Raw genomic sequence first — 114914 nt, forward strand, 5'->3', positions numbered from 1 at the left:
CACCCTGCTTGCTGCTAAGCTCTTTCCTGTCCCTCGAACCCTTGGCTGTTTCTTCTGTCTCCATTCATCCCACCGTTTAATTTCTATAATGAAACGTCCTGGGGCTTAAGCCTGAGTGGAAGTTATCTACCCCTTTATCCAGAAGCCTTACCTGGACTGGCTAGAGCTGCGTGAGGTTGAGGTGGAGCAGGAAGCTTCTCTGCACATGCACAGATGCAAATTCATTTTCCTTTCTGACGTCATAAACCCAGCAGCCGAAAGCAGTTTTCTGGAGCCAAGCCCCTGTAAATGTCACCTTGCACTGAGGGTCTATTTACATATTACTCAAAGGCTGCTCTTAATTGCTACAAGCAGCGGGGGTACCCTCATGACCAGCTGTTAATGTGACAAACACAAGAACACAAGGTGAGCCCCACTAGATCAGGCAAGAGTTGTCCAGTTGCACATTCTGTTTCCCGCAGGAGTCAACGAGAAGCCCTGGGAAGCTCACAAATGGGGCACAGAAACACTGGCTGTTGCCTCTTAGCGATGGGCATTCAAAGCTACACTCCCTCTGAACATGGAGGTTCTATTTAGTTGTAACCAGGGCTTTTTTTTTTTTAGCAGGAATGCAGTTCCAGTTGGCTTGGTGTCAGGGGTGTGTGGTCTAATATGCAAATGAGTTCCTGCTGGGCCTTTTCTACAAAAAAGCCCTATGTGAGACAATGGTGATGTCAGGGGTGTGGCCTAATATGCAAACAAGTTCCTGCTGGACTTTTTCTACAAACAAAGCCCTGGGCGTAACTGAGAGTGGGAAGTCCCCAGTTCAGAGGTCCCCTCAACCCCCAGATGGCCTCAAGCAAGCCATTGAAGTCTCTGCCTTGCCCCCCTAGTCAGCAATAGGGGCATCATGACAGTCCTACCTTACAAACTTGCCACGGGGATAATTTATGGGAAGTGTTCAAAGGCTTGAAATGCACTATATAACTCTTAAGTATTATTATGACTAAGAATACGATCGCGTCCCTCCATCCATCTCTCCATGTGCACCTTCCACCCACCCACTCTTCCTCCCAGGTTCTGGATGCCTTCCACCGCTGGGCTGTCTCATAAATGCAGACAGATGTCTCTATCCAAGGTGATCGCCTTGCAGGGCTTTTAATGAATAATAAATTGCCCGGACTCAAGGACTTGGGTGTCACGTCAGAGCCGCTACCAATTTATCTTGCTCTGACCTGACCCAGGTGACTGGCAGGGGGACAGGAGCCAGAGCCAACTCGGCCTGGGTTAGAACTGGAGCTCCTCAGAGAAGAAAGGTGCCTCCCTCCCTCCCTCCCACACACACACACACACACACACACACACACAGAGGCATGCCACACATAAAACCCCATTCTCCCTTGGGTGTCTCTTTCTCCTCTGGGCTCTGAGTGGCTCTCTCATTATCTCTAACGAGTCGTTTCGGTCAGGAAACCCATCCCTAATGAAGCCTTTAATCCCATTGCGTTGGGAAGCTGATCCGGACAAGATAGCCTGGCGTCTTGACTCTGTGTCACAAGCACAGGGTTATCAGGTTTGCGGAGGAGTCATGCCTTTTTTGATGGTTGGGGGAGCTGCTAGGGGGGTTGTAGGAAGGGGGGGCAGAGTGCTTAGTTGAAGAGCATGAGGCCTAGTCACACTTCACAGAGAGAGTGACGTTTTTCTCTCCTTAAAGGACCACAATAGTGGTCTAGAATCACATCCACTATTGGGCATTCCACCGGGGATATCTGGAAGGAAGTGATGCCTTAGCAGGGGTGGCCAACAGTAGCTGTCCAGATGTTTTTTGCCTACGACTCCCATCAGTCCCAGCCATTGGTCATGCTGGCTGGGGCTGATGGGTGTTGTAGGCAAAAAACATCTGGAGAGCTACCGTTGACCACCCCTTCCTTATAGGGTTGCTAACCTCCAGGTAAGGTTGCTGAACTTTTGGTGGGGCCTAGAATACAACTGTTTTCCAGGGAAGAGATATTAGCTCCCCTGGAGAAAATTACAGATCCAGAGGGCAGAACCTATTGTCTACCACAAATGCTAGGTGAAATAACACCCCAGATTACCCCATTCCCCACAGGCACTGCCTCTAAATCCCCTGGGATTTCCAAAGTTGGCAGCCCTAGGAGTCCCTAGGAGGCCTGAGGATCCTGCGGCTCTCTAGGCTAGAGAGGTCAGTTCCCCTGTAGGAAATGTCTGCTTTGGAGGGTGGCCTCTATGGCACTGTACCTGGCTGAGGTCTGTCCCTTCCCCAAACCCTGCCCTCTCTCGGCTCCACCTCCAAATCTCCAGGAATCTTCTTCCATCTCAGAGCCAGCAATCCTAGATGCCTGGTAGATTTGTGTTCATTTGTTCTTTTGGAAGGAGGCGCTGGACGCGTGGGTTAATGAATCTCCCTGTATAGTGGGAATCAGCCACCGAAACGACACTGGAGCAGTGGGACCAAATGCAAAAGGCAGCAGGGCTCCTGCACCTTTAAGAATCGGCCAGCTGTACCTGTCCACATGTCTTCTGTGGCACCGCTCTTGTCAGACCCCTGTCCTCTTGCACATATGAGCAATTTCGGAGGGAGGCTAATGAGTTCCAGTCAAGGGGGCGGAGGAACCAGGGCACAGGGAGACCGCAGGAAGGGTCGGAGGACCAGATGCTAGGGACATGTCCTTAATGGCTGCGTGCAGGAGAGGAGAAATGCCGCTCCCTGCAGGAATTCTGGCTTCTAGAGGCCTGCTTTCTCCCCCCCCCCCCAAAGAATGAATGGGGGTGGCTTCTTTAGTTTAGAGCAGCAAGTTTGGAGAACCCTAAAACTGGACTTCTCAGGAGGCAAACGAGGTGTGCCTGTTGGAAATGAGGTGAAACGCCTAGATGTCTGGATTTCCAGAATAAGTGGGTTAAAATAATAGGGACCCAGAGCTAGGATCCCTGCCTTTCTCTGTTTGCAAATCTGTTTCTGTTCCTACCCCTTGACTCTGCGCTCTCCTTTTCTATGACAGATTTGATTCCCACTTCCTTCATCCTGCCATTGCCCAGCCAGCCGGTTAATAAGCAAAACTCAGCCTGTGGAAATCCCACTTTCCCACCTCAGTATCCCAGGGATGTGGGGAAAAGGATCTCCCATGAATCTTTTGGAGATTTCCTTTCTGGAAGAAGGGGATTTGCCCAGCCTTTGAAGCTGTTTAATTAAAGGCCAAGTCTTCGGCGACGTTTCAGAATATAGCTGCATGCTAGGCTAAGGGCTATGAGGGTGGGAGCAGGGACAAATTTTAGGTGTGGGGGGGGTAAAATTAGAAGGGCTTGACAAAGGGATTGGGGAGTGGGAAGAGCAGTCATTATGCTGTGAAAGGAAGTACATGCTCGTGGATTAGAGCAGGCGTGCAGGAGAGAGAATGAGAAAGAATGGGGGTGATCTAATAGATTAGATCGGAATGATGGAAAAGAGTCTCAAAAGAAGAGAAGGAACTAATTTGCCCATTTCGGTTCTAATGTGCTGATACAGACACGCAGATCAGTATATCTTATTCAATGTATACATGCTTCTGAAGAACATGGGCTTGAGTGTGCGTATGTATGTTGGGAAACACAGTAAAAAGCAAATGAGCATCACACACAAATATTCGGGAAAAGGTGGTGATTTCTATAGCCAGACATACAAATATGCAGGCTTTTGTGTCACATGCATCATGACAGCCATGACATACATACACAATGGTTTGTAACCTTGGCAGATAAAGTACAACCAAAAGATCATTCTTGTGTGCTTGCGTGTACACGCTGTCTCTCTGCCTTTCTGTCTCTCAGACACGCACACACAGAGTACATGGACTTAGTGTCAAGTCTGCTGTATTGTTATTAACATGATGTCCAACTCTGGTTCAGAAGCAAAGGATTCTGGGCGCTTACTGAACACCGAATGCTGCTAGCTACCTCTCCTCCCCCCCTCCTCCTCTTAGCTATGCCTTTGTTATGTAGTCTGCTTTGAAATGCTGATATGGGAGCAAGATTGTAGAGCCTTCTCAAGCTGGGTGTCTGTGGGAGTGTCTGGGTCTGTGTTAAGCGCCAAGGCCTTGGCTTGGGAACGAGGGAGTAACATCCTTGTGCGAAAATATACTGCATAGAGTGCCCCGCCCGTAGGAATCCTTTGATCTATACCTTAAATGCTTGGTTAATGTCCATGTACCCCAGTCCTTCAATCTCTATCATGGTCTTCATTTCTGCTTTTAATAAACTAGTTACTTTGTTTCAACCAAAGACTCGTTATTGAATTCAGCTGACTTGACATTTTGAAGGACTCCCTATCTTGGGGTTCAACCTTTCCGGCAACTGAAAAGGCGATGACCGACCAGCCTCCAGACAACGGAGAACTCCCAACCAGAGCGGAGGGGGCCGAGACACCCTGGCACATTCATACTGCCAGAAGGACCGCGGCCTCCCCTCCCCAGTTCCAGCTGGTGGTCACCCCCCGGCAATACCAGCCGAGGACCTCGACCACGTTAATGGACCAGGCACCAATCCGCCGAGAGGCGATCATGACCCGCCACACCAAGCGGGTTCAACTGGCCGAAGCCGCGGCTACCAACCCGGGCGAGTCGGGCGAGGGAGTCGAGGCGACCGGGGCCCAAGCCCCCGGCAGCGGGAGTGAAGGCGCGGAGTGTGGGGCGGAGGATGGAGGGCCGAAGCCCAAGGACCCGCACGATGAGGACTATGAGATGTTCCGATCGATGGTCCACCGCGAGGTCGACGGGGCGATGAAGGACCTCAAGGACCAAATGCAGACCCTGACCGCACAACTGGGGAGAGCGCTGGGGGTAACCGGGGCCCGCCAGCAACAGCCAGGCCTGGCAGGGCCACGGGGCCGCCCGAGCCAACCTCCACCCGCCGCCCCTGCGGCACCCCAAGCGCCGGCGGGCCCCGCCCCGGCCAGGCAACGAGACCTGGGGGGGGGGGCCGGGAGCTGGATGCAACTTTCGACGGGGACCTGGGGGAAGTAAACTACTTTGCAATCCAAGCAAATAGCTACATGTACTATTGGGGAGACCTGTTCCCTGATGAGATGAGCCGGGTTGACTATCTGGGGTCGAAACTGCGGGGCACTGCTAAGAAGTGGTATGTGAGCCTGTGTGAGACCAACAGCCCGATCCTGCACTTCGTGAACACGTTCGTGCAAGCTCTACTGACCCAGTACGAGGACCCCCTGCAGGAGGCCCGGGCGCTATCAGCACTGCGGAACATGAAGCAGGGGGCCCGATCCATCCGGGAGTACGCCGCAGATTTCCAGGCGAACGCTGCCCGAGCCCGGAATTGGAACGAGGTGATGAAGATTGAACACTTCACCAACGGGCTGAACCCTAGCATTCTGGACCGGGCGCTCACCCAAGCCAGCCCAGATACGCTAGTGGGGTGGATCCAGCTCGCAGGAGAGGTGGAAACCAACCTGAAGAGAGTGGCAATGCTGCGCCAAGCACTGGCAGCGGGCAAAGGAGCACCCAAGACCACCCCCGGGAAGGTCGAGCCTCCCAAAGCCAAAAAACCGCCGGCAGCCGCCCCGGCGGGGCCCCGCCGCTGCTTCCGGTGCGGCGACCCAAACCACCTTGCCTCCAACTGCCCTCAGCCACCCTCGGGGGCCGCCCCGACGCCAGGGTCTACCAGACAGAGTACCCCGGGTCCTAAGAAGGCCACTGGCCGCCCTAAGGATGCGGCGAAAAGCAGCGCACTGATGGTGCAGGAGGAGCTGCAGGAGGAAGAGGTCCGTCTTTCCGCCGAGTTGGCCGACCTCGCGTGGGAAGAGGAGCCGGCGGGAAACGACTCCGACCTGCTTTGAACGGTGCCAACCAGCAGGTCGATCGGGAGAAGGCACCACTCACGGTGAGAACCACGGGAAAGCTGTACTTTGTGATGGTGAAACTGCTGAACCCAAAACTGAAAAGATTTCTACAGATTCGAGCCCTCATAGACTCAGGGTGTAACCGGGAACTAATCTCCCCCAAGGTGGTGGAGGCTCTGGGACTAGAGCGCTCGCCGCTTCCCCACCCCATGTTGTTCAAGCAGATGGACGAGTCAGTAATGGGAGGGGAGCCCTGTACACAAGAGACAGAACCGTGCCCCATGGGGATTGAGGGACATTGGGACATGGAAACTTTTGTCGTCGCCCAGGCTTGCGGCTACCCCGTGGTGTTGGGAGTGGGGTGGTTGGAGAAACACGAGCCCCTCATCCGCTAGAAAGCGCAAACCATTCACTTCCCCGACCCCGACTGTAGCGGGCACTCGTGGAACCCGGCGTGGGGGCCACGAGCGCCCACCGCCCAGGAGAGGGCGTGCATCCTGGTAGAGGAGGTGCACCAGGTCCCGAGCGCATACCGAGACCTAATGGAAGTATTTAGCGAACGGGAAGCCAACCAATTACCCCCCCACCGGAACACGGACTGTGCCATAGAATTAATCCCCGGGGAAAGCCTACCCCGGGCCAAGCTCTACCAGATGGGGTGGGCCGAGAAAAAAGAACTGCGCAAGTTCCTAGACTTGAACTTGGAGAGGGGCTTTATTAGGCCCGCCACGGCCCCCCATGCGGCCCCGGTGCTATTTAGAAAGAAGAAGGACAATACACTTAGACTTTGCACGGATTTTTGTGGGATAAACGCGATGTCAATGTCCAACGCCTACCCCATTCCCCTGATCAAAGACTTGCTGAGCACGGTGGCGGGGGGGAAGATCTTCACAAAGCTTGATTTGAGAGATGCGTACTTCCGGGTGCGCATCAAAGAGGGGGATGAGTGGAAGACGGCATTTAATACTCCGATGGGCCAATTTGAGTACTTGGTCATGCCATTTGGTTTGCAGGGGGCGCCTGGGGTGTTCATGAATTTTATAAATGATGTGTTGAGAAAATTTCTGTATAAGGGGGTGGTGGTGTACCTGGATGACATCATTATTTACTCACAGGATGAACAGTCCCATGTAAAATTGGTGAGGGAGGTGCTAACCACCCTGCTGGAGCACCAACTGTATGCCAAACTGTCTAAATGCGAGTTTCACCGCACTGAATTAGACTACCTCGGGTTCCGAGTGTCTAAAGATGGTCTAGCCATGGACCCCGCGAAAGTGCAGGCGGTCGTAGAGTGGGCCCCCCCGAGGACACGTAGACAGCTCCAATCTTTCATCGGATTCGCAAATTTTTACAGAGGATTCATTGAGGGGTTCGCCCAGATCGCCCTGCCCCTGACAGACCTCCTAAAGACAAAAGGGAAAGGGGAGGATGCGAAGCGACCCGGGGCGAAGTTAAACTGGACGCCCACTTGCCAGGCGGCTTTTGACCGGCTCAAGCAACTGTTCACCAGTGAGCCGGTCCTGAGCCACCCGGACGAGCTCAAGGGGTTCGTGGTCCAATGCGACGCCTCCGATGTCGCCGTAGGAGCCATACTCATGCAGAGGGATGGGGAAGGGAAGCTGCGACCCTGTGCCTATATCTCGAGAAAATTCTCAGACGAACAGAGAAATTGGTCAGTGTGGGACAAGGAGGCTTTCGCGGTCATGTTTGCTCTAAAAACCTGGAGATCGTGGCTGGAGGGGGCTAGAGTGCCATTCGAGATATGGACGGGCCACAAAAACCTCGAGGCCCTGACTGGGAAAAGGAAGCTAAGTGAAAAACAAATCAGGTGGGCGGGGTTCTTTTCCAAGTTCGATTTCACTCTGAAACACATCCCAGGGACCCGGAACTTCTTTGCCGATGCCCTGTCCAGGCTCCCCCAGCATGAGAGCCAGAAGGAAGAGGTGGTTGACTCGTTAATTTCCCCCACGCAAGTGGCGGCCATGGTCACTACCCGCTCGCAGAAACGGAGAGAGCTGGACGGGCTCAGCCGTGAGCGCATCGCCTTGGAGACCGAAAGGGAGGGAGGTGGGCGGCCCGAGGGGGTGCAGAAGGGAAAAGATGGTCTGTGGTATAAGGGGGAGAAACTATACATCCTGATGGCCCTGAGAAAAGAAATCTTGCAACTATGCCATTCATCTAAATTGGCCGGGCACTTTGGCTATGTAAAAACCTTGCACCTAGTAAACCGGCAGTTTTGGTGGCCATCCCTTAGGAAGGATGTGTCGGAATTCGTAACCAGCTGCCCGATATGCATAATTGCAAAAAAGAGAGGGGGGAAGCCCCCCGGCCTGCTGCAACCGCTAGAAACAGCTAGACACCCCTGGGCCATTGTGTCTATGGACTTTATAGTAGAGCTTCCTTCTTCACGGGGGAAGACAGTCATTTTAGTGGTAGTAGACACGTTTTCCAAGCAGGCTCATTTCACCCCTGTGCTCAACTACCTACCGCCAAGAAACTGGCCGCCCTATTCTTTGATCACGTGGCCAAACTCCACTCAATTCCAGACAACGTTATTAGTGACCGGGGACCTCAGTTCGTTGCCACCTTTTGGCGGGAGTTCTGCAAACTGTTAGGAATGGAGCAGGGGCTAAGCTCGGCATACCACCCCCAGACGGACGGACAGACGGAGAGAGTGAACGGGGTGCTGGAACAATATTTGAGATGCTTTGTAAGTCAACGCCAGTCTGACTGGGTGGACCTCCTCACGTTTGCAGAATATGCCTATAACAACAGTGCTCACAGTTCCACTAAAGCCTCCCCCTTCTCCACAGTGTTTGGGTATGAGGGAAAACCGATCCCGATGCTGCCGGGGGGGGGGGAGATTCAGGGCCAGGCTCTGCCTTCGAGCAGTGGTGGCAGGGTCCTAGCCAGTGCTGGCCAGCTATCCAGGAAAACTTAAAAACAGCAAAAGAGGCTTACAAGAGGCAATACGACAAGTCTCACGTGCCAGTCTGGGAACTAAAAGTTGGGGACTCAGTATACCTGTCAACAAAAAATCTACCCCTTTCCCAACCATCCAGAAAGCTGGCTTTTAAATTCGTGGGGCCCTTTAAGATCAAGCGGGTAATTAACCCAGTAATGGTGGAATTAGATTTGCCTCCGGCCCTTGGTAAAATCCACCCTGTATTTCATTGCAGCTTACTTCGTCAAAGCCCGCACCCGACCGATTGGCACCAATCAGAGTCAACGAAACACAGAACCATAATCAGGAGCAACCTCGAGCCCGCACCGTAGGGGGGGCTTAGGGGGGGCAGTATGTCAAGTCTGCTGTATTGTTATTAACATGATGTCCAACTCTGGTTCAGAAGCAAGGGATTCTGGGCGCTTACTGAACACCGAATGCTGCTAGCTACCTATCCTCCCCCCCTCCTCCTCTTAGCTATGCCTTTGTTGTGTAGTCTGCTTTGAAATGCTGATATGGGAGCAAGATTGTAGAGCCTTCTCAAGCTGGGTGTCTGTGGGAGTGTCTGGGTCTGTGTTAAGCGCCAAGGCCTTGGCTTGGGAACGAGGGAGTAACATCCTTGTGCGAAAATATACTGCATAGAGTGCCCCGCCCGTAGGAATCCTTTGATCTATACCTTAAATGCTTGGTTAATGTCCATGTACCCCAGTCCTTCAATCTCTATCATGGTCTTCATTTCTGCTTTTAATAAACTAGTTACTTTGTTTCAACCAAAGACTCGTTATTGAATTCAGCTGACTTGACACTTAGTAACACTAGCATACAAGCAGAAAACTGATCACTGTAGCCAGTATATAATTCTTGCTCACGTACGCACTGTCACACACAAGACATTGTACACACAATCCCCGTGTCATTTTAATGCTCACACATGTAGAAACACACTGTGACCAGCGAGATGTCACTTCCCCTTCTGTTTCTGCTCTCCCCTACCTGCACATGTTTTCAGAAAAGATTTGCATGAGTACATGGATGCATCATGATGTGCACACATTTTAATTGCTGCTGCATAAGGCTTACACCCAGATGTATAGGGATGCGCTGCCTATAATGTACACTGCCACTCTTAGAGGCACACACAGTGCTGGGTGCCCAAGTGGCAGGTGGCAGTGGTTGCTATGGTGTTGCCCGTCTCCTGTTAGCCATTTAGCACCATGGGGACCCCTGACTGCTGCAGGCACAATGCAAATTAAATTGCCTGCCACATCATCCTCCTGGAGAACCCGGGAGTTTGGGCTACGAGTATTCCCATGTGCTAATCCTCTAGATTCCAGCTTGCTCGCAGAGATCCCAGAAGTCATGAGTCACAGCTCCTCTGTCTCTGGAGTCCTCTAAATTGCATTTCATTTCCGTGTCCTTAAGACAACTGCACAGTAGGCAGGAATCAGCCGGTAAGGTCTTTGCCACTATTGCATCTTCATGCACTGGAGCGGTGTACCTGTTGAATGTTTGCCTGGCACAGTTGTTAAAGGATCTGCCAGGGGGAAGAAGCAGTTGCTCCCTGCTTTCACCATCATGGTAACCAGCTGGGTCCATTCCCTGAAGCCAAAAAGCTCTGGCTTCCTGGCCCCTCCTTCTCTCGAACTGAGGATTTCACAAAGGAAGGGCAGCCCCGCCACAGTGCAGGAGGGGGAAGCACAAGCCATTTCCTGCTGCTCCTCTGCCTAGCAGGACTTTGAACTGCCCAGATGCTTGCTATGCTCTCCAAAGGGTGGGTTGTCTTCCATTGGGATTGCTGGAAAGGAGATATTTGACTGTGCTTGTGACTTCAAGCTGGAGAATGAAGTGCTGCATGGAAGATATATGCATGAGGGAAGCCAGTGAGGGATCTGTGTATGTAACAACATGTGAGTCTATGCAGTCTGGTCTGGGAGGAAAGTGCCCTAGGAATGTGGAGCCTGAAGAGGGCAGGGTGAGGGGAGGGGAGGGGCTTCAATGGGGTAGAATGCCACAGAATCCTCCTGGAGCCAGTTTGGTGTAGTGGTTAAGTGCACAGACTCTTATCTGGGAGAACCAGGTTTGATTCCCCACTCCTCCACTTACAGCTGCTGGAATGGCCTTGGGTCAGCCATAGCTCTCGCAGGAGTTGCCCTTGAAAGGGGAGAGCTCTCTCAGCCCCACCCACCTCATGGAGTGTATGTTGTGGGAGAGGAAGATAAAGGAGATTGTGAGCCACTCTGTCTCTGATTCAGAGAGAAAGGCGGAGTATAAATCTTCAGTCTTCTTCTTCCAGAGTGGCCATTTTCGTCAGCTGAATTGATCTCTGTCACCTAGAGATCAGTTGTAATAGCAGGAGATCTCCAGCTACCACCATCCAAAGCACAAGACTTGCCGTGAAAACCAGCCTCCGTACAACCAACAAACTCACCAAACAATTCAACAATTACAAAAGCATATATTACGTAGTTCATGATAGACCATACAATTAGTCCTTAGCAAAATAGGGAACGTGTTCACCAAGAATCAATCCAGTCTTTATAGCAATCAATGCTCAGTTCATTCCAAGGAATCCTGATGAAATAGTTGTGCAATTGATCAATGTCTCTCAATATATGCAGCCAGCAATCTAAAAGGTTGAAAAGAACAAGGTCATACTGGAACCCTTGTTTCACACAGGCTTCTTTGAACTTTTTACATTTTCATACCCTGGGCAAAAACCACCATTGCATTACAACATTGAAAGGCAGTATTCAAGTCTATCATGAACTAATTGTATGGTCTATCATGCACTAATATATGCTTTTGTAATTGTTGAATTGTTTGGTCAGTTTGTTGGTTGTACAGAGGCTGGTTTTCATGGAAAGCCTTGTACTTTGAATTTCTCTACCACCGGGAGATTGGCAACCCTAAACTGTCACCAGTGAAGATTTGGCAAAGGGAAAAGGGGGAGAGTAGATGATTTTCTAAAAGTATGAGAAGCACTGCCCTGCAGTCTTTCATGGCAGATTTCCAGAGAAACCAGAGATCCTCTACCATCTCACTGTCTTCTCCGAGAGTCCTGAGAACTCATTACAGGGTTCACAGGTTGTGCCTGGCCTCCCCACCCTGTCTTTCTCTCACACACACGGCTGCCTCCAGTGACCCCTGAGACCATTTTAAATTGAGAAACAATGCGGTGCAGTCCCTGTCTCAGTCAGGTCCCATGCACAGGTGAACTGAGTTGAACCTGCAAATCACATGATGTGACGAAGCCCTGGGAGGGAAACCCAGACACAACCTGGGAACTGTATAACATCAGTTGGCTTCTTAAGCTGCCTCCACTCCACCGGACACCTAGGCCTTTCCCAGAGAATGCAGGAGTCCCAATGCCCCATGTCCTAACTGCTCTTGCATTATCCTCTGAGGCTTTCCTATCAAACCATTTGGTGGGTAGTGCAGAAAGGAAGCCCCGCTGGCATTTTGTGCCAAGAGATGGCGTGACGTTTAGTGAGGTGCTCTTGGTCCCTTTCTCCTATTTATTTTTTGACTCTCCATCTCACACTAATCTATTTATCTGATTCTCTCGGCCAGCTCCCCCGTGCCTGTATCCGTGGTGATGCCGGTGACAAGTGCAGTAATTAAGCTTCGCATCGCTCCAGATGTTCTGTTCCTAGACGAGTAAACAAGACCCATTGCCCCTTGGATGGGAACAAATGAAAGAGTGGGGGGAGGGGGGACCGTGCTGGTGTGCGCACAACAAGTACAAATTCTCCAGGGAGGTGGAGCATGCAGGGAAGAGCCCAAGATAGGGCTGAATCCCCAGACGGGCACCATGCTGGGGGTAGGGGGAGGAGAAGCAGCCACTCATGTTGGGAGCTCTTGGATGAGGGCAGTGCTGTAGAGAAGCCCACTGCAGTGGCTAAGGAGAGGAGGTTTGGGATGCCATAATTTGTTTAGGGAACATGGGGCAGGGGCAGCAGGTAGCAGGTGCTTTTCTTTTCATTCTTGGGCTAATCTCACATCGCACCCCCTCAAAAAAAAGAGAGGCTGTGCCGTAACTGCTCCAGGAAGCCATGCAGCCACTGGCTTTGTGTGGCTGAGAGATAAGTGAGCTTGTGCTGTGGCAGGCGCATTTGGAAGAAAGCCTCTTAGAGTGGCAAAGAGATCCCAGAGATCTAAGTCTCTCCCTCCTCCAATCTGCTGGGTCCAGCGTCCTTCCCGCGTCACTAGTGATGGACACCTTTCTTACCTGGACAGGCTCCGTGTTTCTTTGATCTGTGTCCTGAAGCGAGAGAATTGCATCCATCCATGACAAAAAGCAAAACAACGCAGAAGAGGGAAAACCTCCAAAGGATTGGTTTTATTTTTGGAAAACAGCCCAATGTGTCCCAAACCTTATATAGCTCTTTTTCCATGACTGTTTCCCTTCTGCAATTATTTCCAAGGACAGGAGGATCAATCCCTTACCCTGCCACTCTGTATCACTCATTTTCATGAATATTTTCCTTCTGCAGCTATTTTGAAGGAGAGAAGATTCTATTCCCTTCTGCCCCCCACCCCCCAGCTGACTTTTCTGTCTGCCTGTGCAGTGGTCAGAAATGAAACAGGTACTGCTTCCTGCTGGTGAAGACATGACCGGAGGAAAAACTTCTATGCACCTGTGAAGGGCATAAGAACCCTTCCAAGAAAAATGATGGCAACCCTAAAGAGTGTCTAGGACCTTGCTTGCCCTCAAGGTGGCAGCTAGAGAACTCCCATAGTATATGGATCTCCTCCTGACAACCAAGATCAGTTCCTCTGGAGTAGGGGTGGCCAAACTTGCTTAACGTAACAGCCACACAGAATTAATGTCAGATATGGGAGGGAAGGAAGGAAGATAGATGGGGGAGGGAGAGGTGGAAAGAAAGCAACTTTAAATGCATTCTCCAAGCCACCAGCTGGCTTGTAGATGTGATTTAAAGAGAGAAATTCCTTCTCTGGTGAGGGCTTCAAAAGCCACACAATATGTGTGAAAAAGCCAAATGTGGCTCCAGAGCCACAGTTTGACCAGCCCTGCTCTGGAGAAAATGGCTGCTTTGTAGGGCGGACTCCATCCATGGCATTCTACCCTGCTGAAGTCCCTCCCCTCCCCAAACCCTGCTTTCAGCCCTAAAATCTCCAGGTGTTTCCCAACCTGGAGGTGGCAACCCTAGTCTCGCAGGATTCTCGCATCTGCTCACCCTACAACTTGTAATCTGGACCCCTGCCCCTCCTGGCTTATTACAGCTTGCCAGAGGGAGCTCAGATATCCTGTACGGGATATCATAAACAGATCCCTGATGGAAGGGCATTTTCCAGCACCTCTGAAAGAGGCTGTGGTCCGCCCTCTACTGAAGAAACCAACCTTAGACCCGGCCGAATTGACACACTATCGGCCGGTTTCGAATTTACCCTTTTGGGGTAAACTCATTGAGAGGTCAGTGGCATTGCAGTTGCAGAGTTTTCTGGAGGATGCTTCCATTCTCGACCCCCATCAGTCCGGTTTCCATTCGGGTCATGGGACAGAGACGGTGCTGGTTGCTCTAATGGATGACCTCCAGCGGCATCTGGATCAAGGCGGCTCGGCGGTGCTGGTGCTGTTGGACCTATTGGCGGCATTCGATACGGTCGACCACCGGCTGCTGACTTGTCGTCTCGCCGACGTGGGGATTCAGGGGTTGGCCTTACAGTGGCTCTCCTCGTTCCTTGATGGTCGGGGACAAAGGGTGGCAACTGGGGGTGAGCTGTCCCAGAGGCACGCGCTGGATTGTGGGGTGCCTCAGGGAGCAGTTCTTTTCACAATGATACTTAATATTTACATGCGCCCCCTTGCCCAGATTGCCCGGAGGCATGGGCTGGGTTGTCACCAGTACGCTGATGACACCCAGCTCTATCTACTCATGGATGGCCGGCCCGACTGTGTCCCAGAAAACCTGGACTGGGCTTTACAAGCCATGGCTAGATGGCTCAGGCTGAGTAGGCTGAAACTAAATCCAGCGAAGACAGAGGTCCTTTGCTTGGGTCGCCGTGGTCTGGGGAGGGGGGGGGAATTCCCCTTCCAGCCCTTGGCGGTGTGCCACTGACAATGGCGCACAGGGTCAAGAGCTTGGGGGTACTACTTGAGCCTGCCTTATCTATGGAGGCCCAGGTAGCAGCCACTGCTAAGTCCGCATTTTTTCATCTTAGGCGGGCGAGGCAGTTGGCTCCCTTCCTGGAGTGGGACGATCCAGCAACAGTGATCCATGCAACGGTCACCTCAAAGTTGGATTACTGTAATGCCCTCTACATGGGGCTGCCCCTTTGCCGAACCCGGACGTTGCAGCTAGTGCAGAACGCTGCCGCTCGGCTGCTATTAGGGCTCCCCAGACAGGAGCACATTCAGCCGGGCCTTCGGGGACTGCACTGGCTGCCAATAACATACCGAGTCCGGTACAAGGTGCTGGTTATTACCTTTAAAGCCCTATATGGTCTAGGACCTGCCTACCTTAGGGACCGTCTCTTCCCATATGTTCCCCAGAGAGTACTGCGATCTGGCTCCCAAAGCCTGCTCGTAATCCCTGGGCCAAAGGAGGCCCGGTTGAAGTCAACCAGGGACAGGGCCTTCTCAATAACAGCCCCTTGCTGGTGGAACCAGTTACCGGAAGAGGTCAGGGCCCTGCGGGATATTGGACAATTCCGCAGGGCCTGTAAGACAGTCCTCTTCCGGTTGGCCTATAACTGACCAGCACCAAACTACCAAAATACTGAAGGAAGTTTATAGATTGCACATTGTTGGATTGATGTACTTATTTTTTTAATGTTTTTTAACGTTTTTAATTTCTTAATTATGTAAATTGTTATTGTATTTAAAATTTGAATTTTATTGTTAGAATCTCTGTGTTGTAAGCCGCCCTGAGCCGGCTTCGGTGGGGTAGGGCGGGATATAAATTAAATCAAACAAATAAATAAATAAATAAATAGTCCTGGCCCATGCCCAGGAGCCCTGGTGTCACACCTCCTTTCAGACTCTTGATGTCGCTTTCTGCTCAAGGCCATCCAAGGGCCTGGCTCCCATACGCCTCACTTCTAAGACCCTTCTCCAGAAGGACACGCCTATAAATCTGTTGGAGCAAAAATGGCAAAGACAGGTGTCCTGTGGCTCTGTAAAGGACAATCAATTTGTTGTGCCACAGGATCACTTGGGCTGGCTTCATCAGAGGCTATGCCTGGAAATACTTTTTTTTATTATTATAAGGGGCCACAAGATTTCTTTCTCTAGCTAGGACTGGGGCTGGCAATCTCCTGGTATTACAAATGATCACCAGACTGCAGAGATCTGGAGAAGATTGCTGCTTGGGAGGGTAGGCTTTGTGTCGTCACATCCCTGCTGAGCTCCCTCCCCTCCCTAAACCTGCCCTTCCCAGGCTCCACCCCTCGGATCTCCAGGAATTCCCCAACCCAGAGTTGGGAACCCTTCATGCTGCTTCATCCATCTTGCTGATGGGCTGACACACATGCAAATGCCCAAGCCATGTTTATTTTTAAGAGCTGTTTCCTTCCGGCTGTTTAAAAACACACACAAATAAATTATGGTGGTAACACTTGGCAAAGACTCAGGAATCCTGGCTCCAAGTCCCCTCTCCCTTCTCTGGCTAGGGCTCCAATCCCTCTAAGCCCTTCCTCCCGAGAGACTTCTTAGCTCCCTCTCTCTCCCTCGCCCCTGCTATAAAAGAGCAGGTCTCCCTCTTGACCCCCCCCCCCACTAAAGCCAGGAGCGCTCCCTCTCCTGTTCTAAAACAATGCCCCCCCCCCCCAATCCTCGCTGGCTCCCAAGAGAATCCAGGCAGCCTGGCTCTCTGCCTTAGCACCATCTGCTTCTCAGTACAGTTTGTCATATCTTGCTTGCCCTGCCCTGTTCTTTTCTGGACGATGTTTGTTTGTTTCTTGTTATAAATAAACCTAATTAATTAGAAATTTCCTAGCAAGATGAGAGCTGCACTTGTCACGCTGTCTGCGGAGAAGGGCTACGCAAAAGAGTGGTGCAAATCAAGCAAATGGGGTGACAGACCCCTGGAAAGGAGAGCAGGGTGGGATTGCTCAAGGTGTGCGTTGGTGTGGGGGGGTGGGGAGACTGTCCCTTGCAGGGGCATGTTTCTTCTATGGTCCACCCGGACATAATGAAAGTCATCATTCATTCAGACGAACTGTCAGACCAGCAACCTTCTGTCATGCTAAGTGCAGGGTGTAAATTATTCAAAAGAGAAGTCACCCGCGGCAGTGAACTGGGGCGGGAGGGGGGAAGGGAGACACGAGCTGGGCGGAATTTGATTTTGTGTTCTCTGCATGCCGTGTGGGGCTCTTGGGCTTCATGGGTACCAAAGGATCTCTCCAGAGCTTCTGGGACTGGAGGGTTGGGGAGACAGTCCCAAATCTTCAGAGAACAAGAGGGGCAGCAGCATATCCACTTGAAAACTCAACTGGGTTTCCTTCCTATGAGGAAAAGGAGCCTCCAAGTGTCCAGAAGCCACTGGACTTTCTAACTCTCAGGGATTCTTTTTTATATAAGAGCATTGTTGGATCCAACCAGCGGTCCATGTAGTTCAGCATCTTATTTCATGCAGTGGCCACAAGTTGCCCCAGAAGACCAACAGGAACAGAGTCTCAGACCTTCTGCTGATATTGCTTCCTGGCATTGGTATTCAGAAGCATGCTGTCTCTGAATGGAGATGATTCCCTTTATCACTGTGGCTTGTGGCCACTGATGGACCTCTCCTCCATGAATCTGTCTAATCCCCTTCTCCCATCTATTTGACTGCCAGAATTCCTACATGTGGAAAGGGTTTGGCCACAGGGATCCATGCTCTGATCACATTCAGGTTAGGTTACTGTAACATGCTTTATACGGGGCTGCCTTTGAAAACTGTTTGGAAACTTCAGTAGGTCCAATATGCAGCTGCTGGCTTTGGGCTTTCTTTGTAGAAAAAGCCCAGCAGGAATCTATTTGCATATTAGGCCACACCCTGTGCATTCCTGAAATGGCTTATTGTTGGGGTCTGGATACAGGGATTGTATTGCCCCTGTACTAGAAGATCTGCACTAGATACCCATCTTTTTCTGGGCACAGTTCAGAGTGCTAGGTCATACCTTTACTGGTTCTTACCTTGGGAGGTCAGGGTACTTGAAGGACTGTCTCCACCTATATCATCCTGTCTGCCAGTTAAGGTCCTCTTCTGTAGCCCTGCTCTCGATACACTCACCTTAGAGGTGAGGCAGGTAGTGACCCAGAGGGGAGGGGTTTTTTCCAGTGGTGGCTCCTCACCTTTGAATGCCCTCTCCTGTGAGGCTCCCCTGGCATCCGGTTTATTTTCTTTTAGGCGCAATGCTAAAACATTCCTTTTTACCCAGGTGTTTAACTAACGGGGTTTATCCCTTAAATGCCTTAAGGTCTGCTTCCAGCCTGAGGATCAGTTTATGTACATCATTTTAGGTGGCTCAGGATAGTTTATTTTATACGTTTATGCCTTGGCTGTTTTAATGGTGTCGGCTTGTTTTTGAGTGGCTTGTTTTAATGGTGTCAGCTTGCTTTTAATGGCTTTGTTTTATGGTCTTAGCTGTAAGACACCTTCTGTAGGTCTCTGGAGAGGTGGCCTATGCATGTCCTGAATGGATAGATAAGGATTGTGGGTTGCTGGGCCTCTTGGGTTTTGCTGTCACCCCTTGCAAAATGAGAATGCTCCGAAGCTGCTCATTGATTGGGAAACTGAAGATTGCAGATGGTGGCCAAGAAGCCTATCAGGAATTACTCAGTAATAAGTCAAGTGATGGTCTCTCTGCATTTATTCAGCTTATTATTGAGCAGCTCTTGACCGGCTTCTTGGAATCCCACAGTTTCAGAGGAGCACCCTTGGAATACCACTGCAGTAGCCTATGTGAGAGGGAGAGATTATCTTCCAAAAGAGATTATGTGAGGAGAGATTATTTTCCAAAGCAAAATTCTCAGGAATACCTGTCATAGAAGATACGTTATCTCAAGTTCTCACTCCAATTTCTGGTCTTTTTGGCCAGAGCTAATAGTGAGCAGAAAGGGAAGGTTTTTTCACCATAGCTACAGGGGCAGAGGCTTAAACCCTGTCACCACAGTCCAGATCAGGAGGGGGGGAAAGTAGACGCTGTTTCCCTTTTAAAAGACTGCAAAGATCTGTTCACAGATCTCCTAGGATGTCGTTTGGCCCTTCCTAGAAATTAGAGGTGAAACTGAATTACTCAGGAACACATGAAACCAAGAATTGCCTTCCTGGGTCAGGCTGAAGATCCGCCTAGTCCAGTGCTCAGTCCCCGATGAGATGCCCTTTGGCAACTCATCATCAGGACATGACAGAGAGAGTTTTTGTGTTGATTGTCCACAGTCCTTGAGAATCAGAGGGATGTCGCCTTTGGATCTGGCACTTTCCCATTCCCAGCTTCTTTCGGTATCAGCCACTGCTAGACCTACTGTTCCTCTGTGAATTTAGCACTCAAAATGCCATCTGAAAGTGGTCATTGCCACATCTTGCGGTGATGAATTCCATAACTGGATTCAGTGTTTTGAGAAATACATCTTCCCCCCCTCCTTTTTTTTTTTTTTTGCGTTTCCTAATCCTTCTGCCAGTCAGCATCACTGGATGACCCTGAGTTCTCATGTTTTGAGAAACAGAGAAAACTAGTTTCTCTCCGTTCACACTCTCTCTAGACCGTTGATAATTTTATAATCCTCCATCACAATCCCCCCTTGGCTTGGTCGTCTCTTTTCTGTAAGCTTTTCTTTACAGAGAAGATGCTCTGTCCCTCTGATCATTTCAGCTGACATTTTCTGAACCTTCTCCAAGTTCTATGATAGATCCTTTATATAACATTTCTGAATGGTACTTAACTGCTCCAGAAAATGCTCAGTCATGCCCAAATGCCCTTCATCTAATTTACCCGTTCCTAGACTAAGCGTGGTCCTCAGATGGCACAGTCTAGCCAAAAGCGAACCACTCAGAATCAGTTTTGTGTGATGGTAAGAGTTCAAAGAATTCTAGGCCTATAACAAGATCATGGGAAGGTTCTGGACCCAAGAGACTTTAGAAAATATTAGCCACCAACCAATGATGAAGTTCAAGATTTTACAGAAGGACTAATCACTTATATCTCAAGGGGGTTCTTTAGGAAATAATTCACTGCCTCATAATGTAATGATAGCCACAGGCTATCATTACCCTATGGAGACTGGTTCCCGTAGTGTATAATGGAGAATCAGTCCATGGATATCTGGGGCTCGGGGGGGGGGGGCTGTTTTTTGAGGTAGAGGCACCAGAGTTTCAGTATAGTATCTGGTGCCTCTCCTTGAAAACTATCTAAAGTTTCAAAAAGATTGGACTGGGGGTCCAATTCTATGAGCCTCCAAAGAAGGTGCCCTTATCCTCCATTATTTCTAATGGAGGGAAAGCATTTAAAAGGAGCACAGTCCCTTTAAATGTGATGGCCAGAACTCCCTTTGGAGTTCAATCATGCTTATCACAACCTTGCTTCTGGCTCTGCCCCAAAGTCTCCTGGCTTCACCCCCAAAGTCCCAAGATATTCCCTGCGTTAGACCTGGAAACCCTACGCTAGCCATGATGTCTGAAGTGAAAGTGCACATTCAAAGGCAGTAAACCTCTGACTAGCAGTGTCAAGGGGACTTTATGTACTGTTGTTGGTCTTCCATAGTAACTGGTTGGCTGCTGTGTGAGGCAGGATGCTAGACTAGATGGAGCACTGGTCTGATCTAGCAGAGCTGTTCTTATGTTAACAGTCTAAATATTTTAGAATTACAAGGAGGATAAGTGTAAGGACAAGAGCAGAGCCTGTCTGGATTTAATCAGATTTTCACTCAGTCCAGCACCCGACTTTATACAGTGGCCTGATAGATGCTTGCAGAAAACTGACAGGCAGGACCTGAAAGGCACTGCCTTCCTTCCCTTATTGCCCTGTAGCAACCAGCATTCCAAGATCCACTCATCCTGATTATGAAGGTACGGTTTAGCTAGCATGGCCAATTAGCCAATGATAAGCCTGTCTTCCATGATTTATTGAATCCTCCTGTAGAACCATTTGACCAAGTGGCCACGACCACACATTGGGGCAGTGAATTCCTTACTGTTACTGGGTGGCATTCAACAGCTGCCTCCTGCTAAGTGAGGAGTCTGGTTCCAGTGGGGGAAAGTCACCTTCTTTGGAAGAAGACTCTTCACGTAGTGAAAGGCAGTCATTGGATCCATGTCACTGGGTGAAGAATTGCTTTCTTCCATCTCTCCTCAGAATAACCACCACCACCACCACCACCAATGCATGGCAACCCTTCATGCAGTTTCAAGACAAGAGGCATTCAAAGGTGGTTTGCCATTGCCTTCTATTGCATCGCAACCCTGGTTTTCCTTGATCATCAGGTACTGACCATAGCTAACCCTGCTTAGCTTCTGAGTTCTGATGACTTCAGACTGCTCTCTTCTATATACTGTCCACTTTGTTTTCTTCATCTTGTGCATATTTTTACAAATACCATCATATTCAGATTCACATTTTTTTTCTGAAGTAATGCCCCCCCTCCAGTTCTTCAGCCATTTATCGTCAGGAAGATATAGAAAGTGTATGCTGTATTTATCACTGTAAATCTAGCAGTAAATCTGACTGTGTAGGTAATGAAAGCCACACAAAGGATGGAGCCATCCACAGACCAGGGGTCTTGACAGATACATAAAACAATATGACTTTGTACATTAAATGAGCCTGGCCTTCAGGAAGGACAGTCAGAAGTTTAAATAAACACACAAGCAAAGGGGAAAGGAAGGGGGGGGGGGAACGTAGTGAAAGGCAGTCATTGGATCCAACCCATGTCACTGGGTGAAGAATTGCTTTCTTCCATCTCTCCTCAGAATAACAACCACCACCACCAATGCATGGAGAGCCAGTTTGGTGTAGTGGTTAAGTGTGCGGACTCTTATCTGGGAGAACCGGGTTTGATTCCCCACTCCTCCACTTGAACCTGCTAGCATGGCCGTCGGTCAACCATAGCTCTGGCAGAGGTTGTCCTTGAAAGGGCAGCTGCTGGGAGAGCCCCCTCCAGCCCCACCCACCTCATAGGGTGTCTGTTGTGGGGGAGGAAGGTAAAGGAGATTGTGAGCCGCTCTGAGACTCTTTGGAGTGGAGGGCGGGATATAAATCCAATATCTTCTTCATCTTCTTCTTCAAATAGTCTGTTGGGGACTGAAGATGCTCCAGGAAAAGCCGTTAAAGGGAGGGAGGGAATGAGGGTCTGCTTTAGACCTGGAGAGCTTACACAATTCTGAAGGGGAATTTTTTTTTTTGTGGGGGGGATAGATTTCCAGATTGTTCTCCCTTTTGCAATTCCATCCAATTCCACCTTTATGGGCTCTCATCATGAATGGATGTGTAGATCTCACCTGCAGCCTAAAATGTGGCAGGTGTCCTGAAATTAACATGTGATTCAGCCCTTTCCACCTCAGCGGAGGTTGTGGCATCAGAGCCCCTCTTCCCTTCTCTCCACATCCAAGTGCTCTTCCTGGTCTTCTCTTTGTTATTCTTAAGTTGTATTGATTTTTTCTGTCCTTATACAGCAAATGTTCATTCTTATGGGGATCCTAGAAAATGTTGCTTTCAAGTATGTTTCTGTTTCAAGACATTTCTTACCTGGGTGTATTGTTGTGGTGGTCCCAGGCATTTAGCACTTTGCAGCAGTTATTCACTTGCTTTGGTAGTGTCCAGGATGGACGGAGGAGGAAGTGGGCTAGGGCTAAAGGGATGGCAGGACCAGATCTACATGTTTTTTGAGGGGGGCCAAAATTAAAATGATGCCCCCTTATGGGCTATTCTATCTTGTGGTCCCATAGAATACAGTGGACTCCATACCCAATTTGGCGCCCACCCCTCCGTTGGCACTCGAGGCAAGTACCCCCCTCTGCCCCCCCTAGATCCACCCTGAGGGATGGTGATGTTGCAACCGCTTCCTTCCTCTCCTGCATGAGCAGCCACAAGGGGGGCCTGGGCTGCCTTCCTGTATGGCTTTGCTCACTGTGCTGGATTCCTCGTCTGATGAAGTGTGCTTAAGAGCACAGGAAAGCTTACGTTCTAAATAAAAAGTGGTTGGTCTTAAAGGTGCAACTTGACTCCTGCTTTGTTCAACTGCTTCAGACCAACATGGCTGCCCGCTTGGATCTATCTTTATTCCATGCTTCAGTTCCTGGCTGCAAAAGGCAAAGGGCTCTAAAACTCCCTCTTCCTGGGACTCACTAACTCTTGGCTCTGAAGCCTGTTCTAACATATGCAATGATCTACTAAGGGGCCCCCGTTCAAGTGCAAAGTGCATGTTCCTCTCACCACTTGGAGACTTCATTTTGTTCAGAAAGAGCTTTGATTTGGCTCAAGAGATTCCAGGTCAGACAAGCCTGGGCCGTGGCACTTTCTTTGTCTGAACATCAACCTCATTTTCAGCTCTGGGGAAAGTGTATTTCTTCATCCTTCTCCATTGTTGTAACCTCTCTCAGTGCAGATGATAGGAAGGGTAGAGTGTCCGTGGGGCTGTTAAATGAAAGTACCGGTAATTGTCCATATGAGTTTGGGCAATATAGCCATGCACTCAAATGATTTTGGAGAAGCAGCCTGAAAGTGCAATACCATTACAGATTTGTGTGTGTGAAAACAGAACCCAGATCGGTAAGCCCAGACAGGCTTTTTTTGGACTGGGGGTTGGGAAGAGGGGCGGGAATGAGGTGATGTTATAAATGCCCCTAGCAAAGAAAAGGTTGAGCACTTGGATGCTGAAAGAGAGAGAGGTGCAAACCCACTGAGCGCAGGTGCACAAACACACCCTTTGACTATCTTCTGCAGTTCAATCATCTGATCCTGAACGGAAGCGACAAGCCCGTCTCTGTCCACGCCGTACATCATGGCCTTTGTCCTGCTGTGCCCAGAGCATCCAGCGACCATTCCCGGCCCTTTCTGCATCTGGTGGCACTGGGCCAGACCTTCAAGGGACAGGAACCTGGAAGACTTTTTTCCCTCTTAGGGCGACAAAGAGGCTCCATGACAGCTGAGGTCAAAAAGGATAAAAGCAGGCAGAGTCCTAGCAAAACAACAGCAGTTAAAAAACCCCCCACTTAGCGAGACTGCACTGAGAAATGCAGCTGCCTCTGGGAATGGGGAGGGGGGACCCAGTGTTTATATAAAGACCCCTATGCTTGTCATGCTAAAGGGGGGCTAGAAAGGGGGCTTTGGGTTACCCCAATAGGTGGCACAAGGTCTTGGATCTTGGCCCCCATTCTGACAGTGAGGAGGACAGAACTAAATTACCTTTTCGTGCAGCTTGGAGGTGTTCATTAAATTTGAAGGAAGGAGTGAAAATCCACTGGCAGGGTGAGAAAGGAAGAGAACTTGTTATAACTCAGGGGCAGCCAGTAGGCCAGGACTCTTGGGAGCTGGGGGTAGAGATGAGGAGAGCACAAGCAGTGTAAGAATACAAGATGGACTGGGGGTCAGGACTCCAGAAAAAGTCAGAGCTCCAGGAACTGGGTGGTGATGCCCCCATGTTCTCTGGGATACAGTCAGTGAGTTAAAGGGAGACAGCATGCTAGAAACCCAACACCCTGGTGGGCTGGAGTGAGGAGGGTTCCCAGGTCCTTTGCAAAGGGAGGGGATAGAGGAGTCTGGGGTAGCTACAACAGAGCATATGTGGTGTGGAAAAAATGGGGCTCTCGAGCTGTTTTTTGAGGTAGAGGCACCAAATTGTCAGCATAGCATCTGGGGCCTTTCCTCAACCTCCCCCCCAAGTTTCCAAAAGATTGGACCAGGGGGTCCAATTCTATGAGCCCCAAAAGAAGGCACCCCATCCTCCATTATTTTCAATGAAGGGAAGGCACTTAAAAGGAGTACGGTCCCTTTAAACATAATTGGAAGAACTCCTTTTGGAGTTATATTATGCTTGTCCCAACCTTGCTCTTGGCTCCACCCCCAGAGTCCCCAGCAGTGTTCCCTCTAAACTGAGTTAGTGTCAGCTAACTCACAATTTTTTAGCCTCCTGCTCACATATTTTTGTCTCAGCTCAGGAAAAATGGCCCTAGAGCATACTAATTTATGCAATAGCTCACAACTTTAACGCCAGTAGCTCACAAAGTAGAATTTTTGCTCACAAGACTCTGCAGCTTAGAGGGAACATTGGTCCCCAGATATTTCCTGAGTCAGACTTGACAACCCTAGCTGTTGGTGACTGTCTGATTCTAAAAGGGCCAGATGTCATTGATCAGCTGGCTGGTGGGTGGACCTGGGACTCTTGTGGGCCTTGTGGATGCCATGGGGGGGGGCTGAGAAGGAGGGGAGCCTGGTGGTGTTTCTGCCACCCCCACTCCCCAAACAGGCAGGCCAGTCTGGCTTCGGCTTTTAAGGGACTTTGGTATGTGCATTGTTTTAAATGACCTACCTCTGAGAATGAGGATGCTCTTAAAATGGACTCAATAAATAATTGCCTGGAGGTCAGACAGTTGACACTTGGCTGGAAATTGGAATGAGGTCCCTGCTTCTGTGGGAAGTGGCGGAGGGAGCATCACTTTGTATACTTGTTGGAAGTCACATTGATGTGGAGGAAGAAGGCAGCTGGGCAAGGCATGGAAGAGGCAGGAGAGTCCACTGTAATGGTGCATTGTGTGCGTTACCATACAAATAAACTATCTAGTGACGTAGGAGTCTAAAACCAGGTTCTGGACTGAACAGGTCTGTACCACAGAAGCATATAGAGAAGACACCTGACATCCTTTAGTTTATATTAGATGAAGCCCCAGGCTAGCCTGATCTTGTCAGATCTCAGAAGTTAAACAGAGTTGGCCCTGGTTAGTACTTGGATGGGAGACTACCAAGGAAGTCAAAGGCGGCTGTGCAGAGGTGGGCAATGGCAAACCACCTCTGAATTTGCAATAGCCATGAAATGGAGGTCAGCAACCTCCCCCCACTATGGATACTTGGGTGAACAAATTGTGGGAATATTTTTTATTGGCTAAGCTTACTGAAAATAGGTGTGTTTACTCTGACAATACAGTCCATTCATTCCTAAATTGGAGCCTCTTTTGCATTGGAATCTTGGATTACCTCCCTCATTTACAAATGTCCCTCAAGAGGAGTATCTTTCAGTTTTGGCTATACGTTAATCTTTCTTTTTCTCACCACTTTAAAATATCTCATAGTATACCTGTAGTACGCAATAACCCTTTAGAAAGCCTCTGTTGGATTGCATTACTTTTGGGACTCAAGGGCTTGGCTCCCGCCCCCCCCCCCCCCCGCCCACTGCTGTTATGTAAGTAATCTTCTGGTAGACACAGAGTTATGGTTATAGTTGTTTTCTGTCTTCTTTTTCTTTTTATTAATTTCAATAATTTAAAAAAAATTAAAAACAACCTCTGAATGTCACTCGCCTTGAAAACACTGTGAGGTCACCATAAGTCAGCTGCAATGATGACATTTTCTACCACCAAGAGGACACATCAGGCCCACCAAAACGTTTCCTTTTTGTCTTTTGTTTTCAATGTTCACCACACCTATTGCTGCCTCTCCTGTTAGCCACTGATACTAGGGTTGCTAAACTCCAGGTTGGGCTGGAGAGCTCTTGGAATTAGAATTTATCTCCAGCTGACAGAGATCAGGTCCCCTGGAGAAAATGGCTGCTTTGGAAGGTGGACTCTCTAGTACTGTATCCCACTGAAATCCCCCCCCCCTCCCCCAAACCTGCCTTTCTCAGGCTCCCCCCCCTCCCCCCAAATAGCCATGTATTTCCCAACCCAGAACTGGCAGCTCTGGCTGATATCCAGTTTTGACCATCGTATTTTGTTAAGATACCGCACATAATATAGGCACACGTGCAGTGTTATGTGGAAACACAGTCATGGGGCCTGGAGCAACCACTCTGCAGAAGACCAGTGTGCCCCACATCTGCACAAATGCTAGGGCTGCCAGCCTCCAGGTGGTAGCTGAAAATCTCCTGGGTGACAGAGATTAGTTCACTTGAAGAAAATGGCCACTTTGGAAAGTGGACTTTGTGGTCTTATACAGCACTGAAACCCTTGCCGCCACCCCCCAACTTCAGACTCACTCTATCCCCAAAATCTCCAGGTATTTCCCAACCCAGAACTGACAACCCTGGATTACACATATGGAGAGCAGATGGAGAAGGAAGAGCACCACTGTTGAAATGCCCACCCAGTTTCCCACCTGCTTATTTTGTGCTGTGGGCCTGACAATGAGACCCAGAACTAATGGCAGAAAGCGGTCTTCCCCTCTGGCATGGGGAACTGTCAAGTGCAAAGACCTTTCTTTGTTCCTCCCATCCATTGTTGTCTCTAATACATTTAGCACATGCAGTTTGCATAATTAGAGCACTGATTTGTATATTATGCAAATAATGGATTCCTACAAGTAGCTTTTGCTCTAACAAAAGGAGCTAAAAGATCTATGAGGAGGGGGACTGGGTGAGATCAGGGGGGAGAAGTGGGTAAAATTCCATTCCCCTATGGCCTTTAGGGCTCTGGGTTAAGTGTGTGAGCAGGGGGGCTGGGAGCTGGGACTTCTGGGTTCTTTAATGGTCTAGAGGAAGGTGTCAGGGTCTGAGTCTCTGGGAGGGAGGGAGGGAGGGAGGGAGGGAAACCTCTGTAGTGGGTGTGTGTCTGAACTGAGCGAATGGGTCTGTGCGTGCTGAAAGCCAGGGCCTCTGAGTTCTCTTGGAAGGGAGGCAGGTCCGGGTTTGAGAAGGGAGGAGGAGGGGGAGGAGGACCTTGGGTGTTCTTTACTGCTGGTCAGCGTGCCTTCTGCTCCTTCCCTGTAATTTCGCTGTGCAAGCTGAGGCCAAGCAAATCATGTTCCATCATAAATAACAGAGGCAGAAGAGAAAATAGAAAATCGGCACCAAGCCCTAGGGGCCATAAGTGGGAAACAATTGGGAGGGCATGAGGAGTCCTTTGATTACCTGAATCCTTTCCTTGTGATGTGCCCTCTTCCCAGGCCATGATAGTGGGCTCCATGGCCAGGATGTTTTATTGCCCCCTCTGTAAGTAGCGTAAGAGCCCCGTGGCACAGAGTCCTAAGCACTGCTCATAACCTGAGTTCAATCCCAGCAGAAGCTGGTTCAGGTAGCCGGCTCCAGGTTGACTCAGCCTTCCATTCTTCCGAGGTGGTAAAATGAGTACCCAGCTTGCTGGGGGGGAAGTGTGGATGACTGGGGAAGGCAATGGCAAACCACCCCCTAAAAAGCCTGCCGTGAAAACGTTGTGAAAGCAATGTCACTCCAGAGTCTGAAAGGACTGGTGCTTGCACAGGGGACCTTTCCTTTCCTGTAAGTAGCGTAACAGTAACTGGGCCCTGCACATTTGCAATCCGGGCTGGAGTCTCCAGATCTGTGATGGGGCTTCCAAGCATGGGGAAGGGAAGCAGGCAGGGGCCTGACTGGCCATGGCTGGGGGAGGAAGGGACTTCCATGGGGGCCTGGCATTTCTCTCCTCAGGTCCTGCCTTGAACTACCTGGATTATTGCAATGTTTACACACTTAGAAGGTGTGAAGCCAAAAGCGCTTACAGCACGGGAAAGAACCGGATGAGAAAGGAGCTCTCTCTCCATATGTTCCAGAAGGCAGATGACAGATTGTGTTTGGCTTCACCCATGTGGGGTGTTTCAGATGCTCTGTCTGTCTGTGTGTGTCTACATGTTAAAAGAAATAAAGCAACATCGCCTCTTGCTGAATTCTCTGGAAGATAAGTGAGATCTAATGGGTTTGAGCTCCCTGAGGGGCCATGATTTCCTCAGATTCTTTGCAATAGGAAAAGAATTGCCAGATTTCTCTCCACCCCCTGGGATCTTGTGCCTCTAATAGCTTCATTGCAGGCAGAAAGTCAGCAGGTCCAGCTTCTCCAATCTCTGCAGGCCCATCTCAAGAAACACTGTGTTGGTTAATTTTCTTGTTGTCGATTGTTAAAGGCAGGGACAGAGGAGGGGTAAGATGCCTAAATAGGAATGGTGCAGGATATGGTGGCATTAGAACTCCTGGGATCCTGAGCAAGGGTGGAGTGGTATATAGCAAGATATATGGGTTATTTTTTTCTGGGGGATGCAGAAGGAAGGAGCCATGTTCAAGAACTAGGGTTGCCAGGTCTTGATCCAGAGAGGGTACCGATTTTTAAAGGGAGCTTAAAAAGGAGACTTTCTATGAGTGCAACTTTTCCCCATGACCTTTCTGAAGTGGTAATTATAAGAACAGCCCTGCTGGATCAGATCAGTGGTCCATCTAGTCCAGCATCCTGTCTCACACAGTGGCCAGCCAGTTCCTCTGGACAACCAACAACAAGGCATAGAGAGCGAGGTCTTCCCCTGATATTGCTTTCTGGCTCTGGGATTTAGAGGTTTAGTTAGTCACCGTTGCTAGTCGCCACAGATAGACCTCTCCTCCATGAATCTATCTAATCCCTTTTTAAAGCTGTTTATTTCTGTGGACAGCACTACACCCCCTGGCAGTGAATTCTACATTTTAATCACTCTCTGTGTAAAGTATAATTTCTTGTTGTCCATCCTGAACCTACTACCCACCTGTTTCATTGGATGTCCTCAAGTTCTAGTATTTTGGGAGAGGGAGAAAAATGTCTCTCTGTCAACTTTCTCCCCTCCCCGCAAAACATAATTTTATAAAGCTCTATCATGTCCCTCCTTAATTAAAAAGGTAAAGGTAGCCCCCTGTGCAAGCACCAGTCGTTTCCGACTCTGGGGTGACGTTGCTTTCACGTTTTCACGCAGACTTTTTATGGGGTGGTTTGCCATTGCCTTCCCAGTCATCTACACTTCCCCCCCATCAAGCTGGGTACTCATTTTACCGACCTCGGAAGGATGGAAGGCTGAGTCAACCTGGAGCCGGCTACCTGAAAACCCAGCTTCCACTGGGGATCGAACTCAGGTCGTGAACAGAGGGCTCTGACTGCAGTACTGCAGCTTTACCACTGCGCCATGGGGCTCTTCCCTCCTTCTAAACTGAAAAGTCCCAGACTCTTTAGCCTTTCCTCACAGGCTTCAGCCCCCTAATCATCTTGGTTGCCCTCCTCTATATGTTTTCCAGCTCTGCAATCTCCTTTTGGAGATATAGTGACCAGAACTGAACACTGTATTCCAAATAAGGCCACACCATAGACCTATAGATCTTTTTCCTTCTAGGTCATTTTGTTAAGATACCACAGATAATATAGGCACATATGCAGTGTGATGAGGAAACACAGTCACGGGCCATTCTTAGCCCTTTCAAGGTTTAGCCCAGACAAGCTTTCCTATGAACATTGTTGTCTGGTATGTCAGGTAGAACAAGGGGAGACAGGGCTCCTGGATTCTTGGTTGGTGGTGGAGAGAGGAAGGAGATTTGGCATCCAGAACTCCTGAGTCTCTGGAAAAGACGCATGCCTTAGTGTGATGTTTTGACAGCTGAAACACATTTCTTTTTCTGAATAAAAAGGGAAGGTACAGTTCACTTGAAAAGGTTGCCATCAATGTGAAAGAGCAGGTACTGCCCTTCCATCCTCCTGTGTTCCTGCTGTTTCTGGGCATGCCTCCTCATTAAAAGGAAGTGAGGCCAGAGCAGTGACTCATGCAGGGATACAGTGGGCATACCCCTCTGAGGGCTGGTAATTCTGCAGCATCTCTCTTGGGAGAGAATGAACCAGTTATGCCTGATGCAGGGACAAGGGCAGAATTATCCTCCTCTGATTAGAAACAGGCAAGGCCAGAGCAGTGAATCACACCAAAACAGAGAGGCAGCTTTCTCTGCAGAGGAGGGCATCGGGCTCCCAGGAGCCTTTCATTACTAGCTTTTCTTTCACCATGTAGGAATGACAGTTGCCTCAGTGGCTTCAGAGAAAGGGAGAGATGCTGGCCAGGGTCCCCCCTAGGCTCCTTTAAATGGCAGCAGGGCCAGGGTGGGTTAAAAAGTGCTTGGATATGTTGTGGGGGGGGGCACTGCCAAGAAATCTCAGTTGCCCCCCCCAGCTCTGCAGCAGGGCCCAGTTTTGCTTGCTCAGCATCACTTTCTGAGTTCAGAGGCAGGTGACGAGTTTAGGAGATAACGAGATGGAGGGATGGATGGCTCTGTTGCAGATTACTGGCAATTACCCTATATTATAGGGCCTCAGAGCAGAGACGCAGGCATTGCTGAGCCAGCAGCTGCTAGGGACGCCCGGCTCTCTGCCATGGAGTGCTGACACCCTTCAATCCTGAACTCACAGCCCACTACCACACTCCACAGTAGCTCCTCCACCCCCACCCGCTGCCATTATCTCCAGAACGGAAAGATCCCTTTTGGCTTTCCAGTCCACTCCCCCCCCACCCTGCGTCTGCATGGCGGCGGCTGTCAGCTTTGACATCTGCTGAATATTTCAAAGGCAAAACATGAATCTTTAAACACAACAAGTTGCTCCTCTGCTCCGGTGAGCCTTGTTGGGGCCCTGCCAGCACAAGGGGGCGGAGGAGGCCAAATGCAGAGGGGATGGGCACTGCCCTGGTTGTAATTGATGCCCGCATGTGGCTGAGGGGAGCCTGAACAACTTGAGGTTGGCCACCTCTTTTTCCCTGACAGATGCAGAAGGAAATTCAACCCGCCATCATTGCTCTTTGGCTGGGTAGAGTGATGCTGGGGGAAGCTGGACCAGTTGAATCTCTGCCTCTTGTTCTGGCAGAGGCACAGAGTCTCTGCCAGAAGAAAGTTTGCAACCCTGGCAGAGCCATGAGAACAGGGAGGGGGATCTGTGGGTCCCCTTTAGAGGAAGGGTGTCGTGTCGAGCAAGTTAGAATAGCCAGGTTGCAAAGCTTGTGTGGAACAGAGGGCTTGGATGTGGGAGGCCTGGGTTAAAAAGTCTGCCACAGACTTTTGGTATTGCCCACATCATCTCTCTGATTCCATTTAGGAAGTGAAAATCAGCTTCTCAAAAAGGCCATTGTGAAAGCATCAAACAGGTGCTGGGAATGAGCCCGGGGAGCCCTTGGCTCCAGCTTTCAGCATGTGGGGAGTTCATGCACCACCTTTGAAGATCTCACTTCAAATTGAACAGCCCTGCAGTGCTGGATCAGACCAGTGGTCAATTTAGTCCAGCATCCCATCTTCACACAGCTGCAAACCAGTTCCTCTGGAGCTCCAAACGCAGGGCACAGAGGCCAAGGCCTTTTCCTGCTGTTGCCTCCTGGTTCTGTGATTCAGAGGTTTTATTGCCTCTGAATGTGGAGGTTCCCTTCATTCACCACAGCTAGTAGCCCCTGATAGACCTGTCCTCCATGTATCTGTTTAAGTCCCTTTTATAACCGTCTACACCTATGGCCATTACTTCATCATTTGGCAGCAAATTCCACATTTTAATCACTCGCTTTTGTCCTCTTAAGGAAAGGATTGTGAGGCCTACAAAAGAGGGGCCAGGAAGCAGGAATCCTTGGGCCACAGCAAAGGGAGGAAGAGGTTCCCAGGAAGTTAGAATAAAGGGGGTGGGGTGGGGTGAAGGCCAGACTTCTGGTTTAGGAGGAGATTGAAAAGCAGGGCTTCTGGGCTCTCAGGACTGGGAGGGGGCCCAGTGGATTAAAGGAAGGCAACAGAGGGCCCCCAGTGTGGGGTGGGTAGGAGGAAAGTGCCAAACCTGCTGGCTGATCTCTTCTCTTCTGCCTTCTTTCTTCCCCTCCTTCTGTGAGCTGCTTTGTCACTGCAGCAACTGTCTGGAACTTTGGAGAAAGTTCATTTACATAGAAATGAAAAATTAAATTAGTGCAAATGTGTAATTCAGCCGGAAAATGTGATTAACAAGATGCGGGGCCAGGGGGAAGAGGAGGGGGGAAGTAAGGGAGAGAAGGGGCCAGGGTGAAAATGGATACTGCTGCTGACACACACCAACAGAACCATCTATACAGGCACATACTGGGAGGTACCGTGGCAGGACTGTGACGTCATGCTGGCCAAGTACCCTTTGGTTCTGGCTTGCATGGTTCATGCACATCTGTGGGGATACAACTGTCACTTCTGTTCCTCGCTTAGCTATTATTTCAGGCTCTCAGCAGACCCAGGCAGACAGACAACATGAGCTCTGCTGCTTTTGATGCAGATTAAAGGTTTTTTAAAAAAACGTTTTTCCCCCTATCCAGTGAATGGGGGGTGGGGGTGGGGGGGCTAAGAAAACACATTTTTCATTTTATTATCTGAAAGCCAGGGCTCTGCTGCCTTCTGCAGCTCGGCATCTGGATGAAGATGGATAACAAGTTGGGTTTAATCAATCCATCCTGGGGCTTCCTCTGTTGCCAGTTAGAGAAGCTTTCTGTGCTCCCTTGTGACCCCGAAGCCTTCTCCTGCTTTTCCTCAGGTCCCTTGATGCATTCATCTTCTTGATTTATGCCGTGCTCATTCTCTCATCTGCCCATGAGGCCTTTGGGTTTTTTACATGTACAGAAAGTCAAAAGGAGGAGTGGGAGTCGGGGTTCTCTGGGAAGGGAGTGGCCCAAGAATCCACAGTTAAGATTCTTTAAAACAGGGGTCCCCAACGCAGTGCCCTTGGGCACACGGCACTCACTGACACCTTTGCTGGCACCAGCCAAGTGATTTTAGAAAGTGGGTGGGGCTGGGTGGGGATCTTGCCCAGCAGGGCTTCTGACTGGCCATAGGACAGCTGACGGACTGTGCAGATTAAAATGACATTGTTTTAGCACCAGTTTGGTGTAGTGGTTAAGTGTGCGGACTCTTATCTGGGAGAACCGGGTTTGATTCCCCACTCCTCCACTTGCACCTGCTGGAATGGCCTTGGGTCAGCCATAGCTCTGGCAGAGGTTGTCCTTGAAAGGGCAGCTGCTGTGAGAGCCCTCTCCAGCCCCACCCACCTCACAGGGTGTCTGTTGTGGGGGACGAAGGTAAAGGAGATTGTGAGCCGCTCTGAGACTCTTCGGAGTGGAGGGCGGGATATAAATCCAATATCTTCTTCTTCTTCATTTTATTTTCTCTCTCCCTCCTTCCTCTTTCTCAGTATATTTTTACAAATTGGTCCTCATGTCCCCTGCATTTGGACTTCCTTTGTGCATACCTCCCCCTAAGATCATTTTGTGGTTGGCCCCCTCCGGTTTGGTATAGTGGTTAAGTCCACTGTCTCTTGTCTGGGAGAACCGGGTTTGATTCTCCACTCCTCCACATGCAACTGCTGGAATGGCCATAACTCTGTCAGAAGCTGCCCTGCTCCAGAGCAGTTCTGGGAGAGCTTTCAGCCCCACATATCTCACAGGGTGTCTGTTGTGGGGAGGGGAAGGGGAAGGAGTCACTCTGGGACTCCAAGTGAAGAGTGGGGTATAAATCCAATCTCTCATTTTCCAGTGGTGACACCCAGTGCCGTGTCAAAATTCCAAAGGTGCTCAGAGGATCGAAAAGACTTGGGGACCCTTTGCTTTGAAAGAACACCATCCTTCTTAGGGACAGAAGGCCCACATCACAAATGGCCTTTCCCTCATGAGCTGCTTTTCTGTTACAGTGACAAAGACATTCCTTGTCTGAAATTCCGGACAATGGGCAGAATGTAAATAATTTGTGGGCAACATAACACCATTCCCAGTTGGAACTAGCTACCTGTCCCCTCATCCATCTGCTGCACCTTTAATACCTGCATAACAAAAACTGCTTCAGGCAAATTTTTCCCCATCACTGCACAACTAGCTTGCAAAAACATTTGAGCTGTTGAATCGCAGCTTGTCATACTAAAACCCAGGAGCAACCTTGCCAATTGGGACTAGAGAAGAATGGGGCCCCAAAAGCTTGGATTCCTGAAACCTGTGTTTTGATCTGGCAAAGGAATGAAAGCCTAATTTAAAAGCGATGCCAGCAAGGCAAAAGAATTTACGTGGGTGACTTTGGGCAAGTGCAGCATCTCATTTGAAGTGAGCTGTTGCCTGTGCAGAGCAGCCAAGTGACCCATGAAAGAGCTTTCTTGGTCTGGCACCAAAACTTGGGAACTTTCTCCCAGGGAGAGGCACATCTGTCTCCCTCTGTTGGTGTCTTCTGTTGGTGGGCGATGATTTTGTTTTGTTTTTCACCTCCCTCCCCCCCACCACCCTTTTTGGGATCCGTCCTGGCTCCGGAGTTATATGTTTATGTGTTTTTGTTGAATTAGTTTATAATTTAAAATCAAATGCTGTTTTTAATTGTTTGAATGTTTAATGTTCTCATGTTCACCCCCTTCAAGGCTCTGATGGGTGGAAAGGCAACATCAAAACATTTTAAGCAAATAAAATAATAAAGTTAGCCTCCCAGAGATCCATAGCCTAAGCAAGTGCTGCACTAGCACTATTTAATGAAGTACACATAGCTACTTTTGGATGGGTAGCAGCCCGATTTCAACCAAGCACTGGGCTCAGGCAGTCCTCTGTGTCTTCAGCATCTTGTTTAAATCCAGTTTTATTGAAGTTTACATGCACCTGTCTGCTGTCTAAACTTCAGACAAATGTCACGGTCACTATGCTGTGTACGTTTATGCATCATATCATCACACAGGGTGACAGTTTGGAGTATGACGTGCAGCAGGATTGGGGTAGTGTGGTGGGCGAAACTGTGTTGCTGTGACTTTGGCTGTCTTGGCTACTGTGAATGGGCTTATCACTGTGCAAATATTGGGCTGTGTATGACCTGTCACAAGAACATTAATATTCTTTGATGGCTGGAAATCTTTTCCCCCTGCCCTTGAAAGGTGACAACCTTCAGCTGTTGGGAATGGATGGGAAACAATTTATAGCAAGTTAGAATTGGGTCAAAGAGAGGGGGAGAGAGTGAGTGCAACTATATATATATATATATATATATATATATATATATATATATATATATATATATATATATATATATATATATATATATATATATATATATATGAATGGCTAAGAATATGATTTGCTGCAGGAGGAATGGTTGTATTGCCTGCTTCAGGAATCTGTTTGCTTCCAATTGGTTATTTGTATATTTGTAAACAGATCTTAAATAAATAAAAGAAGTTACTATAGATATCTGTCTCTCCCTTTTCTAATGGAAACAAACCTCTGCAATACTAACCTTGAACTGCTCAATGATCAGGCAAATCAGGCATGGTTAGCCATGTTATGTTGTGTTGGAAGAAGAAACATTCTGTGAGCAGGATAATCCATATTCTGTGTTAAAGAAAGCAAAACTCTGCAGCTTGCATAATTTGGCAAATTAAAACCTCTTGCATATCTTTGCTTATTTTGGATGATGTTAGGTAGGCAAACTGGAGAAAGATAGGGTATATATGAAGAAATAATCAACAACAAACAAACAAATTGCATGCCTTCTCTGTTAACTCATTTATTTTTCTTAGGGTCTAACTAAATGTGATGCAGGGAGCTGCATGACTAGATTTCCCCAGAGGTAGCTGATGGACTCAGATTGGGGCCAACCAGGGCCAGAGATGGGCTTTAACTTTTCTATCCACATACCATTTTGCCAACCCCACTCCTGTTGCAGTTAACCTTGAAAGGAAAAAGAACCCCACAAGCGCCAGTTTTGACCCTTTTTTTTCCATTCCAGGACTAACTAATAGAATGAGAAAGGGGACAGTTTTTGATTGGTATAAACTATTATGGGTGGAAATGTTAAATCCTCTCCCTCTTGGGTTGCCAACATCCAGATGAGGCCTGGAGATCTCAAATTACGACTGTTCTTCAGACTACAGAGATTTGTTTCCCTGGAGAAAACAGCTGCTTTGGAGGATGGACTCTGTGGGATTTTACCCACTTAGCTCCCTCCCCTGCCCAAACCCTGCCCTTCCCAGGAAATGTCCTAGCCTGCAGTTGGCAATGGCAACCCCTCCTTACACATTTGCTATTCTCATTTTTAAAATGCTGAGACCAGAACACAAATAGCCTTATCTACTTAGCCCTTATTTTCCATTTCTCAGGGTTTTGTAGAATTGTGGGGAAGGCTGGGCTTTGTTGAAAGGGAAAGGCAGGTGAGGTGGGAGGGTTTTTGAAGCCTGTGTATAGAAACATCCTAGAATGCATCCATGCAGAGAAACCACACCAGGGCAAGATTTGAGCGGGATAAAAAAGCCTTTATTTCTTATGAACGCCCTAAAATAGTATCGAAAAACCCAGCCCCTCCCCCCATCCGGATGCCTGGGTCCCTGCCCCACCCAAACCCTGCCCCATTCTGGTGTTGGGGCGCTGCCCCATGGTCCACCTCCCCCCTCCCAGCGAAACCCCACCCGCTCCCAAGAAAGTCCATCCCACCCACCTACCCCGCTCCCTAAAACAGTATTTCTAAAGTTATTACTAAATTGCCCCCAAATAGGAAAGGGGACAAAGAGACACAAGGAAAGAGAGAGTGAAAACAGAGTTGGGGAGTGAGAGAGACGGAGATTGTGGGTTTGTTGGTGGTCACTGTGGGACTACAGATGAGGGAGACTGCATGTGGGCCTGACTCTGCACTTGTGGTTGTATCTCCGTGTTCACGAGTGTATTTGAGGTTTGGGGCATACGCCTCTTGTGTGTGCCTATTCCGGTGTGTCATTCCATGTATGCAATATAGTTCCTATAGTTTTCAGGTATATTTCTGCATCCCTGCATTTTACGAACTATTAAGCAGGTTGCCTACCAAAGTGAACGTCTCCATAAACCTGTATGGTGCAGCACCCTTTGCTGCTTACAGATTCATGCCAGTTTCACACGTGGCATCATTTATCAACCCTTCTACAATTCATAGGTGACAGACAGCCTATACATCTCTTACCTCCAAGTAAGAGAAACACTGAGTCGGACACAGCCCCAGCGAGGCTACTCTTTGGGGAATTGTCCATGATGTGATTTGTACACAGGTATGATTGTGGTTTCAAAATTCTGTGTGTGTGTATGTATGTGTGTGCGTGTCAGCAATCCTGTCTTTTCGTGTCTGTGATGGAGGCTGTGTGCTTGTGGCATTTTGTGTTAAATCACAGTAATGTTTTGCGATGTGTGCTCCATTAAGATGCACGTTGCTTGTGAGATGTTGGGTTCTGTCTGTGGAGATTCGCTTCTTCGCCTGCTGGCATGATAGTTAGTGTGTGTGCTTGTATGCTTTTGTGCTTGACTGTGGTTGCAAGCGGGAAGGGGGATATTTTCTTGTGGATTACTGTTGGCAGTGTGTGCACCGGTTTGGGAGTGACGGTGTGTTTCTGGAGGAGTGCACTTTGGCACCTGAGACAGTGCCATTCTTCCTGCCAGTGTATTGGAGAACTTTTAGAGTTGGGAGGGACTTCACAGACCCTCAGATCCAACCCCAGCCCTGAGACAGGACATCCTAGACAGCTAAAACAACCCTAGCAGACGGAAGGACACTCTGTGGCAACCTCAGGTGGTTTGTTTCCTTGCCAAACAGGCAGGAGTGTCTACTCCAGCTGGTTGCCCCAGAAACAGCTGTTTCTATCTCTTCTGTTCCAAGTCCCGCATTGAGGCTCTTTTTTTCTGGTCTCTGTTTGCATGCAAGAAAGGAGCTCCTGCAAGAGGGGAGATTCACTTCCACCACCACGTTGCTTGCCATTTTGGCCCAGACCAGACCATTGCTCCCTTCTCCTCGTACAGTCAAGAAGCACCAACCTGAATGGCTGTTATGCCTAGGCATTTTCTTGTACCTCAAACTCGTTACTTGGAGGCCCTTCCCATCCACTGAACAACCCTTTTCTCTCTCTTTCCCTTTCCTTACTAAATATTTGAAAACTGTCAACATGTCTTTTTCCTGCCTCCCCACCCCCTTCCTCTGATTTTCCTCTAGGCAAAACAGACCCAGTTCCTTCAGCATTTCCACGTATGACTTGCCTTCCAGACCTTTGATCATCTTTCGCAGCTCTCCTCCAATTTTTTCTTTCGGTTTGTCAACATCTGACTGGAACCGAGCTGCTCAAACCTGAACACAGCACTTCAAACGAGCGCGAGGAAGAAAGAAGAGAGAGTGAGAGCGCACAGCTTTATTGGGCCAGACTCTGGATCTGTTTTGCCCCATGTAAGGGCTAAGCTTCTGTGTCCTCTTTGCTGACTTGGAATTCTGCACCAAGTTAGCCTCTCTTTTTGCACCAAGAAAAGCATAACTATGAATTGCGGTTATGCTGATGAAAGAAGTCAGCAGCTTTTTTGGCTTATATTGCATTATTGGTTCTGCCAAAGGCAAGAACAAACAGCTACACGGGGGGCATTAAAGCTTCGGGGGCCCCCAGCACCTGGAAATCTGAGAGACTCACATTCACAAGAGAGTTCCCCAGACAGTGACAACATGCTCTAAATCCTGCCTTGCAGCCACAAAAATCAGAAGCATGAATGTTCAGATTCTTGGGATGCAAAAATCATTCCAAAGTCTAACTTTTGCACTTGGGTGGAGTTGTGCAATGCACACAGCCCTGGTCACAGCCACCCTGAGCCTGCTTCGGCGGGGAGGGCAGAATATAAATCTAATTAAACCTAAAGCTAACTCTGTGAGAGATGAGTGGCAAAAGGTTTTGGACTGGGGCAAGCCCGCTAAGGCTCTTCTCTTGGCATGGCCTCTTTGGTTTCCACACCAATCCCATTTTCTAGGATCTTGGAAGGAGAAGACCAGGAGGGGCAAAATGGCATGACAGTTTATTTATTTAGGAAATATCCGTGCTGCAGCTCCAGAGAAGCTGCTCTGCTGATTGTGAGCATGTGAGTCATGCTAAACTCCTGTAAAACAGGGTGGGGGTGGTTGGTTGGTGGAGAGGCTGATTTAGAAGTACAGCCTGGCAGTTAGGAAGGGGAATCTGAGCCCCACCCCCACCCCCAAACAGTTCTTCTCTGCAACTATTTTGCTTTCAGTAGAGATTATGTCTTGGAGGCCACTGGGAGAAAAATCCCCTCTCTCTTTTTACTTTATGGGGATTTGGTGTAACACAGGTTTGCCACCATCACATCTAGTTCACTCCCAAGAGTTCACCTGTCTAACTGTTAAAGGACTTTATAGTATGCACTCTTTTGGGGGGCTTTATGGTATACACTTTTGTTTAGAAAAATGCCAGCATCACAGCTGCAAAACAGAATACTCAGTTTATTGCCACCTCTTGGATTCTGGCTCAGAACGTCTCCCTCTCTTATGTTATCTATACTTGCCATTTATATATTGCTACTTTTCATAAGGTTGTCTAATTCTTTAAAGAACAAAAAAAGATCACTGGTGATAGGCACACCCTGTGACAGTGAATTGCACACATCAGTCACCAGCTGGGTAAAAAAGCTACACATTTAATTGAAACCTGTTACTCTATTACCACTTGGCTCTTCATATTAAGGAGTCTCCTGTGAAGGATGAACTTGCACGTTTCCTCCAGGAGAAGATGTGCAAGATGTACCTGCATTGGAACTACACTCATCAAAGCCAAACTACAGGTTACAGTTTTAATGAGTTTTGTCTGTTTTCCCAGGACCTAATTTTCATGGCCCACAGACACACAGCAGCTGCAGAGAACTCCCCAAATGGGCTCAGAATGCACAGGGGTGGGGGGGAGGTCTTCTATTACCCCTCCCAGCTGTTCTCCTGGATGAAAACTGCACCGGGTGGGGGGTGGGGTGTTATTTCATCGATTTTGCTGCCCACCTGCTCAGACTACTCTGTGTGGAGAAGCAAAACTGGCAAAATAACTCCACCCCCCCACCCCAAATGGTTCTCTAGCCAGAAACTGGTGAAGGGGCCAGGAGGCCTTGATCTCCCTGCAGTGCCATTTGGAGCCTGTTTGGGCTTTCTTCTTCTTTTAAAAAGATTGTTCCCTGCAGCTGTTGGGTGGCTGGAGAGCACACGATTTGGGAAACTCAGGAAACTCAGACCCAACTTGTCAAAACATGAAGTATAGTTAGTCCCTCGTGTTCCCATAACATGGGAAGAACCTGATTCTCCATTCACATAGGAGGTATGAAGAAAAGATGTACAAGTCATTCACACTTCCCTCTATTCCCATTTTGGCAGCAGTGCAAAACAGTTCAGAGAGACCAGCTTTAAGACAGTGTACGGTAATCTCAGTTATGATAATATACAGCATTTTATGTATTTAATGAGGCTTTTTATTCTATCAGCTTTGTTTTGTTTGGGTTAAAATGAGGATGCCCCTTTAATCTAAAGAACAACCTTATGTCTTCCCCTTCATTTTCTGCACTGGTGGAACTGCAATGCACCAAGGAATATCTGGTGTAGAATTTCCCACAACGTGTCCTTTTGTACTCGCAATTTGTTTATGTGGTTTTCACCAAGCTTGATGCGTGAGTGCAGGAGGTTTGTCTACGACATGTGTTTGTGTGATATTCTGTTTTGGTCATTATGGGGGGGGGGCGCATGATTGAAAGATTAAAGCAGAGGAAAAGGAGAAAGAAGAACACGGGTGAGAAAAGTAGAGAAAAGAAAGAAGGGACAAGAGGAAGCGGAGAATGTGCAGGAAAAATATCACAGTTTTCTGTTGAACAAAGTCACAGTTTTGTCTCCTAACATCCCTTCCCGCCCAGAAGTTCAAACAGTTGTATGGTTGTTTTCCCCTTCCCCCTCACTCCCGGAGCACGACCAATGGCACTTTTCCTCTGCTGTCATTCTGTACAGGGGGACACAGAGTCCTGGATGTTCATGACTGGTTTGTTTGCAGGGCCCTCTCTTATTCAGAAAGTAACAGCCCTGCAGTTGCAGTAGCCAAATGCCACTGGCCACAGGAACCCACCCCATCAATGTGCCACAGGGTGGCAGGAAAGCCCTTTTTTTCTGGATATAAAAGGTCTGTCGTGGAGAAACAGGAGGTTACAGCTCCCTTCTACCTCCTGCTGTAAATTGGCTGGTGGAAGGGACAGGGCATTGTGTCACAGGGAGCTACTCTGGCGGCACTTGGGATAGCAGTAGCACGGTGTTGCCCCTCTCTGAAAGATTCTCTCCACTCCCCCTTCTGTTCAGCTCTATGGGGTTAGTTACAATTCCAGTTGCCACTGTAGGAGTAACAGGTATAACTCTTTTGGTTTTAAAATTTTCCTTTTCTGTGTCAGGGAGGTGTGGCACTATCCCATATCTTCCTGGTGGCCTCTGTGGCTTGCGTTTTGCCTTGGTGGGTTCATTTGTGGCACTGTTCTGCTTCCCCCTCTCCGTGGTCATCTTCATGGTACTACCTCTGTACTCTGGTTCGGGCAACAGCACCATCTCCACCATCTCAGTCCCCACTCTGTGGGCTGAACTAGAGTTCAGTCTTTTCTCTGCTGTCCCATCTGAAGCCTCTTTCCCCACCCCCACCCCAGTCCCACCCCACCTGTTGCTGGTCATACCTCCGACTCCAGGCTGGAGAAATGGGCAGACCCACGCCGAGCAAAAAGCTCCCCGCTTCGGCTCACCCGGCGCGGCAGCCAATCAGGGGAAAAGCCCCCTGGGTGTCGATGGGAGGCCCCACAGCGCATCATGTGGCAGGAGCTGAGGTCCTCCAGGCTGCGGGAGGTGGGATGAAGGACTCCGCCGGCTGGCCCCAGGTCACAGGAATGGTGATGGCAGCGTCGGTGGAAGCCGTGGCGGTGCCGAGGAGCCAGGCAACCGTATAGGCTACAGTGGCGGTGCTCCCAGTCCAGCCGGCGTTCCAGACGCTCTTCAGAACAGCTCAAGTAACGCAAGGCCTCCTTGCGGCACGGTGGAGTGGGTGGCGGGAGCATTTCTAAGCTCAGGCAATGCTGGCAGGGACCGTGGCATCCGTGGCATTTTGCCAACTTATCGGCTGACCAGTAGTGCAGGGGCTTGTGTGTGGCAAACAGCTGCCTCTCTCGGGATGGGTAGGTGCAGAAATAATCCGGCGACTGGTACCAGCAGCTATGGCCATCGCTGTCCCTCTCACAGATGTCGGAATCCGAGTCAGAAAAGTCCACGTAATGACTTTGGCTGCGCAAGCTGGCACCTACGGCGAGCGGATGGGAATGGCTGCGGCAAATGTGAGCTCGGGAGCCCCTTTCGCGGCTTGATGACGCTGGGCATTTGGCTTCCGGCTCAGCTCGTGGGAGAGATGTCTCTTCAGCATGCCGGTAACGGGGGACGGGTGGGGAGCGTTCGTCTTCGTAGGACAGCCTAGTATAGCCGTACCGACCCCGCTCCTTGCTGAAAGGCCGGCTGCTGCCCCGTTCCAGTTCGCAAGGGCTCTTGGCTGTGTAACTGCTCGATGGCCCATCATACTTCTTCACCTCCGGGGCCCGGCCAGCTGCTTTCCCAGCCTGGAAACTTTCGTACAATCCACGAAGCGATTTGCGTTGCCAACCGGATGCTACTGGTGGCATGTCGGGAGTATCTTTCTCACGTACAATGGCAAAATAAGAGGGAGGGTTTTCAAGTCCCCGGGCGGGTGGTGGCGGCGAGAGCTGACAGGGTGCCATCTTTTTGCCACCGACGTGGTCAGAGAGCCCTTCAGGTTCAATGGGACCATAGAAGCGATGGAAGCCATCAGAGAAAGGGCTCTTGAGGCTGTGACGGGGAGGTTTGGTTGTAGGGAGCTCTGCAGGTGTCGGAGGGTACAGGTCCTTGTAACAATTAGGGCTGCGGGCGTGGCGCCACCGTTCCACGATTCGGCGTTCTCGAGGCAGGAAGCTGGAACAGGGAAGTGGTGGTCCAGGGGGACTGGGCAATGCTGGGGCTCCAACTCGTGATGGCCCATAGCTGTGGTTAAGGATGGGCAGCTGCTGCTGGTCTTGGACTTTGGGGTCTTCACTACTGCAACAGCTGTACATGCCCTACAGTTAATGAAAGAAAGAAGGATTAAGGGGGCTGTTGGAGCTATAGGCCAAGAAACACATGAAGTACTGAATTAGACCATCGGTCCATCAAAATCAGTACAGTCTACTCAGACTGACAGCAGCTCTCCCAAGGCTCACAGAGAGGTCTTTCACATCATCTACTGCCAGATCCTTTAAATGGAGGTGTTGGAGATTGAACCTGAGACCTTCTGCATGCCCAGTGAATGCTGTACCACTGAGCCATGGCCCCTCCTAGGAAGTGTTGTGTTCCTGTTATGAGCAGTAGTGCTACAAGGCTGGCTCATTTTGGGAAAGAGATCTGTGCAGGTAGGAGGAGGAGTTATCTGAATTGTAAGCTGCTTGTGAAATGTCTTTTGTCCACATTTCCGTTATCTGCATGCAAAGGTGCTGCAAGTGTAATGTCCCTCTCTCCGGGTTGATATGGGATTCTCAAGCACTCTTGAAAAGGTTTATGGAATTGGGCTTGTTTGCTAAAGCAATACAACTGAGACACTTTAGTAGGGAAGCCTACCTGGGTACCACTTCTTCCCCATACTCATGTCTTCTACTTCCCATACTTTACCCCTCTGCCCAGTTTCTATATAGACACACCATTCACCTAACGCACTCTAGCTGCTAGATTCTTGTTTTCTGCTTCCCATACTTTACCCCTCTGTCCAGCTTCTATACAGACACACCATTCACCTTACGCACTCTGGCTGCTACACACCTTCTCTCCCCTGAACAGATCACTATGCCTGCAGCACTTGCAGATTCTTCACTATGAGAACCTTCAGTAATTACAACCAAGTTTGAGAAATGCCGTCCTAAAGAACTCTTGTATGAGATGCCTGTTGGATGCTTTGGGGCTCCATAAGCCCACACCTTCTCCCTTCCCCCGCTATACCTGCCTCACCCTATGCTCTGAGCCATATCGGTTCCCACTATACACAGTCTTCTGCTATTAACACAGTGTTCTTCCCTCCCATCCAGTGCTGTTGAACTTGTCCTTCATTGTAGGTCATTGATTTTAGAGAAAGATCGCCCTGGCAGTGCATGGAGAGAAGGAGAAAGGAGGGGACACTGAAAAGAGGAAGCTAGGAGAAATACAAATGGACAAATTGACACAGCAAAGGACAAAAATAATGTGAATGACAGGAGAAACAGGCAGAGGAATCAGAGGGCAGTGTGGGATTTTTGCCACCCGTCTGAGTTTGGTGTTTTAAAATCTTCACTCTTTAGCTCAAGGCAGCAGGCAGTTTTTAATCTTCACCGAACGTGATCAACATATGCAAATGAGAACTGTACAGAACACAATATATGCTATGGCTCATCAGAGTCTGCCTTAAATGCCAAGGGGATAGTCCATTAACATATCACAACTACACTACAGATTTAATCTGTCTCAAATCTGCTTTAACTACCATGATCCCCCTCCCCTATGCCCCACCCCATTTTCCAGGAACTGCGGCCTGACAACAATGGAAGTACTGTGCTAGGGATACAAGAGCCCCATCACAGAACAGATTCCTTGTTTGGGAGCCATAAGCGTTGTGTAAAGGCTTGTAACTTGCTTAGGTCCATAGTGGAGATCTCATATTCCCTCAAGGAGACACCCCCTGCTCCAGTTCTTCCCATAGCTCAACACTTTTGGGTGTTGGGGACTAAGCTTTCAAGTCAAGAACTGGGGCAGCATATGGATGTTCATTAAATAGGGTTTACTGCAAGTTTTTCCCTCATAAAGAGAGACCAGCTGTATGTGACTGTGTTAATCAGTAAACTGAATATTGATTCAATCTGGCACTTGCTTTCCTAATCTTTTCCAGGCAAGTTGTCTGTCTCCCTTTTTTAAAAGCAAAGGATGCACATTTATTCAATTGAACAGTTGTTCATCACTTTTTCCCCTCTAGAGGACCCATACATTAATTCTTTTCAAAGCTAAAATCACTCCTGGGAGGTGGCTTTGTGACATTCCAGGTGCTAGCCAAACAGTGCTGTGCAGAGCAGTCTTATGCTGCAAACTGACAGAGCCACTTTTCCTGAGTTCAGTCTTGGAGAGAAAGCTGTTCATGTGGACAGCACACAATGGACAGGATTCAACAGCCCCATTGCACACCTGATGTACGCCTCTATGTACCCATAGATTAACATGGTAGGGACAGGGAAGGATGGATACACTGTAGGCAGAGGCAGATACACTGTATACTGTGAATGAAGAAAATTTAGCTTTTGTTTCAAGATGTCCAAGCACAATCCATGAAAATTAATCAAATGTGTATCTATTAGCCAGTTTTGCAAAATTTAGGTACAAGAGCTTCAAGAACAGGTCACTCATGGTTGTGATAAACACATGACGACTGAGAGTAAAAATAGCTTTGTGGGTGAGAATATAGGTGGATGAAGAACCAGGCTCTGTTTGTCTGGCAGCCTCACCCTGCTGAAGGCCAGGAGGAAGTCCAGCCGCCCTGTGTGCCTCATACAGTGTCGCAGCTTCCAGTAAATGAGGTGTTCCCAGGCAAAGACCAGCAGGCTCAGCCCCATGGCCACGAGGAGCATGTAGAAGACCCCAGCCATGTTGTCGATGTCTAGCTTGCTGCTCATCACCTCGATTTTGTCATTGTGGCAGATCCCAGACAGCCACAGGCGCTCCAGCAGCTCAATCTCATCTGAAAAAGAGGAGGGGTTGGGGAGGGGGGCGAGGAGGAAAGGGAACCTAGGAGACATGCCTCTCTTTAGCCCTCTCCCTATGGGCATTGCTCCCCTTTTCCCAGTGAATGTGGTGCCCTCTTGCTCAGAGCCAAGGCATGACTTCTGAGGTCTCAAGGGCCACAGAGATTACTGTCACCTAGCAACAGGACAGGACTTGGGCACGGGAGTTTGGAAGGAAAGATGGCCAGCCCTTTTCCAGCTTGTGTCATAGGATATGTACTGAAAGGACAGAATAGTTACCCCATCACTATCTGTGCACATGGGAATGCTAATGTAGTTCAGGAGCCTGAATTGGTAGCTTTCCAAATATTAATTAAAGCATAATATTAAAATCTTGTGTTTGTAATATAAAAAGTAACCCAGGTATAATCATTTGACAGATGGGTGAGTTGCTAGGCAACTATTTCTCACCCCTTCCTCAAATAAGCTGCTGGCAGCTTGCAACAGTGTGCCATCTATACTTTCTCATACCCAATCCCGAGGTTCTCTAACGTGCATACCAAGCACAGATGGTGTATATATATGTATGTATTTGTGTGTGTATATATCATACTCCATCAATCCTCAATAAGTATGTATTTAACGCAGCTGTACATTAATGTGCTAAACAGTGGATGGAGTAATATGTAATATACACATTCACAATAAAAGCATAACTTCTAACTTCCTGCAAGCTGTACTCTGGAGTAAGGTTTGAACATGGATTATATCTACAGATATGTGTGGATTATGGATGCTTTATTTTTATGCATAAATTTTGGAATTCAAGGATTACAGAATATACAAAAGCCAACACACTTTTTAGTATGACTTGTGATTAATATCTGAAATTCAGTCATAGGTAGATATTGAAAAAGATGTATTATGAGAACACCCCAACTCAATGAATGTGGGCAGACTCCATGATTGGGTATGCCTGGAAAATGGAGCAACAGATTTATGTTTTGGACGTTCATAAAGTTCACCTGGGATTTATACGTAAATGTGGACATTTTCTACATTTTGGACCTTCACCACACCACCTCATACTCTACGAAGTACCTCTGTCTCTCCCACACAGTCTTACACATCATGATCTTAGTGAGGTTTTTTTTTTTTACAGATGACATGAAGGATGCCTTAAGAGTCTGGAAGACTTCAGTTCTGAATGTTGTTAATACAATACGGAACACTGGACATAGCCATTTTTAAGCAAATACACTTTTCTGTCAATTCACATTTTCATTCAGCTTGAAGGAGAAGCAATATGATTTTTAAGTGCCCTGGACATGGGCTGGCCCATCCTCCCAATCCTTTGGCATGCCCTGGGGCAAGAAGGAAAGCCCTGTGTCCTGTTCCCCCGGGGCATCCCCCGTCAGCCAAGACTATAAAGAGAAGCGAGTCTGTTGGCTAACAGCAATTAGAGCCTCAGACTTGAGCCCGTTAGCAGCAGCAGAGACAGAATCCAGGTTCCTCTGCTCAGATCAAACACACCAGAAACCGTGTCTGTTCATTATCCCTGGAGCTAGAAATAGAAGGCTGGATGTCTGTCTCCTATTCCCTTTGCGCTGCGTCTATCCCCACTGGAGCTCGCTTTTCTCCCAGGAGGTACAGGAGTCTTTGCTCCCAATCATCCTAGGTTAGGGTGCATGTGCACTTTTACTCTGGATTCATTAATCCAGAATAGAATACCATATTTTGGTTACATACTCACATTTATAAATGCACTGTGGTCAGAAGGGAGGGCAAGTTTGGTGCATTGTGGAGAAAGAATACAAGGCTGCTTTTCAAGCTTTAGTGAGCGGGCACGGGGGTGGGGAAGGAATAGTACTTCTGGGGCTCTGGAGCAGGGGTGTCAAACTCATTTGTTATAAGGCCAGATCTGATATAAGATCTGATTTGTTATAAGGGCCTTGTTGGGCCAGGCCATTTCCTATTTAAGATTAGATAGCAGAAACAGAAACTTTATAAAGGACACAGACAAACACAATTAAAGATTAAAAAAACAAAAGCCCTTAAAACTAAGACATGCTTATAACATTAGCACTTCTTGGTCTTAAAGGTGCTTTCTTGTATTTCTCCCATGGGATCCAGGGAACTGGGCAAAGGAAGCTCTGGCTCTTTCATTCCTTCCCCAGGGGACCAGAAGGGGGAGAAGCCTCAGCCAATAGAGAAAATAGAGGCTTTGCTCTGTAGCTCCTGTGCGATTGAGCAAGCCTGGAAAAGCATGCTGTGATGCAGAAGGAGCAAGAGAGAGGGAGAAGGAAGCAGATGACAGCCAGTTGCTTGGGGGCTGATAGGAGCCCTCTGGGGGCCTGATTTGGCTCCCAGGCTGCATGTTTGACACCCCTGCTCTGGAGTGTTACTGTGGCATCCCTTAAGACATGAACATGTAATACTAGGGAGAGGTAAATCACATTTTTGTTGTGAATTTGACTATCTTGATTAGCATGAACTTGCCTGTTGCTGTGTGATTTTGGCTGACAGATCTGATGAGTGATTAGGGACTTGACAAAATGGTTTTAATAATCCTTAATGGCGATTCGTCTCTTTCCAGCCTTGGAATTGTGATATCCATGAGAGTTTGGGGAAGAACAGAGATGGCAAGAAGGTACTTTGCCATTCTGAACTGGGACGTGGGGAGGGCAGTTGGCTGAAGGTGAAACATCTTAAGGTTCAGGGGCTCTCTCTGAGAACCTGTAGCAATGTTAGCAGATTTTCTGGCTACTATAGGAGTGCCTTTGTTTCCTCTGTGCACTCGGTGTGTATATTTATAAACTGATATTATAAAGATGCAATACATTTCTAATGGGTTTACATCCAAAGAAAACTGAATCACATAGCACTAACTTTGGTGGGGTTTGAGGAGGTAAAAAGATGAATGGGAGAGTGTGTGAAGCCCAGGTGCTATAGGCACCTTATCTTGAATAAGTGGACAGAGTTGCCAACCTTTAGGTGAGACCTGGAAATCTCCTGGAATTACAAATGATCTCCAGACTATAGAGATAGTTCCCCTGGAGAAATAGCAGCTTTGGACAGGTGACTCTGTGACATTATACCCTCTCCCATGCTATATCCCTAAATCTCCAGGAATTCCCCAACCTAGAATTGGCAACCCAATTTCTACAGCGTACACACCAAAAGTAACAAACACTCCTAATCTGAGACACCAAAGTGCCCTCTGTTTTTTTCTGTCAACTTGGATCTATTGTGAGGAGAGAGGCATGTCTGCCAAAAAACCAGTACCATACACTTTTTGATTTTGCTCCCCACACCCAATTTCTCATAGCCCCATTCCTCATGCACAGGACCCAGGAATCCTGGCTTCCAGCTCACCTTCCCGCTACTCCCCCCAGAACCGGGCATGTGGATAGGCTTTACCGTCACTCAGAAACTGGAGGAGGGCCAGGTCAATGGGCCGTTTCCACTTGGATCCCTTCTGCAACGCAATGCCGTAGCCAGTGGTGGCAAAGACTTTCCCACTTCCTATGGTGACCAGTTTACAGCCCTCTTCCTTGCGAGCCATGTAGTTTAGGACTGCTGCATCGTAAATGAAGGCATCCAGCTTCCTGCAGTCAGTCAGACAGACAGACAAGACAGGCAGAGGCAGATAAATGGGAATCAAGGTGCAAGTAGGCTGCTGATTAAAGATTGCTTAATATTTGATTTATTGAGCTTCTAGTGGATTTAGACCTAACTACTTATTCATAATGCAAAGCTAGTGAAAGAGGCTTTTTGAGAATTGTGATGGAGGGGGGCAGTTTCCTTTAAGTGAGAGGCAGCTGATGGTTGAACAAACAAATGCATTCACGTTATTTGGAGAGGCCATGTTCCATGGCTTTTATGTATCCTATTGCAATAGGATGATGGAACCAAAAATAACTTTAAACTAAACAGATTCAAGACTAAGCTTCCCAACTGTTTGGGTTTGGTGGGGAATTCCCCATCAATTTCCCACCCTTGAGAAACTAAGGAGCTGGAGAAAAAAGGCCTCTAAAATGACACTCTAGGAATCTCCAGCAATCTCTATGGTCTTTATCACGGAAAGGAAAATCCCTACAGTGTCATCCTGAAACAACATTGTGTCCTCCTCTGGTACTGCCTTCCAAACTTCCTGGCATTTGCCTAGGCAGTGCTGGAAATCCTATTCAAGACCCAGCAGTACTGTGGAAAGGTCAATTTATATATATATATATATATATATATATATATATATATATATATATATATATATATATATATATATATATATATATATATATATGAACAATGATTTCAACAAAGCACTGTCAGCATTGGTTCCATATTGCAGTTAGAAAGAAAGCCATAGGTTTTACGACAGGCAAAATGATGGCCAGTATTGGTTAACCAACTGGAAAGAAAAACCATCTTTAAGTTTCTTCTTTGTCATCAAAACTGGCATGGGGGCAGGAGCTGGCCCAGTTGTGAAGCCTGTACTGCAGTGAGTCCTTCAAGAGCACCAGGCCTTTGTTTGTTCTCACATTGCCAGTTAAGCAGACTACAGGATTTTAATATGCAGTAGATTTGTCTGCCAGTTAAAACAATTAGAGTTTCTAGCCATATATATACATGGCAAAGGAGATACGGTACATTGGAGAGGCCTATAGAGAAAGAAAGCCTCTCCTGCTAGAAAGCCTCTTTTCCCGTCTTTGCCACACACACCCTTAGTCCCCCCTCCCAATGATATACACGTTTGACCTATTCAATCAGTTTCCATCTACAGCTCAATTCTGTGCACTCCTCCCCTTCTGATGTTTTCTTGTTCAGGCTAATTTACAGCCTTACTAACTGGCCAATCCGGTACACAGTTAGACACGCCTGTATTAATTAGGTCTTTTTAAGCAGGAGGCCTCTGCTACAACAGGTTCACTCTGTAGTTGTAATCACACTGATTACAATTAATTGTCTTGAGCTCACACCAGTGGAGAAAGGGGGTCTAGAAATGTATTAAATAAAGATATAAACTCTGCTCAGCGGCAAAGCACATGCATGGCATGCAACAGCCCCAGGATTAATCCCTGACATCTCCCGTCAAAAGATGGCAGCTGTTGCAAAAAAACCCCAAAACCCTTCTCTGCCTGAGATGCTGGAAATCTGCTGCCAGGCTAGACAGTCCTGAGCTAGATGGATGGGCCAGTGGTGATGTGCTATTTAAAAACGAGCCAAAACCTAAGTTCCACCCCCCTTCCAAAAAAAACAGTTAAAAGAGAGCCCCTGCTGATAAGAGCAGGAAGCACTTGCAGACAGCAAACTCCACATGAGGACAAGAAAAGACTCAAAGAGCCAAGAAGGCTGCAGGTACACACAGACCCTTTGAAACGCCACAGTCGGAATGGCCCCCAGAGTTGGGGCTTTGCCCATCCGCAAGAAAGGTAAGGCCACAACATGGAAGTCAGGAAGGGAATCACAAAACAGCCAGATAAAAATGCAAGGGGGACACATCTGGTTCCCCATCTGTTTTATGGATTAAAAGAACACCCACACTTTAAACGAGGACATCAGCAAACTAGAAGATGTCCACAGGAGGATGAGCATCACAGTGAGGGGTCTGGAAACCTAGCCCTGTGGGGCTGAAGAACTGGGCATGTTTTGCCTGGAGAAGACTAAGGAGAGACATGATCACTGTCTTCAAAGTGAATAAAGGGCAATGGAAGAATCTTGTTTTGCTTGATCTATGGGGTAAGGGCCAGGGTTAAACCAAATGGAAATTACAAGGAAGGAAATTTCAACAAAATATTTGGAGAAACTTTCTAACAGAAAGAACTATTCAGTGGTGGGACAGATGGCCTCAGGAGATGGATTCTCCATCACAGGAGGTCTTTAAGCAACTGTTAGGATGGTTGTCTGTTGGAGATACTATAGTTGCATACTCCTGCACTGACCAGAGGGTAGCGAGATTACCTGCAAGGCACCTTCCAACCTGACAGGCATTCTACATGAAAGTGCAAACCAGTGCCCCTGCTGTAGAAGCAGCAGCAAGCAGAGTGGAGATGGGTAGGAATGGGGGTCCCTGCACCCCTCCCAACTGTCCCCACCCCCACTCATCCCCTTCAGCACAGAAGCGCCTTGGAGAAAACAAGTCCCTTCACACTCTTTCCTCCTTCACAGATGAGCTGCAGTTAAAGAGATACCACAGCTTACCTGTGAACAAAAGAAAGCCCATTAAAGGGTTGAAGGAAGAGAGCTAAAACTCCACCAACCACTGTGGATTGGCTGTAGACAGGACTACGCCATCACTTCCCCTTCTAGTTGAAGCAAAAGAGGTTCCACCTTTGCTCCACCTTACAAAGGAGACCTACGAGTCATGCTCATGTGAGCAAAACAATTACCGTAATAGAGGTTCCCCCTAAAAGAGAAGCATCACAGAGAGCAAAATCCCTGTGGAACCCACCCTGTGATTTTTCTCAGAGGTCAGGATGTTTGGCCTGTGAAGGAGTCAGGACAGGCAGAGCCCAGGCAGCTGTCTGGGCCAAAGTTTGCAGGAATGTGGTGAGTTAAGAATGGAACTCAGTTATGGTTTGAAGCAGGCTGGAATCAGACATATTATAAGAGGAACTTGATGGAGTACACTGGCTTAAGTTTGGGTCATCTCTGAAAGAACTCTGTGGAGCAGTAAAGCAACTGGCTATTGCAAAATACGATCCACTTTAGGGCACGTCCTCAAATTCCACTCAACCAGGATTAGTCCCCACTTTGAAACACCCTGAATGCATGGCTGAAAATTAGCTTTCCTCTCATTGCTTTAATGTGTATTCATGTATAGGGTAGGGATTTCAACCTTTTTACAATGTTATGAGTAAAGATCCAGGGGGTGGCTTTTATTCTGGGTTAATTAGCACAGTATATGGGGTAATCTTGCACCCACAGGATTAAATAGAAAGTCATATTTCATAAACCAAGACAGTTTTTAAATTGGTGGCAGGCTTGGCAGGAGTTCCAAAATCCTCCAGAACTCCCCACCCCCACCCCAAGGCTTCTTACACAGGCTGAGGCATAATGCACTCCTGTATCAATTACAATTAAAGTCACAAATGCACACAAATACACAGCCCACAAATTCACATGCAAAAGACCCACATACAAGACCAGTTAATAGCATGACTGTGCAGCTTAATCTTGCATTTATGCCTCACTGTGTTCTTATGTGGATTGCTTGTGAAATGAGGCGGCTGGAGTCCCTAGGAGCGCTGCAGTGGGGAGCAGTGGGGCACACTCTTGCTGGCATACAGAGTCACCAAGGCTAAACAAGCCCTGGCTCCCTGAGGCTGCGCAGCAAAGCAGTGTACTGTTTTTAGAGAATTTTTTAAAAACGTTGTTATAACCTCACAAAATAGTTTGGGTGTGGAAGCCTGGGGAGTTTCCACCAGTGATATCACAAGCAGCATCCAATAGTATCAAGCAGTGTGGCATCAGTCAATTAGAGCATTAGACTAAGATTATATTAGTATTAGCCAATTAAGAGTATTTGACTAAAACCTGATAGATCCTGGTTTGAACCCCTGCTGTGCCAGGGAAGCACACTCAGCCTCACCTGCTTTGCAGGGTTGTTGTAAGGATATAAAATGGGGGGCGGGGAAGCCATGTAAGCTGCTTTGGGTCCCCATCAGGAATGATGGCTGGGTATCAACGAAGTAAATCAATAGTCTGCAACGCTCACACAATCACATTCCACGCAGCAATGATAACAGTAACCAGGGTTTTTTCTGCAGCAGGGACTCCTTTGCCTATTAGGCCACACACTCCTGATCATAGAATCATAGAGTTGGAAGGGACCTCCAGTGTCATCTAGTCCAACCCCCTGCACAATGCAGGAAACTCACAAATAAAGGTAACGGTAGTCCCCTGTGCAAGCACCAGTCATTTTTGACTGGGGTGACGTTGCTTTCACAACGTTTTCACGGCAGACTTTTTACGGGGTGGTTTGCCATTGCCTTCCCCAGTCATCTACACTTTCCTGGGTACTCATTTTACCAACCTCAGAAGGATGGAAGGATGGAAGGCTGAGTTAACCTTGAACTGCCTACCCGAACCAGCTTTCACTGGGATCGAACTCAGGTCGTGAGCAGAGGGCTCTCACTGCAGTATTGCAGCTTTACCACTCTGCGCCACACGGCTCTCACTCACAAATACCTCCCTCTAAATTCACAGAATCTTCATTGCTGTCAGATGGCCATCTAGCCTCTGTTTAAAAACCTCCAAGGAAGGAGAGCTCACCACCTCCTGAGGAAGCCTGTTCCACTGAGGAACCGCTCTAATGGTCAGGAAGTTCTTCCTAATGTTGAACCAGAAACTCTTTTGATTTAATTTCAACCCATTGGTTCTGGTCCAACCTTCTTGGGGCCACAGAAAATAATTCCACACCAGGGGAGGGACGGTGGCTCAGTGGTAGAGCATCTGCTTGGAAAGCAGAAGGTCCCAGGTTCAATCCCTGGCATCTCCAAAAAAGGGTCCAGGCAAATAGGTGTGAAAAACCTCAGCTTGAGACCCTGGAGAGCCGCTGCCAGTCTGAGAAGACAATACTGACTTTGATGGACCAAAGGTCTGATTCAGTATAAGGCAGCTTCATATGTTCACCATCCTCTATATTACAGCCCTTCAAGTACTTGAAGATGGTGATCATATCACCTCTCAGTCACCTCCTCTCCAGGCTAAACATGCCCAGCTTCTTCAACCTTTCTTCATAGGACTTGGTCTCCAGACCCCTCACCATCTTCATCACCCTCTTCTGAACCCATTCCAGCTGGTCAATATCCTTCTAAAAATGTGGTGCCCAAAACTGAACACAATACTCCAGGTGAGGTCTTACCAGAGCAGAGTAAAGCGATACCATCACATCATGTGATCCGGACACTATACTTCTGTTGATACAACCCAAAACTGCATTTGCTTTTTTAGCCACCGCATCACACTGTTGACTCATGTTCAGCGTATGATCCACTAAGACCCCTAGATCCTTTTTTGCACATACTACTGCTAAGACAAGTCTCTCCCATCCTATAACCATGCATTAGATTTTTCCTACCTAAATGCAGAACTTTACATTTATCCCTGTTAAAATTCATTTTATTGGTTTTAGCCCAGTTTTCCAGCCTGTCAAGGTCATCCTGTATCCTGTTTCTGTCTTCTACTGTATTTGCAACCCCTCCCAATTTATGATGTAGCCAATAAACCTGGAGCTTACAGTAGGCCCTGTAGTAAGAATCCTGTAAACTCTTGCAGGATTGGCAACATCAGGGGTGTGTGGCTTAATATGCAAAGTAGTTCCTGCTACAAAAAAAGCCCTGAGAGCAATTAATGCACCCTTTGGGGGGCAACATTGACAATAGAAGCACAACCTTGTGGAAGGATGCAAAGAGCGTATGCTATGAAGCAGAAACAATTGCATGTTCACTGTGTCAAAAAATGGACTGTTTGGAAAGGCCCCTGGGGTTTACTGTAAACTATACATAGACAAGAACAAACTCTTCCAAGGGTTGAAGAGTAAAAGAAGACTCTCTCTAACCCCTCCCCCATGCCATTTCCCCACCTACCCCGTCTTCAGGTTATGGAGTGCATCCTCCACGCTGCGCTGGTTGTATTTCCCCATATATTCGTGCATCTCCCCATAGTTGTTTCGAATATTTTTCTCAGTACTCCCATTGGGAACAGTGCCAAACCTCAGAGGTGGGTAGTGGTTCTGCGGTCTCTGGAACTGTTGAGGGAGGCAAAGTGAAATTGGGAGGACAAAGAGAGTTTAACCCATTCCCTCCCCCTTGCCTGTTTCAGAAAGGGTGGAGAGAGGCATTTAATTCTGGGGAGTTGGTTTTTAATCTAGTGCTTCATAATGGCCAATTGGCTGAGCAATAAACTTGAAACTTGACTAGTAGTGATCATGACAGAGATAATTTCCCAAACATGATTTCTGGATAAATGGATGCACCCTAAATGTGTGACGGAGAGATAGATGGTCTTGTACTGGATGAATGGATAAGAACCAAAGAGGTGCATATAACGGTGACAGATGGATAACAAATCAAGATAGTGGGTATTTGGGGATCAAAAAATGAGTAGAAAGATGGCAAAAGGGGCTGGGGGGGCAGGATGGTGTTCTCCTCTGGTTATCCAGGGTGAAATTGTGGATGACTCTGTGGTTGAGTTTTGCTCACACTTAGAGGAGCTGACTATGCGTCAAGAGTGTGGCTGAGCCTCAGCACCAATTAAGCCAATGTGGGAGAAGGGAATCAAGGGTGCAGAAGCAGCTGCAGGAAAGGTGCTTGAGGAGTTTCATGAGCTGGGGAAAGGGGACTTGCAGTACCCCAAAAGGATGGGCTGGGGAAGATCAAAATGCCCCTCCCCTCAATTCTGCACTCTAATTTCCCTCTACCAAAGCTACTCTTCATTTTCAAAAGTGGTACTGTGGGGCTGTTCAGTTACACGTGTCCGTGTACAACATATAGTACTAGTGTGCTGAATATAGAATTTGAAGGAACACCCCCCTCCCATGTAGATGTCACTGGTGGAGTGTGCACTTCTTGAGTGGAAAGTCCTATCTACTCAGGGATCTTTTCGGCCCCTCTTATTCAGACAGGTAAGCAGGCAGACTATGTGTGGATCAGTGGGCTAAGGAAGGATGAACGAGTGGCCACATACAAAAAGTGTGTTTCCTCTCTAGAATCCAACTGAGAGGGCAAATAAGGGATCTCTAGAAAGAGAAAGGCATATTCACAAACTGGGTGAGCCATCAAGCCGCCCTGAGCCTGCCCTGGCGGAGAGGGCGGGATACAAATAAAAAGTATTATTATTATTATAAGTGTTAAAAAAGGAAGAGACCCTGGTGTGGCGGATGAAACACTGGCCCCCTCACTGGCAGTCTTCAAGCAGTGGCAGGACAAACACTTATCAGGGATGCTCTAGGCTGATTCTGCATTCAGCAGGGGATTGGACTAGATGGCCTGTATGGCCCCTTGCAACTCTGTGATTCTTTGATAGTGCAGCTCTCATGCAAAGTTACTGCAGCCTATGACCATAGCCTTAGACTGGAGGAGCCCTGACCCAAATAGACCAAGCTAGCTTGATCTCATCAGATCTCAGAAGCTAAGGAGGTTGATTAATATTTGGATGGGAGACCACCAAAGAAGTCCAAGGTCACTACGCAGAGGTAGCCAATGGCAAACCACTTCTGTTCATCTCTAGCCTTGAAAACCCTATGAGTCATCACAAGTCAGCTGCAACTTAATGGCGCTTTCCTCCATCACCAGACTGGAATAATTTTGAATAGGGTCACACTGTTAGGCCAATGGAGAACATGAGACAGAACAGGACAGTGGGAGATGGACCTAGAAGGCCACATGAGATGAATCCCTTATAGGGTCTTTCAATGCGCATATGTACTTGACTTTTGGCTTTTCGCTGTCCCACTTCTAACCTCCCGATGTTTTCTGTATATTCACACGCAGCCTCTTTGTAGAGTGTACATAGAGGGTTTGATTTTGTGAGTGTTCTCACATCAACTTTTAAAACGTGCCTCAGCCCAATTTGATCCATTCCAAAAGAATCCACTAATGCCATCTTGGCAACAACTGCATATAACAACCAAGTAACTAGAGGAAGAAACATTGGGGAGTGCCTGATCTTTTAAAAAAATTCTTGCAACAGATGTATAGCAACCTGCATTAGCTGGCCAGCAGCAAGCATATCCTCTTAAACAAACAAAAACCCTACATCAAGTAAAATTCACAGGGAAATTTAAACAACCCAGCATTTACAGCATGGCACTGACTGAGCAGGGGAAAATTATACCTCTTTAGAAATTACATCTCATCCCCACAGTTAAGCGGTGCCTAGAATACTTGTGCAGTCCTGTTCCATATGACGATAACAAGAGAAACCTGCATGCTATATAAGGAAAGAACTGCACTTCCCCAAGTACAATTATTCCACTCAGAGCACTTGAGAAGCACAATACCTGCAAGCCATAAATGCTCCTTTAAGAGGTCTCTTACAAGCTGGATGCACCTGTGCCTTTTTCATGTGCAAGGAACCTGACCATGTGGAAAGGCCCATGGAGGCAGAGAGCTCTAGAGGTGGATTTGGAAAGGCGATCAGATAGATGGGCCTTTCCATGATTCAGATCAGGACTACAGCTTTCCCCCTATGCCATTTCCCCAACTTGAAACAGGTTGCTGTTAGTTCATTCGGGGCACCACATGCACTGATGAGTTACACCTGGGTTTCTTCCAAAGGAGGAAATATCACTCCCAGGGCTGCTTCAGGTTGTGAAAATGGTACTAGGGTGGCATAAGCTTCCGCTGTTCTGCACCATAATCCTGAAGAAAATCAAGTCTGTGCATGGAACTTGCAATGCACATTTGATCACACAAAGCTGGGGAAGGGGCATAATATGTAGTTAGGCTGTGAGAGATGCAGGAACGCAGAGGCCACAGTGATGTTTCTGCGGATTGCTAGAGGAGAGGTGACTCGTAGCAGAAGATGTGTAAATTTTCGTGGTGCAACATGGATATAATGCTAGAGATATGGTGACTGAGGAAAGGTGGAGATCTAGAAAGTTCTGTCTGTTCCCGAATCTTGCTTATAAAAGAAAAGCAGACAGAGCAATTTATCTGGAAGTTAAGAGAACAATATCAAGATGGAGACAGATCAGTAAATGGGGTGGTGGGTGGTAGAATGGACTCACAAATACACAGACACAATGAAAAGGTAATTCTGGGTATAGACAGATTCAGCTGTTGGCAGAAAAGATTGTTGACAAGACAGGTGCACAGAGAGATCAGCGATACCGAAATAGACAGGGACACATTTAGAAGACTGAAGGGCAGAAAAAAGGCCTGTTTGTTCTATTACAAGGGACCACTTCAAGAAGGCTGAGGACAGAGAGAAATGTCTTTGCCAGAGGTCTTTGCTATATCTTGAGCATTACAAAATTGACCTGAAAGAAGAGTTCTCTGAGCTCATTCTGCCCCTCCTGGCAATACATGGGGTACCTGGGCCCATAGATTTGGGGCAGCAGAACGTGAAACAGTGACCAAAATGAAATGCAACCCAGAGTGCCAGCATGGGGGGGGAGGGGCGGGGGGAAGAGGATGGCTTTTCGGCAAGCAGGGATAATAGAAAGAGGCTGTTAGGCATCTCGAGGCTTAGAAACCATTAGACAGACAAAAGCGCCAGAGAGGAAAAAAAGCGAAAGAAAGGCAGGAGATTGGGGTAGATTATCAGAAATTCCACAGAAGAACGTGTATGACAAAGGAACAGGAATAAAGAGATAGAAATGGGGCAAAGAGAGATAGATGAAAATAGGGGAGGACTATGAAGATGTCAGTCGAAGAGGGGGATGGAGGAGAGAAAATTCTGTAATACTTAATTCAGCAAAGAGATTTGTGACACTTCAGAGTTTAACAAACGTGTATCATGGCATAAAGTTTCGTGGCCTAGAGCCTATTTCATCAGGAAAAAAAAAAGATGAATGGGGGGGGTGGTTAACATTGTGTGGCTAAATCGAGAACCTTGATGATGACAAATTCCTGAATTTAGAAGGTTCTGGGCCATGAAAGCTCATCCTACAATAAATTTGGAGTAATAGCTGTGTTTGTTGCAGGAAAACCCACCATGTAGGGTGACACCATAATCCCTTTTTGGCACCAGGGACCGGTTTCATGGAAGGCAATTCTTCCATGGACTGGTAGGAGGTGTGTGCTGGGGTTTTTGCTGCCCCATGCTCCACCCTGTCCCAGCTCCATCATGGGGGTCTTTAAATGAGGGGTAGGCAAAGGTCGCTGCTATGCTGCCCCTTCTGCCTGCCTGGGATTCAGGTGGATGAAAGAAGTGGTGCTTTGGAGTGAGGCCGTGACCTTCGCCTACCAGGTCCTGGGTGGGCAAAAGGGGTGGCAGGGTAGCTCTGCCTTGCTCCACAGCCTGGTTGCTAACCAGCCACAAACCAGTACCAGTCCACGGCCCAGGGGTTGGGGACCCCTGATCTAAGGGTCTGCAGTTGAGTCTTTAAGATGCCACATGACTTCTAGTTTTGTCGCAAGTTCTAGGGCTGCCAACTGTGGGCTGGGATTTGGGGAGGTGAGGGTATAATGCCATGCTTTCCAACGCAGCCATTTCCTCCAGGGGAACTGATCTCTGCAGTCTGGAGATCGACTGTAATGCCAGATGATCTCCAGGCCCTGTCTGGAGGCTGGCAACTTGAATCACAACAAACTAACAGGAAGTTTATAACCATTCAAGTATGCGCGTGCTCTCTTTCTCTCTCCACTCTGTACTTTGCTTGAATTTCCTTTCTCTGCTCCCTCCTCCCAATTACTCCCTACTCAGTGAGAATTGGTTAATCTAAGCTGTTTAATATTTATCTGCGATTGTGTTTCGTGTTGGACGTTAATTATGCCCATTAATTACATCCCAGCTCGTTAGTTCTTAACGAAAGAGATTCAGTTGGAGCCAGGCCGCCTGCCACAGCTGGTCCAGTCTGTGTGGCCCCCTCCTTCCCCACAGCTGTGGCTGTTTGCCTTCGTCAGGGGCTAATTACCAGGGGATAATCAGCCATCGGCTCTGTCCTGGTTTATAAATACCACGCATGCTAGGCCCCAGGAAGGCATCCCAACCCAGTGCGGCATGAGTGTATGGAACCACTTCTCCACCCATCCACCCCCACCCCAAGTCCTGCTCACATGACTCACTTCCTTTGCACAACTCTTGCATGCACAGAGAGAGAGCCTGCGCCTGGAATTACATGGTGGATGTCTGGAGGTTACTTTGGTAGGGATGACATCATATTTACAAGGGTTGCTTAGTTGTGTATATCAGTCCTGACATTTGCTTTCAGTGCCTGGATCAGCTCTAGAAAATACAAAATGCGGCACAAAGGTGTGCTCCACTGAAGGACCACCTCCCTGGTTCTTCTATTGGCTTTTACAGGGAATGATAATTGCTCAGTGATAGTTAAGGGGAAATGTTCCAGCAGTGCACTGGCCTTGTATGTAGAAGTCTCAAGGATCAATCCACAGCAGCTCCCTGAGAACCACAGACTTTTCAGTGCCAGCTCTTGCCCTTTTGGAGTAAGAAATGTAATATTTTATGTCTGATTACCTGCCTTCCTTTTGCTCTGGGCAGCATCACCTCCAATGATGTTTCCTCTCTCCAAGAGCTGAGCTTGCTCGATCACACCCAAGGCAGTTCCCTCACCAGCTATTTAAAGAAAAGCCTTGCAAAACATGAGTTGCTTGATCAAAGGGGAGCTGTCTTGCAAGCCTGCAAGCTAAGCGAGGCCACTGAGATTTCAGTCAGGCAAAAATTTCAGGCAGCCGGGTTGGTCCATTGCAAAGAAATCCAAAGATGGTAATAAGACAATAGGTCTTTTATTAGGACCAGTCAACATATCACAAGGAACTGCACAGAACTCGACAGCACTCTGGATATTAATATAAACAACAACAGTAGGAAGGAGATGATGGGCATGATGGAAAAGCCCTTCTGTTGACAGACTGCAGCAGTATTCAGGGAGAGTGCAGAAAGCTTTATGCAGACTTAATTAAGCCATTATAAATTTAAAACAAATCTCAGGGAACTTGCAATTGTTAGGGATTTCTGTTTGAAATTCTCTTTATCTCAAACAGTGCGATGGATCACTGGATCAAATAATCATTGAGAGGCATTTAACATGAAAAAGCAAAAACATATTTACTACTACAGGGAAAGGGTACTGGGAGGTGAAAATAACAAACACTATAGAACTACATCCTCACACTAGAAGATCATGTGTTTAATGGAGGCTACTCTTCCTTCTTCTTGACCTCTCTGCCTGAACAAAGGAAGTCACCTGACTAACTGACCAAACAGACAAAACAGGTTTTCCTGCTTCTAGACCTTAATTGACAGCAATCAGTATCTTCTTCCCAGGTCATGCAGACAATAGGGAATCAGGCACAGTGTTAACCCTATATTGACTGGAACTTTAGCACATTGCAAAGGACATACAAAACAGATACATATTTCCAACACCCCTTCTCAATGCCTAATGTGCAAGTCATTATACATTCAATAGTCATTACTCATTATTCACTGTAACATTCACATCAACTAGATGCATCATTTCACGTAAACGTTCAAATCTAGCACAAGTTAGTGGCTTAGTAAGTATATCAGCTATCATAGCTTCTGTACAACAATATTCTATCTTAATCAGCCCCTTCTGGTGTAAATCTTTCACTAGCTCACATTTAATACTAATAGATCTACTTCTGGCTGTTCTATTTTCCCCTTTACATATAGCAATACATGCTTGATTATCTTCAAACATTACAATAGGTACCGGTTCTTTTATCTTGAAGTCTTTCAGCAGATGAAAAATTCATTCAAGTTTACTGCAGGCACTGGCTGCTGACACACACTCAGCTTCTGCTGTAGATTTTGCCACTATAGTCTGTTTTCTGCTAGTCCATTCTACCAGTCCATTTCCATAGAAGAACAAGTATCTACTGGTCGATCTGTAATTGCACGATTCTTCTGCATAGTTGGCATTCATGTATCCAACTACTCTGGGCTTCTCAGAAGGTTCAGTGATCAGTCTTAAGTCCATAGTCCCTTTTAAGTATCTGGCAAGTTTCTTTACTGCATTCCAATCATGGTGATTAGGCGAACTTACTTTTTTGCTCAGTATTCCAACAGCAGCTGTAATATCAGGTCTGGTAGTTTTATTCAGGTACAGGACTTTTCCTATAGCTTCTCTATACTCTCCAATGTCTTTGAGTGGTTGACCACCCTGAGCTCTCAGGTATGCAGGTTCAAGAGGTATCTTAGATTCTTTACAGTATCTCATGCCAAGAGATTCTATAAAGTCCATAATCTTTCGTCTTTGGCACAGTTGAAAGAGTCTATCCTCGAGTCTCTCAATCTGTATTCCTAGGTAGTGTTTAATATCTCCAAGTCTTTTGACTTCAACCTCTTTGTTCAGCTTTTCAACAATGTCTTTAATGCCCTCTTTGTTCTTGCAGCTCACAACCAAATCTTCAACGTGAACCAGAATGTATTGATATTCTCCATCTTTCAGTCTAGTGTACATGCAGGGTTCAGTTTTCCCTTGCTCAAATCCTTGTTGCTGTAGTAGTCCAGTTATTTTGTCATACCAGCTTTTCACGGCCTGCTTCAAACCATACAGTCCTTTGTGGAGTTTGAAAACACAGTTCTCTTTGCCAGGCACTTGAAAACCTTCAGGTATTTCCATATAGATTTCCTCTGTTAACTCACCATTAAGAAATGCTGTCTTAATGTCTAGGTGCTCTACGAGCATATTTCTAGATGATGCCACACTCAGTAGTGTTTTAAGTGTAGCACTATTGATAACTGGTGCAAAAGTCTCTGAATAATCAGTTCCAAATTCTTGTGCATAGCCTTTGGCTATTAGCCTTGCTTTGTACAAGTCTATAGTTCCATCATCTTTGTACTTTATTTTGTAGATCCATTTGCATCCAACAGGCTTTCTTCCTGCAGGTAGCTTTGTAAGAGTCCATACATCTTTTTTCATAAATGGATAGTATCTCTTGTTCCATTGCTTGAATCCATTTCTCCTTTTCTTCATTAGGTAAATCACACACTTGTTTCTAGTTTTTGGGTTCCTCTTTAGGTTTCACAGTCTCTATAGATCTCACAATATCACAGTATCCATATTTCTGTGGTGGTTGCCCTTTCGTGCTTCTTTATGATCATCTTAAAATGAGTGGAGGTTCTGTCGCTCCCTGCGGTGCGGTCCCCATTTCCCCTTCTGGTTCAGTAGAGTCTTCAGAAGGTAAACCTGCCGGTTCATCGGTGATCACTACAGGTAACCAGGTACACCAATCTTCAGAAGCATCATCATTAACCTCTGGATCAGATTCAGGTACACAGGGTGCTCTAGGCAAATTACTGTCATCCACAAACAGTCTTATTCAGCTTTGGATCATAGACTCCGTAGCCTTTTCCCACTGAGGGATATCCTACTATGAATCCAATCTCAGTCCTTGCATCAAGCTTCCCTCTATTTTTTCTAGGAACATATGCATAGGCTTTTGCTCCAAAAGTTTTGATATGCTTAAGTCCTGGCTTCTTGCCAAACCAAGGCTGGAATGGAGTAATTCCTGTTATTTTTGAAGGTATTCTATTGTGGATATACACTGCTGTATTTACAGCTTCAGCCCACAGGCCTTTAGGTAATCCAGAATGCATGAGCATTGCTCTGGTCTTTTGTCTTTGCCTCTGTGAATACTGAGAAAAATTTATTTCTCCCAATCGAAGCTTTTATAGGCCCAACAACATCACTGAATATTGTCTCAAAAAACCTTTCATTATACACACTGCTTTTTCCACTGAAGCAAGGTGCAGTTCCTTTTGCTCTCAGACAAACATCACCCACACCACAAACTTGTAAGGGTTTCTGGTTGGCACCTATAATTTCAGGTCTCTGACTTTCATCCAACTCTGAAAACATGCCCTTATATCGACAAATACGCATATAAGATCCACTATCAATCAAAATTTTTCCTCTTTCACCAATAAAATTCACAATATTAACATGCATGGTACTTTCTCTGTTCTTTTCTTTGTTCCCACCTGGCCATGTGGCTTGGAAAATTTCTGGTTTAAAATTATCTGGCTGCTATTATTTCTGTGGCCACGAGATGGTGCCCGTGTTCCCTCATTTGAAACATGTGCTTTAGAATTGCTATTCCTTTGTTCAGCAGCAGCATCACAATTATTACAATATCTTGCGATATGGCCTTTTTGCCCACATTTATGGCATATTATATCTCTTCTTGACTAATTCCTATTCTGTGGTTTCAGGCTTAAAGCAGTTCAGACAGTTCAGTGTCCTTGTCCCCAGATCTGGAGGCTGCTTCCTCCTTGATAGCATTTAACAGGCCTTCCAGACTCAAATCCTTTTGCAGTCTCAAAATCATCTTAATTGGTTTGCAAGTACTGAGTAGAGCTTTCAATATAGTTGAGATTAAGTGTCTTTCTGTAATAGCCTCACCAAGCTCCTGTAGTCTGGATTGCATGCACATAAATTCCTTCAGACATTTAAACACATTCTCCCCTTCTTGTACTTGAAAACCAAACATTTTGCCCTTTAAATCATGAATAGTGCTTGTGGGAGTTTTGTTATATTTATCTTTAAGGCTTTTAAGCATTTGTTTTGCAGTTTTAAGAGTGTGCAATTCAAGAATTTCGTATGCCTCAATAGATTCTAAAATGAGAGTTTTTGCAAAACCATCTAGCCATTTAAAATTTGATTTTTCTTGCTCATTCTCAGGGGGATTTTCAGACAAAACTCATTCAGCTTCATAAATCTCAAGTCTTTGCATTAGGAGCGAGAGCCAGAATGAGGAATTATTCTTAGTTAACGTCAGGGTACTAATTCCTATCATAGGTAGATTACTCACAATTCCAAAACCAAGATTTTCAGTGGCTGCTCCTGAAGACATGGAAACAGAAGGTCCAGTGGCTTCACTCTCTGGGCTCGACATTTTGCACAGCAATCAGGCAGGACAGGGTTAAAGATTCTTCCTTCCTCACTGGAGAGAAAAGGCGGCTGAATGTGCATGTGTGGTTGCAGCAAGGCTCTTCCAAGGTCTCCGACGTAATCCACAGAAAAAGGGTTAGAAAGCTCCAAAAATTCTCTTTCTAGCACATCTGAGGCTTTTAGACAAAAGTAGCAGCGGTTCCAGATCGAGACAATCTGAATTCAAAGCTCATTTAAGTCAGAACGCTCTCAGTAATGGCAAGAGAAAAAAAGGCGTTTTAAAATTGAGGCTTGTCTGCACAGCATAGCAGCTTTTTGCCTATTGCTTTCTAAATGCTCTCAAAGGCAATCCAGATTTTAAAAAATTATTTAGAGTTCAAAAAACAGTCCATGCCATAAGCTACCAGCTTGATGGCAAAAACCAAGAACCATCTAATGTGCTATCAATTTTGTAAGGAATTTCTGTTTGAAATTCTGTTTCTTTATCTCAAACAGTGCGATGGATCACTGGATCAAATAATCATCGAGAGGCATTTAACATGAAAAAGCAAAAACATATTTATTACTACAGGAAAAGGGTACTGGAAGGTGAAAATAACAAACACTATAGAACTACATCCTCAGATTAGAAGATCATGTGCTTAATGGAGGCTACTTCTTCCTTCTTGACCTCTCTGCCTGAACAAAGGAAGTCACCTGACTAACTGACCAAACAGACAAAACAGGTTTTCCTGCTTCTAGACCTTGATTGACAGCAATCAGTATCTTCTTCCCAGGTCATGCAGATAATAGGGAATCAGGCACAGTGTTAACCCTATAATGACTGGAACTTTAGAACATTGCAAAGGACATACAAAACAGATACATATTTCCAACAGCAATAAGATTGCTTAGGACAGAGATGCAGTGGCAACTAACTCTCCCTCCGAGAGGTAAAAAAAGCCAGAAGTAAATTGGAATCTGACTTGCATTTCTCCACTTCCAACACACCACCAAAAAATTAATCTCCAGCCAGCCTAAGACAGTTACATTTTCCGTTGCCTACTTTCCAAGGACCCTGTTCTGGAACTCCATTTAGTGCTTGAGAGAGATCCAACTCGGGACTGTCCTTTTCTTTTCAGAAGGAAGAGTAGCCATTTGCTTCTGTGTCCCAGCAGCCTTTGGGGCAAACTGAGATCTTTGATGGTTGGCTTAACCGAATTAAGTCTGCATAACATCTCCTGTGCTTCATCTGCAGGCAACGGTACTTTTCCATCATGTTCAACTTTTTTTTTTAATTCCTCCCCCCTTTATTTTGCTTAACATCCAGCCTGAAACATAAAAGCTTCAGGGACATTTACAAGTTTGCTTACTACTTTGTGTGACATTCTGTTTGGTCCCAGTAAAAAAAAAAAGTATGACATTACTGCAGAGCTGAGATCTAAGGCACTGCAAAGAGACCTTGGCTTCTCTGCCAGGAAATTTTTAGATTACATTTCATGGAACAGAATAACAGAGACTAAACTGTGCTCTTTAGCCTTTCAGTGCAGCAATAAGACATTCTCCTGTGAACAGGGTGGTTGTTTTTCCCCCCTTTTATCACACTATGAAACCACACACCTCTCATGGCTTTCCTTTCATTAGATAACCAGGAAAGTAGAAATGGAGCAGAATTTTGTATCAGAGGGAGGAGCTAAAGTCTCCATTGTGTTTTTTAAAAAAGTTATCAGATCTGCTGTTTGTGTTTAATTTGCGTCTAGAACAAGATGGATGTCTTGAACTTCATTTCTTTTTTGGTGGTGGAATGAAAGAATCGTATGAAAGAAAGTGAAAGAAAACTAGAGAGGCAGTGATGTAATAAATGAGAAATGTGGCTGACTGTGTGGAGAGAGAGAGAGAGAGAGAGAGAGAGAGAGAGAGAGAGGAAAGGAGGGAAGTGAGCAGATTAGATTGGCACCACCTTTTCCTCACCTTCTGGTCACTGAGGCCAGACACTGTGTCTACATATTCCTCCTGGATCATAAAGGCGGCCAAGTTGGCAGTGTAGCTGGCAAGGAAGATGACGGCAAAGAAGGCCCAGATCAGCACCATGATCTTGCTGGTGGTGCCCCTGGGGTTCTCCACAGGCACAGAGTTGTTGAACACCAAAGCCCAGAGCAGCCAGATCGACTTCCCAATGGTGAACTTGGAACCTCCGGTGCCTATCAAGCAAGGAATGGGTTGCGGGATATAAATCAAACAGCATTTTGCCTTGTGGGATCTCCAGCATTAAGAGTCTGCACAGGGCCAGCGCACCCACTAGGCAACCTTAGGTGGTCCATAGAACACGGCGCCAAATTGGGCACCCCCTGGAAGGGTGAGGGTCACCCCCTCCCTTCTGGGCAGTTTAAATTGTGGGGAAGGGCACCCAGGAACAATGGCTGCCCTTCCTGTGCCCAGGAAAGGTCCTGCTGATTACCTGAGAGGCCAGCACTTTCTCCTGGGCACTCTCCTGATCACAGGTAGTGCCAGCAGAAGCAGCCGGGCTGGCCTCCTCTAGTGAAAGAGCCCACTGACCAGCTGGACAGTGGGGTCCTTAAATTGCACAGGAAGGGCAGTAGCTGCTCCTGCGATTTGAATAGCTGGTGGGGGCAGGGCAGCCTTCAAGCCATGGTGGAGGTGCTAGAAGGCCGTCCCCACCCGATTCTGGTAGCATAGGAAGAGCGGCAGGAGCAGCGATTTAAAAACCGCTCCAACCAGTTGGTTGGCGGGCTCTTTAAATGGAGAGTGAGGCTCGTCCGGCTGCTTCTGCTGGCACCACCGGTGATCAGGAGAGTGCCCAGGAGCAGGTGCTGGCCTCCTGGGCCATTTGAGGCCCTGCTGATCAGCTGGACTTTTCCTGGGTACGGGAAGGGCAGCAGCTGCTCCTGGGCACCCTCCTGCACAATTAAAATCGCCTGGGAAGGAGGGGGCAGCCCCCCTTCCTAGTCTAGGGTTCCAGCAAGCTGGCACCAGCCCTGAGACTGCATTGGGAATGTTATTCCTCCCTGGCTCTGCAGGCCCACCCAAACAAGCTTTGGTGTACTCACGTTTACTGGCACTAAGGCTGCGATTGTAGCCTACTGGGCTGAAATATTCAAAGATGAAGACAGTCACCGCAACAACAGTCAGGCACATAACAAACATCATCACCCAGACGGCAGGGCTGTATGGTTCTGTGGAAAGAGACATAAGGGGCCACAGTAATAGACAGGTGGGCTCTACTTGGACCAATTCAGAGATTCTCAAACTGAAACGAAGATAAAACTTTAGGCTTACTAAAAACACATAATGTAAGTCTGCATCTGCACAACACACCTAAACCTTTTTCACTGTCATGCTTTCTCCAAGATGGTGTGGAAACTGCAGATGGGTAAAGATTCCCGGAAGTCCAACAGAGCCCTAACAGATCTGCAGTTTCCTCCTTCTGCAGGAAGAAAGCCTGACAGCCCGATTCAGCATGCAGTGGCACTGCAACCCGAGGTGCTTTGGTGTGAGGGTGCCGTGAATTTTTAGAGCATATCTAGGCAGGTACAAGAAAATGAAAAGAAGTCGAAGTATAAATGGGCAATTTTCTCAGTGGAGGTTGGTAAGCAGTGGGGTGCCACAGAGCTCAGTACTGGGCCCGATGCTTTTAACTTGTTCATTAATGATTTGGAGTTGGGAGTAAGCGGTGAAGTGGCTAAGTTTGCAGATGACACTAAATTGTTCGGGGTGGTGAGAACCAGAGAGGATTGTGAGGCACTCCAAAGGAATTTGCTGAGGTTGGGTGAGTGGGCGTCAACATGGCAAATGAAGTTCAGCATGGCCAAATGCAAGGTAATGTACACTGGGGCCAAAAATCCTAACTAAATACAAGTTGATGGGGTGTGAACCGGAGGAGACTGACCAAGAGAGAGATCTTGGGGTCATGGTAGATAACTCACTGAAAATGTCGAGACAGTGTGTGACTGCAATAAAAATGGCCAATGCTATGCTGGGAATCATTAGGAAGGGAACTAAAAACAAATCAGCCAGTATCATAATGCCTCTGTATGAAACGATGGTGCGGCCTCATTTGGAGTACTATGTACAATTCTGGTCACCAAACCTCAAAAAAGATATTATAGCATTGGAAAAAGTCCAGAAAAGGGCAACTAGAATGATTAAAGGGTTGGAACACTTTCCCTATGAAGAAAGGTTAAAACACTTGGGACTCTTTAGCCTGGAGAAAAGTCGACTGAGGGGTGACATGATAGAGGTTTACAAGATTATGCACGGAACAGAGAAGGTAAAGAAAGAAGTACTTTTCTACTTTTCTCACAATACGAGAACTCGTGGACACTCTTTGAAATTGCTGAGCAGTTGGGTTAGAACGGATAAAAGGAAGTACTTCTTCACCCAAAGGGTGATTAACACGTAGAATTCACTGCCACAGGAGGTGGTGGTGACTACAGGCATAGCCAGCTTCAAGAGGGAATTGGATAAACATATGGAGCAGAGGTCCATCAGTAGCTATCAGCCACAGTGTATTGTTGGAACTCTCTGTCTGGGGCAAGTGATGCTCTGTATTCTTGGTGCTTGGGAGGGGCAACAGTGTGAGGACTTCTAGTGTCCTGGCCCCACTGATGGACCTCCTGATGGCACTTGGATTTTTTGGCCACTGTGACACAGAGTGTTGGACTGGATGGGCCATTGGTCTGTTCCAACATGGCTTCTCTTATGTTCTTATGAAGCCATTACTCCGTTGTAGAGGATTCAAACAACTTTCTTCAGTATTAAACATAAGGTTTATGGACAGGGGATTCAAATATTTTCCAGAGCAGTGCTTTGTTCTGCATAGAAATCACATTTTCCCATCGCTCAAAACTAAAAGATGTCTTTGTTGTGAAAATGCAATTTCTCCCTCTGCTTGAACTTGTACTTCCATTGTCATCTTAAATGCCATGAGCACAGAGGTTGTAGGGTTCTCACCACTAGCTCAGTGTTCCTCTTTGAAGGCTCTGTGGTGCCATTCAAGGGTGTATTACTGTTTCTTCCTTATACAAACATTTTAAAAGTGGCAGACATCATTAACGTTACTGCTTCCCACCCTGCTAGCCTCAGCAGCAATGCCTTGGTATTTCAGGATCTATTTTATTTTTCAGAAATTAATTCCACCCACCCATCCCCCAAACTTTGTGATCTATGGCTGCAGCACACATTCAACAGCTCAGTCAATTGTGTTGGCTGAGGAAAACCAGGAAAATGGAATTGATAAATACTGTCAATGATATTGACATAAGCTGCAATACCAGACCGAGCACCCAGATGCAGCTCTGTCCTGGCTTGCTGGAGGACTGCACACAGCAAAACAAATAAAGGGGGGGGGGGAATTGCTTTTTGGTATGCTTTGAAAGGCTGTGTGGGCAAATCCTAGGGAACATGTGCTCCCCACCACCCCACAAGGTAAATGTGTGTGTCAGGTGGGGTGGGGGGGAAGGTTTCATGTATTTATTCACCTGTCTGTTTGTCTGCATATAAGAAGTGGGGTAGGGTTCTGGGTTTTACATTTTTTTTGCAGAAAGTGGAAGGAATAGCTGAGGGGAACCAACCCCCACCCTGTCTTTTCCCTTACCTCACTGTACTGTGCTCATTGAAGTGTTTTTCCTGAGAAACCGGTCTTAAAGGAAAACACTTCTATCAGTGTTGTACTGAATAAGGTAGGAAGGGGGAGGATTTAGCTCTTTTCACATCCACACTCCAGTTTTGGTTTTCAAGAAGTGAACCCTTGCTTGCCTCTCACTTTACACGTGAACAAGCAGACATGGATGAATCCATGTGGCTGCCTCAGTCCTGTCTTCTTAGGGCTCGACAATTCCCAGGCTCCTCAGGAAATCCGTGGTGTGCAGAGACCCCTCGGAAGCCCAAAGGCACTGTCTGCTCACATGAAACAGATGAGCAGGAGGGTTACATCCAAAGGGAGGAAAGCAGAGCCTCCACAAGGCCACAGTGTGGCTTTAAGGTACATGGGAAAGAGGCCGAAGAGAAACTGAAAAAACTGAAAAAACTTGCCCAAACAAGACATCCTCCAGAGGCTGGCCCATGGAAGCTGCAATCTGCAAAAGCAACATGGAGCACACAACCTCTTGATTGGAGCTTTTGCCTCTTGGCCTCATCAAAACCCAATTTGTGCCTTCCCTAGTAGCCAGCCCACCACCTCTGCAGGAGATACACAACTATTTATTTTAAAATTTATTACCCCCTCCCCCACCCCTTTCCCCCATGCAGACGCTTAAGGCAGTAAACAAAAGTTCAGCATGAAAAAGGATAATCCAAATTCTGAAGCCTAATGCTAAGCATTAAGACATGAAAAACGCCTTATTAAAACACAGACCTTCAGAGTTAGAATGTCACTGCACAAAGTCCTGACTAAATAGGAAGGCTGTGTTCTGCTCCCTCAAAGCCTGCCAGCTGGCACATTAACAGGCTTCCCTGTTGAGGGAGGCATTCCATTATCCAGGACAGCCTTATTACCCTTCACAGACTTTTCGGAGACTGGGCGGTGGGGAACTTGTGTAGAGTCAGCAGGAGAGAGGATGGAAAAGATTAGGATGCCTGTCCCGCCACGCACCTTGTCCTGAAAGTAGGCTCCTCACCCAACCGCATGCCAACCCTCTCACCCTACTCTTGCCTTTGCCCCATTCTGGGCTGGGAATTCACCTAGGAAGGCAGAAGGTGAAACAGTTCCATTACTACGGGACACCATGACGCTGATTCCTGTCTCTACAAAGGGCACAGAGAAGTCTATTACTTCAGCTCTCTCCGCATTGATGGTCAGGGATCCAATCGCCATGTCAGCTCGCAAATAAAATACCTGGGGGGGGGGAAACAGAAAAACAGAGGGAGTGCTGAGTGTCACAATTCCTGCATTCTCTGAGTAAGAGCAGAAGAAGAAGAAGACGACTGCAGATTTATACCTCGCTCTTCTCTGTGAATCAGAGATTCAAAGTGGCTTACAATCTCCTATAACTTCTCCCCCCACAACAGACACCCTGTGAGGTGGGTGGGGCTGAGAGGGCTCTCACAGCAGCTGCCCTTTCAAAGACAACTCCTGCAAAAGCTATGGCTAACCCAAGGCCATCCCAGCAGGTGCAAGTGGAAGAGTGGGGAATCAAACCCGGTTCTCTCAGATAAGAGTCCACACATTTAACCACTATACCAAACTGGCTCTGAAGAAGAAGAGTGGGTTTTTATACCCTGCTTTTCTCTACCTTGAGGAGTCTCAAAGCAGCTTATAATTGCCTTCCCTTCTCTCACCACAACAGGCACCTTGTGAGGTAGGTGGGACTGAGAGAACTGGGACTGGCCCAAGATCATCTAGCTGGCTTCATGTGAAGAAGGGGGAATCAAACCCGGTTCTCCAGGTTAGAGTCCACCACTCTTAACCACCACACCAGTTGTGAGTGTATAACATAACTCACAGGAGAAAACTATCACATTTTTATCTGGCCCTTTTCCTAAAGAGCTGAGTGGTAAGATACATCGCTCCTCCCCATTTTGTCCTCACAACGACCCTGTGAGGAAAGTTAGGCTGAGAGAGTGTCACTGGCTCATCATCATCTAATGAGCTTCATGGCAGAGTGGTAATATAAAGCCATCTTTCCCTGGTCAGCAGTGCACTCTAAATACCACTCCACACTTGCTGCAGCTGTCCATCTACCCTACAATGCACATATTGTTTGAACGGAAATGAAATCTGGGGATGGGAGGAGTCATACGGGATAGGTCAGCTATCCATGAAGGGGATTAGTCCTGGTCAAGCAGTCACTCAAGAGACAGCCAACAGCAGGATTCTCTAAGAGGAGGCAGATCCAGGTGGGCAGCCATGTAGCCATAGAACAAAATTGGAGCCCAGTAGCACCTTTAAGACCCGCCCTGAGCGTGTTCTATGGGAAAAGCAGGCTATAAATTGAATAAAATAAATAAATAAATAAGAACAACAATGTTTTATTGAGAATGCAAGCTTTCGTCTTCTAAAAGCACACTTACATTCTCAATAAAACTTTGTTGGTCTTAAAGGTGCTACTGGACTCCAACTTTGTTCTCTCAGAGGAGCATTAGGTTCACTGGTTTTTGTTTAGGGTGCGGTGGTGGGGACAATAAAATCAGCATTCCTGAATTCTGTAACAGAAGAATGGAGCCTTAATAATGATAACAGGATGGGTGAGAGCCGAGAGTCTGAAGTCATCTGGGAGAAAAAGAGGCTACCTCTCCAATCATGCCATTCCACATTCCGTTGACCTTCTTGCCGTGCTTGCCGTTGGTGACTAGGTAGAGATCGTAGGTGAAGCCCAAATTCTTAGCCAGACGTTTCAGAATGTCGATGCAAAATCCTTTGCAGCATCTCTTTTCTAAGTGATTGCTATGAACAGCACAAAGAAGGAGAGCTCAGTCAGTGGTCTGAGTGTAGCTGATGCCTCAGGAAGCTACACAGGTGTGCTTCTGGCCTGTGTGAGGAGAGGAGGCCACTTAGGAGCCCCCTGCAAGCTGCCCTCAGCTTTCCCAAGGAAGAGAAGAATATAAAAACAATTGAAATCTTAAAACTTTTATATTAGGCTGCCAGTAGGGAAGCTTGGCCAGCAAGGAAATACCTGTTAGTATGGTTGAGTGGGTGGCGGCAGGGCACTGAGTCCCGGATGCAGGTCTTGGTGGCAGGATCAATGTCATCCACGATGACAAAGGGCCTCTCCTCCAGGGTTGCCACGGTGAGGTGATTGTTTTCATCCACGGGTTGGTATTTGCTGTACCTCATGGTCAGGACTCTGTGCTCCCATCTTCCCACCTGCCTCCCGGGGCATAGAGGAGAGGTTAGATACACCCCAAACCTTTATCCCAACTCATGCCCGTTCAAAAACACTGTCCCCAAATACAGGCTGAGATCAGGCAGCATTCCTCTCCCCAGACTGGTCAGTTCTAGAAGTTTTCCTTCACTAGATCAACCTCTGGATCTTCTGTTCAAACTCAGAAACTCTTGTCTGAAAAATGACACCCATTCTCGAAAGAATTCCTCCAGCCTTCCTTTGGGGTGTCCATGACAAGCACAAGACACAGGATTTTAAATGGCTAGTCTCCACTGGGATAGTCCAGTGGATTTACACCCTGGGTGCACACTAAAGGTCTGGACAATATCTGGAGCCAGAAACACCCCCAATTGGGCTGGCCAGAAACACTAGGAGTGGAATTCCCTGTGTTGTTCAGCTTGACATATGAGCACAAGTAATGTAAAGTGCTTCGCTTAGCAGGCCTCCTTCTGTGGTGTATCTACTGCCAAATATTTTGGTCAGTCCGTGGAGGGCTGACTTGTCAATGGCTGTGTTTCCTGCAGCAAGGAATTGATTTTAATGGCTTTTCGACTCTGTGTGCTTATGATCCCTGATCATTTTTTCCCAAACCTACTCCTACTTCTATACATAGGTCTAAATGTCATAGTCACCCAATTATTACCCTGTCAACAACATCCTATTCCTAAATGTGTTCTTGTCAGTCAATGGTTATGCTTCCACCAGCTCACAATGGCCCTGCAGTTACCACTTTAACCTCCCTCCCTGACTCATAAACGTCCTTCCCCCACAGCAGTCAACCTTCCATCCCTCCAAACCTCCCTCAAACTCACCACCTCCCAAGTGCGTTCTTTGTTGAGAGAGATCACAGCCAACGATGGATTGATGAGGTACCCATCCTCATTAAAAGAAAAATCCTTCAGTCCCCATGTAACATTCATGAAGTACCTGTGAAAAGGCATGACAGAAGTTCTTCAATTTCAACCCCAAACCCACTCCATCGGTACTCTTTTCCTAGCTTCACACTCTGCCCTTCCCCTGAAGGTTTGCCATTGACCTCTATGCCTGGCCTATGGGGCTTTCGTCTGACATTTTAGGTCCTGTAACACCAGGAACAGAAAGGTCCTTTCAGATTTCTGGAGGTAGCAAGTTGAATGGAAAGAGGATGCAAGGATATGGAGTGGAGGTGCGACAGGCTGTATGAAGATGAAGAAGAATATGCATGCTGAGTTGCAACCAGCTAATGGCAACCCCACCCATGGGACATTCCAGGCAAGAAACAAGCAGAGGTGCTTTGCCATTACCTTCCTCTGTGTAACAACCCCTGTCTACTTTAGTGTTCTCCCATCCAAATACTGACCATGGCCAACCCTATTATGCTCTCAAGCTCCAATGAGCCCAAGTTAAGCTGGGCTATTCAGGCTGCTGATAAGATGTAGGGGGAGGTACTAATGAAAAGAGTCAAGCAAGGAAGATATATCAGGTATGAAACAGTGGGATGGTGAAAGGTCAGGATGAATATCTGAATGAAGGAATGGATTATTCATGAATGAAAAGTGAGTAGGAGTGGGGCTGTGGCTCGGTGGCAGAGTATCTGCTCAGCATGGAGAAGGTCTCAGGTTTAATCCCCAGCATCTCCATTTGAAAGAAGCAGGTAACAGGTGATGTGGATGACCTTCACCTGAGATCCCAGAGTGTTGCTGCCAGTCTGAGTATAGAATATTGACCTCAATGAACCAGTGGTCTAATTTAGTACAAGATAGCTTCATGTGTGTGAGAGAAATGGAAGCGAGGAGAGAGGAATTTGATTTGATGGACAGATGGAAGGAAAGGATAGGGCTGAGCAGGAAGTAATGGAAAGAAGACAAATTGGGTCTCATGTCTATTTCCGGCAAACAACAGCTGTTTTTCTTCTGCCCACCTCCCCTCCACCTCCTTCCCTGCTAACCGATGGAGGTTCTCGTTGATCTGAGTGAGGTTGGGCGCCCGGCAATCATTGTTGAATTTTGGGATTGAGCCGTAGACTTGGGAGAGGGCCTCAGCTCCTTTGGCGATGATGGCCACACCATTTTGCACTCTGCGGTAGAGGTCATCTTTCCATCCTGCTGAAAGCACCATGAAGAGACCTTCAGGGAGATGGTCAGGCACGTACTCAGTTTGCCCAAAATTGGCACCTGCCAAGAACCAGATGTATCCGGGGCCTGTGAGCTTCATTTCCCGAGCAGCACGGAAGATACTTTCGGTTTCATCACGAGAGCAGTAGAGAAGGCAGATACGAGCATTTATCTCCCCAAGCTGACGTTTGAGGAGAGCCCCATCTGGATCATCGGTGAAATTAAGGATCACACGGTTGCGGCGCTCCCAACCAATGAAACTGCTGTCAGTCAGGACCTCAATGTAATCAATAAAATCTTCATAGCCGGGAAAGTGTGTTGTAATTATGGCAAAGGCTGTCCAATCATACTGTTCAAGGACCTCAAACATCACTTGCAACTGCTGCTTTGTTGATGAGCCCAACTGCAGGAAGGTTGATCCTTTCTCCTAGGTTGATGGAAAGGAGAGGATGAAAGAAAGAGTGGTGGACAGCCTCTTCTTGGTCTGAATTTGCAGCCTTTTATGTCCAACCCAAACCTCTTATGCTACAGGAGAGTTTTCACACTTACAATGGGGAAAAAATGTTCATATGCAGTTCTGGTGAACTCCCCACCCCTCATGTATGGGAGTAATTCCAAAAGAGGTTGAGTGGAGGAAAACCGTCTATCCGTCCTTAAGACTATCTCCATCTTTAAGCATGAATGACATCTCCACTGTTATCTCAGCTCTCCCAATGTTCCTGCATCCCAACCAGAGCCCTTCAGTGTATCTCTACTTTAGTCTACATTCTGCTTTTTATAAAGTTAACTTTCTGAACTGCGGTTTCCTGTGCTATGAATTCTGCAATCTTTACATATTAGGCACATTAGACAATTAGTCTCATTATGGCACTAAAACATCTAATTGCTTTGCAATCGAAGAATACTACACCTCCTATCATTGATCAATGGTATATAAAAGTCTGGGACTATTTTATATTTGATAAAATTGCTGAAAATATTAATGAATCAGAAAGCAGTCCTGCCTCCTACATAGAAAAATGGCTTCCATTTTTGGAGAAAGAACAAACCATCTCTTTGTTGAGCCAATCTAGACAATCATATCCTTCATTTAATGTTTTAGCCCACTTCTGATTTGATAATTATTATTCATAGATTATAAACTGGTTGTATATTTTAATTATAAATAAATATATTAAATAAAAAAATATTAGGCACATTAAGCAGGTTGACACGAGCAAATTTCCATAATATATTTGGTTTACAAAACTTGGTCTAGGGTAGAATTTGGATTAATTTTTAAGTACAGAGGAAAGCATAGCCCAGGGCCATTGGTTTTTGATGGCCAGTAATTAAGAATGCTCTCTTACCTTGGGTGTGAGAACAATGGCTGATCCTCCATTGATGCCAATGATGGGAACAGAAGTCTGTGCTGAGATGAAGTCCAGGATCTGGGCCACAGCCTCGGCACGTGTATCATCCTCAAAGACCACCCCATGGATGTGCAGGGAGGAGAGCACGTCGCAGAGGCGCACAATGAGGCTGCGAGGGTTGGTGTCATTCAAAACCACTGGGATGGGCTTAACCTCCATTGAGAAATTGCGGAAGTCCTCTGACGAGAACCGGGCACTTTCAGGTGTGTAAGTCGAGCCGCTGAAGATGATGGCGACGTTGATGGAGCGTGGCCGCAGGTCCAGGAAAGGGCTGGCACAGGCCAGAGCCATAACAAAGAGCATCCTAGCAGCGGGGGTGCCCAGGGGCAGGCTCATCTCGCAGGGCCGCTACGTTCTCCCTAAAAGTGGTCGGAAGAGGATAGAGAAAACAGGCAAGGAGGGAAAGGGTGAAAAAAGGGGGAAAGAAGGGCCTTGGAGCTCACACTGGCAACCACTTTCACTGGTGGGTGAGCTTGAAGGAGGCTGATAAGCTAAAATGTTGCTCTGTCCACAAAAGCTGCTCCTGTTTCCCCCCACCCCCCGCCCTCAGCTTCGCCTCCTCTTATGAGCATTAGAGACTATTAGGCTTGCCGGGGGAAGCGCTTAAGGCCTCTAGTCCCCAATTGCCAGCTCCAACCTGAAATGCCTGTGCTTCTTCTATGCAGCTGCAAAGGTCCTTCTCTTGTTTTTTGAATGGAAACATTCCAGCAACCACAATTTAATCTGAGATATAGCTCACTGGATGATCTCACATGCATCTTACAATTACTGAGTCACGTATTTTTGGAGGGCAATCTCCTCAGGAAGTTAACAGCCAGGGCGCTGCAGCGGTTAAAGGGAGTTAAGGTATCTAGGATACTCATGTTCAAATCCCTTCTTGTGCCATGGAAGCTCACTGGATGACCTTGGGCCAGTCATACTCTCTCAGCCTAATCTACCTCACAGGGTTGTTATGAGGATAAAATGGAGAATAATGTAAGCGGCTATACATCCCAATTGGGGAGAAAGGTGGGGGTGTATAAATAAATGAATACGCACAGACACAGCCAAAGCCACATGCCTGAAATTGGGAGCTCCCACCTGTTTGGGAAGTCACCTCCAGGAAGTACTGGCTGCATCTTCCCTCCTTGCTCTCATGACTGCTTAGTAACAATGCCCTTGAATAACAGACTACCCACTTCAGTTGTGTCCTACATCACAATTCTTGCCATCTGAGCTCCTCAACCAATCTCTCCTTTATGCTTCCAAACGTATATATCACCTTCTAATTAAAAAACCCAATCATGCCACTTTCCCTCCCCTTGTCACATGATTGCGTTTTAGCAATCCTGTGATCCCACACTCTGGGTATCACTGGTCTTGAGGGAGTAAACTGAAGGGGCTCCTTCAGGAGGAAAAGAACAGCTGGGCTACAGTGAAGAGCAGAGAGGGACAAAAGAGACGCAGCCAAATCTCATATCTCTGCAATCATGCATTTGGATCCAAAGAGTTCTCAAGATGCAGGGCAGGTTGACAGTATCTCCTTCTTTCCTTCCATTCATTGGTTAATGTGCTTCACTATTCCAAGGAAAGGGGAAGACGGAGACCCAAACTGAGCTGTGAATGATTTTGGCAAAAGATGCGTCTTTCCTTGAAGCCAGTTTTTAAACTGAAAATGAAGAGGAATCCAGAAAACAAAACAACAGAACGAGGAAAGTCTCAAGTTGCCGGAACGCCAGTGTAGAGAAGAATAGCAGGATGTCGGTTATAGCTCTGTCCAGATGTCTCCACTCCAAGCTTGATGGCAGGAGTTCCCACCGCCCCTCATTTATGCTCCATGGACCAGTGCTGGTTCCAAATAGATGGGTTTAATGCAATCTGCCTTCAGTCTCAGCGAGAGACTATAAATAAAGTAATAACAACAGTGGACACTAATCCCGACCAGCTCTGCCAACATCCTCAATGCTCTTCTTTCATCCTCCACACCGTTAGTCTCTCCTCGCCTTTTCCCTCCCTTCTTTTCATCCTCTAGGCAGAATCCTGTGAATCCCAGCTGGTTCCCCTCCCCTCAGTTACAGCAGGCTTGCGTGACGGCACGTGTGGACTGTCCACTGATGGCCTGATGGAAGTGCACACAAGTGACTTGCCAGGCTAAGCTCCTGCAGCTCTCATCTCCCCAGTTAGAGGCGGCAGCTGCCTTATCTGCAGTAACCTGCACTCTCTGTGCCATCTTCCCATCAGGAGGTTTTGAAGATGCTCCCCACAACTTTGTTTCTGCTGCTGTGCATTCAGGACTGCACAGTCACAAGGTCTCTCCACAAATTTGTCCCTTAAGGACTTGGCTGGGAGCCATTTGCATCAATTCCACCTCCCCCCGCATCAAATTACCTCATGTGGTCAAGATCATGGGATGAAATAAGCAGAAAGCTCCAAATAATTCAAGGAAGCCAAAGTGGTTCATGAAGGCCCCTTCTCAATCCTCCCTGACTATTAACCCCGATTCAGCCCCCGGGCCACATGTTTGACACCCCTGCCCTATGCGGTTGCTATAAGTCAGCTGCAACTTGACAGCACTTTCTACCACTAACCGCATAATCAGATCATGGAGCAAGTCGTGGGGAATGTTCTGTTGGTGCCATTCTTACCTGAATGTACTACTTCTGATTACAAGTGATGGTCTTTTGAATGCCACTGGGTACGACAGCCTTCTGACAAAAAAGCATGTCAGGACACCTGATCTTCTGTGAAAGCGAGCAACTCAAACATGCTACCCTCCCCTGCAGTCAGAAGCAGAACAGTCCAGCATGTGCTGGATCACATGGTTCTGTGCTTTGGGCTGACTTGGCTCTTCAGGTCTGTAAACCACACCACCACCAGGAGAGCCAGTTTGGCGTAGTGGTTAAGTGCACAGATTCTTATCTGGGAGATCCGGATTTGATTCTCTCTCTGAAGCTTGCATTTTCTCCAGGGGGACTGATCTCTGTGGTCTGGGGAGCAGACATAATCCACGAAGGAACTCCAGGAGGTTAGCAACAGGGGGGGCAGTTTGCTGGGTGCAGGAAGATGATGCATGCCTTCTCATTTATCACACAAACACCCCAAGTTGGGAACTCCCTGTCTGTCTCTTCCCATGCTGTTCTTCTGCCTTCTGTGTTCCAGAGCACTGGCTCCTAGGTCTGTGTTTTTCAAAACCTGCTACTTAAATCATTAAGCACTTCAAATGCATTTCCACAAGGCATCTTCCTAAAAAGAGGGACCTTTATTGCAGGGCAAAACATTACTGAGGGTCTTGTTTGTCTGGGCTAATTTGGATTAGAGCTGGCCCTGCTCATCAGACCACCTCCTTGGTGTTTCCGTTTCAAAGCTTGCCTGCTAGAGCATTTCCAGATATTGTGAACTTTAGGGCTGCTGCAGTTTTGGTTCACCTCTAAGACTGGGCAAAATGAGACACAAACATGCCCCAGCAGTTCAAGTCTACTTCAAGCGGAGCCCGGTGAATCGAATCAGAATTCTTCCTCCCCACACAAGGTCTGACTCAAGTCTCTTTTCATAGCTATCATCAATGAAGTAGTATGTTTTAATTGTAAGCCTTTACACCTTGTTCTTTTCCCAAATGATCGTTTGAAGTAAAATAATTAGCAACACCCACTTTACAGGCAGGGAACAGACTGGAAGGAAACCTACCCTGAATGGTAGGGAAAAACAGGAACATTGTCATAACCAGTGAAGCTCAAGTCCCCACTCTTGGTGAAATAGAGCACTTGAATTATATCTGCCATATATACTGGGCTCTAGCATGCTGTGTCAGGTATGGAGTCATGAAGTGGCTACAAGGGGGTGGGCTTTCAGACTCAATGGAAGGAGCCTCACAATGCAGGCCTAAGCAACCAAAGCCAATGGGCTTAGAAGGGCATAACTCTGGACTGCACAGCAGATCTTTCTCTTTCTTTCCACCCATTCAGAATTTGTATAAATTGTTTATATTTCCTACGTACTTCACAGGATTATTGTAAGAGTAAAATGGGAATTTGAGAGCCTTGTGAGCTGACCCAAGCTCATAAAAATGTAGCACATAGATAGCTTTCAGTAGCTCTTCAACCACAACAAGAACATAACTTATTATTCACATCATTTATAATCAGCCTTTCTCATTTGGACTCAAAGCAGATTATTGTTGACAGATGTTGTCCAAATATCTGTGAAGACGAGATTGTGTTTTCCAGTTTTCCATTTAATAATTATCACAATTAGTCCGGATACAGTAGTTATATTCCTTGACACTCTGCTATTTTGACTTTGGGGGACCAGATTTCCAGCATGTTCTTGAATGGCACATTAAAAGGTGGCTTGTGAACTTTCAGAAGTTGTCTAATGACTGACAGTCAACTCAGCCACCAGTGCCATGTGGGTTTTTGAGCTTGTGGGAGCAAGAGGGGAGCACTGAAATACAGCAACTATTCTTCCACCCAAACAAATGCCCACAGAGTGACTTTGCATCTCAGAGTTGTAACAAGGATGGCACTAATACGTAATATCTATAGATATTAAAAACCTCTTGCACATTCTAACTGGTATGAGGATTATAATTTATAAATATGGCCGCCATCTGCCACATTCAGGGAACTACTATGCCAAGTATGTTAATTCTGCACCACTCTAATATGCAAATTAGCTCCAGCCCTCTGGCTTATGCTGTTATTTCAATGAAGTCCGCAGTGTTGAACAAGTTTCCGGCTCCTGGTCTGTTGCCACCTGGCGAATTCATTAGGCCTTGGAGGAGCAAAAACCAACAGGATGAAGCCCAGCTAAGGACAATTGTGCCAACCGATATTCCCCTGCAGTCAAGTGGGCAAAATTGCATCAGGTTCTTGCCAAACCCAGATATTTCAAATTTGGAGAGGTTGAAAAGGAAGGCTTCATCCAAGGCCTGTCTGAATACGAAAGAACTTGGTCCATTTCTAGGTCCTTGCTGAGAATGGCTGCCTTATCTGATATATCTTTGAACAATACTGTCTCTGCCACAATCTGTCACCCAAGGCAACTGCTCTGCTGCTTCAGTTGATTCCCACCCTCAAGTCTGTAAGTAGTGACTGCGAATCTGAAACAGGAAATATAAACCAATCTCCAACCAATCCCAGGCCAGGAACATCCTCTCCTGTCTGAAGTACCTCATTGGTGCAGCTCAAAAAAGATATGACAGGAAGATTCAGTATTCCATGCCAGAGTCATTAACTGCTAGATCAGACAAAGCCTCAAGAGCTTTGAGACTCCCACTGTGTGTTCCCCCAGGGTTTAGCAGGGAACTTGTTTGGAGACCCACCAAGAAATGTCTTCTGAAACCTATCAAAGCTCCTCTCTGCTTCCTGGTTCAGTGAAAGCCAACCAAGATTGGACATCCCCTCTGGTTCTGCCCTTATAATTATGACTACTCACAGAACTCCTTTTAAAATCTCCATACCATGTTGTCCTCATGCTTGCATATGGTATGCTCTGTGTCACCTGCCATACTGGTTACTGTTTCTGCCTGGACCTTCTTGATATCCTTGGGCTGTCACATTATCTGCCAGTCCTTGCCTGTCTTCACAGTTGCCATCTCCAGTCTAAGTTGCTCAGACCTTCCGAGATCCTCACATGCTCCATGCTATTCACCACCTTGTATTTCCTGTCCCATGGACTGCATTCCTGGGTTTAAAGAGTACAAGGAACACAGCCTGCCTGACCGCTGTAAGCGCAAGAGAAACTCGCTAGCCAGGGCTTTTTTTGTAGAAAAAGCCCAGCAAGAACTCATTTGCATATTAAGGCCACATCCCCTGATGTCACCATAGTTTCGCAAAGGGCTTTTTTGTACAAAAGCCCAACAGGAACTTATTTGCATATTAGGCCACACACCCCTGACACAAAGCCAGCCGGAACTGCGTTCCTGTGTGCTCCTGCTCAAAAAAAGCCCTGTTGCTACCTATCGCAACTTTCCACCAGTGCTCAGATTCCCAGTCTAGTGTAGGTTGCCTATCCTCTAGCTACCTGACAGAGCTGGGCATGAGAGGCCTGACCTCTTCCATTCCTTTGCCCAGTGCACCATCCTGGGAAGAACACACTGCTGTTTTCCCAGTGCGCAGTCTTGGCCAAGATATGATGATCAATTGCATCCCTGGGGCCAGGTGGCTGCACAGGGCACAGAGCAGCTGCTGAGTTGGGCAGAAATGTGCAGATGATTCCTGGCTGGTGTTTGCACCAACTGAACACCACTCGCGTCCCCTGCCTGATGCCATTCTCCACACCCTTCAGGCTCTGGTCTACCTGAGCAGCTTTGATACCAGCTAGGGAACCAACTGGAACCAAGATAGCAGGCATTGGGATGGATCCAGAATGGGCGGTAAGTGCCAAATGCCAAGCAACAATGAGGAGAAAAAGTCACAGAGAAGCACACTCTGCAGATGCATAAATGTGCAACCATACCTAGTGCTGTATGCACTGCAGATGAATATACAAAGGCATGCCCCCTTCGCACACGTATCTCTACCACAACCCTGTAACACGTTGCCAATCTGGAGACACACAGCTATTCACCAAGCACTCTTCTGCTACTATGGAGCCCATGCAGTGTGGGCTGTACTTATACAGCCAACAGCTTGACAGAAAGCTGCTTCCACACGGTGATGGTTGTCTGTGTTGTTGCAATGGAGTGTCCACATTGCAGATTTCCCCCTACTTTCTTTGTGTCGTTCCCCCATGGCTGTCATAGGGCTTTGGGGCTTAGTGGCAATAGACTGTTATAATATATGGCCTGGTCTGCTAATTCCCCTGAATTTCCAGCTTTCATTAAAAAAAAAGGTTCCCACACAACAAAAAAGGACTACAGACTTACTTATTTAATGAAAGCTGGGAATTCAGAGGAATTAGTAGATCATGGCAGTAGATCGTTCCAGCATTATTGCATGATTCCAGCAATTGCTGCTTTAAAAAAAAAAGCCATCAAAAGTCCTCCGGTGGCACAGGGAGGAATGGGAGTCATGGGGTTTCAGGCAAAGAAAATGACACCCATGTGAGTTGCACACTGCAATCTTTTCAAAAAGATCAGATTGGGTTTAGGAAAAATTATGGCAAAGCAGGGGAAAACCTGGAAAAGAGATGACAGGACACTTCAGTTTGGATTGGGGTGTGTGTGAACCAAACGTACATGTGGAAGCAGCCATTGTCACCCAGATGGCGCACTGCAAATGCATACACACAGAACGGAACCCAAATGGCAGTTATATATCCAGTCAATGGACTCCCACTGGGTAAAATGTTGGACCCAGGTGGGCTGAGCTTGTTCTGGCCCAGAGAAGGACCCACTGGGCAAAATCACCTGTATCCTCACTTTCCCCATCTGTAAAATGGACCTACCTGGCCGGCAGCCTTGTAGCTGTCTATTAAACTACACATAATAAACAAATCCCTCATCCCCCTTGCTATAGGCCAGGGGTGGCCAAACTATGGCTCAGGAGCCACATGTGGCTATTTCACACATATGGTATGACTCTTGAAACCTGCACTGCCCCATCAGCTGGCTTGGAGAAAGCATTTGTCTCTTTAAATCATTTCGCCAAGCCAGCTGGCACAGCCTGGAAAATGCATTTAAAGTTAAAGTTGCTTTCTTTCTACCTCTCCCTCCCTCCCATCTTTCTTCCTTCCTTCCGCTTTCAAACATCTGACTTTCTTGTCTTGCGGCTCTCAAACTGATGTTTATTCTATGTAGTTCTTTCATTAAGCAAGTTTGGCCACCCCTGCTGTAGGCCAATAGCTACACACAACTTTCTCATTCTTTAGGCTTTTCCACACAAGCTATTTGCCCCAGGACTGATGGTGTCGGGAAGTGGGTTTTTCCCGATTCCTTCAGCACTATTGTGTGCTTGCGCACCTCTTGGATTTTCCCTGCTTTTCTGTCTTCTTTTCCAAACTTGCTTAGCTGCAAAGTTTTGGGAAATATTGCTACAGACTGAGGATGGCTGCTGTGTGGACAGGAAAGTCCAGATTTTCCTGGTGCCACCCACATGGCAGCCAGCTGCCCTTTCTCCATCACCATGGTGGCCATCTCCACTATTCCCAACATCACCTGCCACCAGATGGCTTTTCTGGTTAAAAACATCTCTGGAAAAGATCTCAGTGGTGGTGGTGATGGAGATACCCACCAGGGGGACTGGGACAGGAAGACCTTTCATCAGGCAGCCCTGTCGCTGCAGTGGTGCACCAGCAACCACAGCTACTAGTGGAACGTGGAAAAGCCCTCCCTTTTCACCATAAAGATTTACTGGCTCCATAAGATGAGAAGGGAAACAATATCTTGGTGCTTTTGACACAGGGCGCCTGCATATGGGGCTTCCTATTTCTCTCTTCAAGCACAGTCACCCAGCACAGGAAAAGAAGGCATCTCTGCACAGATTCCACATGTCATTGGGAGTGATCTCTCTCTGATTCTCCTTGCAGCCCAAGAGATGGGATCTGGAGTGAGACACATTGGGAGGGGGCAAGAGGAAGAGGAGATGGGGTGGGGGGGAGGAGCTCAGGGGAGAGGATGTCTGTTCTGAAGAATGACTTACTTGTGGGAACAAAGGAGGCTATCAACCACCCTGCACATTCAATGCACCATAAAGAGGATAAATAATAGCCATTATCCTCTATGCTGACAATTATTATACACACAAGCATAACCATCCAGAGCAGCCACAAAGTTTTTTGCGTCCATCCGTGCGCCCACAGAGCCATGCGGCAGCAAACCATGGATTGGCTCTCACATATGATTACCATTCTTCCTTGTTCAGTTTATTGCTTGTCTTAACGTAACAGCTCTGGGCCATCTACAATCACAAAAACTCACATCGCTTGCAAAGATGTAAGATGCAGCAAAGCAGTAAATAATTACCATAAAAGCCAAAATAGAAACCAAAGGCTTCCAAACAAACCGAGATTAAACAGGTCAGCTCAAGCTGATTCACAGTTCGGAAGTGCTCTTCTCAACGAGAGTGCCTCACGCCTACGTCCGCACAACTTGTCAGGCAACCCTGCTCACATTTACACTCCTGCTTAAGCACATCACTTCACAGCTAACCGGATGGCAAATGCAATTACAACCAAGCTTTCTACTAACACGCGCTGCATTTTATACCACATGTGTCGCTGCCCTAACACTTCTTCATATACCCAGATCACGGTGTCTCTAGAATTACTTCAACGCATGCTGTGCGCCTCTCATCTTGTTTTAACAACCCTTTTTTGCATAACTAATTGTGGCAGTTAAAAAAAGGAGTTCTCCCTCTGCTGTTTCAACACCTGTTAAAATGTGGGATGGGCAAGGCTAATCTGCGTTAATAATTGCAGAAAAGAACCAAGGCATCAACAAGAAGCTGTTCTAAATTAACTGATCTGAAATTAACTGATCTGGAATCCATGGAGATGATCTTGTTATGAGAAGGCATGAACACTCTGCCCCTTCCCCTTCATAGAGACATAGGTCATAGATGCATTTAGGCATGTACATATTTCCATCTGCTAAGATTGCAATTCTGCTTCTACACTGCAATGGTATCTGCATCCTATATCTCTGCAAAACATAACCACAAAAGGACCCATGTGTAGGGCTAGATCCAGCCAGCTTTTCGTCTAATGAAAAAAGAGAAGGGGTCCTCTTTGACCATAAAAAAAAAAAAGCCTGTGCTTGAGATTAAGGAACTTGTCAGGACTCAAAAGACACGTGAGGCAGGGATGAAGGGCGTTGGGGTGAGGTTGCATGTAAAAGCTGCTCAGACCTATGGTAACTCATAATATGCATGTGTTCATGGTGGGTTTCAAGAGTGCTCTTCTATGTGCCTGGAACAGCGCACTGGCAAAATCTGGCACAAATATGCAAAGAAATCCTGTGATAGGCACTGCTAAATCTTGAGCACACGGCATGCTGCGCTCAGTTCTAGCTGTAACGCTAGTTCTGCTCCAGGGCAGCTTCCTTCTTTTGCCTGCCCCTACCTGAACTTGTGCCTTGGTAAAGCCCTTCTGCTGGAATCCTGCTGAGAGTGCTCCCTGCTTGGAAGGCCAGGTGGGTGGCTGTTCAGACTGTCCTTCCTTGAAGTAGCACCCAGGCCCAGGAAAATTCACTCGGCTACCTACATTTAAGTACCAATAAAAATCTGATTTATTTCCTCAGGCCCCAGGCTACTGTTAGTTCCTGCGTTTTACTGATTGGGCAGTCACTGAACATGCTTTTGTTTCTGTCGTTTATTTTCTGCTCCGTTTTATCAGGATGGGTTGTTTTTAACTATTTGTTGCTAGATACCTTGGAGGCCTGTGTTTTGTGGAAAGGCGGGATAGAAATCAATACAACAAAATGGGAGGGGGGGGGACTCGTATTAGCCTCTGTCAATGTGGACTCTCACTTTCTCCTACAGGAATTGCCTCTGGCCCCTGCTTGAAGCAAGGCTTGCCGATCATCCAGAAAAAACAGCTCAGAAACCAAGATGTAAAACAAGAACACAGACACAAGCTCAAAGATGAACTCTTTACAGGCATACAAGATGGCCCTCTGTGGACACGTGTATGTTATTCATATGCTTTGACGCTACACAACAGTGCACTTATCCACATGGAACCACACTCCATCAAAGGAGAAGGAACCCTGAACCCCTCCTCCTTCTCCTTCCCTCCCAGGCTGCCACTGTCTGTCCTGGGCATCTGAGGCTAAGACCTGATACCAAGGGAGATGGGCCTGCGAGTGTGATCCCGGCTGGAAGAGAGGAGGTTAAGCCCATATCCCCTGTGCCTCTTCGCTGAGGAGACAGTAATTTCCGCAATCACCAAAGTGTTTCTATTCCTGGGAGTGCAATCAGAAGCCGACGTTCTGCCCGGCTCATCAGGCCTTGTGCAAGCAAAGACCCCCCCCCCCCCTTCTTGCTCCTGTCACCCTAGTGCCATCAGGAACTGCCACGATGGGGCACATAACAGACTGAAAGAGGGGAAGCAGTATAGATGGATACAAGAATGCACAGGGAAGTGGGAAATTGGGCTGAGAGAGACAGACCTGGGTTCAAGTGCTACCTCTGCTAGGAAATGTCACCATCTATCGGCCCCGTTCGCTTTACCTGTGAAATGGAAATAATAGTAACCAGCTTTCCTACAGTGGTGTTCTGAGCACACCGCAAGCTCTTTGGCAAATTAAAAAAGGCACTCTTTGTTAGCAGAACAAAGTTTGAGTCCAGGGACACCTTTAAAACCAACAAAGTTGAGTCCACTGAAAACTTTAAGACCAACTAAGTTTTGTTGGTCTTAAAGGTGCCACTGGATTCAAACTTTATTCTGCTGCTTCAAGACCAACACAGCTACCCACCTGAATTTATCAGTAGTCAGCAGTGAGTTTCCCTAAATAAACATACTGAAGTCCTTCCCTAAGTACAGATATGGCCAGGATAACTTTTGCACACAGATCTCCTGGCAGCCCTGGAGGACTGATTGTGGTCACGAATACACTGCAGGGGTAGCACCTCCCTCCTGTGCCACTGTTGGGCCCCTATCTGAATCTTTCTCTCGCACACTCATCCATGGCCATTCATTCTTAACCAAGCTCATTGGAAATCCACTTGCAGATCTCCTGGTATCATCTGTGGTGTGGCCCTTACAAAATTCTCCCTAGAACATCACACTTGTGTAAAAATTGACATGCCACATGCATGGAGCAATTTCAGCAACATGCAAAGCAGCTCATAGAAGATGCAGAAACCTCAGCCATTAAATTTTTGCAATAACACACAGAGAACCCCCAGTAATAAGGGGGAATCTTGTGGCACCTTACAGATTTAACATTTCATTCCAGCATCAGCTTTCAGGGACAAGAGCTCACATCTTTGTAGATCTTCTCTGTATAGCCTCACATACCATATCCAGCCTAGTTCCTGTATTTCCAATGACAGCAAGTAGAGCACTGCCTTGGTCTTTAGCTTGAATTCTCCCATCCTCCCCTACATTCAGTCCTGTCCCTTCTGCGCCCCTCTCCCTCACAGGGCCCCCTTCCCCTCACTCTCAATGAGCGCTCCCTTCTTCTTCTTCTTTCTTCTCCCTCCTCTCCCCTCCTCTCTTTGGTTCCTGCTGGAGTTATTGATTTTCCTGCCTTTTCTTTCTCTCCCCTCGGGGCCCCGAGTCGTGCTGCGTTTTTGTCCTTTTTCTCGCTTTTATTTCCTGCGCGCGTCTCAGTTGGAGGAACACAGAAACTAACATGGCCCCCGGGTGTTTGACATTGCTGGGTGGATGCCACACACCGGGGCAAATGGCCCTGATGTGCCATGGCCAGTCAGTCTGTACCTGGAACTCAGAGGTGGCAGCTTCTGGGGTGAGGACAGGGCAGCTTTCCCTGGCCTCTGGTTTGAAGCTTCTGTGCCCACAGGGATGGCTCCCTTGCCTCTAGAGTCAGGGCTGTGGATGCTGGGATATTTGCTTTGTGCTGAGGAATAGCTGAACATCAGAGGCATTTGCCTGGTGGAAACTACAATGCTTGCCATTAACTCAGATGTCAAGCAGCATAAATGCTGCCAAAGCACTGGGGAAATGGAGTCGATGCACTGACCACGATTCAGAGGGCAGGAGGGAGGAGAGAGCTACAGTCGAGACCTTAAAAGTTCTTATTTTGGTGAGCAGAATCCCCCTAAATTCATCTTCATTCTTCTGAATTGCAGCTGAGTCTGGTGCGGGGATTCCTCTCCCACTGCTGAAGTGCCTCTTTTGTTGCACTGTCGGGAAAGGCTGGGGGGAGACTGGATATCGGAAAGACTTCATCAGGACTGGGGAGCACAACTGGGATTGAAAGGATAAGGGAAGGATTGTAAAGTCAAATAGGCAGTATCCAGTGCGTAGCCCAGGGTTTGACCACAAGAGCTGGTGACTAAGAAAGTAGGCCTAGAAAATTGGCTTTGAAAGATGCCCTGCTTTTGGAGGATAGCATGTGGGAGGTTGGGTTAAGGACAATGTTCCCTCTAAGCTGCAGAGTCTTGTGAGCAAAAATTCTACTTTCTGAGCTACTGGGCATTAAAGTTGTGAGTGACTGCTGTTAAAATTGTGAGCTACTGCATAAATTAGTGTGCTCTGAACATAAGAGAAGCCATGTTGGATCAGGCCAGTGGCCCATCCAATCCAACACTCTGTGTCATACTGGCCAAAAAAACCTCCCAAGTGCCATCATCAGGTTGGTTTTGCCTCCCCTCCTTTTCAGAAGGTTCACAAGTGGGTCTAGAAGCCCTTCCACTTTGCTCCCCCCCAGCACCAAGAATACAGAGCATCACTGCCCCAGACAGTTGCAATAATATACTGTGGCTAATAGGCACTGATGGACCTCTGCTCCATATTTTTATCCAATCCCCTCTTGAAACTGTCTATGCTTGTGGCCGCCACCACCTCCTGTGGCAGTGAATTCCACAAGTTAATCACCCTTTGAGTGAAGAAGTACTTCCTTTTATCCATTCTAACCCGACTGCTCAGCAATTTCATTGAATGCCCACGAGTTCTTGTATTGTGAGAAAGGGAGAAAAGTACTTCTTTCTCTACTTTCTCCAGCCCATGCATAATCTTGAAAGCTTCTATCATGTCACCCCGCAGTTGACGTTTCTCCAAGCTAAAGAGCCTCAAGCGTTTTAACCTTTCTTCATAGGGAAAGTATTCCAAACCTTTAATCATTCTAGTTGCCCTTTTCTGCACTTTTTCCAGTGGTATAATATCCTTTTAGAGGTGTAGTGACCAAAAATGTACACATTATTCCAAACAAGACCGCACCATAGATTTATACGGGGCATTATGATACTGGCTGATTTGTTTTCAGTTCCCTTCCTAATAATTCACAGCATGGCACTGGCCTTTTTTATTGCAACCACACACTGTCTTGACATTTTCAGTGAGTTATCTACCATGACCCCAAGATCTCTCTCTTGGTCAGTCTCCTCCAGTTCACACCCCATCAACTTGTATTTGTAGCTGGGATTCTTGGCCCCAATGTTTATTGCTTTGCACTTGGCCACATTGAACCTCATCTGCCACGCTGACGCCCACTCATTCAGCCTCAACAGATCCCTTTGGAGTGCCTCACAATCCTCTCTGGTTCTCACCACACTGAACAATTTAGTGTCATCTGCAAACTTGGCCACTTCACTGCTCACTCCCAACTCCAAATCATTAATGAACAAGTCAAAGAGCATGGGACCCAGTACTGAGCCCTGCGGCACCCCACTACTTACCGTACTCCACTGCGAAGGTCATCCTTCCTGAGCTAAGACAAAAATGTGTGAGCTGGAGGCTAAAAATCTGTGAGCTAGCTCACACTTACTCAGCTTAGAGGGAACACTGGTTAAGGGATGTATTTATTGCCCTTTAAGCCTAACTGCTATGCGCTGCCCTGTCCCTGTGGTCTTGGGAACCTTGCAGAACAAGGTACACTGGGGCATCAGGAATTATGGCAGCAAGCTTCACTTACTGGTGCCCTGTTAAACTCTCTTGGATATAACCTGCCATGTGTCATGGGACAAGCGGATGTTTTCCCTTGATGTGGGGTAGGTGCTGGTAGCGGATTAGGTATCTTTGGGGCTCCATCTCTCCATTTCTCTTAGTGAGAGATGGAGTTGGGGAAGAGACTCCCGTGATATACTAATTTCAGGATGAGTGGAGGTAAGGCAAGGATCATCAGACTATTTCTCTTTGCAAACGCCCCGCACCAAGCAGACACATGCCTTGGAGAGGTTTAATCAAAGTCGGCAGGTTTCATTTCCACCTGCCAGCCGCCTGCAGGAACGAAATCCCCCTGGATCATAGGAGGTTTGGGGGAGGAAAAGAAGGGGGCATGGAGGAGGTAGTAAAGGAAAGGAATTAGGAGAGGAGCGTTATTATCCAATAGGAACCAATCCCAGGTTCCCAAGGCCAGAGGGGAGATGAGGGGTCTAGGGTTTCATGCGTCAATTTCACACCTCCCACAAACCCTTAATCCCATCAAGTGATGCTCACAGGCTCTTCTCTGCCTGTAATTAATTTGGAAGCCACACACGCACGCACACACTCAGAACTTCATGCACAGAATCAGTTTGCGGAAACCTTATAATTCGAGTTAGCTACAAGAACACTATTTCCATCTTGGGCCCCTTCTAGTGCTGTCCTCCCCCTCCCTCCCAAGAGCCACACATTTGCACCTTTCCTCTCTTGGCATTGGTTGAGTCAGAGCTTAACCATAGCACCTGGGTTCAGGTTTTGCCCTGGAATGAAGTGCAGAATGCATTTTACTCACAGAATCACAGCCAGCCTGTAGCTAAGCATTTCGGGCTGCAGCAGCACAGGATGCTAGAAATCCACCACTTTTTTTTTAGAAACTGGTCAGTTTTTGACATGAGCAGTGTCAGGGACTAAGCCTGCCTGATGGGAACATTCACTAGTTCCAGATGGGGCTAGCAGTGGGCTACTTAATGCTTAGCAGGGGAAACACTCTGCTTGTGCTTGTCTCAGTGAGTTCACATGGCCCTGGCCTGATCCCTGGCACTGAAAAGAGGTTGTAGGGTGATGAAGCCCTGCCTGCTGGCAACCCCCGCCCCAGGCTTGCCCCTCTAAAAGTATTCTGATCTTAATTCATGGCATTTGCCTCTTAGCACCGTGTGAAGAATCCCTGCCCAAACAGCTGCTTCTAGCATCTCTTTCATTTTCCTTTGCAACTGGCAAGGCCCCTTCCCAGCTGTTCTGGTGTGCAGATTTCAGGCAAAGCTGCCAAACCCCCAGCCTTGCATTACACTGCCCCCTGTTTCCTGGAACCTGGACAACAGTCCACTTTTGCTATAACACAGCTGTGCCCAGCAATTTCTGAAGCCCCTGCATTCTCTGCTCTTTGCAGTAGCCAGGAAAACCTTTCTCATAAGGGTCCATTAGTGGCTCATTCTAATATCTGAAGCACCTGGGAAAGGGGGGGTAGCTCGGCAACAGTCCCAGAATCCTCTGGATTTACAGGGAGAAACAGGTGGGGGCAGATGGCAGCGCAAGATAAATGAGAAAGGGTGTGAAAGAACACCCGGGCAGCATGCATGAAGAAGTGGCCAGGGGTGAGAAATAGTGTAGGCACAGCCGGAAAAAACCTGTAGGCACAGAGTCAAAGGATATTAATAAACATCATCCTGGAGGATATGTGAAGGAGGGTGGACAAATGCAGAGTACAAAGGGTGGGCCCAGCATTCTTATCCATTTACAAGACAAGCGTCTCTTTCGGTGTCTATCTGTAGACTGGCTGTATTAAATTATGTCGCTACAGTCTGAGTTAAGAGTGTGTGGTGGGAGACAGAAGACAGCTATAGTGTATTATATGGAAAAGGCTGAACAAGAACCTGAATGGTCTTTTGCTTGTGTGTACACATGCATGCATGCCTGTGACAGACTTTCAGATGAGCATTCTGGTATGATGCGGTGTGCATACAAGGTGAAGATCAGAGCCACAGTCAGAGAATCTGTCCTAAAGGGGTGAGTTACAAATTGTGTTAACTGGCCCTGGGCATTTAACAAGATAGAACCTCAACCATAGTGTGAAGCTGTGGAGTTAAACAGTCTTTTTTATGGCATGTGTGAAAGATGTGGCAAAAAAATCAGGCAGCATTGTCCATGCTGGCTATTGGATGCAATGGTAGTATAGTGCCATGTTGGCTAGAGGGCTGCCAATTGAGATGGAAGCAGATTTTTGATGTAGGCGTGGCCAGAATGAAAGCTGTAGTATATAGGGAACAATCAGATAATTCACACAATCTTGTGTGACAACCACAATCTTGCAGAATCTACAGGAGTATGTACTACATGACAGTATATTTGTGCCAGGGTATGAGCACAACACTGGGAAGTGTGGCTGTCCTTTGTGCATGTGTGTAGTCATTGTGTATCAAATAAGTACACAGTAAAGCACTGAATGGAGAGTCTGCATAAACACATTGTGTACGTCCACCAGAGGATGCAGACAACAAATACTCATTGTATGAACAGGAAACTGCATACTCTGCTCAGTCAATGTGCATCATTTCCAAATGGTATTGGGGGATACGTGTGTTTCACATATTGACCAGTAAAGTGTAAAGATATTCCAAGTGGCTAACTTGCATAATGAGCAGGCAATATGTGAAATGTCTGTTTGGGTGATAAAGTTGTACATATTCCCTGTAATTTGGGGATAATACACACTTCGTATGCAAAATTCCCCATTTTATCCTGTCTGTGAACGTTCCCCGTGCTGTTCTATGAATCTGCACAACAGTCAGAGTTTATGGACATTCGCCATTCAGTGTACCTTAACCAGAGCTTGCAGATAGCCACATCATTTGAAAATATGTTCATTTAACAACAAAACCACTTAGTAGAAAAGTATGTTGAGAAATATTTTGTCTTTCCCAAGGGCTGCAGCAGATACAGCCAGAGAGATGTTTTAAGGATTGGCAGGTTCACTGGGGGAAAATGTTACTACTGTCTTTTGGTATAATCTGGGGGAGGGGGATGTGGGAGTATAAATGGGTGTTGCCACCAATCTCTAAGTACCTATATTTCACCTTGCTTGGTGGTTTGCATTTTGAATGGCGTCATTTCTTGGCTGGCTGGTTGTGTGCACATTTCCACACAAGTTAACACTGGCATTGGTAACTCATATTTCACATGTCTTTAGCATCAGCCAGGTACTAAGTGCACTTGTTGCATTGTTGGCACGCAGTCTGCGCTGCACAATCTGCCGTGCGCCTCAGCCTCTCAGACTGACCACACCCAAACCAGCTAATCCATTTGCTAGGAGGTGCCTCCACCAGCCAACCCCCTCCTCAAGGGAAGAAAACACAGGAGACAAACCAGAGAGAGCCATTCATTCTAACAGCTGCACGTCTGGAAGGAGGGACAGCCAGCCAACAGCCATGCATGTGGTCCCTCTCTCAAGTGGGAGAGACAATTGCCTCAACACAAACACTAATAATGCCTCCAGCATGCCAATCAGGCAGATGTGCTTCAACCATCCTCGCCTCCTCCGTCTTCATAACAGCCTCCAGAGGTAGATCATTAACACTGCCATGTGACAGATGGGGAACTGAGGCTGGGAATAGTTTCATTTCATGCCTGAGCCGGGGCTTGAACTGACTCCTTTGAGGTTCATAGCTAAGCTAACCCGTTTGCTGAACTACACAAGCAATGGGTCACTTTGCTTTGACACACATTGTGGAATTAAGGGGCATCCACTAAAACATCTATCTATCTATCTATCTATCTATCTGTCTGTCTGTCTGTCTGTCTGTCTGTCTGTCTGTCATCCACCTACCTATCATCCACCTACCTATCAATCATCCATCCATCTATCTATCCTATCCTATGCATCTGCATGTGCGCACACACACACACACACACACACACACAAAGCCTGGAGAGATGGTCATTGACACTCACACAAGAAGAGTCAACTGAGCAACATCACAGCCAGAGAGGAGACTGTGAGTGAAACAGTCAGCAGACAGACAGCCACTGACCCACACAGAGTGGAGAGAACCAACCATCTGCACGCGCGCACACACAAAAAGGGAGAGCCACGGATACAGAAACACGAGGCAGGGTGGATATATAACCCCTGGCACATATACACTGACATAATGATCAGCAAGAAGAGACGGAGACTGATGCACTCTAAGAAGCAAAGAGGATCGTTGACAGTATGTACAGTCAGAAGGGAGAAACAGCAATTAATACACACAGAGCTCCTTCAAGGACACACCTGCTTAGTAAGATGTTAAATCTCATAGTTTCCACGTGTGAGAAGACCACAAGCGACAAAAAGAAGCACATTATCAGACTCCACGCACCCAGCAATGTGGAGTTCCAACACTAGATATTTATAGACAAAGACATATGCACTCGCTCTCTCTTTCAAAGGTCATATTCGCTATCAGATTGAGCCATACCAATGACCCATCTTCACCTAGTACCTGAACTCTGGCAGGTCAGCATTCAGAGTTTTTTGGGCTTTTTTAGCAACAAGCCTCTTCAAATGAAGAGTATTGCTTCATTGCTCACAACCATGCAGCTTACTGCACCGACCCCATTTCACACCCTAGGAGAAAAGGGCAAACATATATTTTGAACTGGCAGACACAGACTGCTCCTGGGATTGCACAGAGAAGGAAGGCATTTCCCCCTCCCTCAGTTTTGCAGTCTACCTGTGGACCACACCAAAACACCTACCCACTAAAGCGGTTTAAAGAAGGGATGAGAATGGAAGCAACTCACACATCATTTAGCAAAAGCCTGTGCCTCCTTAGGGATTCATACCACCTTCTCCACCCTGAAAACACGGCTCCTGGGGAAGCCAAAGTGGCAGTTGGGAAGTGCCTCTCACTGTGCCCACCTCTACTACTCCTGCTCAGCCTTACTGGTTGTTGCCAACCTGATCTTTTCTTCCAATATTCTCTTTAACATACACAGCCCCCTTTGGTGGGGGCAGTTTGAAAAATCCTGCAACAGAGAGTTTCACAGATCATGCATTGTGTGTGGATGGCAAACCCTTTAGGGAGATCCTAGTAGACAGTAGGTGGCAGATCTGAGAGCAGGGAATAGGGAATTCTGACTTGAACACACACCAGTAGATCCTGCCAGTGGCCCCAGGAAACAGCACCCCCCAGTGACATAGTCCTTCTTAGCCTAACCCTATCGTTGCATCTTTTCTCTCACTTTCATTCCCCCTGCATCTATCTTTTCTCTCCCCTGCCAATTTTTCTATTAAAAAAACCTCAGATACTGCACTGCTATTTCTGTCACAAAAGAGATGGATGGCTATTTCCAGGGCCTAGCATTAGGATGTATGTATGAGAAAGAGAGTTTTGCATACAAGGCAGCATGCAGGAGGTGGGCACATGAAAATCCAACTGCATCAGCAAAGGAAAGATGACCCAGGCATCCTGCTTCCAAGAGTCCTCTCCAACTCACAAGGACCAAGCTTCCCTCCAATAATTCATAAGCACTGAGGGTAATATCCATGTAACCTCAGCCTAGAAAAACCTAGGTGCCAATCCAGTCAGACCCCCTTGTCTAGTGAAATTGCCTAACAGACAATAGGCCCAAGCGAAAAAGCACTTGAGTGTATGGGAGGGTGCTAATGGGAGAGGAAAATGTGGGTGGCATGAGGGGTCTAGGGGAAGCTCACTGGGGGTGTGAAGGGGGACTCTGGGGGTGTGAAGGGGGAGCCAAGATGGCCTGGGAAGGTGGTGAGGGCTGAAATTTGAGATCAGAAAGGCTAACCAGGGCTCCTGGGTTGTCTTCCAGTCCTGCCCCATTGTAAGATGCCAGATACAACAATTTCTCACTCATTCATCTGTCCTGGGGAGGGGAGGGGACAAGGTAAGATTTTGCTTTCCTCTTGTCTCTCTATGCTTTTGAAGTGCAGTGGAAGGGGGGGGGGGTGCCCTGTTTAAATTACTGCTAGATAAATCACTCCCCAGCACTACGTAGGAGTCCTTCTACCTGTCCAGACCAAACCCATAAGAAGAGACTGCTTGGGCCGGCCCTCCAAGCCTTTGCGAGGCAGAGGAACGCCCCCAACCCAGGACCTATCCCAGCCGGCCGGGAGAAGGGCAGCGGCCCAGGCGTCCCCTCCCCTGCCATCTTGGGCGCCTTGTCTGCCGAGAGGCGTGGCCCCTCGAGCGGCCTTCGAAGCCGGAGCTGCCCCGGGCTCCTCACCTCCGCCCGCCGCCTCTCGCCTGGGAAGGCGAGCCTCTGGCCTCCGGGGCCCCAAGGGGCCTCCTCGCCTCGCCTCGCGCGCCGCCACCAGCCCGCTCGCCTTCAGAGGGCGCATGGCCCGGCGGGCGTCGAAAGGCCCGGGCGGGAAGCGGCCGGCCTGGCTCCTCCTCCGCGGGGAAAAGCCCTGCCTCGGGTAGGGGGCTCCCCGCCTCCAGGCACGACCTCCCCCTCCTGCGGAGCTTTCACCAGGGCCCCTCGCTGCCCTCGCCTCCCGCCCAGGCTCGCTCTAACCACTCGGCTCTGCTCCCCCCCACCCCAGCGGCCGGGAAGCTCTCCCCCCCCCCCGCCCCTTTGCTGCGCCCCACACAAAGCCGCACAACCCCAAGAGCAGCCGCCGCTCTGGGAACAGAAGGGAATTCGCCGGTGTGTCCCCCCCCCCCCCCCACCGTGTCTCTCCTCGAGGAGGTAGACGGAGATGCCCTTCAATTGGATTCTTTTTAGGAAAAAAAAAGCATACAGACTATAGACTTCTCTATGAATAAAAAACCAGACGCTGCAACCCAGTCTGCGCGCCCCTTTCTGTCTCTGGGATTCTTTTGCAGTTACAAATTAATTCAGCATAATAACAAGGGGGTAAAAAAAATCACCTTTTTGCATCTCACACTCTTGCAGTCGTGGATGATCAATGCCACAAACAAATCACGCGTGAGTGTACGCACGCATACACACATACACGAGAAAGAATCGGGGGGAGGGGCTCACCCATTCTTCCCCTGCAAACCCAGCCCCCTTTGAAATCGCAACCCCAGCCTAGGTTTCCCATTCCCGCCGCCCCCCGCCGCATGAAAGACACAGGTCAACACTGTAAAAATCACCCCCCCACACACACACACACCAAGGGTCAGCCATGCATTGATCACAGCATCTTCCATATCATCAATATCATTTTTTTTTGGGGGGGGGGGGGGAGAGCTTCACTTCCCAAAGGAGTCTCCCCCCCTTCTGTTTTTTTAAAGCCGGGATCCTGGGAGAAGCCCCCTCCCCTTATTCAAGCAGCAATCCCCGCCTGATCTCCTGCACAACAAAACCAGACCGACCTTCGGCTTTGAAGGGGGGGGGGGGGGAACGGTTTCAAAAAGAGGAGCGGGTCTTACCTATTCATGACAACTCCCGAGGAAAGAATAACCCAGGATCGGAAGGACAGCAAATTTTTTCTCCGCGTCTGGAAAGAGATAATTTTTTTCCTCCTTGATTTTTTTTTGGGGTGTGTGTGTGAAAAAAAATGTATTCCTATTTTTTAAGATCTCTTCTCCTGCGGGGGAATCAAAGAAACGCTAAATCCAACCAGCCACGGGAGCAGCATCTCCCCCCCCCTTCCGCTTCTCTCCCCCCCTCCCCGCCAAATTTCTTTCGGATCTTTATTCACCGCTCAGGGCCCCCCCGCCGCCTTTTCTCCCCCCGCCGCGTCTGTCTCCGTTCAAGGTTGTTGCAGGCTTCCGCGTTACACATGTTGCATCCCAAAGTTAAAGCAGAAACCGGCGTCGGAGCGGGCGGATGGTCGCCTGCAGGAGAGAGAAAAAAGGCAAAGTCTCTTGCAAGCAGCCTTTCCCTGGGGCCTGGAGCCCAGAAATCTCTGCATCGCTTAGAGAGTTGAGTTATTTATTTCTTTTATAAACCGCCCCCCCTCCGCGTTACCCCCCTTCCCGGGTCACCTTTCTAAAAACATACGGCGGTGCAAGAGGGGGGAAGGAGCGAGAAGGGGAGGGGAGGGGGGCTGATATATTTTTATTCCTCTAACGCAGACAAGACCACGTCGTCTGTTCTTTTCCCCTCTCGCGCAAGAGAAAGATACACGCGCGCGCACACACACACCCGAGCGGGTCATTAGCATTCAGCACCAATAACCACATCGGCACCACCAACAGCAGCAGCAGCAGCAGCGGCGGCTGGGTGGAAAGCGAGAGCCGGTGAAACACGCCGCTGCAGTCCTGGGCGCTGGGGGATCGGATCGGATCCTGGCTTCCTTGGCATGTGGATTCAGACCAGGGAGGGAGGAGGGAGAGCGAGTGTTCTGGGGCGCTAGAAGAGGCCGAAGTGCGGAAGGAAGGAAAGGTGCGATCTTGGCCCCGCAGAAGGGGAGATCCCTCACCGTCGCGGTGCGAAAAAGGAAAAAAAAATACTGCAGAGAGAAGGTGAAGTTTGACTGTCTCGGCTGCAAAATCCACATTCTGCCCCCTACGCCCCCTCCGAGCGCCCATACATACACAATCAGAGGCCCAAAGAGCGAGGTTAGGGGGGGGGGAGCTCGCGGTTATTTGCATAGGTTAAATAATTAAAATATATGTAAATGGAAATGCCTATTGCTTAGCAAAAAAACAAACATACGAGCAAAAAAAAAAAAAGCAGCAGCTGGGTTGCAGAGGGAGAGACGGCGGAAAGGGGACCATGCCCAGCCCTGGCTGTCATCTGCTCTGACATGAAGAAAAAAAACCCCGGGGGTGCTTGGCCTGGACAAAGCGGTTATTTAAAAAGCAAAATAGGCGTGTGAAACGGAGAATACAGCCTGACACTAAAGGTCAGAGAAACTCACAAGGTAAATCCCCGGTAGGATCACAGGCTGGAGGGTTCTGCGAGGCTGAGAAGCTAAGCAGGGCAGAGTGTGACAAGGAAAGGGGAAAACCTGTGGTAGTACACCTAGGGAAGGGATAGAGGGCGCTGCAGGGCCGGGGCCCAGCTGCCATCGGTAGTTCTGCGGGAAGCAAAGCGAAGGGTTTGAGCCACTGTGAATAAGGGCAGGTAAGCCCACATTGGATCAAAGGAATCCCGTTTGGAGTTTGAGCCTTTCGCCATCACAGCTGGGAGGGTCCGGGGCTCAGTGGTAGAACATTTGCTTGGCATGTGGAAGATCTCAAGTTCAATCCCAGGCAACGCCAGTTAAAAGGACCAGCTAAAAGGACTATCTCCAGTTAAAAAGATGTGAAAGACCTCTGCTTGAGATCCAGGAGAGCTGCTGCCAGTCTGAGTCAAAAATACTGATTTTGATAGAGCAGTGGTCTGATCTGGTAGAAGGCAGCTTCATGGGTTCATGAGGTAGTGACTGCTTTATGTGGATGTGTATAACCCACCCTGTTCCAAGGGGTCTGGTTGGATCATGATAGGGTACCCCTGAGAAAGCTCACACAAAACCACTCACTCCTAGCGTTTCAGTCAGAGAACGTCTGTTTCAAAAGCCAAATAGAGCCATTGACATAACTCTCCCTAGACTGTTCCCATAAACCATCTCTGTGACATCCATGCCTCTTCATGAAAACTTAAAGCAGTCTTGCAAGATTCAGGCATGTGATGCGGACCGTAGGGTGCAGAGAGTGGGAGAGAAGGAGCTGCCACTGTGCCACTTCTAAAGTCCTGCGTAGTTTTGTTTTGTTTTTATTTCAGCACCAGAACTATGTATGGCACATGTTATGGGGGAAGGTCCATAACCAACATCACTGGCTGTTCAGAACTGGGATGGGAAGCATTGCTCCCTGGCTCCAGTCAAGGTGATCTTGTGTGCTATTGGAACCCCCCTCCCCAAGGGCAGTATCTCCTTTGAAGGTCACATTTGCTGCACCCACTTGAATTGCCTCTGCTATTCTTCATGGTGCACCGGGGGAGGGGGGAGAATTTCCTAAGGCAAGCAAGAATTGAATGCATCTTGTTGTCTGCCTTGGCTCTTGCATGGGCCCCTGTTACTTCCTCCTCCTCTGGGGAGCAGCTCACAATTCCACCCATCCCCGCCCCAAACAATTTCTGATGGCTCCTGTCACCTTTGATCCTTATGATTCTGAGGGAAGCATCTTAACTTGTAAGTAATTCCTCATGATCAATTGATCAGCAGGGAAAGGGCCCTTCTCTCTTTCTCATTTTTGGTCTCAGACTGCAATTTGTTCCTGTGCCTGCTCAAGAACACACTCCTCAGATGAGGGATTGATTATAATCTCTTAAACTGAGGCAGGGCTCTGTATACTTGAGATGCCCAAGCTCAGATATTAACATTTTGAAATGGAGAGAAGGCAGACGGCTCTTGCTTTCTGCTTCAGATGCCACTGCTGAGCAATACAATGTGCTTTAAAAGGGGGGGGGGGTGAGTGTCTGCTGCAGGATGTGCATCCCACTGCAGAGTGGCAGCTTGTAAAACAGTAGTTCAGGAAATGATATCTTTGTCTCTTTGCGAGGGAGTGGTCTCTCTCTGGTTGGACCAAGATAGGGTGCAGGAAGAAAGGCAGATAGTTTGCTCCTTCCAGCAAATGCATAGATTGCTGCTTTAAATATTGGTCACAAAAAGGCCCCCAACTTGGAACAGCCACATATTTTAGATGCACCAGTTGGGAGACTTGATAAGGATGGAGGACAGAACAATCCAGGGGGGAGAGTCATTTTCCATATCTGGTTGCTCTCTCCAACTCGCACCTTTCTTCCCCAACCCTCTCAAAGGATGAGCATGGCAAAGTGGTTACAGTGTCAAACTAGAACCTGGGACCATACAGTTTGAATCCCTTGCACAGCCATGAAAGCCTGCTGGATGATCCTGGGCTGTCACAATGACTCAGGTCTGCGGCTGTGAAGATTAAATGGTGAAGGGATTTTGTGAAAAGCCACTGTGGGAGAGAAAAGTCAAAGTAAATAAATAAATAAAAGTGTGATATAAAAACAAATCACATCCTGAAATCCTCCTCTCCACTGTCCTGGAGGACGGAACCTCCCTCTATCCGGTCCCTGCACTGGGGTTGCCAGCTCTGGGTTGGGAAATACCTGGAGATTGGGGGTGGAGCCTGGGAAGTGTAGAATCTGGGGAAGGGAGGGATCTCAGCAGGGTATAATTCTCCAGAGTCCACCCTCCCCCAAAGCAGTAATTTCCTCCAGGGCAACTGATCTCTGACACCTGGAGATCAGTTCTCACTCAGGCCTCCCCTGGAGAATGGCAGCCCTACTCTCCATCCAGCCACTTGCTAAGCCATTACAGCAGCTAGGCACCCTCTGGGTGGTGAGAGGCCTTCCCTGTTTCAAGGCTGGGGGGTGGCTGTTTAGACAGGAACCCTTGCTTTGCCCTCAGATGCAGCCCCCTCTGGAGTGGAGGAGGTGGTTCCTTCTCTGCCTCCCAGCTGCCCATGTGCTCTTCCCCCCCTCCCTGCCCCAACTCCTCCTCCACAGCATAGAGCTTCTGCTGCACCATTCAAAGAATTAGGGTTGGGAAGTTTCAGCAGAGAGGCATGAAGTGGGGGAGTGTTTTGGCCGAGCCCTTCTAGCAGCAGCGGGAAAGCAGAACAGCTCAGAGGAACAAAGAAACCCCTTTTCTATTCATGACGTTCGACTTTTGCTGGCAGGGAACAAGGGAATGAGGAAGAAAGGGAGAAAAAATAGATGCGAGAGAATGAAAATGTCCAGCGCCAGAGTTCCAGCTGCCTTTAATGAGAGAGATCTGCTCTCACTTCGGGGGGAAGGAAGTGGGGGCTAAAAGGAGAGAGCCAGGGAGGGAAAGCGGGACTCCTGGGTTCTCTGAGTCGGTGTGTGGGTGGTAGGGAGGGCAGAGTGGACACATATGGAGGAAACCCAAACTCCTGGCTTCTCAGAAGCTTATTCCAATGTATGTTTTCCCCCACAGAAGAACATTTTGGGAGAGGGGGGCCAAGAGGCACATAGGAAGCATTACATCAGGATGAAAAAGCCACAGGAATGTTTTAGGTGACATCCATTAAAAGAAGGCTGCCAGAGAATAGAGTCTTTTACGTCGCAAATCCCATTTCAAGCAAATTGGCAGGAAAAATTCATGAGCAGGAAACTAGATTTCTGCTCACATTTGCTCTCCAATCTTTCCCAGAAATTCCCTGTGGATTTTCTTAATACTCATGTAACTTTTTTTGATAGGCCATTCCCTCATGAGTATTTCTTTGCAGAGGAAATGTTACATCAGACTCACTGAAGGGAGCAGGGCCGGATGTAGAGGTTAAACGCAGCAGGAAGGGGGGGCATAGGGGAAGAATCCAATGTTTCATTAGACAGAAAGTTGGTGGTAGTTCAAAACACGGATTGCTGCGCGCGTATCCTACGGCTGTCTCTGCAAAATAGGTTCTGTAGGTTTTTCATATTGTTTCCAAACCTACAATACCTATTTGACCAGGTAACAAGGGAATAAAACAAATGTGCATGTATAAGATGAAAATGAAGCATCCCTCAAACTCTTTTAAAACTGTTCAGTCTTCATGCTAGCAGTCAAATATCTTGTGGATATTTCACATGAACCCATCGCAGCTATCTAACACTGAGTCAGGTCTTTGGTCCATCAAGGTCAGTATTGTCTACTCAAACTGGCAGCAGCCCTCCAGTGCCCCAGGGGGTGGTCTTTCATGTCAGCCGCTACTTGATCCTTTTGAGCTGGAGATGCCTGGGACTAAATCAGGGGACTTCTTTATGCAAAGCAAATGCTCAGTCACTGATCCAGAAAGAACTAACCCACAAGATTGTCTGATGCTGCAGGGTGAGCAGATTAGCATACTTCTATGAAAGCACACATAACCCCCCGATTAAACACATACCTCCTGTGATAAATATCTACTGCTAAAATAGGCTGTAAAAAATTTCCACTAGAAGAAACATTACTAAGAGAAATGAGCATTGATACAGAGATACATATACATTATCTAAACATTTCCAGGTGTGCATGTTCCCAGTAAAACGCCTCCTGAGCCCTGGGATAAAAATTGCCTGGCTAGATCAGATTTAGATCCGTTTAGTCCTAAATTCTATTTCCATTGACAACTTGCAGGCTATGAAGGCTTTCTTCTTGTGTTGTCTACAGCATCTGTTATTCTAAAGTAACAGTAGCCTTGGTATATGGATGCTCCACCCTGACCTGGATGGTTGAAGAAAATCTACTCTTGTCAGATACTGGAAGCTGAGCAGAGCCAGTCCTGGTTTACGCTTGGAGGGGGGAACCACCAAGGAAGTCCAGGGTTGCTATGCAGAGGCCCACAGTGGCAAACCACCTCTGTCTATCACTTGCCTTGAAAACTCTACAAGGCTGTGACTTGGCAGCATTCTTCACCACCATATAGAAGCTCCATCTCATGAAAACCAGCTGCTGATAGGTGGTAATGGATGGTAGAGGGACAAGACTTGGAAGTCTTCCCCTTCACTTATTTGTCTGTCTTTTAAAAAAGCCATTGCTGATATTGTCCATCACCACTACTTGGGGGAGTGGGGTAAATTTCATGAATGAGTTCTGGCCTTTTGAAGAAGGCCTGCTGTTTGTCCCCCCTCCCCAAACCTACTGCCAAGACCTTTAATTGGATGACCTTGAGAGTTTATACATCTCAGCCATATCCCCATGTAGTCATCTTTTTCTCCTCTAAATTAAAAGGCCTGAAAATGATACAACAAGAAATACCTTGCAGGAACAAGCTACTGTCTACACACAAATATTATTTCTCCATCATACAAATTCACAGAGCTTTTTTTGAGCAGGAACACAGTCCCTGCTGGCTTAGTGTCAGGGATGTGGCCTAGTATGCAAATGAGTGTGAAGCAATAGTGCCGTCAGGGGTGTGGCCTAATATGCAAATGAGTTCCTGCTGGGCTTTTCCCACAAAAGCCCTATGTGGCACAATGGTGCCATCAGGGGGTGTGGTCTAATATGCAAATGAGTTCCTGCTGGGCTTTTTCCTACAAAAAAGGCCTGCACATTCACATGCAGAAATAACTCTTACACGTGCCCACATCCACCAAATTTGTGTGTGGGTAGCAATGGAGGTACACATGCCTATAAAGATAACATACTTTCATATGCTACTGACAGATACTTCTACCACAGGTATTTTGATACTGAGACTTTGGTTGAATTTTTGGCAGACTCTTCCCTTCATACTGCCTCTCCTCACTCAGAGACTATTAAGCCTATCACATCCACAGTCAAATCAACTACCAGCAACAAAGCAGCAGCCCAGAGCAAAGGTGTAAGCCAGAATAAACAGTCTGAAGCCTGGGGTCTCTTATGGAACAAATGTGACACAGTCATCTCTGGAGAGGCTTCATCCCTGCTATAGAGACCACTTAGGTTCCTCCCCCTGCCAAGAAACTCCAGACTGACTGCAATAATTCACTGCTTCCCACCCTTAAGAACATAAGAATCAGATTCATAGTCCACCCAGTCCAGCATCCTGTGTTACATGGTGGCCAACAAGTTCCTCTGGATGGCCAACATCCGGGCTGAGGCCTTCCTCTGATGTTGCCTCCTGGCACTGGTATCCAGATGTGGATGTTCCCCTCAGTCACCATGGCTAGTAGCCACTGATAGACTTATCCTCCATGAATCTGTCTAATCCCCTTCTTTGCCTGTGGCTACATCGTCTAGCAACAAATTCCACATTTTAGTCACTCATGATTGTATAAAGAAGTATTTCCTTTTGTTTGCCCTTATCTACTTTCCATTGGCTTCATTGGATGCTCTCAGGTTAGTATTCTGGAAGATGGATAAAAAGTTCTGTCTGTCTACTGTATATTGCCCCAATATATATCCAATCTGTCTACCTTGGCCCTGAAATCCTTAGTGCTTAATGTAAACGACACAGAAGAAAGAGATAATGAGGATCAAGCCATGTTATTATTCTTGGAAGCCTTATGTCTTAAGTCTTAAAAGACAGCATGTAATTGCTTAGAGATATGGGGAAAGCATTCTGTACATGTTCAGAGGCACTGTTAATGATTTCTCCCTGTTCCCAGGCAGACCAGATCTGGTACTGAAAACTGGTTGCAGGACAGAGGTCTAGTGTTCCACCTCTCCTCACTAATTCAAGACCACCTCCTGCCATATGAACTTGCCCATACTCTCAGGTACAGATTTGTGCTTCTTTCTCTTCATCAGAGGTGAGATGGGTGTAGGACTACTCTCTTCAGTTCCAGAAGGTAGAATATTACATTATATTCTGAGCATACTGTTTTAAATCTTGTGCTGGCTTAATTGCAGAAGTCTGCCTTTTAAAAAACTGCAATTTGGTTTTATTATACTGTTGTTTTAGTATTATTTGATGAAGAAGGAGTAGGAGTTGGATTTATACTCTGCCCTTCACTCGGAGTCTCAGAGCAGCTTACAATCTCCAAAACAGACACCCTGTGAGGCAGGTGGGGCTGAGAGAGCTTTGAGAGAACTGTGACTGACCCAGGGTCACCCAGATGGCTGCAGATGGAGAAGTGGGGAATCAAACCCAGTTCTCCAGATTAGCGTCCGCTGCTCTTAACCGCTAAACTGAACTGGTTGTTTGGTTTTATGTATAGCTAAGCAAGGTAATCTCTGATTAGTATTTGGATGGGAGACCACCAAGGAAATCCAGGGCTGCAACATACAGGCAGGCAATGTCAAATCAGCATGTCTCTTGCTTTGAAAACCCTACAGGGTGACCATAAACTGGCTGTGACTTTATGCACTTTCTACCACCACATGCACAGTTTGTTGGGTGCCTGGGCTGTTAGAGAACAGAAAGATGGAAGATACATATTTTAGGCAGAGAAATAACATAGGCTATAGTGCTATCTTAAGCAAGTACAGCCTGCTAAATCTACTGATGTCAGTGGGTCTAGAAGGGAGTAAGTCTGTTTATGACTGCAGTGCTAAGCCCTGTGATTCCCAAGCCCCAGACTTCCTGCTTGGGTACTCATTCCTCCCCCCCCAACCCTATTTATTTTGGTTCCCAACATCCCGTGCCCTAATTTATGAGACCCCTCCCACCAGCAGGAGCCAGTGTTGCATAATGGTTAGAGTCTTGGATTAGGATCTGAGACCTGGATTCAATTTCCTGCTCTGCTTTGAAGGGTTGGCAGGTGACCTTGGGGCAGTCATCCATTCTCAGCCGCACCTACCTCACAGGGTTGTTGTGTGGTTAAAACTGAGGATGGGTGTGCAATTTATGCTGCTCACCATATGAAGGAAAGGTGGGTGTGTGTGTTTTTTAAAGGAAGAAATAAGAACGTAGAGTCTAGAATCTTCCCCCACTGAAAATACAATGCTCTCCTCTTTCTTCCCGCCCTGCCCAGCACAGCTGCAGTTTCTGCAATGGTTTAGTTGTGGAAAGTGGAAAGATGAGCAATTATTTTTATTGCCCCTGTATGAGTCGGAAAATGGTACCATCTGGCCTTGGGGGTCTCTGTGGTGGAGAAGGGGGAAGAGAATGATTCATTAATTCCCCCCCCCAACCCCCACCCGTGATGGTTGCCATTGGCAGTTGCTGCCTGGCAAAATTCATGTCTCCCTGCTTTTTAAACACTTTGTTAATTGCTTTTTCGGATACGCTCCGCTCCGCACGAATGAGACCAGAATAACTATTATGCCCTGGGAAGTAGAATTCCTGAGTTCTCCGGAACAGTGATGAGAACCCTGTGAGATATAGGGGGGGGGGGGGGCATTCTGGAGGCTGAAGTCTAGTGGATTAAACATGGAGGGATTGGATATCAGAGCACCTGATCCACTGGAACAGTAAGGGGTGGCTTGGAGAGTCCGAGAAAGGGGGGATCCCTTGGCTTTGCAATGAGGCAAGGCACTGGGATTGGAGTCTGCTGAAAGAATGTGTGTGGCAGGGGATGAACTTAGAGAGTTGTGGCTCTGGGGGCTTTCCCTGTGCCTTGTCTCCTTCCTCTTGGAAAGGGCTAGGAAAGGGGATGGGCTTTCTTTCCCCAGCACTGAAAGCCAAATAAAAACTATGCCATGAACTATGGAGCCGTTGCTACTAGGCACACTTCAGATGCACATCATTGTCATGCTACATCTGTGGATGTGGCAGCTCTCAGAGTGCAGCTGACAGGAATGTGGCACATTCCCTATGCTAATCTCCGAAATGCAAAAGCAGCCATAGGCTGCTCACTTGGATAGGGGGGCAGGGGGCGCGCTGTTCCCATCTCTGACACCCCAGAGAAAAGTAGGACACGGCTTACTTTGAATGGGAATTTTTTTTGTTGAAGTGGAAATGTGGTGTTTCTGACTTTGTGATCTGCTTAGATACTTTTAACAGCCCTTTTAGAAATCTTCTCCTCCCACCCTTGTGAGAAAATTGTGTTCTAATAGGTTGTATATGAGAAGAAAACCCCTCCCCTTGATTTACTTTTTCGCTTTAGAGGATACACAGCATAACCTAAATGCAGACCAAACCTACTCCTGCTTCAACTAACCGCAGGTCTCATTATCACAAGGAACACTCCAAGATGTTCTTCCTGGCTGAAACACCAGATGGGTACCCAGGCAGGCAGTGGCGAAGAAGGAAATGCAAATAACCAAGGGTCTGGATTAACCCAGCTCTCTGAACTTCAACTGTCTGGGAATTTGCCACTGTAGGGAAATGCTTCAAGCTAAAGCCGCCTGTTACGAAACAGCTACCACCCTGAGGTGACAACTGGAGAGGCATTTGCCAAAGCTGGAGTGTTACACACAGCACTTACTCCAGATGCTTGGTCTGTAGCCACTGTGCTAGAGACAGACTAAACTTCCTAAACATTCAAGACTCCAGCTTGCCTACAGTGTGTTCTACATTTAAAATTTCTCCTAAATGCTTCCCAACTGATGGGATACCGTGTCCACCTGTGGATGATGTTAGTTTAAAACACCAGTGAAAAATGGAAGGGTTGGAGACAGACAAGGCATCAATTCTGAGGTTGTACTGCCCCCTTTTGCCCAACATGGAGATGACAAATGAGGGAAAGTAAAATCACTGCTTAATTGGGAAAGAAAGAAAGAAGGTTCTTCCTTTCATTTCTGCTGAAATGCAGGGCTTTTTTTGAGCAGGAACGCACAAGAACGCAGTTCTGGCTGGCTTGGTGTCAGAGGGTGTGGCCTAATATGCAAATAAGTTATAAAAAAGCCCTGTGTGAAACAATGGGTGTCAGGGTATGTGGCCTAATATGCAAATGAGTTCCTGCTGGGCAATTTATACCAAAAAAGCCCTGCTGAAATGTATTAGTGTTGCATACAAAGTAAAGGCTGTTTTACATGAGAAATTCTTGTGCAGAAATCGCTCTGTGAAACAGTGTCTGCTAATCCTGGATAGATTGTTATTAAAATGTGCTGTTTTCGATATGTACAGCTGCTGTAAACCATGACTGAGTGAAGCTTCCTGCTACATAAAGGTATTTTGTGCATGAAGTACCATTTGATGTGACTGTCAACTCCTCAGAGTCACACAAAGTCCTACCCCAAAGGAAGTTCTGCACAGAAATTTCTTAATGTATGGCCCTAGAAAAGAACCCATGTGCTGTTCGCCTTGAATGCTAAAACCAGGGCCCCTGGCTTCTAGCTGCACAGTAGACTGCCAACGCAATTTTTCTGGCAGCTTTGCTCTTGCTGGTTCACATACAAACTGGTTTCCCCTTCCTCTGTAACCCCCATGAGGCCTGCTAACTACACTGCACTGCAAGCTTTTATCTATTTACTTATCATGCCAGCTGGGACTGTGTTGCTGTGCATTCCTGCTAAAAAAAACCCCCTGAAGTCGAGCACAGCGGACATCCCTCGGGCCAGAGACCACCAGTAGATTTTGATCTACTGAGCGTAATGTTCTTCTGGGGGTATATTGAGAGAGGGTATGTTGGTCCCAGACTGTTAAGGGCCTTAATGGTCAGCACCAGAACCATGCTGGATCCAGTACTCCACCGGAAGCCAATGCAGCTCATATAGCACAGGTCAAATATGTGCTGTGTGGCAGGCCCCTGTGGCATTCTGCACCAGTTGGAGTTTCGGGGTCAACCTCAAGGGAAGGCTCATGTGGAGCAAGGCCTTTTCTTGCACTTGAGAAGCAGAGAAAAGATCAAGAATCAGTGAGCCCCAAGAGGCTGCGCAAAACTTAGTGGCTGACCCTTATTCAGAACTTTAGGGCTGCCAAAGTCAGAAGGGGAAATTCCTGGAGACTTGGGGGTGGAGCCTGGAGAGGGTGGGGTTTGGAGAGAGACCTCAGTGGTATAGTTGCCAGCCTACAAGTGAGGAGAACCTATTCTGTCTATACAAAGAATGAGCTAGAGCCTTATGAGAAAATGACATGAGTTGTGGGTTCCATCTGAAGCAACGATCAAGGCAATGAAACTTTTTTACATCAGGCAACATGGACCAGCTTTGTATGAATGAACTGATTCTTTTTGCTTACATATTAATGAAACACTAGAGACTGATTTGAGAAATCTATCTGATGTGAGGATTATGTGTTATTTTTGGTGTGGAACCCTTAAGAAGTGCCTGCGTGCACAGAAATAATCTTCTGCAGACTGCTTGAATGTTTATTCTGTTAATGAGTTGCTTTCAGACTTCTTTGAACTTCCATTAAATGTTTGTGAATGAGTTCTCTGAAGACTGTTTTGGAATGTCAATGGCACCTGAGAGTGTATATGTTTTATCGGTCCTGGCAGTGGGCTCTTAGGCATGAACTGTGAAAGTTACAGATTTTACAAACATACAGAGTAGTTTTCATTACCTGATAATATTTTTCTCATAATAAATATTTTGTTTGAGCAGCATGTGTTTGACAGTTTAACCCAGACTTTTTTTTGTTAGAACTTAACCTTCAAGTGAGGCCTGGAGATCTGATGGAACAACAAATGATCTCTAGGTTACATAAATCAGCTCCTATGGAGCAAATGACTACTTTGGAGGGTGGGTTATATGGTACTATTCCCCTCTCTCTCCATACTTCACCCCCAAATCTCTAGGAATTTCCCAAGCTGGAGTAGGCAACCCTACACAGAAACCACCTCCCAAAGCAGCCATCTTCTCAGGGGAGCTGATCTCTGTTGTCTGGAAATCAGTAGGCAGGTCCCAGGCCATATAGGGCTTTAAAGGTAATGACCAGCACCTTGTACCGGACTCGGTATGTTATTGGGAGCCAGTGCAGAGCCCGAAGACCCGGCCGAATGTGCCCCCATCTTGGAAGGCCCAATAACAGCCGGGCCACGGCATTCTGCACCAGCTGCAATTTCCGAGTTCGGCACAGGGGCAGCCCCATGTAGAGGGCATTGCAGTAGTCCAACCTCGAGGTGACCGTAGCATGGATCACTGTTGCTAGGTCGTCGCGATCCAGGAAGGGAGCCAGCTGCCTTGCCCGCCTAAGATGAAAAAACGCGGACTTGGCAGTGGCTGCTATCTGATGCTTCCCTATCTTTAGGGAAGGCTCCAATAGCACCCCCAGGCTCTTGACCCTATCCGCCGCCGTCAGCGGCGCACCGTCAAAAGCTGGCAAGGGGATTTCCCCCCCCCCCCCCGGTCCTCGATGACCCAAGCAAAGGACCTCTGTCTTCGCAGGATTTAATCTCAGTCCACTCAGTCTGAGCCACTCAGCCACGGCCTGTAGTGCCCGATCCAGATTTTCTGGGGTGCAGACCGGCCGGCCGTCCATAAGCAGATAAAGCTGGGTGTCATCAGCATACTGGTGACACCCCAGCCCATACCTTCGGGCAATCTGGGCAAGGGGTCGCATATAGATGTTAAATAACATCGGGGAGAGAACCGCTCCCTGGGGCACTCCACAGTCAAGTGTGCGCCTCCGGGATAGCTCCCCCGCAATTGCGACCCTTTGTCCCCGACCTTCAAGGAAAGAGGAAAGCCACTGCAAGGCCAGCCCCTGAATCCCCACGTCGGCGAGGCGGCAAGTCAGTAACCGATGGTCGACCGTATCGAACGCCACCGATAGGTCCAACAGCATCAGCACTGCCGAGCCACCCCAGTCCAGATGCCGTTGAAGGTCATCTACCAGGGCAACCAACACCGTCTCCGTCCCATGGTCCAGGTGAGCCCAATCTTATCAGATCTCTGAAGTTAAGCATAGCTGGCCTTAGTCTAAGTGCTTGGATGGGAAACTATCAAGGAAGTCAGATGCTTTTATGCACATGAAGGCAACAGCAAACAATGTTTGCTCATGTCTTGCCTTGAAAACCCTGTGGGGTCACCATAAGGTGGCTACAACGATAGCACTTTGCAGACACAAGTTTCCATTGTGAAGATGCCTGGGATGTAACCTGAGATGTGGGTTCTCCTCAGTTCCCATGCCTGGGGTGCCTGATTCGGATCATGAGTGGCAGGTGTGGAGAAGTTACTTCTGCTCTCCCCCCTCCCCTGTTTTCATTGCTGTTTCCATTGTGTGAAAGAAAGCTGACAGGAAGAAAACAGATTCTTTTGAAATGTGGTGTTGGAGAAGAGTTTTACAGATACCATGAACTACCAAAGAGACAACTGGGTTCTAGACCAAATCAAGCCTGAACTCTCCCTCAAAGCTACAATGACTAAACTGAGGCAATCATATTTTGGTCACATTATGGGAAGACAAGAGTCAGTCGGAAAAGACAAAAATGCTTGGGAAAGTTGAAGGCAGCAAGAAAAGATGAAAACCCAACATGAGATAGACTCAATAAAGGAAGCAACAACCATCATTTTGCAAGGCCTCAGAATAGCTGTTAACGACAGGTTGTTTGGGAGGACACTAATTCATTGGGTTGTGAGTCAGAAGCAACTGGACAGCACTTAACGCACACACACAATATTCCCATTGGGAAAACCCATGAGTATACTTGGGATTCCTAATGCTCCCAGGCATTATTAGATCAGGAGAATAGTGTAGCTGAGAAAGCTTCAAGCCCCTTCTCCACATATGCTACATTTGCAAAATCTAAATTGGACACCTCACCAAACTGAGGAAAAACCACAGTTCATGTGTAACCAAGAAAAAAATTAAGACAAGGCAATTACATGTACTGTGTGTGTGTAGGATGGTTACTGTTTCACATTTGTCAAAACACCATGCTCCTTTCTGAGCTCTCCTGTAGATACCCTACCACAATTCCTCTAGGGTAGCACCCTCCCCCTCCCAGCTGGTGGTGTCCCTTTTAAAAACACAGCACCCTCTACTAAATCAGAACCCTTCCTAGATCCATTTGCTAGAGTCTAAAGTCTTTTAGAGAGCAATCCTAAACAGGTCTGCTCTGAACTTTACTACAGCCTGTTCAATGGGGCTTACTCCCAGGAAAGTGTCTTTAGGATTGCACTGTTAGCCCTGACCTGGATAGCCCAGTCAAGCCCGATCTTGTCAGAACTCAGAAACTAAGCAAAGTCACCCCTGGTTAGTATTTGGACCACCCAAGGAGTTAAAACTGGGTTGATACAGAGGCAGGTG

At 47.5% G+C, this 114914-nt stretch overlaps 1 protein-coding gene and 1 non-coding gene across 3 annotated transcripts; one reads left to right on the plus strand and one right to left on the minus strand.

Annotated features, from left to right (window-relative positions):
- Positions 1–41130: 41130 nt before the first annotated feature.
- On the minus strand, positions 41131–100735 carry GRIN2D (glutamate ionotropic receptor NMDA type subunit 2D). Of its 2 annotated transcripts, XM_060255475.1 has the most exons (15): positions 100624–100735; positions 100178–100313; positions 99906–99973; positions 78001–78422; positions 76486–77078; positions 75371–75485; positions 74349–74539; positions 73966–74119; positions 72418–72571; positions 68787–68912; positions 67690–67919; positions 55781–55941; positions 49611–49798; positions 45975–46207; positions 41131–43538 (listed from the first exon to the last, which is right to left on the minus strand). In XM_060255475.1, the coding sequence occupies exons 4-15, from the start codon at positions 78397–78399 to the stop codon at positions 42096–42098; spliced, it is 3987 nt and encodes a 1328-aa protein (XP_060111458.1). In that variant the 5' UTR covers positions 78400–78422; positions 99906–99973; positions 100178–100313; positions 100624–100735; the 3' UTR covers positions 41131–42095. The 2 variants fall into 2 exon arrangements, with proteins under 2 accessions (XP_060111458.1, XP_060111460.1); XM_060255477.1 differs by lacking the exons at positions 99906–99973; positions 100178–100313; positions 100624–100735 and adding an exon at positions 99399–99482.
- TRNAS-GGA (transfer RNA serine (anticodon GGA)) lies at positions 54624–54690 on the plus strand. The gene has a single exon. It is a non-coding gene; the product is annotated as a tRNA-Ser (tRNA).
- Positions 100736–114914: the final 14179 nt, after the last annotated feature.

The sequence above is a fragment of the Heteronotia binoei genome, chromosome 15 (assembly GCF_032191835.1).
Source record: "Heteronotia binoei isolate CCM8104 ecotype False Entrance Well chromosome 15, APGP_CSIRO_Hbin_v1, whole genome shotgun sequence".
Taxonomy (NCBI): domain Eukaryota; kingdom Metazoa; phylum Chordata; class Lepidosauria; order Squamata; family Gekkonidae; genus Heteronotia; species Heteronotia binoei.

Bases quoted from the DNA above. Each gene is read 5' to 3' on its own strand.
- GRIN2D (XM_060255475.1), bottom strand. From the start codon at position 78,399: ATGAGCCTGCCCCTGGGCACCCCCGCTGCTAGGATGCTCTTTGTTATG. The intron at 74,120-74,348 runs GTATTTCCTTGC...TGCTGTTCATAG, and splicing joins CCACTCAACCATACTAACAG to CAATCACTTAGAAAAGAGAT. The intron at 67,920-68,786 runs GTGAGTACACCA...CTTGCTTGATAG, and splicing joins CAGCCTTAGTGCCAGTAAAC to GCACCGGAGGTTCCAAGTTC.